The sequence below is a fragment of the Bos indicus x Bos taurus genome, chromosome 13, assembly GCF_003369695.1.
Source record: "Bos indicus x Bos taurus breed Angus x Brahman F1 hybrid chromosome 13, Bos_hybrid_MaternalHap_v2.0, whole genome shotgun sequence".
NCBI lineage: Eukaryota > Metazoa > Chordata > Mammalia > Artiodactyla > Bovidae > Bos > Bos indicus x Bos taurus.
The window spans coordinates 53,743,319-53,850,119 of record NC_040088.1 but is presented as its reverse complement, the minus strand read 5'-3'; the positions used below and the strand labels follow the sequence as shown (position 1 = coordinate 53,850,119).

The 106,801-nt window shown below is 41.0% G+C and overlaps 3 protein-coding genes across 7 annotated transcripts; 2 read left to right on the top strand and 1 right to left on the bottom strand.

Annotated features, from left to right (window-relative positions):
- Nucleotides 1–8,146: 8,146 nt before the first annotated feature.
- SUV39H2 (suppressor of variegation 3-9 homolog 2) lies at nt 8,147–32,573 on the top strand. Of its 4 annotated transcripts, none has more exons than XM_027559878.1 (6): nt 8,147–8,693; nt 10,985–11,130; nt 24,811–25,482; nt 27,388–27,534; nt 29,190–29,319; nt 30,143–32,573. In XM_027559878.1, exons 1-6 carry the CDS (start codon nt 8,276–8,278, stop codon nt 30,247–30,249), a joined length of 1,620 nt encoding a protein of 539 aa, XP_027415679.1. In that variant the 5' UTR covers nt 8,147–8,275; the 3' UTR covers nt 30,250–32,573. The 4 variants fall into 4 exon arrangements, with proteins under 4 accessions (XP_027415679.1, XP_027415681.1, XP_027415682.1 ...); XM_027559880.1 differs by having other exon boundaries at nt 8,150–8,306; nt 30,143–32,512; XM_027559879.1 differs by lacking the exon at nt 8,147–8,693 and adding an exon at nt 8,737–9,160.
- An 883-nt stretch (nt 32,574–33,456) lies between these two features.
- On the bottom strand, nt 33,457–69,405 carry DCLRE1C (DNA cross-link repair 1C). Of its 2 annotated transcripts, XM_027559876.1 has the most exons (14): nt 69,184–69,405; nt 60,003–60,054; nt 57,364–57,448; nt 54,599–54,658; nt 52,876–52,931; nt 51,573–51,674; nt 51,100–51,172; nt 50,814–50,954; nt 46,754–46,855; nt 43,678–43,814; nt 42,640–42,694; nt 39,224–39,312; nt 38,641–38,735; nt 33,457–36,327 (listed from the first exon to the last, which is right to left on the bottom strand). In XM_027559876.1, the coding sequence occupies exons 1-14, from the start codon at nt 69,290–69,292 to the stop codon at nt 35,351–35,353; spliced, it is 2,133 nt and encodes a 710-aa protein (XP_027415677.1). In that variant the 5' UTR covers nt 69,293–69,405; the 3' UTR covers nt 33,457–35,350. The 2 variants fall into 2 exon arrangements, with proteins under 2 accessions (XP_027415677.1, XP_027415678.1); XM_027559877.1 differs by lacking the exon at nt 60,003–60,054 and having other exon boundaries at nt 69,184–69,266.
- A 7,212-nt stretch (nt 69,406–76,617) lies between these two features.
- MEIG1 (meiosis/spermiogenesis associated 1) lies at nt 76,618–93,591 on the top strand. The gene is made up of 3 exons (XM_027559874.1): nt 76,618–77,120; nt 88,943–89,109; nt 93,273–93,591. The coding sequence occupies exons 1-3, from the start codon at nt 77,081–77,083 to the stop codon at nt 93,399–93,401; spliced, it is 336 nt and encodes a 111-aa protein (XP_027415675.1). The 5' UTR covers nt 76,618–77,080; the 3' UTR covers nt 93,402–93,591.
- Nucleotides 93,592–106,801: the final 13,210 nt, after the last annotated feature.

The window sequence follows — 106,801 nt, the reverse complement described above, 5'->3', positions numbered from 1 at the left end:
CCAGAATAGTCCCTGAACTATGTTCTCAAGAGTCTACTGTACTCCCAAATTTTCTTACATCCACAACTGGAAGATTTGCCAATTAAACGTCATAGTGTTTTTTCTTTTTCTTTTAATTTTTCAAGGTGAAAACACCTTTAACATTTTTCTGATTATAAAATGACACATACTCATTATAAATTAAAATTAAAGAAGCAAACATAAAACATCCTCTACTCTAGCACCTTGAGTAACAAATGTTAAGTTATTTTTGGTGAACATCTTGATAATCTTTTCATTCACTTACCAACCATTTTTGCAGTGTCTCATGTATGTTAAAACACTTGAGCACTTTTATCAGCAGAAGATTATGTCAGATTATAATTTTGCCTGCTGACATTGACATTGTCTAAAGGACAGAGCCAAATACAAAAAGAAATGCCTGTATACAGTATGATATCTAATAATACACTCACAGTATATATAATATTATATATATATCCATAGTATATATAATACTGTGAAAGTCTTAGGAGGTCACAAACTATTTCATCACAGTTTTTAAAAATTGAGGAAACAGTGTCAGAGCACAAAACTAGAGGGAAATGCCAGAATTTCTAAAATAACAGTTATCATGTAACATCATAGTATTGCTCTTTATTTGCTTTAATTCGTTATTTCCTTTTTGAATTGTGATCTCACCATGTGAGTACTTGCAATATATAGAGAGTAATATGGCATGTATTATTTTTGTGTTCTAGATGTGGAAATAGATTCAGAGAAGTTAAATAATTTCCCAAGGTCTCAGAGAAAATAAATGGGTTTTGAACTAATGTTCAAGTGCTTTTTTGGTATACTTAATTTTTCTTGATTGCTTACTATTCTAAGCACATTATGTGCATTTTTTTTTTCATTTAAATTCACATTTTCTGGTGTCCATTCTGCTACTATTCTATTACTCAAAGAAGAAAATTTATGTAAATGGAAAAGGAGACGTTCCATGGATCTTCAAAAGTATGCTTTCTGTGGTTTTTATAAAGAATTGGGAGGTGGTGGCATAATTCTCTATTTGTTTTTCTTGAGGACACTGGTGTATGTTTGTTGTTTAGTCACTAAGTTTAGTGACTTTATTTCCCTCTTCATCTACAGCCAGGATTTACCAACATCTCAAACTTTTTAGTCTCATGATTCCTTTATACTCTTTGAAATTATTGAAAACCTAAGGAACTTTTGTTTGTACTTGTTATATATATATAGTTATTTGTTGTTATTGTGTTCAGTCGCTAAGTCATGTCTGACTCTTTGCGATCCCCTGGACTGTAACCCATCAGACTCCTTTGTCCATGGGATTATCCTGGCAAGAATACTGAAGTGGGTTGCAATTTCCTTCTCTAGGAGATCTTCCCAACCCAGGGATTGCATTAGCAGGTAAATTCTTTAACGCTGAGCCACACGAACTTCCCTCTCAGTGTTATTTACCATATAGAAATTAAAGCCAAGATATTTTTAAAATAATCATTCATTTGTAAATTAACATTAGCACAGGTAACATTTTTGAAAATAACAAATTTAGTGGCAAGAGTGGTATTGTTTTATATTTTTCAATCTTTTCAATTTCTGCCTTAAAAAAATAGCTCTATTTTATTATCTGTTCCTTCGTTCAGTCTGTTCCAGGGTCCAAGTTGTGTAACCTCTGGAAAACTTCATCGTATACTGATGAGAGAAAAGTGAAGAAGGCAGATAACATCTTGGTATTGTCATGAAGTAGTTTGAACTTATGACCCCCTGGAAGGATCTTGAGGTCCTTTTACATTACTTTGAGAATTGCTGCTCTAGACAGTAGACACAGTAATGTGTGTTGAAGACACAAGGCCTAATCTGTCCCCTGGAATAAATGCTATCCAAGACTAAAGAGAAGGCAATGGCAACCCACTCCAGTACTCTTGCTGGGAAAATCCTATGGGCAGAGGAGCCTGGTGGGCTGCAGTCCATGGGGTCGCTAAGAGTTGGACACGACTGAGCAACTTCACTTTCACTTTTCACTTTTATGCATTGAAGAAGGAAATGGCAAGCCACTCCAGTGTTCTTGCCTGGAGAATCCCAGGGACGGGAGCCTGGTGGGCTGCCGTCTATGGGGTCACACAGAGTCGGACACAACTGAAGAGACTTCGCAGCAGCAGCAGCAAGACTAAAGAAACAAAAGAAACAGTTGATTTATAAAAGAGCCTAATACATTCTATAAATTACTACTGAAACTGATCAAGACCCCCCAAACAGACAAAATAACGGTTTGATAAGTACACTTAAGAGTGCAAGGGAGAGAGAATCTATTTCAGACAGGGTGACCAGGAGAGGTCTTGGAAGAAGTGACATTTAAGCTGAGACTCAGCAATGTGAAGAGAGGGAGGACCATGTCCTCTGAACTAGGAAGTAATTTGGGCTACCTTACATTATTTCCTTGTTTATTATCTGCTCCTCCCACAAGGAGGATATGGTCTTTCTCTTTCTTGTCCTTTGTTACATTCCCAGCACCTCATACAGAACCTGGCATGTAGGATATACACATTGACAGGTTTTTTTTTTTTTGTCAGCACCACACAGCATGTGTGATCTCAGTTCCCTGTTGTTATTTAGTTGCTAAGTCTTGTCTGACTGTCTGTAATCCCATGGACTGTAGCCCACCAGCCTCCTCTGTTCATGGGATTTCCCAGGCAAGAGTACTGGAGTGGATTGCCATTTCCTTCTCCAGGGGATCTTCCTGATCCAGTGATTTTACCCACGTCTCCTGCTTGGCAGGCAAATTCTTTACCACTGAGACACCTGGAAAGCCCTCTTAGTTCCCTGACCGGGAATCAAACCCGTTCTCCTTACATTGGAAGCATAAAGTCCTAACCACTGGACCACCAATGGAGTTCCATAATGACAGGTTTCTGAATGAGTAAAACAAGTCCTAAAGAATAGTGGGCAGAAGGAGAGAGACACAACGATTCAGAAGACAGCATTCCAGTCCCACTAAGATGTGTGGGCTATTAGAAGGTTGGGATTGTATTCCAGGCACATTGGGAGATATTTAAAGCAGAAGGAGGCCATGTTCCACTTAGGTTTGAGTCCACATTTTCAGCTGTATGGAAGATGGACTGGAGGGGAGCAATAGTGGAGTGACATCAGGTAGGCTTTTTGCAAGTCTGGTTGTGAAATGATGGCCTGGACTAATAGCAACAGTGATGGAGAGGAGAGGCAGAAGCAAGGTATATTTTAGACCTATAACTAACATGACTTGCGGATGGAGTTAATTTGGAGAATAAGGACAGGGTGAATCAAGATGATGCTGGAATTACTTCTTAAACACCTGAACAGGTGGTCCAGCATATGGAGATGAAATAATTCATGGGGCTGCAGTGGAGAAGACCAGGCTGGGAGGCAAAAATCAAGGGTACTTTTCTGAGTACAGTCAGTCCCCTCTTACACAAGCTTTCACTTTCCAAAGTTTCAGTCACCTACACTGAATTCCAAAAATGGAAAGTTCCAGAAATAAGCAATAAGCTTTAGATTGCACAATGTTCAGCATAGTGTGATGGCATCTTGGCTGCCCTGGGACTGAATCATCCTTGTCCAATGTATCTATCTCACCTCTCAGTCACTTAGTAATCATCAGATTGACTGTCGTGGTATCACAGTGCTTGTGTTCAGGTCACCCTTATCTTGCAATCCACACAGTCAAAGGCTTTAGTGTAGTCAATGAAGCAAAAGGAGATTTTTTTTTAACTCCCTTGCTTTTTCTATGACCTAGCTATGCGAAAGCCTTTGACTGTCAGGATCACAACAAACTGGAAAACTGTTAAAGAGATGGGAATACCAGACCACCTTACCTGCCTCCTGAGAAACTTTTATGCAGGACAAGAAGCAACAGAATCCAACATAGAACAAGGGACTGGTTCAAAATTGGGAAAGGAGTACATCAAGGCTGTATATTATCACCCTGCTTATTTAACTTATATGCAGAGTACATCATGCAAAATGCCAGGCTGGACGAAGCACAAGCTAGAATCAGGATTGCCAGGAGAAATACCAACAACCACAGATACACAGATGATACCACTTTAATGGCAGAAAGTGAAAAGGAACTAAAGAACCTCTTGATGAAGGTGAAAGAGGAGAGTGTAAAAACTGGCTTAAAACTCAGCATTCAAAAAATGAAGATCATGGTATCTAGTTCTGTCACTTCACAACAATAGGAAATAGGAAAAAGTGGAAACCATGACATTTTATTTTCTGGGGCTCCAAAATCACTGCAGATGGTGACTGCAGCCACCAAAATAAAAGGCACTTACTCCTTGGAAGAAAAGCTATGACAAATCTAGACAGCATATTAAAAAGCAGAGATATTACTTTGCTGACAAAGGTCCATATAATCAAAGCTATGGTTTTTCCAGTAGGCATGTACAGATGTGAGAGTTCGGCCATAAAGAAGGCTGAGCACCAAAGAATTGATGCTTTCAAACTGTGGTGTTGGAGAAGACTCTTTCAAGAGTCTCTTGGACAGCAAAGAGACCAAACCGGTCAATCCTAAAGGAAATGAACCCTGAATGTTCATTGGAAAGACTGATGGTAAAGCTGAAGCTCAAATACTTGGGCCACCTGATGGTAAGAGCTAATTCATTGGGAAAGACCCTGATTCTGGGAAAGATTGAGGGCAAGAGGAGAAGTCGGTAATAGAGGATGAGATGGTTGGATGGCATCACTGACTCATTGGACATGAGTTTGAGCAAACTCAGGGAGATGGTGAAGGACAGGGAAGCCTGGTGTGCTATGGTTCATGGGGTCGCAAACAGTCCGACATGACTTAGTGACTGAACAACAACAATACCCTTAATAATGACCCCAAAGCACACAAGGAGTGATGTGGCAATTCAGATATGCCAAAGATAAGACATAAAGTACTTCATGTAAGTGAAAGAGTGAAAGTTCTCGACTTAGTAAGGAAAGGGAAAAAGTCATCTGCTGAGATTCCCATGATCTTTGGTAAAAACAAATGTTCTATAAAATTGTGAAGAAGGAAAAAAAATTGTGCAAGTTTTGCTGTCACACCTCAAACTGAAAAAGTTACCACCACAGCAAGTGATAAGTGCTTCATTAAGATGGAAAATATCCAATTTCTACACAGTATTTTGAAAGAGACCACAGTCACATAACTTTTATTACTATATAACTGTCCTACCATTATTATTTATTGTTGTTAATCCCTTCAGTTCGGTTCAGTCGCTCAGTCGCATCTGACTCTTTGCAACCCTGTGGACTGCAGCATGCCAGGCCTCCCTGTCCATCACCAACTCCCGGAGTTAACTCAAAACTTATGTCCATTGAGTAGGTGATGCCATCCAACCATCTCATCTCTGTCATCCCCTTCTCCTCCCACCTTCAATCTTTCCCAGCATCAAGGTCTTTTCAAATGAGTCAGTTCTTTGCATCAGGGGGACAAAGTATTGGAGTTTCAGCTTCAACATCAGTCCTTCCAATGAATATTCAGGACTGATTTTCTTTAGGATGGACTGGTTGGATCTCCTTGCAGTCCAAGGGACTCTCAAGAATCTTCTCCAACACCACAGTTCAAAAGCATCAATTCTTCAGCACTCAGCTTTCTTCACAGTCCAACTCTCACATCCATACATGACCACTGGAAAAACCATAGCCTTGACTGGACAGACCTTTGTTGGCAAAGTAATGTCTCTGCTTTTTAATATGCTGTCTAGGTTGGTCATAACTTTTCCAAGGAATAAGCATCTTTTAATTTCATGGCTACAGTCACCATCTGCAGTGATTTTGGAGCCCCCAAAATAAAGTCTGCCACTGTTGCCACTGTTTTGCCATCTATTTGCCATGAAGTGATGGTGCTGTGCCTAATTTGTAAATTAAATCTTCATCATAGATGTATGTTTAGGGAAAACCATAGTATATATAGGGTTCAGTACTATCTGTGGTCTCAGGCATCCACTGGGAGTCTTGGAACATACTCCAGGCGAATAAGGGGATATATACAATTTGATATGTTGGTTTAAACACCTAAGTGGATATGTCAGCTAGGCACTGTGGATATTCAAGTCTGGAATTGAGAATAGAGGTCAGGACTGGAGACAGAAAGTTGGGACTCTTAACTAGAAAAGATATTTAAATCCATAGAAATTGAGGCAGTCACTTAGGAAAAGAGCGTAAGAGAAATGTCTCAAGGCCAAATCTTGAACCCCAGCATTTAGGCTGGATAGAGGAAAGGGAGCCAACATAGGAGTGAAGAGTGGCCAGTGAGGTGGGGGAAAACCAAGAGGGAAGTAGAGGGCAGTTGAGTGAGGCTGGATGCTGTTGAGTAGGGGTGCTCCGAAAACATAGAAGCAGAGAGTACACGAGGGTGGGGGAGGGGTAGCCCTGGGAAGTAGGTGAGGTGCTATCCAGGTCTTAAAGGATCTGTAGGAATCATCCTAGCATAGGCAGGGGGAGAGTTGGCATTTTCTAGGCAGAGAGAACAGGTTTGACCGAAGTCCTGCAGACAAGGAGCAGGAGATTGGATATTCCAGGAAGTTACAATCAGAACAGGAGGAAATGAGCAGTGAGGCTTGAGAAGTGGGCAGGAACCACCATATCACAAAGGGCCCTCCATGTAGCAGGGTTGGATAGGACCTTCTATTCCTTATTATCAAGGTAATAAGATGGTCATATGCCGAGTGGAATGCCTCACCGGCTCCCGGCAGTCATAACCTTGTAGAATCCACCTGCAATGCAGGAGGAGTCTGCTGGCAGAGCCCACCTGCAATGCAGGAGACCCTGGTTCGATTCCTGGGTCGGGAAGATCCCCTGGAGAAGGAAATAGCAACCCACTCCAGTATTTTTGCCTGGGAAACCCTATGGACAGAGAAGCCTGGCTGGCTAGAGTCCATCGGGTCACAAGAGTTGGACACAACTTAGCGACTAAACCATTACAAGATGCTCATTATAGAAAATTCGTAAAAGCAAGAAGTCAAAAAGGAAACCACTTCCCCGAGAATTTATATCTGTTTTCCTATACATTTCCTTACATAGTTGAAATTGTATATTTTACAGCTTTTGGTTGTTTTATGTTATAGGAAGTTTTGTTAAGCACTTCTCCATGACACCAAAGGCTTCATAAACATCTTTAATGGCTTGACAGTATTTCATAATGTAATCAAAACAAATTAATTCCTTTAATGTTCTGTGTTTATTCTCAACATCGCAAACTTAGATAGGATGCTTTAAAATCTTTTCGTATTTTACATAAATTGCTTTTAAAAGTCCTTGATAGACGTCAAACGGCTTTGTACCGAACTTCTGTGATTTACTCTTGGAAGATTTCTGCTTCAGATTGTTTACAACAGTCACCATGGATGCGGTGTGATGGATGGATGGAGACGGGGTGGGAGTGGAGACCTGTGTGGTCCAGGTATGAGTACCTGGGCGTCCTGCAGCCCGGCTACAAGGATAGGCGCCACCCCCAGGCGTGGGGCTTAGCCCGGGAGCTAGTCAGAAACAGAACTCCAGATCTCAGCCCAGCTCGCCGCCCACCCGCCCCCGCCCCCCCCCCACCGCCACCGCCACCGCCAATTCCAATCTGCATGTTAACAAGATGTCCAGATGACTCCTATGCCCTTTCAGGTGTGAGAAGCACTGATCTAGACCAGTGGTTTCAAATTGCACACTGAGAATCACCTGGGGAGCTTTAAAAATTCCAACGTCCCCGTTACACCCCATTCCTATTGAATCTCCGAGAGTGAAACAAAAAACAAAACCTCCAAGGGGTCCCCATGTATAGCCAATTTTGGGAACGTGTGATCTAGAGGCAGAGCCTAGAAGGAAACAAGGGTTTGTTGGGCTCAGGTGGCTGAGGAACAATTATGAGGGGAAAAAACGTACATTGCGCTTGGAATTCTGCACATTGCACACCCAGCGCCCAGGCAGAAGAAATAATTACTGTAGGAAAGCCTGACTGATGCCCGTTCCCTGAACTAGGCGGTCAGCCAACCAGGCCAGGGCAGGTGGCCGCTCACCTAAGCGAGCGCTCCCAGATTCCGACCGCTTGCCCCGCCCCTGTCCGCGCGGTCCCCGCGAAAGACGTGGGGCGCAGGCGCACTCGCCGCCGCGGCTGGGACGGCCGCCGTGACGTCAGGACGCCTCGCGGGTTCTAGGCCCCCGCCCGGGCTCCCGAGTTCCGCGCGGGCTGTGCGGGGGCGGGGCGTTGGGCCAACTGAGCTATCCCGTCAGACCGCGCCAGTTTGAATGAAAGCTCCTCAAGATGGCGGCGGCCGGGGCCGAGGCGCCAGGAGGTGAGGGCTGGAGAGCGGCGCCCCGCACTGTCCCCTGTCCGCCGGGCAAACTCCCGAGGCCCGGGAAGCGGGGTCGGAACGCGCGGGCCGGCCCCAACTCGACGCGGCGAGACACCGCCTTCCGCGCGGCTGACACTGCGGCCCCCAGACGCGCGCCGAGGGCTCCTCCCTGCCCCCGGCCCCTGACCCTCCTCGCGGCTCGGCCCGCCCGCTGCCCGCAATCTCTTCCCGCGCCCGGCCCTCGCGAGGCCCGGCCCCCGCCCTCCGCTGCCGTCCCACGGACCCGGCGGCCCAGCCCCCGCCGCTGGCCGGCCCAGAAACCCCACCCCTCCCGTCCGCTGTTTGGGGGCATGCGGGTGGCTACGGCGGATCCTTGCGCGCCTCGAGGTCCGTGGACACGAGGGGGGCGCGACTCCTTTGTGATGGTTTGAGCGGGACGTTTGCGGTCGGGCTGGTTTTGGAACTGGGAGCAGGAGGATCCCGGTGGTGTGGGTGTGACCTCAGTGTCGGAGGAGCGGAGAGAGGTCGGGGCTGAGAGGTGTGAAGGCTAAGAAAGGAAATGAGTGAGGATGTACCCCGATTCGGACGTACGGGGAGGACCCTTTGGAGGAAGTCCCACTAAGTGGGTACTGGAGGCGTTAGCCTCTGGCTCACGGGAATCGTCATCCCCGCCGGGAGGGAACTTGCGTGCTATTTCTGTGGTCGCCAAAGAATTCGGTGCTGAACGTGTGTTTGTGCGCGCGCTCCAAGACTGGAACTTTCAATGCCTTCTGAATCGGAAAGGTGTTTTCCAGCACTGCGCCTCTCCGCTTGGATTATGGACTCATTATCGCCCAACTTTTCCTCCGCTAGGGGTTAGTGTGAACTTCTAGTGTCAAGTTTTTGTGGTGGTCATGAAATGTTTACTCTTCCCAGTGAATTCTCTTTCTACATTATTAGAGACAGATTGGTTACCAGGGGGGTTGCGCTGTCGTGTGTTCCAAGTTTTCTTACTCTCAAAACTAGCATTTCCGTGGAGGGTTGCGTCTTGAATTCTTCTGTTACTTGCACTAAGTGAAATTGGTAGGAACAGCAGACAGATTACACCTTGGGTAGAAAGTCCAGGTAATCAGCATAACGAGGTTAACTCTACACAAAACATCTGAGGCTTTTTAAATGGAAGGGATGGATATAAGGGGTGGTTTGTATTTCCACTACTCCCCTACCCCCAAACCACCCCTCAAATTTTTGGGGGAAAAATACATTTCACTTTCTTGATCTAGAACTGAGTTCTTTTTTGGGGGGTGGGGCGGCTGGAAATCATATTTCAGGTTTTCTGATCATGAGACCCCTGGGTGAATTTGGGAGGGCGAGGAACGGGTATACTAGGAACAGCTCTTCTCTCTTCCTGGGAAATTACCTCCAAACCCAAAAGGTTATCACAGCTACCTTGGAGAGCTGCCAAGTAAAGCGTGCGTTTACTGATGGGTTTTGTTTGGTTTACTCCCAGTTTACTCCAGCCCTCACATTTTTTTCAGTGAAGCTGAATCCCGGAAAGATGGAAACCTCCCTCAAGTCATGTAGCTAGGGGGCCTCGCGGGGGCTGGAACAGAGGACCCTTGATCCTCTCTGGTGCTTCTCGTGGCACTAGCCGGAAAGCCAAGTTTATTCTGTGTTTCTAAACGTCAGTTTGTGTTAACCTATTTAAAAAAATATATTTATTTACTTAATTTGGCTGTGCCAGGTCTTAGTTGGAGATACACCAATCTTCTGTCTTAGATGCAGCGTATGGGATCTAGTTCCCTGACCAGGAGTGAATCTGGGCCCCTGTATTGGGAGCTTGGAGTCTTAGCCGGTGGATCACCACTCTGTGTTAACCTGTTTTTAATGCAGTGTGGTGGCATACTCTTAATAGGAATTTGAGGGTAGACTCTTCCACAGCACTGTTACTGGCTTCTAGAAGGTTGATGATGAGTGTATGTAATTTTCTTCAGGCTTGGTGTAAATTGAATACTCTGTATTGTCATCCTTGGCTTTGAAAACAATACAGGAAGTGAGTATTACAAAACTCAATATACTCTTCATTATTTAATTGTAGCCCTTGGGTTAATTTACCTTGCTAAACTACATTGCTGCATGGGCAAAATTGAAGTTAAAATTTCATACAACCTTCTCAAATAGGAAAAGTGGATCATATGATGTCACGAGTATATAACTATAGAATTAGATTTCAGTTCTTATTGCTGGACAAAGAGAAAGGGAAAATTACTTTTTAACAATGTAAGATTATTTTTGAATATATTTAAGATGTATCTCTAACTAATAATTTTGTGCTTGAGGTCTACATTTGACTAAAACAGCAGTTCTATATAGAATACAATGAAAAGTTAAAAATACTATCCCAGCCTATCTATGTGTAATCTTATGAAAGCTTATAGACATGAAACATTTTGTTCAGGTGGCTTAGTGGAAATTGATATAGTAGGGCAGAGACACATGAGAAAATCCAGGAAGAAATATTTACTAAAATAGTTCTTCGGTGGTTAAATTTTCTTAGACATGTAAATGGTTTCTTGAATTTTTAGTCTTATAAAATTGCCAGTTGAAGGGTGGGGATATAGAAGTCAAGATTTTTTGTTTTGTTTTATTTTGATTGAGTAGCTATTTCATTAGTAAAGAATTCTATTTTCTTATTGTAGCTTGGTGTGTGCCTTGCCTAGTTTCACTTGATACTCTTCAGGAATTATGTAGAAAAGAAAAGCTCACATGTAAATCGATTGGAATCACCAAAAGGAATCTAAACAATTATGAGGTGGAATACTTGTGTGACTACAAGGTAGTAAAGGTAAGGCAAATATCTAGACCCTTAAAAAAGACCTAATCAGACCTCCCTTTAGTATTTCATATTTCTGTAGCATAAAAATAACCTTAAAAGTAAGCAAAGCTCTTCTTAATGGTTACAATTCTTAGCCATGATAAATTTATATGTCCTGTCATCTGTTTTGCCAACTAACATTGAAAGGATTTTGAAGCATAAAATGTTCTTACATTCAAATATTTCAAGGTACTTATGTCATTGTACATCCAACTCTTGATTATCTCCATGTGGATTACCAGAGCAAATGTTTTAGCTCAGATTGGCTTCTCCTGTCATTCGTTTTGTTCCTGAATCATATTTCCCCACTATCACCTGAGATTAACCTAGAAATTCAAGCCAATTTTAATGTTACCAAATCTCAAGAAGCATCACCATTTGTATTTCCTACCGTCCTGTCAAACTCCAGATAGCAATCAGGTTTTGTTGTGCAGTAGGGCAGCCTGGAGTTCAGTCATTTCTAGCCTTTGTCTAGTACCTTGTGATTCCAGAAAAGTCATTTAACTTCCCTGGGCCTCCCTGTGTTTCTGTTTCTCTTGAAAATGACAGGGTTCTTCAAGAAGCTCTTACAATCTAAACTTTACCATATACTTTCGAGTAATTCATCTCTCCATTGCCTACCTATTCTGTAAGAACTCTGGTTGTTCATCTGTCAGTTCTGGATGAATGAATCAAATCCTGTTTCCTTGTTTTCCTTCTCTTTCATCTTCCATATGGATTCTGCCATTAAATCAAATTCTTCCTTTGAAACATCCATCTTCTTTTGGTCTCACTGGCTTCCTCACTCAGTGGAATGTTGTGATGAAGCATTTCACCTACCTAGCAACTAAACAACAACAAAATTTTACCTACACTGTCAGCGCTCTCTGTACTCAGGGTTGTAGTCTTCAACCCCCAAACAGCCCAGTCCTCTGCCATTTCAGTTTCTAAACTCTTGCCTGGCTAGTATAGCTGCAGGGGTCATACAATCACACTTCGTGGCTCCATTATATATTATTTCTGTTCTCACACTGCTCAGTTCCACTGGACAAGCCTTTTATCTTTCGCTTGCTTCTTCCATTCTTGTCATCAGTTTTCCCAATTATAACTTTTCTGGACTTCTTACTCTGTCCCTCACCCTCTCAGCTGCAGACTTCTACCTCTTTGGATCCTTCAAGTATGAACTCTCAACTTACTTCACATCAGTTATCTTTGTTCAGAGGTTGCACCTATTTTTCTTTTTTTTCCCCTGCCCATCCCTTTCAGAACTTTGCTTAATCTTTGATGTCTTTTTTTAAATCAAGTGCTATTTTTCCACTGGTTTATCTTAATCGATAAATCAGATTTTCCCTAATCTTTCTTTGATCTTGCATCCCCACTCAAGCATTTCCTATCTTTTCCTTCTTCTTCATTTCCCATCAACTTTTAAATACAGCTTTATTGATATATGATTCACATACCCTACAATTCACCAGTTGAAGCTGTACAATTCAAAGCTTTTTGCACACTCACAGAATTATTCTAAAATTAGTTGTAGCAGTGGTTGCACATTTTCATTAACCTAAAAAGAAACCCCATACTGCTTAGCCATCACTCCCCAAACCTCTCCAGATCTTTTTCCCATTAACCCTCAGCAACCACTAGTCTACTTTCTGTCTCAACAGATGTCCCTATTTGGACATTTCATGTACATGGAATCATATAGTATGTATGTGGTCCTTTATGATTGGCTTCTTGCACTTAGCATAGTATTTTCAAGGTTTTCATACTGTAGCATATATCAGTACCTTTTTTATTGCCAAATATGTCATTATATGGACATAGCACATTTGATTCATCTTTTCATTACTTCATGGACATTTGGGTTGTTTCTGTCTGGGGGCTGTTATAGATAAAGTTATGAACATTCACGTGCAAGTCTTGCTGTGGGCATGTTTTTGTTTCTCTTGGGTATATACCTAGGAGATGAGCTGTTGGGTCATATGGTACCTCTGTGGTCTAACCATCTGAGGAACTGCCAAACTGTTTTCCAAAGTGACCTCACCATTTTACATTCCCACCACCAGTGTATGAAGGTTTTGATTTCTCCACATCTGCACCAATACCTGTTATCTGACTTTGATTATAGCTGTCCTAGTGGGTGTGGAGCATCTCGTTCTTTCGATTTGCATTTCTCTGATGGCTAATGATGCTGAACATCTGCTCCAGTGCTGATAGCCATTTGTGTATCTTCTTTAGAGAACTATCTATGCAGATCCTTTACCTATTTTTTAAAGGTTTTAAAATTTATTATTTCTTTTTGGCTGCACTGAGTCTTCGTTGCTGTGCAGGCTTTCTCTAGTTGTGGTGAGCAGGGGCTACTCTAGTTGAGGTGCGTAGGCTTCTCACTGTGGTGGCTTCTCTTGTCGTGGAGCCAGGCTCTAGGGCACAGGTTCAGGGTTAACGGTGCACGGGCTTAGGGGCCCCGTGCATGTAGGGTCTTCTCGGACCAGGGATGGAATCTGTGTTCCCTTCATCGGTAGGCTGATTCTTCAGCACCATATCACCAAGGAGGTCCCTACCTATTTTTTTTGAATTGGGTTGTCTTTTTCTTACTGAGTTGTACTAGTTCTTTGTATATTCTAGATAGTCCCTTATCAGATACACAGATTGCAAAAAGTTTGTGCTGTAGCTTGCTTGTTGTTTCCCGTCTTACTTTTTAACCCACTTCATTTTGATTTATGCTCCTATCAGTGACCTCCTAATTGCCACATTTGAGGACCTCAGATCTGTTCTCCTTCTTTGCAACATCCTACCCTGTTGGCTACTCTTTCTTCCTTGAACCTCTTGTCCTGGAGAGACTGCCTGGGTTCAGATTCCGCCTCTTCCATGTACTAGTTGCATGACCTTCAATATATTACCTGGTTCTCTTTCCTTCAGTTTCTTCCCTGAGATGAATGGACAGTACCACCTCATAGGGTTTCTGTTAGCAGACTGACCGTGGTTGTCATGTGGGAGCAGCATGTGCTGTCATGGTTTCTCACCTCAATCTCCACTCTTTCCACCACCAGTTTTTCTTAACGTTCTGTCTGAAGCTCCTTTGCTGTCTCTTGCCTGTCCTTCCTCTGAAATGTCGATACGTACTCATCAAGGCGCTCTCCTCGGCCCTCTTCTCACCTGGAATCTGCTCTGTGGACGGCCTCTTCTTGGTGGTCTCTACTTACATTGATTTGGCTGCTGCTGCTGCTAAGTCACTTCAGTCGTGTCCGACTCTGTGCAACCCCAGAGACGGCAGCCCACCAGGCTCCTGTCCTTGGGATTCTCCAGGCAAGAACACTGGAGGGGGTTGCCATTTCCTTCTTCAGTGCATGAAAGTGGAAAGTGAAAGTGAAGTCACTCAGTCTTGTCTGACTCTTCTCGACCCCATGGACTGCAGCCTATCAGGCTCCTCCGTCCATGAGATTTTCCAGGCAAAAGTATTAGTGACCCTCAAATCTCTGTGAGGCATTGTGTTCTTTCTGAGCTTCATTTCAAACTGGGCACCCAGTTTCTAGGTAACCACACTGAACATATTCAAATCTATACCCATTTCCCCCATCAAACCTGCATCCTGATCTAGTGTCCCCTGTCTAGCTTCATCGAATTATAATCTTCACAGTGACCTATCCTTATAAATTCTTCTTTTCTCCCTACCCTCTAAATCTAATAGGTCATCTGATTATATGGTCTCTACCTCTTAGAGACCATATGTCTCTGTCTTTTGCTGTTAATTCCTGATCCACTTTAATACAGAGTTAATTACCAAGGAATCTGTGCTTACATTGAAGGAGCTGCCAATCTTTTTTCTTATTCAGAATTCTTAGTCTTACAGTTCAGTTTGGGTAACTTTTGCTGTCCTTCAGCCTTCTCCTTTTGGATTCTTACTTTGGAATAAGCACGCTTCCTGCACGTATGTCCTCGACAGCCCACTTATATCCCTCACTTCTTCTGCCTAACACAGGTTATTGAGTCTGTAAGCCAGTATTACTTCAGTATATTTCTACCTTTTCTGTCTGTGTCTCTCTGTCTTACAGTCAGGGCAGGTGAGAGATTTTATGACCCTGTCCTTTTCTTAAATATTCCCCTCCATTTAACTCATAAAAGAGATTGTTCAGCAGCATATTCTTCAGAGTCATTAGTTTCTGAAACACAGCTCTGATTGCACTAGGACCTTCCTTTAGCCCTTTCAGTGGCTACCTGGTGTCTGCCAATCTAAGCTGAGTCCCTTTGGACTGATGTTTTCTGTCATCGGGCCTCCAAACCCCTTCCCAGCTTCATCTCCTGTAACATATCCTACTTCCCAACCGCACTGATATGCTAGAAAGTTCTTCCATGTAGCTAAGGCTTACTGAATGTGTAGTATGAGCTGAGCAGTCTTCTGAGCATTGAGAATTTAGCTTAACAACAGACAGAGCTTATATTCTAATTCCTGAACACATCATGCACCTTGGTGCCTTTTGACTTTTCTCATCCACTTCTCTCTCCGAAACATTGTTTTTCTTCTCTCCTTTGCAAAATCCTGCATGCCTGCAAAGTTCAGCTGAAAGGTTACACCAACCACAGAGGCTCCTTCCTTGCTCATCTCAGCAAAATTACTTTCTTTATGTTCAGGATAAGCACTGTTTTTGTCATTATTCTAAAACTTTTCCCATTTTGTGGCTTTGTTTCATACCTTCCCTGCTTAACTATCAACGATTTGAGGGCCAAGACTATGTCTTACTATAAACCGTAGTACACAGTGGGTATTTAGTTCATGGTTGATGAATTGGTTTTTTATGTCAGTGGTTTCTCCAGTCCTCACAATGACCTTTGGACCATGTCTTCATAGCTTCATGCTTAAATGACAGCACCAATTTACTGACTGATGTCTGCCGATTCATCTTTCTGTAGTCTCACTCAGTAAACATTTGAGATTCTTCTTTGTATCAGGTGCTACATTAGGCAATGGGAACATAAAAATTAATGAGAAATGGTCCCGAATCTTAAGGAACTCACAGCCCAGTGAACAAGATTGATGAGTAAACCATCCAATGCTGTATAGACTAGTAAGCACTAAGACAGACATCCTGACGCGATTGATGGGAGGAAGGCCTAGGCTGACTCAGAGAAGGCTTCCTGGAACAGATAACATCCAGCTGGGACCTCGTAACACTGAATGGAGTCTTTCCTTAAGGCTTTAGTACAGAGAATGGAGGGGAAGGATCTGGGATTTGGAGATGGTGAGAGACAAGTGAAGGAACTCCAGCCATCCTACTGCAGAGAGCATCATCTGGTTCTAAAAAGTGACACTATATTCAGAGGGTTTTCTCTTCTCAGTGAGGGAGAGAGCGGATTAGCAGGAAGGGAAATGACACATGTACAGCTTACATGTTCTGAAAGGCTGTTGTAATGTAGGCGAGAAGTGATTGTGTTTGAACTAAAGTAGTAACAATCAAGATGAAAAGAAGTAGATGATTTGCTTAATTATCAAGGATGTAAAATTTCAGTCTGTGGTTTAGCAGTCAAGGTGTTGGCTGGGGATCCAGCACTGGAAAGCTTGCAGTGGTGTTGGTGGTAGTCCTGTTCACCAAGACCCAGGAATACAGGAAGATGAGGCTTAGTATAAGGAGGAGTAGGATAGGGGGCCAGATTGAGGTTGGAGAAGAAGGTTGAGAACATTTAAATGTGAGCTGAACCAGTAGGTGGTTGGAAGTGAAGTGAAGTGAAGTCGGTCAGTCGTGTCCAACTCTGCGATCTCATGGACTGTAGCCTACCAGGCTCCTCCGACCACAGGATTTTCCAGGCAAGAGTACTGGAGTGGGTTGCCATTTCCTTCTCCAGGGGATCTTCCCAACTCAGGGATCAGACCCAGGTGTCCCACATTGCAGGCAGACTCTTGACCCTCTAAGCCAACTTGAAGAAGACAGGTGGTTGGAAATGTGGCTTTAAATCAAGAGTGAGAACTGACTGGTGCCATGGCCCTTGAAGTGATTGGTGGAAGAATGGGGACTGAAGCCCCGGGACTGGGTACACTTACCCCTTCATTAACCCACAGATATTTCTCCAGTCTTCTACCACCTATCATGTCACACCCTGGGCACTAGCAATCTCAGTGGTGAATGACACAGAAGTATGGTCCCTGATGTCATGGAGTTTGCCTTTTGGTGAATGTAGGAAAACCTTAACTATCACTGTACCAAGAACCGAATAATAGTTGAGATGAGGCTAGTGTAACAGAAGGCTGTAACTCATCCTGGAGAGAATAGGCAGGTGTCCATGAGGAACTGATTTCAGACTTAGTACTAAAGGGTGTAGAGATAATGGGGAAAGGTCCTGAGTCGGAAGAGAGCCTGACTCCTGCAAAGACTTTGAAGTATGGATGGAACATAATAAGCCAGAAGGATTGAAATGCGGCTGGAAGGATGGGGCAGGGCCCAGAAAGTGCCACTTCTTGTAGACAGAGAGAGGAATTTTTGACTCTAAGTTCTGATCAGGGGAGTAACATGGGAGAGAGGGGTCAGGAAGGGGGCTGTTGCACAATGAGTGGATTGAAAGGATAAGAGGCCCATTACAGTAATCCACGCAAAAAAAAATGGGAGATGAGCCAAGATCGAGGAACAGGAAGGGGTACTCACAGGGAAGAGCTGTCCAAGGACAGGCACAACCTGGCAAGAAAGGTAGGAGAATCAGAAGAGTAAACCACGGAAGCCTGAGGAGCAGTTCTTGTCAGCAAGACAGAGTCATGACCAGCGGGGTCAAAGCAGCAGTAGAACGTTACCCTCTGGACTGAGTAGTGGACAGGTCGCTGATGCCCTGAGAGCATTTCTGTGGTTTGGATAGAAGAAGCCAAAATAGAATGAATTAAAGAATAAGTTGGAAATGAGAAAGTAAGGTCAAGTAGCGTGGGCAACTCTTCAAGAACTCTCACTTTCAAATATGGATGTGTAGGGTCTAAGAGTATTGATAATTTAATTTAAAAAAATATCTGACTAGATAATGTGAATTTTAAAATTGAATGTTATAAAGCATTTTATACTGAAAAAAAAAATCTTCCACTCCTTGACCTTAGTCTCTGATCTCTAAACTTTTAGTAATTTATCATATCTTTTAGAGGTCCCCTCTTTATTCAAGCATTTATATCTCAAAGGAGGTTTAATTTTGCTTTTAAAAAATTAAGGGAGAGTCAGATGCTAGTGAAAATCAGGAGAGAGCAAGAAACTGAAGAGACAGGAGAGGGAAGGCATTGATGGAGGAAGGGCACCTCTCCTGCCGTATCCTTGGTCCCCTTCGTCTCTAGTTCCACGTCCATGGAAGGATGGAAAGTCGAAAGTCAGGGCTGTGTGCTCCCAAAAATACTAGGGGGGAGGCGGGGGATAGGGACCTGGAAGAAAATGGAGAAGGTCTGGAATAGCCAACTCAGGACGGGGAAGGAATACCAGCTGGGGGAACAACGGGACAGTTACCAAGATGGGCTCCTGCTGGGGTCCAGTGGAACTCAAAGGCTGTGAACTGGAGTCTCGGTGCTATGTGATTTTTTTTTTTAATGCCACATGTTTGCCATTGTTGCCCCTTCATGCAGAAAAATTTGTGACAAAACTGGGTGCTCTTTATTGACAAACTCAGCTCATCAGTGAAGAAGTCCTTAGGAATCAAATATTAAAGAAATATTACCTAAAGGTTTGACTTCTTAAAGTTTCCAGGTCATTCTCTGTCTCTAGGACTAGCACTAGACTGAATGACACATATTAACAAAATATCCACATTTCACCATAGTCATATTCCTTAAAGACAACTGCAATTAGGGTGGTTTGTTAAGAAATGGAATAATAGAAATCATTAGACTAAAACCTAAATTGTAGAGGTCAGGAAAATAGAGCTCCAAGAAGGACTTTTCCAGGGTCATGTTATTCATTTGTGTCAGTTTTGGGCCTCTAACCCATTCCTCACAATACGTACACTCTCTCAATTAGTAGTGCGAAAATCCAGTGACTTTCCATTGACCAGAATAATTCTCAAACTGTGTTCCCATGTAACTGTGATTTTCGTATTCAGATTCATGCTCTTCTACCAGTGGCACCCCACTCCAGTTCTCTTGCCTGGAAAATCCCATGGATGGAGGAGCCTGGTGGGCTGCAGTCCATGGGGTCGCTAAGAGTCGGGCACGACTGAGCAACTTCACTTTCACTTTTCACTTTCATGCATTGGAGAAGGAAATGGCAACCCACTCCAGTATTCTTGCCTGGACAATCCCAGGGACGGGGGAGCCTGGTGGGCTGCCGTCTATGGGGTCGCACAGAGTCGGACATGACTGAAGCGACTTAGCAGCAGCAGCTCTTCTACCATTAATATTGAATATTATGATCTCAAAACTTGCAGGGGAAAATTAGCTAATGAGAGGTAGATTTTAATTGTTTTTCTTTTTTGTGCTCCCACATATATGCATTTTAAAGAGTTTGTGCTTGCTACCTCTTACTGGCTACAGGCAACAGGTAACAGATACTAACAGACATTAAAAAAAAAAAACAACCATGAATTGTTATCTTCAGGTTAAGTTGAACAGCTTGTATTTCTTTTAAGGATTCATATGGTTACTATTGTGATTTTTTAATACTGCATACATATTAGTAGTCACAGTTTTTGTTACACATTCAGAAACGTTTAGTAAGTGCCTAGGACATAGTGGGGAATTCTGCTTGGTGCTAGGGCTACCAGGAATAAGATTGCTACCCTCCTGCAAATGAGTTGGCCAATATTGATTTGGCCAAAATATTTGTTTGGGTTCTTCCATCAGATTGTACAGAAAACCCAAACGAACTTTTTGGCTAACCCAATAGTTTCTATTAGAAATGGGAACTCAAGTTGGCAATAATCAGTCCACCTTGGGCAAGAGTGGCAAGGAAGACTCCACAGGAGAGATGACATTTGAGCTGAGTTTTAAAAATGGGTGAGTTTTTCTGCACAGAAAAGATGAGACTGAAATAGGTGTTCAGTAGACAAATGGAAGCAGACATTCTAACTAGAAATAACTGTGTGAGCAGAGCAAAATAAAGGTAGGAAGACAGCAGTTCAGTGTGGCTAGAGGGTGGTATGTGAATGGGGCCATATTGGAACACTGAGTCAGGGGAGCATCAAAGACCCAGTCAAGAATAATTGTTGTTATAATTGGAAGTTTGAGTTTAATTCTTTAGGCAGTGGGGAAGCCATTAAAAATTTTAAGCAAGAAAATAACAGAATGACTGGTACTGTGGTGGGGGGGTGCTTTTTGTTTTTATTAAAAATCTACACTTTAGTAGAGAAGGATAGATGGATTGTTGTTAGTCTGGAGGCAGGGAAACCAGTAGGAGATCAGTGCCATAATCTGGGCAAGACTGAAGGCTTGAAGTAAATAGCATTATGTTAATAGAGATGGGTGAAAGGATCTAAGGAAGCTTGCTGATGGGGGATTGAAGGGAAGAAAGACATGAGATTGACCTCCTGATTTGCAGCTTGTGTGACCAGGTAGAGGAGGTTAAGGCTGCTTTGATGAGAATACAGAGGGGAACTGCTTAGGAACAGCAGTGGTGAGTTCCCTGTGGGTAGATTAAGAACCTACAGGACATCTAGTAGGTCACTGACTCCATGGGGTTGCAGCTCAAATTCTGGGAGTGTCAGCGTACAGTTAAAACCGTTGGAGTAATGAGGTTGCCCAGAGAGAACATTTAGAGGAAGAATTCTTAGACTAGAATCCAAATATCCTGAAATTACCCATTGTATCATACATGTAACTTTTGATAGGGGAAAGTCTGTAGCTCTCTGGAGATTCTCAAAAGAGACAAACACTTTAGTGTGAAAAGGGACCAAGGACAGAATCCTGAGTGACTACATTGTTTTAAGTGATGAGCAGAGATCTCAGCAAAGAAGGCAGAGAAGGAACAAAAATGAAGAGAGAACTATGATATCAAAGCCTAAGGAAGTCAGATGAGGACTGAATTGGCTTGACAGTTGGAAGATTGGTAAAATGTTCTAATAGACACGATAAAATTAAATATTTATTTTGAATGACACTTCCTACAGAAACACCGTGGTTTCTGAGTTGTTAAAACCATTAGCCTACAATAAAGCTCTGATGCCTCAGTCAGGTATTCAAGGCTGTCCCAAATTTGCTCTTCCCTTGCTGTTGCAGTTTAATCTCTCGCTTCAGTGTTCTCAACCTCAAAGCTAGCTAAATCTGTCTCTTCACTGTTTTCTGGATACTTCATGCAAATCTTAGCTCCAAGCTTCGCTTGTGTTTCTCATCCTGCCTGCCCTGTGCCCTGCCCAACAAACGCTATCAGTCTTTCACAGCGTAGTTTGTTCTGCTTCCTGTGCCTTTTTCTCATTGACCTATATTGATTTCCTTCTTTATGTTTTAGTGGTATTTATTGTCTTACTTTTTTTGGCCTTTAAAGTTGTGCCACCTTGCATCGCTCTTTATTTTACATACTACTGCCTTCCTTTCCCAATGAGATTTTACACTTAAAGGCTAATACTGTCTTACATCTCATCCCGCCCCCTAGTGACTGAACTTCCATATGCTCATTATAGACACTAAGATATTTGAATGAATTTAACCTAAGCCAAATATAGTGGGGGAAAATGTCTTGAAGAAAAAATTTCATGTGATGCATTCCAAATTATACAGGAGTGATTAATGGATCATTTTTATGACTCCACTCCATTTTTATAGGTAATCAAGAGTTGACTGCATGTCTGAATAAGATATTGACATCCTGTGAGACTTAAGAAATTTTTGACTTTTATTTGAGAGTTTAGGGTATTGAAGTCATTGCATTTAAGTCAAACTGATTTCTGTATAAAATTATTTTATTTTTTAAAAAGGGAAATTTTTTATATAAAAAGTAAAATGAGATATATATATAAAAAGTAAAATTTTCATTCTTATAAAATGTAAGACAAATCTACAAAATAGAAATAAAATGTTACTTGTATTTACACTGCATTCATACTTTAGAAGCACCTTTACCATCCATAAGTTAAGTAGATACAATGTAATTAACATACAAAATAATCACTAAAAATGCAAATGACTCATCATTGAACAATGCATTATTTAGAAAGCGGACTTCAGTGGCTTAGTGTTTTTAGTGTTTCTTTCATTGTTTGCTGGCAACTTTTGGTGTATAACTCAGGGCTATGGTAGGAAAAAAAAAGAGGACCAGGGTTGCACTGTTTTATTTTGGAATCAGAAAAATGTAACTTTTATTTATAATTAAGGGGAATAGGTAATGTTACATGGTGCCAAACCATCCTCATTGTTATTGAGCATATATCTGCTAACAACATTGCAAATTGTAGTCACCTGACAGGAGGGAGAAACCCATGTTATGTTTTAGTGAGCCAGTTTGACTAACACTTCAATATGTCTAGGCTTTTTCTGCCCTGGAATCATAATATATTTTTCATAGAAGTACAGTTTTGGGGCATATGTTCATGCCATAATTTAATCACTTTTTTTTTTGACTAAACATTTTTACCAATTTCACAAAGAAGTAGAGCTCTTTTCATTAACAAGCATTATTGTGTATTGAGTAGAATATAATAAAACATGGAGATAAGCTCCCTGACTAGCCAGGTGAGCTCCTGCAAGGCTGCCTTAATGCTCCTCACCCCATCATGCCTCAGTACATTTTCTGGACCTGCCAGGTCATATAAACTAGAACTAGTAAGACATCCTTATTTTATAATAAAACCTCTATTTAAAATTTCAGGCGAAATCAAATGTATCCCAGTTAATTTTTTTATCAATATCTATGAATTAAAATGCTAACTAAAAACCATAGAATGCAGTTTAATTACTTTATATTTCAGAAGACATTTTACCCTAGCACTCATAGGTATATGTTCGCTATTCTAGAGAACAAAGAAAATCGAGACGTTACTTGAATAATTTATTATGTACAGCATGTACACTAGACTTCTGCCTGCCAGTGCAGATGTGAGAGACCCAGGTTCCATCCCTGGGTTGGGAAGATCCCCTGGAGGAGGAAATGGCACCCCACTCCAGTACTCTTGCCTGGAGAATCCCATGGACAGAGGAGCCTGGCGGGCTACAGTCCATGGGGTCGCACAGAGTCGGACACAGTGGAAGCGACTTAGCACACACGCACGTACACTAGACTACGTTTCTAAAGAGAAACTTAATACAGCATTCGGAAGAAGACACGGCCTGACTCCTGGGGTGAGAAAGCAGGATTTCAGGTACCATGGTGACCAACAGCAGTCTGAAGGATAAATCAAAATATTTGATTTTTGGTGCTTTGAGGGCCTGTCACCTATCCAGCCACAGGCAAGTGTCTCTGGAATTGTGCTGTTCAATAGAAATATGATACAAACTACAGGTGTATACACTCGGCCCTCTGTATCCCCAGGTTCTGCACCACAGGATGCAACTAACCTCAGAGAGAAAATATTTGAAAAAGAGAAAGTTGCAAAGCAAAACTTGGATTTGCCGTGCGCTGGCAACTATTTATATAGCATTCACATTATATTAGATCTAGAGATGATTTCTTTGGAGAAGGAAATGGCAACCCACTCCAGTGTTCTTGCCTGGAGAATCCCAGGGACAGGGGAGCCTGGTGGGCTGCCGTCTATGGGGTCGCACAGAGTCGGACACGACTGAAGCAACTTAGCAGCAGCAGAGATGATTTAAAGTATACAAGTAGGTTGTATGCAAATACTATGCCATTTTACATCTGGGACTTGAGCATAGTGGATTTTATTATCCGAGAGGGGTCCTGAAACCAATCCTCTGGTGAGTACCAAAGGACAACTATAATTAAAAAAAACTTTTCTTGTAACTGTGTTAAACAAAATGGAAAGAACCAGGTGAAACTTCTTTTAATAATACATTTAACCCCAAATATTATTTCCATGTATAATCAATGTTTTTAAATTAAATAGTGTACATTATTTTTGTGCTGAGTCTTTGAAGTGCAGTGTTTATTACATAGAGCACATCTCAGTTTGGACCAGCCACATTCAGTAGTGACCTGCGGCCAGGAATGACGGAGACAGTTCACTCTAGAAAATCTAGGGAGGTGTGTCCTGGACATTAATGAAAAAGAACTACCCTCATATCCAGCGTAAAATATTAAATTATAGACCTTGTTCAGTCACCAAGTCGCGTCCAGCTCTTTGTGATCCCATGGACTGCAGCACTCCAGGCCTCCCTGTCCCTCACTATCGCCTGGAGTTTGCCCAAGTTCATGTCCATTGAACCGGTTATTACAGACCTTAGAGGGTGGTGTCTGCAGCTGTGCTGGCCAAGCAAGCCACTGACCTATGTCATAAATTCATTTTGGTACAGCTTATTTCCATATAAAGATAAATACTGTTTTGTTTAACTTGATCACTGGTAACATATTCATGAATTTCATTACTTTTATCTTTCTCCAGGTGTGACTCTTTTGCCTGCAGTCAAACATAATGCTATATCTAAGTTTTCTGTACATATTTTATGTAATGTAAAGAAAAACAGGTTTATTTTATGATTTGTATTTCATCTGCTAGTAATCTGTAACTGTGTATTATGAACTTTTTTAAGAAAAATAATAATGAATACCCTTTAAGATATTAAATTATTTTTGATAAATGGATATGTCATAATCTGATTTGCATTTTCTTTTATATTTTAAGGATATGGAATATTATCTTGTAAAATGGAAAGGATGGCCAGATTCTACAAATACTTGGGAACCTTTGCAAAATCTCAAGTGCCCATTACTACTTCAGCAGTTCTTTAATGACAAGCATAATTATTTATCTCAGGTAAAGAAAGGCAAAGCAATAACTCTAAAAGAAAATCACAGAGCCTTGAAACCTGCTGTTGCTGAATACATTGTAAAGAAGGCTAAACAAAGGATAGCCCTGCAGAGATGGCAGGATGAACTCAACAGAAGGAAGACTCACAAAGGAATGATTTTTGTTGAAAATACTGTGGACTTAGAGGGGCCCCCTTCAGACTTCTACTACATTAATGAATACAAACCAGCTCCTGGAATCAGCTTAGTAAATGAAGCTACCTTTGGTTGTTCATGCACAGATTGCTTCTTTGAAAAATGTTGTCCTGCTGAAGCTGGAGTTCTTTTGGCTTATAATAAAAATCAACAAATTAAAATCCCACCTGGTACCCCCATTTACGAGTGCAACTCAAGATGTCAATGTGGACCCGACTGTCCCAACAGGATCGTACAAAAAGGCACACAGTATTCACTTTGCATCTTTCGAACTAGCAATGGCTGTGGCTGGGGTGTAAAAACCCTTGTGAAGATTAAAAGAATGAGTTTTGTCATGGAATATGTTGGAGAGGTACGTTCACCTTCTCTCATAGCAGATAATGTACAAGGAAGGTTTATGCTTTTGAAAAGTTGCCTTTTTAACCTCTGTGACAAACATTTGATATGTTTTGATATTATCGTTGCAAATATGTACAAATTTCAGGTTTGAAAGAAGGGTTCACTGGCATCATTAAAAATATAAACTTGAATATGAATCAAAAAATTATATATAATGACAAATGTAGTAGTCATCTTTCAACAAACACCCAGTCATAGTCACTGAACTGGCATTTGTAAATTTGAAAATATGACAGCTATTTTACACAAGAGTCCTAAGACAGTTTTGAAAATCAGATCTAAAAACATCCTGACTTGGAAACTTTGGGGGCAGAGGGGTGGTTACTTTTTAATTGGAGGAAAATTGCTTTCCCATGTTGTGTTGGTTTCTGCTGTACAACGCAAATCCATCATATATATATGTATCCCTACCCCCTCCCTCTTGCGGCTCCCTCCCCACATCCCACCCCTCTAGGTCATCACAGAGTACCAGGCTGGGCTCCGGAAACTGTTAAATTGTAATTCACTTCATCCATTTGACCAAATATGATTATGTGTAGTCGGCAAAACTCAGTTTTGTATCAGTAGGAAAGACTGTAGAGTAAATGGACGTTTTATGAGCAAGCACTGTAAAATATACATAAAAACATGTATTGCACCCGCCAGCAAGGAACGTCCGAATCCTTTGTAACTCAGCTACAAAGACTGTTCTCTAAATTACCAAATACTAAGCAAATTTGTTTTTATACATGCAATGTAGATCTACAGAAGATAGTATTCACTGCATACTATTCTAAGTACCTCGTGTTTTAACTTATGAATTCTGTCAACAACTCTATGACATGGTAGCATTCTCTCCGTTATTATACAGGAGGAAACTGAGGCACAGAGAAAAATAAGCAACTCACCCAGGGTCACTTAATAGTAACAAAGAACCAAGATTCAAAACCAAGGCTCTAGAATTTTGACCCCTGCACCATTCTTCCCCAGACTGAATGGTGGGAGAGGCTATGGCTAGAAAAATACAAGTGTGACTGCATATCTGGGGTTGTCAACTCAGATATTTTAGAAGTTGTTTGGAATTGGATCACCTTTAAGTATCTGCATTCACTCAGAATTCTCAGGTTAAATTGCATCCCTATTTTGATCCTTAAATTTTTAGACAACGGCAGATTATTATAAATCACTTATTCAGGAGACTGGATCTTGTATAATCAAATCATTCTCTTTTTGAGTTTAATAAATGCAGCTGAATTTGGTTGCCACCATGAATCACTTGAGACATTTTTGGTTTCTTAATCTGAGCATGTGGTGAAGCTGTGTTCTTCAGAGCGGAACTGTATAGATGATGGTCATGAGTTGCAGAATTTCATGAAAACCACCTGTTCTACAAAACTAAACTTGCCATAGTTAACTGTGGATTTAACATACCTTCTCTCCTGTATTTGCAACTAATTTCTGTTTGTAACTACACACAGATTAATTATAGGAAAATTATGCTTTAGAGCACAGATACTTACTTGTAAACTTAGTTCTTTACATTCTGGTGTGTTCTACAGAGAGCTATCATGTAGCTCCTGTATTGATATATTGAACATATCAATAAATTAGAACCAAAGTAGTATACTATTTCAGCTTGATAATTGTTGGGTTGTCCTAATTCTCATTTAAATAGTCATACTTAGCACCCTCATTTTCTCCTCTCGTTTCCCCACCTCTTTTCATCTAGTTTTTCTAGAATAGTTTATGGTAAATGTTTATTTTGATGGCACTTTTATTTCTTTTTATGTACTTGAAGGCCATTAATATATTAATAGATTTATGGATGAATGTTTCTTCAGTTCAGCAACAGCTATATAATACAGTTTTTTCTTTTTAGGTGATCACCAGTGAGGAAGCTGAGAGACGTGGCCAGTTATATGACAACAAAGGAATCACGTATCTCTTTGATCTGGACTATGAATCTGATGAATTCACAGTGGATGCAGCTCGATATGGAAATGTGTCTCATTTTGTGAATCACAGTGTAAGAGATACTTATTATAGACAGGACTAGGACCACTTACTACAGACAGGACTAATTAGTACTGTTTTAAAAGATTTTCTGTACTTGAGGGATAATTATATACTTTTTCATTATTTCCAAAGTATTTTTATACAAGGGCCTTTTCTGTTAATTCCTGGTATTACTGCTCTTTTAGGAAAATTCATCAAGGTGCATACCAAATACTATCCCTTTTAAGAATCTTTACATGTATTACTTCATTTAAACTTTCCAACAACTTTATAAGATAGGTATTATCCTCATATAGAGAAGGAAATTAATCACCAGAGGAGTAAAGAGGTAAAATGTTGAAGAATTAGCACAGCTTTATGGGTTACAGATGTTAATACAGCTAAATTTAGCATGTATGACTAAAGAAAGACTGCTGTGTTCTCTTAAAATGTAAACATGTTAACATTTTTATAAAATTTTAGGATTTCTTGAGTACTGAAGTATTTAGGGCTACTTTTCCAAATTATGAACTAGTATTCTCAATTCCTATTTGAAACAAATTTAGAAATACAGTTAGAACCTTAACTCCAGAAACTTACACTCTAAAAAACTACACTCTATAAAAACTATAAGGGAGGTTAGGAGTTACTAGACACCTATTTAGTGCTCAATGGATAACAAAGTTTTAGGCTTGTTAGATTGGCATTGTCTCCATTTTATAGATATAAGGAAAATGTATCTCACAGAGTAAGTCTTACAGTTGGCCATAGAAGGAATGTAGCCCATGATAATCTTTTATTGGGTTTTATACCAAGAAACTAGTTTATGATGAGTACTGAAATATCAGAGACCTTCTGACATTTTAGTTTTCTGGTTTGCTTAAACATTTAATTTTTTCTTAATGATAAAATCAAAATGCTTTCAAAATAGTTACTCTATTCAAGGACAGTTAAACAGTCATTTTTATTTCTTAGTATAATTCACTGGATCTTTCTTGCATATTATAGAATTTAGTGTAGAGTTCTCAAAATGATGAATAATTCCAATCAAAAGTTTTAAGAAATGAAACTCCATGCAATATGAAATTGCATGATTTGATATTTTAAGAACAGTTACTGCAGTTCTTTAAGCCTTACTAGAGCATCTTTTACTTTTAATAATCTATTTCTAGATGTTCTGTGTGGGCCTTTTTTGACTGTTCCTAGGCTTTTCAATAAACTTTTGATACAGTAGTCCCTGTTTATCTGCAGTTTTACTTCCCATGATTTTAGTTACTGCTGTCAAACATTCTCCAAAAATATTAAAAACTTTAGAAACAAGCAGAAAATATATAGATGCCTTACTAAAATATTTACAGGTGAAATGATATTATCTAATACTTGCATTAAAATTCTCCAGAAACAAGAAGTTGGGATTAGATGAAACTAGAATGACAAAAACGTTAATAGTCCTTGAAGCTGCATAGTGGATGTATGTGAACTTACTTTCTCTAGGTTTATGTCTGAAATTTTCTGTAAGGGAACACTTTTTCAGTGTGCATGCCTCAAAACCCTCTAAACAGTAAGCCACTTAATTTCTCATAGAATTTAACACTAATACTCTGGGAAATTAATGATTTTACATAGCATATAGAAGAGCTTATTCATGTCATTTTTACTTAAGTGGGATCTCATGTTCCTTTTTAGTGTGACCCAAACCTTCAGGTGTTCAATGTTTTCATTGATAACCTCGATACCCGTCTTCCCCGAATAGCATTATTTTCCACGAGAACTATCAATGCTGGAGAAGAGCTCACTTTTGATTATCAAATGAAAGGTATGATTTTCAAATAGTTTCTTTGATGGAACTTCAGTGTGAAAAATCTAATTAGAGTAGAAGACTTTAGAACATCTGAACCAAACTAAATACTAACTAAATAGAAAGGGGCAAAAAAGGCTATAAGAGTTGGTCTTTTCCATCAAGGGCACAAAGCTAATCTGATAGAGCTAATGCTAGAATCCAGGTCTGCCTGACCTTGGGGGCTGAGTAATGCTGTTTCTTTACATCACATTGCTGCCTGCTTTTTTCAGAACTTCCACATAGAAGCTTATTTATTATAAGATCTTTTTTCAGTATTACTTGAATTTAAAAAATTTTCAGCCTTACATTTCTGAATGTTTACTAAGATGTATATTCAAAAGATTGAAAATATGATTAAATCATATATGAGCTTATTCCATTTCTACTTGAATCTGGCTTTTAAAAAGAACATTGAATTCTCTTTGCTTTCCTGTGAACACTTAATTTTATGTGCTTTACTGTCTTCTTTGCTTAGGAAAGAAAACACTTACTGTTTTTCTAAGTATGATGCCCTTTACATATTGTTACTATTTGACCTTGCTTTATGGCTCTTAAGAAATTTATGAAATGCTTGTATATTGAATTTTACTAGTAAGTTTCATCATTTCACAAATCCATCCTCATAAACATCGGGTAATAACAAACACTTTACCTCTGACTAGCCTACACCGTCCTTTCATGACATTTCATAATGATTTGTCTCTGAATAGTCACACTTACTTGTAACTGATACAAAATTTGAAACTCATTATGAATTGTCTTAACTCTTTCTCCTGTATTTCTTTTTCTATGTATCCAGGTTCTGGAGATGTATCTTCAGATTCTATTGACCACAGCCCAGCCAAAAAGAGGGCCAGAACTGTGTGCAAATGTGGAGCTGTGACTTGCAGAGGTTACCTCAACTGAATTTTCAGGAAATAGAACTTATGACGATTATAGTGTTTTTTCTAATGTTAACATTTTAAAAGTATTTTGGACTCTTTTCATATTATCAAGATTATACACTACGTTGATTTACAATTTACCTTTCAGACTATTGACCAAATGCGTTACTGATCCTTTTGAAGAGAGGAACGTGGGGGTCACATAGACTAATTCTACATATACATATTCAGTGGTTAGATACCAAACATGAAAGGAAAACTGTTTGCAAATCAACAACTATATACTTAACAGGAAGTCTATGTGAATATAGAGAAATGCCTCCTTCAGTGTTTAAGTGTTAAACTGATGATGTAACAGTTGCTAAGATTGAACATTCAATTTGCCATATACCTTGAATTTAGAATTGGACAAATACACAAGTTCTATTTTTGTTATTGTCATTCCTGTTTACCTACTTAACAACTCTTTGTACTTGTATTTGAGACAAATAGGTGATACTGAATTATACTCTATTTTCTACTTTCATTAAAACATTGGTATCTTAATGATATAGAAATTTAAGGTCTAAAATTAAATGTAAAAAAATTTAATTACAGCTTGATTTAATACTTTGAAGCAATCTAGACCAGTAGGAGGAGTGGATATCTGAACCAGTAAAAGATTTTTTAATCTTGTAGAGGAGAGGTATCTGAAGTTTACCTAAAATTCTAGAATGGCTGGCTGATGCACTTCTTAGAAAGGATGGGGCATGGGGCCATGAGGGTCTTTTGGAGCACCAAGCAGGGGAGATGGAGCACTTTATAGGACCCTCTTGATAATATGAATCAGGCGATCTCTGCTGAATACCTCTGGTCTCCACAGTAAAAACAAGATTATCTCTTTAGAGCAGCTGTATGTAATGATAATGTTCCACACAATAATTAACATTGCATCTTCTGAATTTCAGGTAGTTTTAACATTTCCTTGCCACTAAATTTAATAATTTTTATAATTAATAAAGGGCCTGCATGCCTTTCTTAAGACCTGATCTATATTTTGAACAGATACTTATTTTATACGTGAAATTTTTTAATGTGATAAAGCTAAACTTGGCTTGGCCAAAGTGTGTCTGAATTACGAGACCATTTATTACTTGAACTCTGAAGACTGAAGTGACTATATTTATTGTTTGGGGCGAGGGGGTTGTTTGTTTTTTCCTACATAGTGAAACCTAAGTTGGGAAAAAAACTATTTTCATCTCCCTCAGATCCTGGGACATGGTGTCCAACGTGACAGCAACAGCAGCTGAGTCTGGCTGTTGGTATTCCTGACCCGCAGAGCCCTTGGGTAAAACTGAGCTGACTTCAGGGATGCAGCACTTCACATCTTAATCCTTAACTTCTCTTCTTGGGAGAAGCTGCACTTTGTTAATATTGCTGTCACAGGACTTGGCTTTTTCATAGTACAGGGTGAATTGTTTACATGTTTGGAGCTTCGGAGTATATCTGCATACCAAAATTTGGAGGCGTCAAAGAAAAAAATATTTTTTTAGTGCCATTTCTTGATTTAAAAAAAAAGTCACAAGGTGTCAGTGATTTTTTTAAAAAAAAGTCACAAATTTACAGCTGCCCCCAGGGGCCAGACTTACTTTGAATTATAATTCTCACAGGTTCAAGCTGTAACATTGGTCAGTGTTTTACTGTCTAGTTATTTGATCTTGTCTACTGTGTGTTAAAGAAATGTAAAGCTGGAGAACAAAGGGAAAAATGACTATTTTCGGTAAACTTGCATTTGGTCCTTATTATAATAGAAATGTAATGAGCTTTTGACATTTTAAATACCCGCATTAACCGTGAGTCGTTAAAAAAGCTGAACTTAAGCAGTAAAATACTAGAAACTAAATGAAGCTGTTAGGAGCTTTAACTATTTTAAGTCAACATCTAGCTACTTGTTTCCTAAGTTGTCAGAATTTCTTCTCTCAATATCAAGCAAATATGCAAGGGTAATATTTAGATCAAGTTTACAATATTTAAATCAAGTTAACGCTGTAAATTAATCCACTGTTCATGTTGTATTGATAGCACTGTTTTCAGTATCTACAGAAAAGGATTCTGACACATAGTTGGTAAGCTCAGGGTTTTTTCCCCACATATGCACAAAATCTAGACTGCACTTACTCATAGTTAAGCAGTTTCTCTTAGCAAAATAAATGTAGTTTAGCATTTGGTTTTCTTTTATTATGCCTTAGCTGTATTTCTGAATATTTTACTGTCATTTTCAGTAAAGCTAAAGGGGCAGAAAATTATTGATGCATTCCTGAGTACCTGTTACTGAGATTAACCAAAGGTTTATACCATTCTTTTAAATATTACTTTTAAGAAAGTTTTTTTATTGTCATGGCTCATGCATTTGAATATTAAAGTACCATTTTGTACTTAGCATAAGGTAGATGGATGCTTAAATTTTTTGAGCATTAGTCACCAAGTACTTAAACAATTTTGCTAAGTTCTGCCTGGAAGTGCAGAGGAATTTTAGAATTAGAGCTGATAACCTTTGAGCAAGTCTTAGGCCCTACGTGTGTCCTCCTGTGCTTCTCATGAGTCGAGGAGGTTGGTGCTGTCTTCCCTAAACACACTGAAGAAATGGGCTTAGACTGCTGTGGTTAACATTAACATCCCCCAATCAGAAACTACACTTGACTGCTTTTAATGTATTTGACCAGCTTCAGGCAGACTTTTTTTTTTTTTTTAATCAGTTTCTACTGTTAGTTTAAACAAACTGCAAAGTCCTGGATTCCTAAAGAAATGTGGCTAGCCATGGGTTTCTTTTGTGATAATATAGCTTGGCATTTTTGAAACTTTTTTCACTTATACATCACAGTTCTTGAAGTAAAACTCAAACAGCCAGTGTAATTAATCTTACCCACTTTTATGCTTTTTTTGAGAGGCTTTAGTGCACAGTGGTTAAGAGCATGGCCTGGGGTGCCTGAGTGTCTTGTTTGAGTTCTGGCTTCACATCTTACTAATGAACTAACCCCTCTGCCTTAGCCTTCTCCTTTGTGAATGCAGATGGTAAGTGTGCCTACCTCATAGGGTGGTTGTGAGGAGTAAAAAGTATGTGAAAGAATTAAGCCTTGTTACAAAGGAAGTACCATATATCAGTATTAGCTGTAATTCTGTACTGTAAAATATTTGGTGATCACTGCAGGGTTTTTGATCAAAGTCTGTTGTAGTACTCTTAGCCATTAAATACATTCAGCCAGCATTTATTATGCTAGAATCACATATAAAACAATAAATATATGGCCATATGGAATATTAAATTGATGGTGATTATAAAATACTACAAATATATTCAGAAGAATGTTTACAGGCATGTTTTGAACATCCACCTTGGATCATAAGCTGTTAAGATGAAGTCTTAATGGTCAGTATGTACAAATGTATACAGTAGTTACATTTGATTATGTGACTTATGATAATGAAGTATAATTAATTTTTAGAGCTAAAAATTAAAAATGAAGTCTCTGGGTTCCTGTAATAGGCCAGTTGAGAGTTAAACATTTTATAGTTGCCACTGGTAGTCTCTAGTGACTTTATATTCACGTTGAATTTAGGTAATGGTACTCACAGGGGAGCTGTGCAAAATAGAATAATATATAATTCTTCCCCAGTCACACTGAGTCTGTAGAGTGTATTTCATAAAAAACTCAGGGTAGCATCTGAGCTAGAAAAAAGGTTCCGTGTCCCCTTAAAACTCTGCATTCTTCAGCTCCTTCGCCAGCAGCTATATTATGATGCTCAGCCCAGTTTCTGTTGGTGTACGTATTAATAAACTAATTGTTGAGTAATTTAGGACAGAGACACTTGCTGTAAATTATGATTCAACATATTCCTCAAAGAACAGAAAGGAGTAGCACCAGGCCCCCAACCCTCGGCCCTGAGCCTTATCATGTTGGGTTACCCCTCTCTGGTGCCAGTTTCTTAGTTGAAACTTAAAAGTCACTGTCCAGTTTTCCTCCCGTGTAAATGGACACGGGCTAATTTATCCTTCTCCCAACACTTGGGAATGGAAAATTCCCTTCTGGACAAGTGAGAGGGCTGGCTTCCCAGGTCCACTTGGTATTGGCTCCTCTGAACACCCAGTTTATTCTCCTCTCCCACTGATTCTGTCCTATAACCTTAATGAGTCTTGTGGATTCAGTACTTATTTTTGGTTTATCTACAATGCAGCATGGTGATAATGCATTTCAGTTTCATTGATCTGCAAATTGATTTTTAAAGACTCCACTTAAGTCAAAGCTCTGCTTTTGCTTTCTTAATATGAAGTATCAGCAAACCAAAGTGTTTATGAATATCTGTGAATGAGTATATTAAATGCACATACATAACCTACTGGTGGATTTTAAAGAGGTTGAATGCCTTTTAAGTATTTTCTTTAGGTTTTAATTTTACCACTGTCTTTCCCCCAATATTCTTAAAGATGATGGAACACCTGAGGTAGGTAAAGGGCTGACTTTCTTCTGTAGCCATCAGTTTATAGTAATAGATTCAAGCTTATTTAAGTTTGAAGTGTGTTTATGACCTAGGATATGATCCATCAGTGAACATCGTCCTGTGTGAACTTGAAAAGCTTGTATTCTGCTGTGAAGTGTACTTTTATCAGTTAAATCCAGTTGGTTGAGGGTGCCATTCTGTTCTTCCATATCCTTATTTTTCTAAACTTAATCTGTTATAGTTGTAATCGTGCGTTAGTTTGTCTTCTTTCAGTTGTTTTCGCTTTGTGTATTTAAATGTTGTTAGGTACTTACTCATTTAGGATTCGATTCTGTCTCAGTGAACTGGACCTTTTAACATGAGAATATAGACACTGCGTCTTTATGTAATGTTTACAGGGTAAAGTTTCCCATTCTTTCACTGGTACACCTACCCAAGTCTTTTGAAGTCAGTTTCCTATAGGTAGCATATAGTTGGTTTACTTTTCCCCCTATTCCCATGTAATTATTGACATGTTCTGGACATTAGTTTGAGCAAACTCTGGGAGGTAGTGAAAGACGGAAGCATGGGGTGCTGCTTTTTCGGTCATCCATTTCCTCTTTACTGCCACCTTTTAGGTAATAGGATCATTTCTAAGTATTCTACTTTTATCTATTATGATTTTGACTGGTATCTGATAGTATAGACTTTTTAGTGGTTGCTCTAGAATGAAGTAAGCCTTTTCTTTTTTCAACTACTATACTCTCCCCTGTTGCCAACTTCTCATATAAATACTGTAAATGTTCTTGTTTAGGAAGCTCAGCTTCTGGAGTGCAGGGAATTTCAAAATCAGAGGAGCTTTGTGAATCCGCACTGCTGCTAAGAGTCAATGGCCTTTTCTCCTGAAGCATCTGTTTCCCACTGCTTAGAGTGGTGGTTTCTCCAGCACTAGGAAGTATGTTTACATCTTGATCTCTGCTTTTGAAATCCGAGCAAGTGTCCTTTAGGCAGAGTACATTTTGTTCTGGCTGAGGGGCAGGAATATTCTCTTTGATTCCTGGCCTATAGACCCCTTTGTTCAAGGAGGTAACATCCCCACTGTTTCTGTCCTGGGAAGATAACAAAACAGTGTCCGATTGGCTGTCCCAGCCTTGACTTCCTTGTTCTGATATGTGTGTTGACTGAGAGGAGGCCTGGGAAGAAATGTGCGTTGATTCCCCATCAGAATCGCTGAAAAGCTTTGGGGACTGGGAGCCCCCCACCTCTGTGGAAGACGGGAGGTTTTCCAAACAGTCGTCTGTGCCTTCGGCATCTCTTTTAAAGAACACTTCCCACTGCGGTACTTCCCCATCAGCCCTCTGCTGGGGCTGGAAGACAGGACCCGTGTCTCCTTGAGCTGATCCTAGAATTTCTGATTCTTCACTTTCACTGTTGGATTCCTCACAATCTATAAAGTTTGCCCAAAGGAACGTTGGCATACTCTCTGCTTTGAAGCACCCTGTGCTTTCTCTCCGTTTCTCAGGCTGGTTTTGTGATACAGCAGGCGTGGGAAACACCTCAGGGTGAAGAGTCAGCTGGTTTGGAACCTTGTGCCTTAAAGGTGCCGGCAGAAGATCATCAAAGAGACCGTCGTCGTCTTCCTCCTCTGTGAGACAAACAGAACAGGTGTGTAGGTGACAGAATGCAGAAGGAACCGATTCATGCTTTTAATTAAAAATCCAATTTGCAGCACTTAGCTGCATTTTTAAATTCATAGAATTGCAAATAATGGGAATTCACTCTTCTTCCAGGAGAAGTTAAAAGGCCGCTTATTATTCTGAACAGTCTGACCTGACTACCAGCCTTTAGCTTGTCATAAAGCCAGGCAGGGAGTTGAGACTAGAGATCTGCACTCCCCACATAAGACCACAGAGTCTTAATCAGTGGTTCTTACCTGGAAAGCTTTTTAAATAAAATAGCTTTCTATGTTTCATTTCAGACCTACTCAGTCCCTGAAAGTAGGGCCGAATAATTTATTTTTTAAGTTCTACAGCTGATTCTCTACATCAGTTCGGCTTTGAAACCATCTACACTAGGAGAGACATTTGCAAACTCTTTGTGCTCTGCAGCCAGTAGATGTTCAATGCATTGGCTGATTTAATAAAACAATTTTTTTCTAAAGTTTTCCTTCTATGAACATTTTTTGATATCTGTTAATTCATGCATGTTACAGGCTAAATGTCTGTGGTCCTTTCAAAATTCTTAATTTCTAACTCCACAATGGTATTTGGAGGTGGGACCTTTAGAAGCTAATTAGCTCATGGTGAGGGAGGTGGGGGACACATATGATGGGATTGGTGTCTTTGTGAGGAGAGGAAGCAGATTTCTCACTTTCTCTAGGCCCATGCACAAAGCAAAGGCCATATGTGTGCACAGTGAGAAGGTGGTACAAGCCAGGAAGTGGGCCCCCACCAAGACCCAGACCTGCCAGCACCTTGATCCTGCCATCCCAGCGGCCCCCAGGACCGTGAGTAGCACCCAGTGTCTGCTCATTGCCATGTAGCCTGTGCCAAGTGCACAAGGCCACGAGACACACGAGGGGGCGGGAGGAACAGGAGACTTTAACCAAAATGCCGAATAAGCCACGTCTGGTGTCACGTTACTGTCTCAAGCATGCTGCACTTGCCTGAAGTGAGCCCTGTCCACTTACATCCTGAAAATGAGGAAATCTTACATACAGAATGTACTTTACATAAGTGAAAATGACAAGGCAGGGAATTAGGGAAGGGGGAACAAATGTTTCCCTGCCCTCTAATGGTACCTAAGCTTGAAGAATGAAACGGAATGCTCATGAGACTGCTTACTGGATAGGGTAACTTACTATTCTAGTGCTGAAGCTGGTGTTAAGACACAGGTAATTATAAATTAACTATTTTCCCAGTGACAAAGGGTATAGCTTAAAACTACATTTTTTAAAGCTGCTTTAACGGGGTAGGGGGGCAGGTATAGGATCCATCATCGAGCTTCCCATCTTACCACTGAGGAGACAGGCCTGGAGGTGTGTGACAACGCGAAGGTCAAGAAACCAGACAGGCAGATTGAGGGACGAAACCCAGCTCTTAAAGTCCAGGGTTCTGTTAGAACTTATAATTGTTCAAACAAGCAACTGTTTATATCTTCTCATCTTCTAAAGGACTCACGGTGACGTAAGATGTCTAGCTGCTGTATCTGTAGTCATCCTAATGTCCAAGTTATGGCTTTATTTTAAGCCAGGGATTAATACATTTGTTACAGCTCCTTCACAATGTGCCAAAGTTACCTTTCTGTGGAATGTGTTTGTATCACCTCTAAAGCTGGACAGCTCATGTTCTGAATCAGTGACTATAACAGTATCGTGGTATGTTTCAACTCTACTCTGTCAGAACATTTTCACATTAACTCACCTGTATGTGTCTGAAAAAAAGTAAAATTTCTATGCTATTAGAAGTTTATTTTGATATTATTCTATGCCTTGACAATATAAATACTGTAATTTCTACAATTCAGTTTAACCCAATAATAATGAGAGCTGTGAAACAGACTTAACATATAATGTTCATCACAATATTTATACAACTGAAAAGTTCAAAATAAATGTACAATGACAAACATCAGATATACCATTATGTAGTTATGGCATCCAATAGGTGTGTAGAAAGGTGAGAAAATAAAACCTATAGTAAGGAAAAGTCAAAATTGACCCAGAAATGATAAAATATGATAGTAAATCCTCATGATCTTGGATTAAGCAATAGTTTTGCTTAGATATGACACCAAAAGCAAAAGCTATAAAAGGAATTAGATAAATTGGACTTCATCAACAGTTAAATTTTTACACTTAAGAAGACACCACAAAGACAGCTTTCCCCAGACCAGAACACCCTGAAAAGCAGCCTTGCAGGGAAACCCGTATCCATGACACCAGGGTCATTCTTCCTACCTGAGTCTAGGTGCATTGTTCTAGCTCTCTTCAGTTTTCCAAGTGGTTTGTACTTGGGCTCAGTACTTTGGGAAGATCGGCATAAAGGCTTTAAGCTGAAATAATATAAACATTTTATTTTTCCTGTTGGGAAAGCTGCTGGAATGTAAGTGTTATAGAGGTTATGAAAACCTGACTATGGGGGGTGGGAGCCACTACTATTAAAAGCAGAAAAGCAATGTTTAATAATCAAAAATACTTTCCTATAACAAAGTGGTAAATACGAGCATTTAAACAACCTCGTAGACCTCCATCCCTAATTGTAGGACTGGGGAGAGCAAAACTTTTCTCTTTGTTCTTGCACTGCAGAAAAGCAGGTCTTTATAGAGGAACACCTTCTGGCATTCAGGGAATTTCAGTATTGCAACAGCTTCCTTCTGCAGATTCCCAGAAGCCTTGAGGATTATGTAGAACACACTTGCTTGAAGAAAGCCGATGTGCCCCTAACTAGCCTGTTCCACATCCTTGCTCCCACTTTCAGCCCAAAACTATTCTCTAGGTCCATCCCATTCAACAACATAAATGCCACAGGTAGTCCACTCACATTTCTTTAACTTTATCCATAGTTGTGCCCAACGGGATGACATTTGGATAGACATTCACAGGACAGATGTAGCTCAAGAAATCTTTAATCTGGAAGAAGGAAAACAAAATGCATCAGTTATCTCTCCCATGAAAACCCTGGATGTTAAAGAAGAGCGAAGCGAGGAGAAGCTGAAGTCTCTCAAGACTGTGGCTCCCAATGTCAGCTGCACCCGGGGAGTGTCTGGGCCCTTTCAAGAAGAGATGCACAAAGTGCAGGCCCTATCCCCAAAGATCCCCTAACACCGAGCTGCATGGGGCCTGGGAAGCAGTGATTCTGGCTGCCAGTAAGGTGTGAGACACTCTGATGACTGGATTCAGAGATTCTGTCCTTCACACGACATTAGTTCCCTTACCCATAGTGACCCATTAGGTCACTCACCCACAGTAAATACCTCTCCTTCCAGGAAGTTGGAATTTAGCTGAGTATTTAATATGTACAAGGAAACAAGGTCTTCAAACTCCATTCCTTTCCTCTGACATGGAATTGTTAGCAATACACCAAGAGGAACTACACCTTTGAGATTGCCTAATTTGTTCTCAGGATTTATTCTAAACAAGGACAATGACATGCAAACATGTCATGTCATGAATGCCCTCTGCAAAGCTCGGAATGCTAAACAAGAACCTCCTCAAAACATCTCTTAACAACCCAGACGGGCTTCTGCTTTGTCACTTACTAGATCTTGGTGAGCTTGTGATTGATCTCAGTCAAGTTACCTCATGTCTCTTCGATTCTTCATCTAAGCGTATAAATGACATAACACATGTGACGTGCTTAGCCTGGTACCTAGCACGTGGTTAAATATTCAATAAAACTATTAGGAGTTGGTCATCATGGCAACACAAAGATTTTTCTTTCTTTCTGCACATGGGGAGACTGAGGCACAAAGTAAGTATTAGCACTCAACTTTTTCAAGTAAAGCACCACAAGAGGTAGGGAACTCAGCAATTATTAATAACTGGATTAAAATGGGAACCTTAATTAAGCCTGGGGGAAAGACAAAGATCCATTCTTTGGTTACTTTTCATAAACAATTTCATTTGCACTTTCAGAGCAGGCATGCAATGAAAAACCATTGTTACCTGCCCACAACCTATATGATTTGTACAATCAGTCCAAAGTTGAGGCTGGTAGAAATCTGAGGCTTTTGAAGGGAATAAGAAAGAGGAAAGGAAGGTCAAACCTACACACCAGAAACAGTTCAGGGAGACAGACACCCAGTACACTCTCCTGCTTGTCCATAGAGTCACTGCAAACGGTGGACTGCTGTTCCTGGTGGACTAACTACAGGGTTCTTGTGAGCCTCTACTCACAGCACTTTGTCAACCAATCAAATACACAATCTTGCTTTATGTGAGTTTCTCTTTAAAGATATCTTACATAATATATACTGTTGGTCCATGGACACTGAACTCATGGCCAGTGGCTCTGTAACTCACAACTGAGCAAAAATCAAACAGGTAACTCCTCCATAAGGCACACTGCAGCCTCCTTGCGCTTAGGAACACTTGCCAGCACTTCAGCATTACACCTGGGGGCTCTTTCAAACAACAAAATCACCCCAAAAGCACAAAAATGTGGAAAATGCAGCAGTAAATAGTTTAAAGGTCTCTTGTTTACAGTCTACGAGCTGAAACACGAAGGCAGGAGACCACCATGTGCGACCTGAGTCGGGAATGTGTGTGTCAGGCGAGTCCAATCCTTTGCTTCCCGGGTGTACATGTGTGCAAAGGACCACAGAGCACCATGCACACTGATGTTAAGGGTTCATACAAGTGTCAGTAAACAGGCGGGTTTGTAATAAGGAATCCACGAATAATGAGAATCAATAATACTTGGGGGCGGGGGAGGGAGAAAGGATATAGAAAACAAACCTATGGTTACCAAAGGGGAAAGGGGGCGGCAGAGGTATAAATTATGAATTTGGGATTAACAGATACACAGGATTATGTATAAAATAGATAAACAAGGACTTGCTGTAGCACAGGGAACTATATCCAGTATTTTGTAATAACCTATAAGGGAGAACAATCTGAAAAAGAATGTATGTGTGTTAAATAACTGACTCACTAAACAGTGAATTTGCTATACATTAGGAACTAACACAACATTGTAAACTAACCATACTTCAATAAAATTTTTTTTTTTTTTTAAAGAATGTCATTGCCTGGAGCTGTTCAAATCACTACCATGCCCACAGCTCACTGCTGCAGAGCTGTATCTGTGTAGCTCCAATACAAAAAATAACCATTATCAGGGAAATGCATTAAGGGCAGCAGTGGCAAAACTACAATCATATATGACAAAGCATCATAAAAAGCCAGCTTTGATCTCGCTTTTTCTCCAATATATGAAATTACTGAACCCCTGCACTTGTAAGATGCTAGCATTTACTTTGGAAATGCTTGAGAATTTTGCAAATAAATTACGTATGTCAGGCTTCCATCCTAGTAGGTCAATATCCTATATAAAAAGTATCCTCACATAACCATATTAAGTCCTCTTCAACTGAGTAATTCTGCTATACTGATCCTTACTCAGGACAGAGTGTATACCCCAATCAGCTTTGTTCTTCCACACTTCTGAATATTGAGGACTATTTTGTAAATGGCTTTTCAGTACCATCAAAATCCGGAAGGGGCCAAGAATCTGGCCAGTACCAGGCAGCTTATCATGAGGTTTTATCTGCAGTGCTCCTTCAAGTAAGATTTAAGATATTTTTTCCGTCTTTCTTCTTATTGAAGTACTCCTTCAAAAAAGATTTAAGATTTTTTTTCAATTTTTTTTATTGAAGTATAGTTTATGTACAGTATTATATGTCATAGGTATACAATGTAGTGATTCATAATTTTAACAGGTTATACTCCACTTATACAGTACTGACTATATTCCTTGTGTTGTATAATGGAGTATTTTACCTTAACTATGACTTCATTAGGGACACTTTTTTTTGTCTGTTAGCCTTTAAATTTTATTTATTAAACTATAGCTGATTTACAGTATTGTGTTCACTTCAGGTGTACAGCTTCAGATTCTGTTCCATTATAGGTCATCACAAGTCAGTGAATACAGTCCCATGTGCTGTGTAAGATTTACGATGCTTTTATGACAAACAGAACTGAAGTGGAGTATTTCAAATAAATTTAGAAAGCAAGGCAGAGAGAACACCTTAATCGTATGTTTTCTTTAATGTTTAGCTTGAAAATGGTGATGATCAGCAATTTCCTTTAGACTTAATGACATACCTCATCCACTGAGATGTCTTCCCTGCATTTCTTTAGGAAAAGCCACAGCCCACCTTGAGCAGTAGAAAAAGAGATGCCCCCAGAAGCCATGAAGGCTGCCGAGGTTCTGAGCCTATGGGATCCTCTTACCTCACTGTAGGAGGAATGAAAAGAAAAGCAGGCTCTGTAGGAACTCTCTCCAGTCCTGGTGGGAGATGCAAACACAAAATTAAAGGTCACTTGATCAAAACTAAGTTCTAAACTTCAAGTCTTTTCATGTAGGCTACTGCAGTGTGAAATCATCCTATCATCAGTAATTTCTTCCTGGCACAGGGGAGAATCCTTTCTAGAAATACAAATTTTTGTAGACATTCTGAGTAGCGAACATTAAGGAAATTTGCTAAAACACAGTGATCAGTGTGGGGCTCCTCTACTCCACCAAGGGCTCTACTTCCTACAACATCCATTCATGACTCCCCGCCAAGCAAGACACCTCAACTCTAACCCTCTTGTCTGTCTAATGCAGGTAGACCCTGGGAGATACTGGCCAATAGATAGGTTTGGAAGCAGCATTTCTTTAGTTCAAACAGAGTTTAAATTTCAGAGGTTATTTTCCACAATTGTAATGTATTCTCTTCTTGGGCTTAGGCTGCTGCTGCTGCTGCTAAGTTGCTTCAGTCATGTCCGACTCTGTGCGACCCCATAGATGGCAGCCCACTAGGCTCCTCTGTCCCTGGGATTCTCCAGGCAAGAATACTGGAGTGGGTTTAGGCTAGACTGCATTTAAACCATTGATTTAATTGATGCCTTCAAATTGTGGTGCTGGAGAAGACTCGAGAGTCACTTGGACTGCAAGGAGTTCAAACCAGTCAATCCTGACTGAATATTCATTGGAAGGACTCATGCTGAAGGTGAAGCTCCAATCCTTTGGCCACCTGATATGAAGAGTCAACTCACTGGAAGAGACATTGAGGCTAGGAAAGATTGAAGGCAAGAGGAGAAGGGAGCAACAGAGGATGAAATGGTTGGATTGCATCATCAACTCAATGGACATGAGTTTGAGCAAGCTCTGGGAGATGATGAAGGACAGGGAAGTCTGGTGTTCTGCAGTCCATGGCATCACAAAGAGTCAGAAATAACTTAGCGACTGAACAACAAGGTTTCTCTCCAAAGACACTGCTTGCTTACCTCATAATGATGTTGGTTTTTCTGGTTCTTTCTCCAAACCACATGGTAGATGGCTTAATGCTGATTGTGTGGAGTGGAATTCTATTTTTGGAAGTAATGCCACATGGTAACTTACTCCACTGAAAATATTCCTCTGCCTAAAAACATTTTAAAAATACAGAAAATCAGTTTTAACATTTTCAACAAATCTGTTTGTAGGCAGGGTCTCAAAAACAAACATAGATGGATTTTCAGACATAGATAATAGACAGACAGACATGAGGAAACAGGTAAGTCCAAAGTGAGGGACATTCTATAAGATAACTGGCCTGGGCTCTTCAAAAATGTCGCTGTAATGAAAGAAAAGCAAAAGACTGGAGACTTACTTGATCTACATCAAAAGAAACTAAGGAGATCTGAGTGAATGCAACACATGATTCTAAATAATATCCTGGGGACTTCTCTGGTGGTGTGGTGGCCAATACTCTACACTCCCAATGCAGGGGGCCCAGGTTCCATACCTGGTCAGGAAACTGGCTCCTACATGCCGTAACTGAGAGGTCATATGCCATGCTAAGATCCGGTGCATCCAAATATATAAATATATATTTCTTTAAATCCTGGACAGCCTTGCTCCTCCCTCCACAAGCCATAAAGGACACGATTAGCACAACTGGATATTTGAATATGGACGACATCACATCCAACAGTGTTGTATCGATGCTGAATTTCCTGAGTGTGAGAATTGTACTGTGGTCATATAGGAGAATGTCTTTGTTTATGGTGAAGTGTCATGACTCAGATGGGTTGGTGGGGAGTCGGAGGGAGTGGCGTGCTGGTTACACACACACAGGAGAGAGAGATGAGGCTGCCAGGAAGAAGGCATGGTGGTGTTAACACACAGTGAAATCCGGATGAAGAGGACGAGGTGCTCATATGACCCAGTGATTCCACTCCAGGGTATACATCCGGAAAAAAAAAAAAACCAAGAACACTAATTTGAAAAGATATATGCACCCCAATGATCACAGCAGCATTACTTATAATTGCCAACATGTGGAAGCAACAAGATGTGGTACGTATATACACCATGAGCTATGAGAGGGAAGTTTGGGGGAGGATGGATACATGTATATGTATGGCTGAGTCCCTTCACAGTTTACCTGAAACTATCACAACGCTGTTAAGTGGTTATACCCCAATACAAAATAGAAAGTTAGAAAAAAAAATAATACAAAACAAGAGCATTATCACCTCAACTAATGTGGATAATGTGCCGTAAGAAAAGAATGAAATTTTGCCATTTGCAACAATGTGCATGGACTTGTAGGGTATTATGTTAAGTGAAATAAGTCAGACAGAAAGACAAATACTATATGATATCACTTATTTGTAGAATCTAAAAAATACAACAAACTAATGAACACAACAAAAAACAAGCAGACTCACAGACACAGAGAACAAACTAGTGTTAACAGTGGGGAGAGGAGGGGGAGGGGCAGATAGGAGTAGAGGATTAAGACGTATAAACTATTAGGTATAAAATGAGCCACAAGGACATACTGTACAGCATGGGGAAACAGAGCCAATATTTTATAGTAACTATAAATGGAGTACAACCTCTAAAAACTGTGAATCAGTATACTGTACACCTGCAACATGTAATACTGTACATCAACTATACAAAGTGTAGCACTCAGTTGCTCAGTCACATCTGACTCTTTACAGCCCCATGGTCTGTAGCTCACCAGGCTCCTCCAACCATGAAGTTGTCCAGACAAGAATACTGGAGTGGGTTGCCATTTTCTATACCAAGCAAAAGGAAATCTGCCAATTAAGACATTTATGGGGTGTTGTTGGGGAAAAGACTACAAGTCCCACAGAAAAAGGACAAAACAGTTTCTACTTTGTATCAACATTATTTTTATCCATCCATTAAATAACTGCATGGTGTGTGTCTGTGTTTGTGTGTATATATACATAAACAAAATGATGAAGTAAATTCATGACGTAAATTATAATATGAAGCTGAACAATCATCAAAAGAATTTCTTAGCTCGTATCTCTCCTGTGGTGGTTTGAAATAGAATACTCCATGGTAAGAATAACAATCTTTTTTTTAAATTTTGCTTTACTTTAGGACAAAGAAACTTTAGGATTTTGGCTGATGGAGTTACATAGTATTACTACTACAGTGATTATCCAAATGTATAAATGTGCTATTTACTAAAATAAAAATTACTCAGCATTTGAATGCCAAGATTAAAAATTTAGAGAAAAATTATGATCACACAAACCCTCTGCATTTGACGGTCACTAATTAGTAGTTGAGTTACACTGAATGACTATATAAATTAAAATGGAACTGTTAAAGCCAAATTCAAAATTGAATCCCTGGCAGTTAATAAGAGAAGGAAGTTCTATGATGGCATCAGAAAGTCAATTACCAGTGAGTTTCAAAGACACTAAAAATATTCATTTGAAACTGGATCACCAATACACGTAACTACTTCCAAATTTAAGGGACTTCCCTGATGCTCCAGTGATTAAGACACCACACTTGCAATCCAGGGGGTTGGGTTTGATCCCAGGTTGGGGAACTAATATCCTGAATACCGTGTGGTGTGGCCAAAAAATTTAAAAAAAAATCAAAGCAAAGTTATATTTAGATATTTACCTCAAATGAGAAAAAAAATAAAGTTTATAAATATGCATGTGTCATGAGTTTCAAAAGTAAACCACAATGGATGGTGATTACCTTTTGTTAAATTTTCAATTATAAGCTCTGATGTTACTACTTTCCTTACAAATAAATTGTTCGTTACATAATTCATTACAAATAAACATATATCAATTGTATAAATATATTTCATTAGAAATTACAAGTATCTGTGTCTGTTTACTAGTTAGGTTTATGATAACGGAATATAGTGATGTAACGCTGCATGACCCTGATCTAATGCCGGGATCTCAGCCTCACTTTTCACATTTGGAAATTGAAGAGCCTACAAAATGGGATTTCTGAGGTTCCTTCTGAATCTAAAATTTTGGTTTCTGTGAATCATACAAACAGTAAGAAAAAGAGTTCACCATGTACCTTTGGATGTCGACACGCATGGATCTGAGTGTCACGGTCTGTTGTCAGATGATGGAGAATGTCAGGCATGTTTCGAAACATGTCTAGTTTATCCACATGAACCTGAGGAAAACAACACAAATAAGCACATTATTGGAATTGTATTTCCTGTAAATAAAGTATCCAAGGGTAAATCGGGCAGGGGTAAATCATCCAGTTAGAAAATAACTTTCTTCTTCCTCAAAGCCTAGTTTTCAACTCTTTCAATGCCTTTTAGTATCTGCCAGGACATCAAGATCCCATGCCCTGCAATCAGCGTTACTGCCCACTGTGGGTGGCAGTGAAAAGTGTGGTGACTTGGCTGGTGGATTTCATTGGATCCGTGCATCAAGTCATTCAATTCATATTTCTTGTACACCTGTTCTACATCATGCTTTATTCTAAGTATTGGGTTTATTGCAGTGTACATAGCAGACGAAAACAATCAAGACGAAAACTTCCCTAGTGGTACAGTAGGTAAAAATCTGTCTTCCAATGCAGGGGAAAGGGGTTTGAGCCCTGATCCAGGAAGATCTCACATCCAGCGGAACCAGCTAAGTCTGTGTGCCACAACACCTGAGCCCGAGGGCTTCAACTACTGAAGCCTGCCTAAAGCCTGTGCTCTGTAAGAAGAGAGGCACCACAATAAGAAGCCTGCACACTGCAATGACGGGTAACCCTACTGCTGCTGCTGCTAAGTCGCTTCAGTCGTGTCCGACTCTGTGCGACCCCATAGACGGCAGCCCATCAGGCTCCCCCGTCCCTGGGATTCTCCAGGCAAGAACACTGGAGTGGGTTGCCATTTCCTTCTCCAATGCATGAAAGTGAAAAGTGAAAGTGAAGTCGCTCAGTTGTGTCCGACTCCTAGCGACCCCATGGACTGCAGCCCACCAGGCCCCTCCGTCCATGGGATTTTCCAGGCAAGAGTACTGGAGTGGGGTGCCGTTGCCTTCTCCAAGGGTAACCCTACTTACTGCAAAAGAGAAATCCTGAGAGCAGCAATGAAGAACCAGTTAAACCAAAAATTAAATAAATAATATAATAATAATTTTTAAAAAAGAGTCACTTGCTCATGGAATTCCTTAGCAGGTTTAGTCCGTAGGACTTGGTGCTTTCACTGCCAGGGCCCAGGTTCGATTCCTGATCAGGGAATTAAGAGTCTGCAAGCAGTGAGGCATGACCAATGAATAAATAAATAAATAAAATGTTTAGAAAAGGACTCACTTGCTCACGAAAACACACACAACATGCTGTATACCGGCAGCTGGCAGGAGGGGAGGCCAGCAGGAAGAGGAAGCAGAGACCCAGATCCTCCCTTTCCACACTCTTCTTTATTGGGTGAAAGGAGGACTCTGGCAGATGCAACAAAGCAAAACAGAACAAAGCTCAGCCACCTTCAGAATTTTAAAGCTAATACATTTTAAATGGTTAAAACCAACATGTCAGTTTTACTTAAATCTTCTGGGTATTTTAGAGTAAACAACAAGTACCTAAACTGATACAAGGATAATGAAATGGCACCCTCCCCAAAGCATTCTAATTTTGAAGTCTGAATAACAAAACAGATTAGACTAATGTTAAATCAGTGTGGAAATTAAATACCCAGACAGGTGTAGAAAGAATCCAAGCCTGACTGTGACTTAGCCTTATTCCTCTCGCTGCCTGTTTTCCTAATGACTAACAAGAAGAAACAACAAATGGATTTTTCTGGCCTAAGGAGATAAAAAGAGGTAAATTCTGAGATGTACAGAGAGAGACAGGGAAATTTTCATCCGCACGAAAATGAAGGTGCTTGAAAAGGTTGCTATAAATCAACCCTCAGATCTCATCTCTCAGATCCCTCTGTCAAAAAACCTCACTCTTCTCCCCTTTTCTGTGTGCTCTTTTCCCACCAGGCATGTAGGATCTTAGTTCCTCAACCAGGGATCGAACCTGTGCTCCCTGCACCAGGAGTGCAGAGTCTTAACCACTGGACTGCCAGGGAAGTCCCTATACTCCCTTGTCTCTAAAGTTGTTTCTGTTCCCTACAGAGGGATTAAGAGACTGGCAAGAGGGCTCACTCCAGGGTCACTTTCCTAGGACCTGCCTCCTCTCCACCATCCCTGGGCACCTCCTAGGCCCAGGGTTTCTCCCTGCCAGGCCTCAGAGCTGGAGCTTCCAGTCTTGTAGATTTCACACACCACTGAAATTCACAAAATAAATTCAGGATTGACAGGTGGTGGCTAGCTTTATATTTTGCCAGGAAAGGACATGAGGGGGAAAAAAAGCAGACTGTAAAATATGCAAGTTTGCGCACACACACAACATATAATTACTGTGATTTTTATTTAAAAGGCCATTTTAACACCAAAAACACATAGGAACCACAATCTCAGAATGAAAGCAAATCTGTCCCAAAATGGAGAATTGGGAGCTTTATGCCAAAAATATTGGACAGGAAAACTTAAGGAAGGAAGAAATTAAGGAAAGAAGGACTTAGGAAGTAAGGCTTATGGAGAGCTGCAGAAATTGTTTAAATTTCAAATGTAAAAGCACTAAACCTTTTTAGTTTTACTAAATTGTGTTGTATATAAGTTAAGTTCACGGCAGAAGTCTGTTAACCAGAGGATCAATAAAAGATGCCAAATGAAGCAGAATTTAAACGTCCAACTCGTTCCAGCATTTGTTTTGTTCAGAGCTACCAGCAAAAATCCATCTTCTCTCAGGGGCCGTGGGCACTGCCAGAAGCACTCTGCTCACCTTGTTGCCGGGGTTCCCAAAAGCCCAGCACTCAGCTCCCATGGAAGGGACAGGTGAATACTGACTCCCAGCCTGACCTGACGTGTTTCCCTCAAGGGGAAGGGGCTTAGTGCCCCAGGACAGTATTCTCCATACACTTTTGACCATGATCTCCAGTAAGAAATACTTTTTGAACTGTGATCTTTTCCCAAGCTGGCGATTTGTGGCACACTCCTTTCTCAGGATACTGGGCAGAGGCAGAGCCGCAGCCCCTGGTCAGGCACGCAATCGTGAGGGTGAACAGCTCACACACTTATGGTATGCTGTAAGTGAAAACCAGAATGGTTGTATGTCCAGAACACACAACCATTCTGGTTTTCACTTACAGCATACAATAAGTTACACGAGACTCCCAACACTTCATTTAAAATAGGCTTTGTGTTAGACAGTTTTGTCCAACTGTAGGCTAATCTGTGTTCGGAGGACATTTCAGGTAGATGAGGCTAAGCTATGATGTTCAGTGGGTCTTGGCTATTAAAGGAATTTTTGACTTAATGGTAAGCAATGGACTTAGCAGGACAAAGCCCTGTGGTTAACTCGAGGAAGGTCTAGATAGGCATGTGTCTGATTCCTGACGTAAATTTTCACAAGACAGTGATTACTCTTAACTGTAAGCAACTCCCTCAGATATTTCCTAGTTCAAATGTATTCTCATTGCTGGTCACAAACACTAAATTTCATGACCCGCGATTTTGAAAAAAATACGTCCTTTAGGGGACTTCTCACCAAAGGGCTGTTCCCACTGTCAACTCTCCCAAGAGGAAGCAAATAAAGATGACAAAGGCTGTGTTCAGGGCTTCCCTGCTGGCTCAGTGGTGAAAAATCCACCTGCCAGTGCAGGAGACACATGTTTGATCCCTGATCCAAGAAGATTCCACATGCCACGGAGCAATTAAGCCCATTCGCCACAACTATTGGGCCTGTGCAGCACAACTACTGAGCCCAGGTGCCACAACTACTGAAGGCTGCGTGCCCTGGAGCCTGCGCGCCACAACAAGAGAAACCCACAACAAGAGGAACCTCTGCAAGGAGAGGCCCATGCACCGCAGTGAAGAGTAGCCCCAGCCTGCCACAACTAGAGAGAACCCCACACAGCAACCAAGACCCAGCACAACCAAAAATAAATTAAGTCATTAAAGACTGCATTCATCTTTTATGGTTTTCAGTCTAGGGGATGCTGGGAGCGGGCATGAGAAAGGGGAGGAGAGGAGGAGATGGGAGGATGGAAGCTCAGAGCAACAGAAAAGAAAGAGTCGTCAGGTACCTGGAGTCCAAACTCCTCGCTGAGGTTGGTGAAGAGATACTCGTAACCATAGGCAGCCTTGCAGTTCAGCCACACCACGTGGTAGGGGCTCCGTGAGATCCAGCTTCGGACCAGCTCCATGATTCCACGCAGGCACTCCTCCTGGGCAGGAAGGTTCAAAGGCAGTTAATACTGCTCCACGCCCAGGCTTCCCAGATACCCACGGCAACAGGAACAATTAACATCTCATCTGTTACTCCCCAAACCACCCTCTTAAGAAATACAGCTGTGCTCCAAGGAGACATACCCGACTAGGAATTTGATAGTATTTTGGGTTGCAGAAAGTTGTGTCTAAGTACACACTCTGGATGTCTTTCACTCTGAAAACAAAATTCAAACAAGGGGGTGTGATTCATTTCACGGGAAATAAAATACGAAGCCTACACTGTCAGTTATTTTACAGTTTGTTTTGTCATTTGGATTTTTTTCTTATATCAACTTTGTTGGGAAATGATTTCCATATGATGAAATAATACAGCTCTTGCATATATAGTTCAGTGAATTTAGACCAATTCATGTAATTACCACCTTGATCAACACATGGAATGTTACCATCCCCTCATTTCAAGAGGAAAAAGGTGCCTTTCTATTACAAATATTATTATAATCCAATTAGATTTCTAAGAGAAACAAAGCCTGGTATTTAGTGGGGAGAAATGAACAATAAAACCTTTAAAACAATGCAGTCATTAGGTTCCAGAACTCCACAAAGCCCAGTACCTGCCCCCAGAGTGCAGAAGCTCCATTCTGGCAGCTTCTCCTTTAGCCAATCTGAAGTCTCCTGTGTACAAGACAGTTCCATTGTTGCCCTGAAATAAAAACCTGGAAAGAAAATAGATCTCAGTGGCTTCTAAGTCTCATACAAAATTCTAGTAAATTTATTCTAAATCCATATACTAAATATATGTGCTGTGCTTAGTCACTCAGTCATCTCCGACTCTTTGCAACCCCATAGACTATAGCTCTCCAGGCTCCTCGTCCATGGGTATTCTCCAGGCAAGAATACTAGAGTGGGTTACCATGCCCTCCTCCAGGGGATCTTCCCAACCCAGGGACTGAACCCAGGTCTCTCACATCACAGGCAGATTCTTTACCATCTGAGCCACCAGGGAAGCCCAAGTATACTGGAATGGATAGCCTATCCCTTATCCAGGGGATCTTCCCGACCCAGGAATCAAACCAGGGTCTCCTGCATTATAGATGAATTCTTTTTTTTTTCTTTTATAATTTTTTTATTTATTTGTTTTTGTCTGTGCTGGATCTTCCTTGCTGCATGGGCTTTCTCTAGTTTCAGTTCGCAGGCTTCTCATTGAGGTGACTTCTCTTGTTGCAGAGCACAGGCTCAGTAGTCGTGGCTCATGGGCTTAGTTGTCCGGCAGCATGTGGGATCTTCCCAGACCGGGGATTGAACCTGTGTCCCCTGCATTGGCAGGCAGATTCTTTACCACTGAGCCACCAGGGAAGCCCTGCAGGTGAATTCTTTACCAGTTAAGCTACCAGGGAAGCCCACTAAATATATACTAAATACAAATATATACTAAATCCATAGCCCATGTTGCCTGCCAAACACAGCTGCTGTGATACGGTGCTGATGTAATTCCCAAAGTGTTAAACCACACTGAACCCTCAGCTGCCACGTCTTCCCAAAGAGGGAAAACATAACATGGTGGAGATATCGCTGAGTTTGCAAGAGATGTCCCCTAAAATGCATCAGCACCTTTGACTGTATACAGGAGAAATCTTTTTCTCCTGCTCATGGAGAAAAAGATCCATATGATGAGAAAATGCAAAGCCCGTGGAAAGATTGCTACTGAAGTCTTCCATTGTAAGAAAGCCACATTTTGAACATAACCTGTGCCCCGGTCCCCCCTAGTTTAACCCTGGAAATAAAGGTTAAAAGAATTGCCATCACAAGAAGCAAATCTCCTGGTACACGTTATTTTCTAGACCCTACAAGTTTATTTCTACAAATGTAATACATATCAACACAAAATAAATGGGCAAAACAGATGAACCCCCTTACATAACTGATCCTGGGCAATGACCAGCAGGTAAAAGAGTCACAACAATCTCTTCCTTCTAAAAAGAAAGAAAAAAAAATAATAATAGAAGTTATCATTAGGACCCAGCTAAACAAAGCCCTCCTGAGTAGAACGTACACAAGTACTTCTCAAGAACTTGCTATATCTTGCTCCTTTCCCCACTCTCCAAATCCTGGAAACAAGTGGAATCCTTATTCACAAAACAAATGGTTAAAAGTAGAGTTCCAATGCAACACAGCATTTCCACTCTTGGGAAGAAAGAAATGAAGTGACGGGCCTAGAGATTGTCATACTGAGTGAGGGAAGTCAGGCGGAGAAGAAATATCACATCCCTTACATGCAGGATCTAAAAAGAAATGATAAAAATGAACCTATTTACAAAACAGAAGCAGACTCAGAGACTTAAAGAATGAACTTATGGTTACCAGTGGGGAAGAATGGGGGGAAGGGAAGGGATAGTTAGGAAGTTTGGATGGACAACAACACTATGCTGTATTTAAAATGGATAACCAACAAGGTCCTGCTGTATAGCACAGGGAACTCTGCTCAATGTTATGTGGCAGCCTGGATGGGAGGGGAGTCTGGGGGAGAATGGATACATGTGTATGTATGGCTGAGTCCCTTCGCTGTTCACCTAAAACCATCACAACATTGTTAATCAGCTATGCTCCATCATGGCAACTCCTCCAGTTATGTTTGTTCCCCAGGCCCCTTTAAAACAGGCTCTCCCACTGGTTGGAGCTGGAGACAAACACACAAGCCTCAGTGTGTGAGAAGAAACAGAAAGGACCAGAGTCAGGCGGCAGGACTCTGACCACTGGGGGCCACCTGCTGCCTGCTGCCCAATTCTGAGAAGGCCACTCACTAACACAGGCCGCCAGGGACTGAGAGCATCTCCCCAAAGTGCCAGCTAATGGAGCTCAGGATGGCATTCAGGAAGGTTCTAGGCCATCCCTTCCCTCTCCCTCGGAACAGTTACTGTAAAAGTACTTCAATGTCTGATCTCCTCCAGGGAGGACATGTGAAAAGTCCGTCCCTGTCCCATGACAGCCACACCACCAAGGACACTCTTCAGATTTCAACGCGTCAACAAAGCAGGTTCTAATTGGGCTAAATGCTAACTGGATTTGCTGTAAGACAGGAAAATACCTCCCTGCCCGATGTATAATTTGAGATAAAAATAAATACATACATAAATGGTGGGTCTTCAATCCTAGTTACTATTAAAAAAAAATTGAATGCACAACACGAAAGTACCTGCGTTTGAATTTAAGGACAAAAAAATAAACTAGATCCACTTGAACAATGTCTTTTTCTTGAATAAGAAAATGATTCAGAAAAAAAATCACAATATACATAAATTTGCTGCAAAAACATTAAACACTGTTTTATATACCTAGCATTAGAATAAACAATACACGTGGCAGTCATACTACATAGTAATCATACCATTACTATGGCACTCCTATAACTAGCATGTGACGCTAATAGAAGCAGTTCTGTCCTTAGAATTGGATAGAAGCAATGTTCAGTCCCTTAGACGTAGAAAATAAATACATCACAAACTTTTTTTTTTCCTTACAAACTTATTCATTTACTATAAATTTTATTTCTGGCTAAATGAGCATTCAAAATCAAGGAGAAAGATAATCATTTAATGCTAAATAACAATTTTTAGAAATACAATATTTAATATTTAGTTACCTCGCCTGATGCTTCATCGACTAAAGATATCTGGGTAGGAGTTTCAATTTCAATTGATACCTATTAAAATAAGACATCAGGTATATATCATATTGTACACAGTCTTTCATGACTTTATATGCCTTTGCCATCTAAACACAGAAAGGGAACTAAGAGATATTACAGACTCTCAGTGGAACAATTTCTGATTTCACTATAAAAACAGTTTTACAGCTTGAAAACATGATAAAGTTAAAATTACACCTTTCTTGAAGTTGATATGGCAATATGCATATATTGGATGCCTTACAAACCTGTACATCCTCTGACACAGCATTTCTACTATGAATTCAATTTCCCCCCTTTACCTCCCCAACCCTCCCATTCCCATTGAACTTGAGTCTTTGTACAACATGTAGTCACATGTTCTTTGTATTTAGATTTTCTGCTGCAGAACACAGTCTGCCATCAGTCTGTGATGTGTTGGCCTAATTCACAGATTCAAGAAGCTATCCGCACATTTCATAGAATGGCAACCAGCACAGAGAGGCATTCAGTAAGTCGTTGATGAATGAAGATAATTTCTCATCTTTTTAGTCCACTGATATCATAATACCTTCAGTGAGGTTCAGGTGTGAAAATAACTTTCACTTTTGGATTAAACACACAGTATTCATGATGTACTATTTTTTTAATACTGTTAGATTCAGTAATTAGGATGTTCAAATGTGCTCATATAGAAATGGCCTTTTTTCCCCATGTATTATCATTATCCATTTGACAGTGAGGTTGAGCAGCTTATCTTTTTATTCTCTCCTACAGTAGGGATTATTTGTTCTTTGAATATTTGGCAAAAGGCAAGATAAAACCATCTGGGCCTGAGGCTTTTTTTGAAGAAGAGATCTTTGAAAACTGCTTTAATGTCTTTGATGGCTACTTCTTTATCTTTTCCTGCCTCAATTTGGGATTTTCCTACTTTTCCAGGTATTTATCCACTCTAGCTAAATTATCAAATATACTGTATTAATTTTCAAAACAAGGCACTGCTGTTTATTAAGTTATTTTCCTTTATATCATGTTATTTTTATATGCATCTTTGTTTTTTCAGTCTTGGCAGAAGTTTATTTCTCTACAGACCAGCTTTTACTTTTATTCATCTTCCTTTTTATTTTCTGTGGTAGTTTATTTTCTATGGTAGGTAGGGTAGAACCCAGGCAGGGACAAAGTGGCTTGTGTGGCCTGAGAAAATGGGAGTGAGTGGTCCTGATTTTTACTGTGGTTACAGGGTGGGCCTGGGATTGCATCTTAGAATGCCATGTAGGTGCCAAGGAAGGTGTAGACTTTTTTAAAAACCAGTTTGCCCACAGGTAGGGCAGAAGGGAAAGGTGGACATGGGAACTGAAAGTTGCCAGCAGTCAGACATCAAACAGACTCCTGTTCAGAACTCTCTGCTGCTGCTGCTAAGTCGCTTCAGTCGTGTCCGACTCTGTGCGACCCCATAGACGGCAGCCCACCAGGCTCCCCCGTCCCTGAGATTCTCCAGGCAAGAACACTGGAGTGGGTTGCCATTTCCTTCTCCAATGCATGAAAGTGATAAGTGAAAGTCAAGTCGCTCAGTCGTGTCTGACTCTTCACAACCCCATGGACTGCAGCCTACCAGGCTCCTCCGTCCATGGGGTTTTCCAGGCAAGTGTACTGGAGTGGGGTGCCATTGCCTTCTCCGGAACTCTCTGCTAGCTCCCCCAAGTATTGATGGTTTAATCCATATAACAACCCCTAATTCTATCTACTCATTGCGGTTGTTTCTCCAATCAATCACTGAGTGATCAGGGACTACTATATCTGGTCTGATGCTATTTTGTTAGTTGCATATATGTTGATATCTTTTCTCTTTTTTTTGGCTGCACTTTGCAGCTTGCAGGATCTTAGTTCCCCAACCACCAAGTGGCATCTTCTTGATACTTTTAAGAGGTTGTCCCTTTGAATAGTAAAAACACAGTCTTTGAAATTAATGATATTTTTTGCCTTCAACTCTCTGCGTGATGTAATAGTTGCTACTCTGGCATTTTTAGTGTCTAATTTTCAGTATATCTTTTCCCTTTTTTTTTTTTCTCCCACTTCAACCTGAACTTTTCCTTTAGTGTTATCTATGTGTCTTGTAGATCAAAACTTGGGGATCTATTTTTTTTAACCTAAATCAAGAATTTGTCTTCTGATCAAAAGTTGAAATAAATCCATTTATATTTAGAGCAATTACTGTTATGACATAACCTTGCCTGCCATCTTCACATTTTCATACCATGCTTTGTTTTTCTCACCTTTACTATAACTTTCTATTGGAGATATCCATTTTATATGGCCAGATTCAAAATTATCCATTCTACTTTTATTTTGGTTCTTTATTATAAATAATGTTATGTTTATTTTTCTTATTTTTCCTAATCTATTCCATGATCTAAATAAAAGGTTTATTAGTTCTGTCAATAAACAGTTTACACTTTAAAGCATTAAAATGCAACTCAGAAAGACACCTTGTGAGATTAGACAAAACTAAGCATCTAGGTCATCATGTTGGGGGACAAGAAAGAAAAATCAACAACAATAAAATGTCAACTTCTTCTAAACTAATGAATTGCAAAGGCTGAATATTGACATGGTGGTTACTGTAGATAAATACATTGCGAGGAAGTGGGCTTTGAATAACGACAATATTTTGTTCAATACACCTCAAAAAATATTTTCCACTTGAAAAAAAGAATTAGTATCATTCAAAAAATAAAACTTACAATTCGTTTCTCCCAAAACCTGTACTTCGGGCTTGTTAACAACAACTCTTTAGTAACAGGTGAACAGTATAAGCAAACCTTCAAGCTGGGGAAAAAGACAAAAGAAAAAAGTCATTTGAGCGCAATTCAAAATGAGCCGCCGTCTGGGTGACTAGGAAATATGTTTCAATGTGTGTCAGTTGTCTCGAATAAATCAGAAACTGCGCTGACACAAACATATTAGAATAGCTCCCAGCAGGCCAACAGTCCAATGACCACTTCAGTCGCATGATGGTGTAAAGGGACAGACAAGAAGCAGAAGACAGATCGGACGGGGCCCTCTGACCTCCTCAAAGGCTGGTCCTCACCATTCTCATCTTAAATAAATGAATTTTACAGGATTAGCTGTGTCTGGAGAGATACGTGAGTAAACTACCTCTGCAGAAGGGGCAAGGGGACAGAAGACATCTGCCTTGTACTTCATATAAATCTATTCCATTTATGTTTTTAGTTGGTAGAAATCAATTTCATGACAAACTGTAAAACTTCAACACTCCAATTTCAGTTCAGTTCAGTTGCTCAGTTGTGTCCGACTCTTTGCGACCCCATGGACTGCAGTACGCCAGGCTTCCCTGTCCATCACCAACTCCTGGAATTTACTCAAACTCATGTCCATTGAGTCAGTGATGCCATCCAACCATCTCATTCTCTGTCGTCTCCTTCTCCTCCTGCCTTCATTCTTTCCCAGCATCAGGGTCTTTCTTCGCATCAGGTGGCCAAAGTATTGGAGTTTCAGCTTCAATATCACCCCTTCCAATGAATATTCAGGACTGATTTCCCCTAGGATGGACTGGTTGGATCACCTTGCAGTCCAAAGGACTCTCAAGAGTCTTCTCCAACACCACAGTTCAAAAGCATCAATTCTTCGGCACTTAGCTTTCTTTATGGTCCAACTCTCACATCCATACATGACTACTGGAAAAACCATAGCTTTGACTAAACGGACCTTTGTTGGCAAAGTACTATCTCTCCTTTTTAATATGCTGAGGTTTAATATGCTAGGTTGGTCATAACTTCTCTTCCAAGGAGCAAGTGTCTTTTAATTTCATGGCTGCAGTCACTATCTGCAGTGATTTTGGAGTCCAAAAAAATAAAGTCTGTCACTGTTTCCATTGTTTCCCCATCTATTTGCCATGAAGTGATGGGACCAGATGCCATGATCTTAGTTTTCTGAACGTTGAGTTGTAAGCCAACTTTTTTACTCTCTTCTTGCACTTTCATAAAGAGGCTCTTTAGTTCTTCTTCACTTTCTGCCATAAGGAATCAGCCTTCAATGCAGGAGACCCTGGTTCAATTCCTGGGTTGGGAAGATCCGCTGGAGAAGGGAAAGGCTACCCTCTCCAGTATTCTGGCTCTGGAGAATTCCATGGACTAGTAATAATTCCATGTATTAGTCCATGGGGTCGCAGAGAGTCGGGACACTCCAATTTAGAGGTTAGGAATGCAGTCTATGGTAGATCATACTTTCCAAAGATGGCCATGTTAACCATATATCCCCCCAACCACACACAGCCTTCTTAACAAAATGGTCATGGAACTTCCACTGACAGGAGGGATCTGTGTTGACCTCCCCTTGAATCTGAACCAACAGAATGTAATGGAAGTAATACTGTAGGGCTTCCGAGTCTAGATCTCTGGACAATATGGCTGCCGCTAGCTCTCTTTTATAGGTATCTGGTGGCCAGATGGTCAAGAATTTGCCTGCAATGCAGGAGACCTAGGTTCAATCCCTGGGTGGATTGATACCTTGGAGAAGGAATTGGCAACCCACTGAAGTATTCTTGACTGGAGAATCCCAAGGACAGAGGAATGTGGTAGGCTATGTCCACGGGGTCGCAAAATTGAGTCCGACACAATTGAGCAACTAACACAGCTCTCATTTGGGATGTACACTTTTTTTTTCCTTTAAAAACTCCAGCTATCCTGAAACCACTATGCTGAAGAGATATTTTTAGAGGTGGAGATACCCAAAGGGCCCCAACTGTTTGAGTCTGCCTAACTCAGGTGTCAGACATTGAATGAATAAGCCTCCAGACGTAACGCCAGCCCCATATAATACCCAGTCAGGCAGAAACCAGCCATCCCCACTATGCCCTGTCAGAGCTCCTGACCCTCAGAAACAGAATAGAGACAGAATACATGATTAGGGTTACTTTAAGCCACTGAGCTTGTGGGTAGTTTGCTACGCAGCAATAGATGACTAATATACCGGCTCTAAAATCCAACAGACCTGGCGGGAGTCCTGGTCCCCTGCATTACTAGCTGTGTGACCTTGGGCAACTCATCTAACCCCTCTGGTTCCTCAGTTTCCTCATCCATAAGATAGAATTGATTTTACAACCAAAAGCTAAACAATGATGGCAGAAGTCAGAAGACAGGTTATCTGTGAGTGGGAAAGACCGAGTTGGGGAGGGACAGAGTTCTGTACCAGGTGAGTGCTGTTGTTTCTCAGGCTGGGCAGAAGCTGCACATGTGTATACTTGTGAAAGTCCATCAGACTGTTTCCTTATGATGTAAGTACTTTCCTACGTAGAGGTTACAGGTCAATTAAAAGTTTTACTTAAAAAAGCCCACACAAATAAATAGCAAGAAAAAATTACCTGCATTCCAACCTTCTTTTCAAGCTAGGGGCTCTTAATCCTTTCATATGATCTGAAAACATAAAAGAATCAGATATCATAAATACATTATTTTTTCAGAGGATTCCTTGACCCAGGGAAACTGAGTTGTCTGTTGTTTATAGATTTCCTTTTAAGAGAAAATAAATGAGAGTTTCACTTTTATAGGAGCATTGATTTGTATGAGCTCTTGCTTCTGCAAGTGAAGAATCCACCGAAAACAGGACAAGAACCACCAAAGTTGACCATCTCTGAGCCAACAGAAGCCATTTAAAAGGAGAATGAGCCTCTGTATCTTAGGGCAGAGTCTAAATCACTTGGAGTAGCCACAGAAGAATGCATGACCAGAGTCTCATTTGGAACTGCTTCCATCATTTTCCTCTACTCTCTTTTATTTCAATCCAACCATCTTTGGACCATGCTCTCTCTAACCCCTTCAATTCTAGTCACTAAGTTAGTCCATCTGGAAATTCAAGTTTGCTTCCATGGAATCCTTGAGGAAACCATACAGGCTTAGGCCAGAAGAAGAAGAGTTTCATTAACTTCTCAGCCAACTGTGACTGCTGGGTTGAAAATCATTAAAGAGACACTGGACTTAAACAAACATTAGAGTAGATGAACTTCACAGATATATACAGAACGTTCCATGCAAAAGCAATAGAACACACATTCTTCTCAAATGCACAGGGAACACTGTCCAAGACATGCACATATTAGGCCACAAAATGAGTCTCAATATATTTAAGAAGATTGAAATCATATCAAGCATCTTTTCCAACTACAATGGTATAAAACTAGAAAGAAAATTAATTACAAGAAACCTGGAAAATTCACAAATATATGGAGATTAAACAACACACTACTGAACAACCAATGGGCCAAAGAAGAAATCAAAAGAGAAATTCCAAAATACCTTGAAACAAATGAAAATGGAAATAAAACATACCAAAATATGTGGGATGCACAAAAACAGTTCTAAGGGGGAAGTGCAAATGATAAATCTCCACCTCAAAAAATAAGAAAAATCAACCTAATTTTACACTTTAATGAACTAGAAAAATAACAAAGCCCAAAACTATTAGAAGGAAGGAAATAACAAAAATTAGAACAAAAACAAAGAAATAGAGACTAAAAAGGCAACAGAGAAAAATCAGTAACAGCTGGTTCTTTAAAAAGATAAACATAACTGGCAAGTCTTTGCTAGACTCACCAACAAAAAAGAGAGAGACACATAGGGCTCAAATGAATAAAATCAGAAATAAAAGAAGAGTTATTACAACTGTTGCCACAGAAAAGAAAGAGTAAGAGACTACTATGAACAATTATACACCAACATAGCGGACAGCCTAGAAGAAATTGATAAAGTCTTAGAAACATACGACCTAGAAGGACTCAATCATGATGAAACAGAAAGTCTGAGCAGACTGATTACTAGTAAGGATATCAAATATCCTTTCTAATATCAGTAATTTTAAAAAATCCAACAAACAAAAGTCCCAGACCTGATGACTTTGCTGCTGAATTCTACAAACATTCAAAGAACTCATTTTATGAAGCTAGTACTACCCTGATACCAAAACCAGACAAGGACATCACACACAAAAAAAGAAAATACAGCCCAATATCCCTGATGTACATAGACTAAAAAATCCTCAACAAAATATTAGCAAACAGAATTCAACAATATATTAAAAGGATCATACACCATGGTTAAGTGGGATTTATTCCAAGGATGCAAACTTGGTTCAACATCCACAAATCAATCAATGTGATAATCTCATTAACAAAATGAAGGATAAAAATCATATAATCATCTCAACAGATGCACAAAAGCACTGGACAAAACTCAATATACATTTATGACAAAAAATCTCAATAAACCAGGTACAGATGGAACATACCTTAATATAATAAAGCCATTGTAACAATCTCTCAGCAAACATTCAAAACTACATCAAAAAGAATAAAATGCCTAAGAATAAACTTAACCAAGGAAATGAAGGTTTGTATATTTAAAACTATAAAACATTAATAAAATAAATTGAAGATGACACAAATAGAAAGCTATTTCGTGTTCACAGACTGAAAGAATCAATATTGTTAAATTGTCCATACCACACAAAGCAATCAACAGGCTCAATGTAACCAATATCAAAATTCCATTGACATTATCCATAGAAAAAGTTCAAATAATCATAAAATTTGTACAGAACCACAAAAGACTCCAAATAGCCAAAGTAGTCTTGAAAAAGAACAAAACTGGAGATATGTTTTCTGATTACAAAATGTATTTCAAAGCTATAGTAATTAAAACAGTATGGTACTGGCATAAAAACACATAGATCAACAAAACAGAATAATAAGCCCAGAAATAAACCCACATATATTGTGTCAATTTATGATAAAAAGTGAAAATGTTAGGCACTCAGTTGTGTCCGACTCTCTGTGACCCCATGGACTGTGGCCTGTCCCTGTCCATGGAATTCTCCAGGCAAGGATACTGGAGTGGGTTACCATGCCCGCCTCAAAATTTAAGACTAATTACTCCCAAATCCATAGTTGTTTATATATATATATATATATATATAATCTTTACTTTTTTATTTTTGGCTGTGCTGGGTCTTTGTTGCTATGCTCAGAATGAAACCTAACCACTATCTTATACTATACATAAGAATTAACTCAAAACAGATTAAAGACTTGAATGTAAGATCTGAAACCATAAAATTTCTAGATGAAAACACAGGCAGTAAGCTACTTGATATGGGTCTTGATGATGATTTTTTTAAATCTGACACCAAAAGCAAAAATAAACAAATGATCAATACAAAGTGATTTTTTTTAATGGGCAGATCTAAATATACATTTTCCCCAAGACATACAGATGGCCAACAGGCACATCAAAAGATGTTCCACATCACTAATCACCTGCTGCTGCTGCTAAGTCTCTCCAGTTGTGACTCTGTGCGACCCCATAGACGGCAGCCCATCAGGCTCCCCCATCCCTGGGATTCTCCAGGCAAGAACACTGGAGTGGGTTGCCATTTCCTTCTCCAATGCATGAAAGTGAAAAGTGAAAGTGAAGTTGCTTAGTCGTGTCCGACCCTCAGTGACCCCATGGACTGCAGCCCAGCAGGCTCCTCCGTCCATGGGATTTTCCAGGCAAGAGTACTGGAGTGGGGTGCCATTGCCTTCTCCGCACTAATCACCAGTGAAATGTAAATTAAACCCAGTATAAGATATTACCTCATACCCATTAGAATGGTTATTATCAAAAAGAAAAATAACAAATGTTGAAAAGGATGTAGAGAAATGGGAGCCCTTGTGCACTGTTGGTGGGAATGTAAATTAGTGCAGCCCATTTTATAGAAAACAATATGGAATTTCCTCAAAAAATTAAAATATAGGACTATCATATGATCTGGCAATTCCAAATCTGTGTATTTATCTGAAGAAACGTATCTGCACCTCAGGTTCACTGCACTGTTATTTACAACAGCCAAGACTGGAAACAACCTAAGTGTCCATCAGTGGATGAATGGATAAAGAAAACTGTGGTTTACATGCACGAAGGATATTATTCAGCCATAAAATTGCTGTCTAACCACAAATTAACAACCTTCATTATAAGTATTCTAAAACCTGATAATAAGTTTAGTAAGTTTAAAGCTAATTAAAACAAAAGTATTCTCTCTATATAACTTTTTTTCAGCTCTTTTAAGGTTAATACATAAATGCTGCTGGAAATTAATTTTACTTAAAACTATAACTAAGTTGGTTATTTTGAAAGTCATCTCTCCTCAAATCATTTACCAAAACTGACTTTCATTTGCATTTATGTAAACACTGCCCATTACCACCCCTGATGAAAGCAAAGACAGTCAAGCTTGGCTGTTGGGGAGACAATGTTAAATAGCGTGGCAATAACCCACAAGAAAAATATCTAATTACCCTATTCACTACCAACACTGGAAAAGGTCAGTTTTCATCCCAATTCCAAAGAAAGACAATGCGAAAGGATGTTCAAACTACCCCACAATTGCACTCATCTCACACGCTAGCAAAGTATTGCTCAAACTTCTCCAAGCCAGGCTTCAACAGTACATGAACTGTGAACTTCCAGATGTTCAAGCTGGTTTTAGAAAAGGCAGAGGAACCAGAGATCAAATTGCCAACATCCACTGGATCATCAAAAAAGCAAGAGAGTTCCAGAAAAACATCTACTTCTGCTTTATTGACTATGTCAAAGCCTTTGTTGTGTGGATCACAACAAACTGGAAAATTCTTGGAGAGATGGGAATATGAGACCATCTTACCTGCTTCCTGAGAAATCTGTACGCAGGTCAAGAAGCAACAGTTAGAACTGGACATGGAACAACAGACTGGTTCCAAATTGGGAAAGGAGTACATCAATGCTGTATATTGTCACCCTGCTTATTTAACTTATATGCAGAGTACATCATGCAAAATGCCAGGCTGGATGAAGCACAAGCTGGAATCAAGATTGCTGGGAGAAATATCAATAACCTCAGATATGCAGATGATACCATCCTTATGGCAGAAAGCAAAGAACTAAAGAGTCTCTTGATGAAAGTGAAAGAAGAGAGTGAAAAAGTTGGCTTAAAACTCAACATTCAAAAAACTAAGATCATGGCACCCAGTCCCATCATTTCATGGCAAATAGATGCGAAAACTGGAAACAGTGACAGACTTTATTTTCCTGGGCTCCAAAATCACTACAGATGGTGACTGCAGCCATGAAATTAAAAGACACTTGCTCCTTGGAAGAAAGTATGACCAACCTAGACATCATATTAAAAAGCAGAGACATTACTTTGCCAACAAAGGTCCATCTAGTCAAGGCAATGGCACCCCACTCTGTTACTCTTGCCTGGAAAATCCCATGGATGGAGGAGCCTGGTAGGCTGCAGTCCATGGGGTCACTAAGAGTCGGACACGACTGAGCAACTTCACTTTCACTTTTTCACTTTCATGCATTGGAGAAGGAAATGGCAACCCACTCCAGTGTTCTTGCCTGGAGAATCCCAGGGACAGGGGAGCCTGGTGACCTGACGTCTATGGGGTCACACAGAGTTGGACACGACTGAAGTGACTTAGCAGCAGCAGCAGTCAAGGCTATGGTTTTTCCTGTGGTCATGTATGGATGTGAGAGTTGGACTGTGAAGAAGGCTGAGCGCCAGAGAATTGATGCTTTTGAACTGTGGTGTTGGAGAAGACTCTTGAGAGTCCCTTGGACTGCAAGGAGATCCAACCAGTCCATTCTGAAGGAGATCAGCCCTGGGATTTCTTTGGAAGGAATGATGCTAAAGCTGAAACTCCAGTACTTTGGCCACCTCATGCAAAGAGCTGACTCATTGGAAAAGACTCTGATGCTGGGAGGGATTGGGGGCAGGAGGAGAAGCGGACGACAGAGGATGAGATGGTTGAATGGCATCAGTGACTCGATGGACATGAGTTTGAGCAAGCTCTGGGAGTTGGTGATGGACAGGGAAGCCTGGCATAATGCAGTCCATGGCGTCTCAAGGAGTCAGACACAACACAGCAACTGAACTACCAATACATACACCCTCAAATTTGTATGTAATGATCCTTAACTAATGAAAATAAGGCCATCACCACACCTCACGTGGCCAACACTGACCAAACACATGCCTCTACAGGACAGTCCACCTGCCGCCTCAGAGGGTGAATCTCCTCACGTCACTGCTGGTCCAGGCTTTTCAGGACAATGAGCACTTCCCAGAGCAGGACTCTCTGTTATGTCGTTTCTAAACTGTTTGAGTCATGACAAATAGAAGGCTGACTCAGGACTCTGCTCCATGTTCCCAAACCAATTCAGTGGGCAGCACCCTGTTCCATCAAGACAGTCCAGCCCACCACCCCAGGCTCCTTCCTCATGGGCAGTCAAGGGAACCTGAATGCGTTTACTTTGTGATGCTAGTGGCTCAGTGGTAAAAAATCTGCATGCAGTGCAGGAGACCCAGGTTTGACCCCTGAGTCAGGAAGACTCCCTGGAGGAGGAAATGGAAACCCACTCCAGTGTTCTTGCCTGGGAAATCCTATGGACAGAGGAGCCTGGTGGGACTCTGACCCTGGAGTCCATGGGGTCACAACAGTTGGACACGACTGAGCGACTCAACAACAACAAGGACTGCACGCAGAGTCTCTCTTCCAGGGCCTTTTTTGTCTTCCTTGACCAGAATAAATCATCTTAAGTTGTCTCCAGAAGGGGTCCTCCCCCGCTCTGGGCCACTGTCTTAAGGCTATGGGTCCCCTCTTGTCCTCCAGGCCTCACTGGTGCTTAGTCAAGTCTGCCCTGAGCACAGCACTGGATTCCAGATGGGCCATAAGCAAGCGTCAAGCAGGTCCATGGCCCACCTTAACTTTCATCAAGATGTGATGCTAACAGTGTACATGCAGGTGTTAACAAGAGGCCATAGATCTTGTCAGACATCCTGTGTCACTCAGTTCAGGCTGCAGTAACAAAGTATCAGAGTCTGTGTGGCTTAAACAGAAATGCATTTCTAACACTTCTGGCAGCTAAAGTTCAAGATTAAGGTGACGAGACTGATTTCTGAGGATGCCTCTCCTCCTGCCTTACAAACAGCCATGTTCTTGCTATGTGCTCACACCTTTCCTCACTGTGCATATGGAGGGAGTGAGCTCTCCTCCTTTTCTTCTAAGGCCACCAATCCTATCAAATTAGAACCTCACCCTTACAATCTCATTTAACCTTCAGGTGTTATTTACTCATTTGTGTCCGACTCTTTGCGACCCCATTCAGTGTAGCCCACCAGGCTCCTCTGTCCACGGAATTTTCCAGAACATTGGAGTTAACCTTAATCACCTCCTAAAAGTCCCTTCTCCGAATGCAGTCACACTGGGAGTTAGGGACTCAGTATCTGAATTTGGGTTTGGGGGCGTGCGGTGTACAAGTCACTCCATAACACATCCAAAGAAATGTTTCCCAAAATGGTTATAAACCACCAGTGGGCAATGTGGCAAACCTCAGAAAGCAGAAGGAGAGTTCTTGCCCTTGATGAGTCTACATCCTTATTGGGAAAACAGACCCACGTGGGATTAGAGAATAGGAAAAGTTATTATAAAGTGCTGGACAGGAGAGTCTTCGTTAATGTACAAACTAATGATGATGATTTCACAACTATTCCTCAATTTAAAAAAATAAGTAAAAATATAAATACACATATAAATACAAAAACAAGCAGACAGACAAATTCCGTTAGATGAATATGAACTCTTTCTCCAAACTCACTACTGCAAAATACGAAAGCCAAGCCCTGAATCCATTGTTTCATTGTGGCCACCACATGTGAGTTCAGACACCTCCTGTGGAGACTCAACAGAAAAGGTGAAAATTCTCACCCAGCAGTGAATTCCCAATGAAAAACAAGGCAAAAACAGAAATGTTATTAAGTCACAGAAAGACTGTATAGAGGCTCCTATGCTCTTCAGTGAATCAGGAAAGGAGGTCCAGATTTTTCTCATTAAAGAGAGAGAAAAAAAAAGGAGCTGAGAGCTGGAAAGCAGAGGCATTTCCCCAAAGCAGAAATTTCATCAATTTACACTACCTTAAAGTGACTGACTCCACACACAAGACAACGGCTGGTCTGCACACCAACCGCACGACGAGGGCCAAGTTTTGGTATTTGCAGTTTACTTTAATATCACACGGTGTGGTTTGTACATAAATAAGTATCTGAGTCACTCCTCAAAATAGGGGTTGGGGATCCTACTTAAGCTACTCTGGAAGTCCACACTCAAGAGGCAGCTTCCAGATTGCTCCAGTTAAGCTTCATCTCTGGTCAATGCCCAAGGCTGTGCTAATTAGCATAATGAATATGGAGCCTGTTTTCATAGGTAAAGTTAGTGACCTATCAGTCAGTATGTCAGATGTTAAAATGGAAAGTGGTTGTGAAATCAGCAGGTACCTCAGCCCTGGAGACTGGCTAAAATGCTTTAGAGATGCTCCAGCCTTGCCTGGAGCAGTTAGCCTTGGGACCCTATGGTTAGAGGGTGATGCCAGGCTTAATTCCTAAGAGCTTCCACCTGTGAAACATTCGTATTCTAGTTGCCTGACCTGGCCCTCTAGAAAAGAAACCTGCATCCCACCTCTAGACAGAACATCTATAAGGGAGGGGAGCTTGCACTTCGTCTAGCTTACAGACAGGACTTTTCAGTGCCTGCATGCTTGCTTATCTGTGTGTAGGAGTATGGCACAAGACGCTTCTCCTCGGAAGAAAAGCTATGACAAACCTAGACAGTATGTTAAAAAGCAGAGACATTACTTTGCCGAGAAAGGTCTGTCCAGTCAAAGCTATGGTTTTTCCAGTAGTCATGTATGGATGTGCGAGTTGGACTATAAAGAAAGCTGAGCACCGAAAAATTGATGCTTCTGAACTGTGGTGCTGGAGAAGACTCTTGAGAGTCCCTTGGACTGCAAGGAGATCCAATCAGTCCATTCTAAAGGAAATCAGTCCTGAATATTCATTGGAAGGACTGTTGCTGAAGTTGAAGCACCAATACTTTGGCCACCTGATGCTTAGAACTGACTCATTGGAAAAGACCCTGATGATGGGAAAGACTGAAGGCAAGAGAAGAGGACGACAGCGGATGAGATGGTTGGATGGCATCACCGACTCGATGGACATGAGTTTGAACAAGCTCCAGGAGTTGGTGATGGACAGGGAAGCTTGGCGTGCTGCAGTCCATGGGATCGCAAAGAGTCGGTCACGACTGAGCGACTAAACTGAACTGTATGGCATAATCCCGAGAATGTGGGGGAAGAACTAAGTAATACCCGTCAACCTCTGATTACTGGGCACTGGGAGAGCTTTCAAAAGAACCGAACAGTTGTGGCAGATCAAAGTGGCGTGGGTCAGTGGCAACTGGTAGTTCCTGTTCTATCCCGCAGTATGAGGGATGAGAAGATAAAGCCTCGGATAGACTGAAGAGCTCGGCTGGGCAAGGTCCAAGCTAGTTTCTCGCATAGCCTCCCAAAGCCTGCACTTCCTCCTGCAAGACCCTCGCCTTCCTTCTCTCCAGACATGGGTGACCTCTTCGAGGGGCCCGATCCCGCGCAGCCCGGGTCCCCGGGAGGAGGCGACGCGCTGCGCTCACTCACCTTTGTGGCAGTGGGACAGGAAGTAGGCACGGGCCCTCAGGTTCTCCCTGTCGAAGCGGTCTATGGAGATGGTTGGATACTCTGCCATCTGACCCTCGAAGCAGCTCATAGCGTCGGTCAACCTTGGCGGACTAACCGCCTCGCGAGTGAGCCGCGTAAGCCCCAGCCTCCGCCGGCGCCGCTACTTCCGGGAACTTGCCACCGCCTCACCACTGGCCGGCCGGACCCAGCAAAGTCCAATCAGAGCAGCTCTGCTTCCGGGGTGGGCGGTGCCAACGAGCTTTCTGTCATTTCCGGCCTCCAGTCACCTGTGGGTTAAAACCAACCACCTGGGCTGCTCTGCGTTCACAGCTGAGAGGCTGGGTGGAATCTAGGCTGTAACGCGAGCAGTGGGCCTCCTCCTGGATACCTTGGCACAACACATCGTCGCTTTGCCTGGGTCTGTGCAGGAACAAGAATGCGAAGGGAGACAACGTCCAGAGCAGGCGACTACATCCAAGGATGCGAAGCGGGATGCGGAGCTTGGCTTTGAAATCAGACTGCATTCTGCTTCCTTCTTGTCCACTGTGTTCCTGAAGGCTTGCTTTGGCTTCTCTTCTTTCTGTCCCTTCCCACTGTCTTCTTTATGGGATAATCGTGAAGACTGTGTGAGAAAATTGTATCAGTCTTGTGGTATATTCGAAAACTATTAGTCCCCGTTTCCATTTATAATCTACAAACTGAGTAAAATACACAATCTCTGACAATCAAGCTCAGATGCATGATCTTAGGGTAGATAAGTAAAGATCTCAGGGAGAGTTTAGCTGCTAGCCTCCCCAACCTCCAACTCTTCTGAGATGTTTTGTTGTTGTTATTGTTTTCTGGAAGTTAGAAAGATGTATAAAAGTAAAACAATGGTAGGGTGATAGATGAAAGGTATGGAGTTTTTAAACATCAAAGCAACTTTATGAAAAGGTTTGCTAAAGTATTGTGTGGGCCTACATGCTCAGTCATGTCCGACTCTTTGTAACTCTATGGACTGTAGCCCACCAGGCTCCTCTGTCCATAGGATTTTCCAGGCAAGAATACTGGAGTGGGTTGCTATTTCCTCCTCCAGGGGATCTTCCCGAACCAGGGATGGAACCCATGACTCTTTCGTCTCCTGCACTGCAGGTGGATTATCGCTGAGCCATTGGAGAAGTCTTGTGAAAATATTAACATTCACCAAATAGTCGCAATAGCATTACCTGCACCCCCTTTGTAGCAAGTCTCCTTAGACACCACAGTATTATTTTAATCACAACTCCAACACCTGTGAGTTGTGCTTAGTGTTGTGCAAGCTACTACTTTGTGCTAGCACTGTACAAGCCCTGCCATGATGACAGAGATGACTAAGATGTGCCTACAAGTCATTTTCAATCAATTTGGAGATAGACCTTTGTAGAACATGGTAAATAAATGCTTCCACAGAGACACAAGGTAACGTAGGAATAATTCCAGTAACAATTTGTTCTAACCAGGGAAATCAAGAATCAGAATGTCACCCTCAGGGAATATTAGCATATTTCTGAAGCCCTGGCAGTCAGTTCTATTCAAATACAGATTCTGATGAACTGCTGAGGAGGAGGAGGAGGAGGAGGAAAGGAAGAGTAAGAAGAGAAAGGGGAGAGGAGGGGGGAGGAGTACACACCATTGTCACTACTCTGAGTAAAATACTCTGCTAGTATATATTGCCAACACATTTGATTTGGTATGAGATGGCTTGTCATAGGATAAAAGAGGGTGTCACTGTGGCTAGGCTGTCTGTACCTAAAACAAGATCTTGCACTGAGCCTGATATCTGCAGAATCCAGTGTGTTTACTTCTGAGAATGAAGCTCCTGGCCACAGGTCTTGATATGGCTCATATTCTTATTTTTTTATTTGTCCCTTTGTTTATCCTATTCTCTTTCAACAATGGATACAGTACAAGAGAATAAAGACAAATAGAGAGTTAGAATAAAAAGAGGATAGGATAAGCATAGCCCAGAGGCATGTAATGTGTACCCTTAAGATGAGTGAGCCATATATTTATGTTGTGCTTTTTTTTCAGCTGACAATATAAATAACTTGCATTATACACATACTATGTTCTATGCTATTCTTAGAAAAGAAAATACAGGCCCTGATTAGCCACTTTCATCTGAGCCACTACTATTTATGTAATCCTGGTTAAGGTAACGTCTCCGAAACTCAGTTTTATCATCTTAAAATGGAGATAACAATAAAGCCCACACAAGGCCCTGGAAAATGCTAAGAGCTCAATAAATATTAGACACTCAGTCGTATCCAACTCTGTGCGACCCCATGGACTGTAGCCCACCAAGCTCTTCTGTCCATGGGATTCTCCAGGCAAGAATACTGGAGTGGACTGACATTCCATCTTCTCCAGAGGATCTTCCCGACTCAGAGATCCAACCTGGGTCTCCATTGCAGGCAGATTCTTTACCATCTGAGCCACCAGGGAAGCTTCCAATAAATATTAGCCATTATTATTTAGTGGGCACCTACTACTATATGATCTCACTGATATGTCGAATCTAAAGAAATCCAACTCTTGGAAACAAAGAACAGATTGGTGGTTGCCAGAGAAGAGTGAGGGGTGTGGGAGAGATGAGTAAAAGTGGTCAAAAGCTACAAACTTCCAGTTATAAGATGAAAAAGTCATGGAATGGAATGTACAGCATAGCAACTACAATTGACAATACTGTAGTGTATACTTGTGCTTAGTTGCTCAGTCATGTCCAACTCTTTGCGACCCCATGGACTGTAGCCTGCCCACCAGGCTCCTCTGTCCATGGGGATTCTTCAGGCAAGAATACTGGAGTGGGTTGCCTTGCCCACTTCCAGGGGATATTCACAACCCAGGGATCAAACCCATGTCTACTGCATTTCAAGCAGATTCTTTAGCATCTGAGGCACCAGGGAAGCCCAGTGTATACTTGAGAGCTACTGAAGAAGTGGATATTAAAAGTTTTCATCACAAGAAAAAAAACTAACTATATGAGGTGATGGATGTTAGCTAGATTTATTGTAGTGATCATGTTGGTACAGCATATACATGTTTCAAGACATTATGTTGTTCACCTTAAACTTATGCAATGTTATATATAAATTATATCACAATACAATTGGGAGAGAAAAGGAATGAGCTATTAATACAACAAAACAAAAGGGATGAGTCTCAAAATAATTTTGCTGAGCAAAAGAAGCCAGACAAAAGAAGAGTACATACTACATTATGCCATTTATATAAAATTATAGAAAAATGTAAATTGATCTAAAGTGACAGAAAGCAATCAACAGTCAACTTTGTACACAAGGAAACAAGTTCATTAACTTGATGTGGTCATGATTTCAAGGGTATATACATATGCCAAAACCTATTGAATTACATGCTGCTAATATGTGCTATTTATTGCATTTCAATTATAGCTCAATAGATTTGAAAAAAAAAATTAGAGAGTATATAGGGCTTCCCTGATGGCTCAGCTGGTAAAGAATCCACCTGCAATGTGGGAGACCTGGGTTTGATCCCTGTGTTGGGAAGATCCCCTGGAGAAGGGAACAGCTAGCTACTCACTCCAGAATCCTGGCCTGGAGAATTCCATGGACTGTATAGTCTACGGGGTAGCAAAGAGTCGGACACAACTGAGTGACTTTCACTCACTCACATAGGAGGATGTAAACAAAGTAAACAAGATTGGTAGGGATATTCCTTCTCTATAGGAGCCGACTGATTAAGAAGACACTACCTAGCTATGAGGTTTCCCTGGTGGTCCAGTGGTTAAGATTCCACATTTCCAATGTAAGATTCAACACAATCCTATCAAAATACCAAGAGCATTTTTCACAGAACTATAACAAATAATTTTAAAATGTATATGGAAACACAAAAGACTCTGATAGCCAACAATATTGAGAAAAAAAGAACAGAGTTGGAGGAATAACACTTCCTGACTTCAGACTGGACTACAAAGCTACAATCATCAAAACAATATGACACTGGCACAAGAACAGACTCATAGATCAGTGCAACAGGATAGAAATCCCAGAAATAAACCCATGCACTTATGGTCAATTAATCTACAACAAGGGAATCAAGTATATCTAATGGAGAAAAGACAGTCTCTTCAACAGTGGTGTAGGAAAACCAGACAGCTACATAGAAAAGGTTCTAATTTCATTCTTTTACAATTTCATATGCAAAGATAACTCAATATGGATTAAGGACCTAAATGTAAGAACAGAAACCATAAAACTCTTAGAAGAAAACACAGGTGTAATACTCTGACATAAATTATAGCAATATTTTTTTGGAGGTCTGCTCCTAAAGCAAAGGAAATAAAAGCAAAATAAACATATGGCACCTAATTAAACTTAAAAACCATTGCACAGCAAAGATAGCCAGTGACAAGACCAAAAGATAACCTACTAAATGGGAGAAAATATTTGCAAGTAATATGACTTATACAGCCCATGGTATCTCAAAAGAGTCAAACATGACTTAGAGACTAAACAACAACATAAGGGGTTAGTATCCAAAATACATAAACAGCTCATACAATTAACAGCAACCTCCCCCAAACAACCCAATTTAAAAATGGGTAGAAGACCTGAATAGACATTCTTCCAGAGAAGACATACAGATGACCAACAGGGACTTGAAAAGATACTCAGCATCACTAATCAACAGGGAAATGCAAATTAATACTACAATGAGATAGCACCTTACACCTGTCAGGATGACTATCATCAAAAAGAACACAAATAACAAATACTGGTGAAGATGTAGAGAAAAGAGACCCCTTGTACACTATTGATGGAAATACACGTTGGTGCAGCCACTGTGGAAAACAGTACGGAAGTTTCTCAATATTCAAAATACCATATGACCCATCAGTTCCACTCGTGGGTATATATCAAAAAAGAAACCCATTAATTCAAAAAGAATTAACCAATGTTCATTGTTGTTGTTCAGCCGCTCAGTTGTGTCCAACTCTCTGTGACCCCATGGACTGCAGCATACTGTCCTTCATCATCTCCCAGACCTTACTCAAACTCATGTCCATCGAGTTGGTGATTCATCCAACCATCTCATCCTCTGTTGTCCCCTTCTCCTGCCTTCCATATTTCCCAGTATCAGGGTCTTTTCCAATGAGTCAGCTCTTCAAATCCGCCAAAGTATTGGAGCTTCAGCATCAGTCCTTTCAATGAATATTCAGGATTGATTTTCTTTAGGATTGACTGGTTTTATCTCCTTGCAGTCCAAGGGACTCTCAAGAGTCTTCTCCAACACCACAGTTCAAAAGCATCAGTTCTTCAGTGCTCAGTCTTCTTTATGGCCCAACTCTCACATCCATACGTGACTACTGGAAAAACCATAGCTTTGACTAGATGGACCTTTGTTGGCAAAGTAATGTCTCTCCTTTTTAACATGCTGTCTAGGTTGGTCATAGCTTTTCTTCAAAGGAATAAGCATCCAGCAGCATTATTTACAATTGCCAAGACATGGAATCAACAGATGAATGTATCTCCTAGCCACCATGCTATACTGCTTCCACACAGTAGCAGTGATGGTGAAATATATTTATTCCGAATATGCTGTTTTAGTACCTACTTAGTGCTAGGCACTGTTTTTGGAATTTAGTTAACAATATCTCTCTCGATGGAAACTACATTCGAGTGAAAGATAAATACTAAAATATAAACAGGCAATGGGGGTGGAATGAATTGGGAGATTGGGATTGACATATATACACTACTGATACAACGTGAAAAATAGATGACTAACAAGAACCTACTGTATAGCACAGGGAATTCTGCTCAGTGCTCCATGGTGACCTAAATGGGAAGGAAATCCAAAAATGAGGGGATATATGTATATGTTCTCTGGTGGATCAGACGGTCAAGAATTTGCCTGCAAGGCAGGAGACCTGGATTCAACTCTGGGTTGGGAAGACCCCCTGGAGAAGGGAATGTCAACCCATTTCAGTAGTCTTGCCTGGAGAATTCCACGGACAGAGGAGCCTGGTGGATTACATTCCATGCGGTTACAAAGGGTCAGACATGACTGAGAGATTAACACTTTCACTTTCATAGCTGGTTCACTTTGCTGTACAGTAAAAACTAACACAATATTGTAAAGCAACTATACTTCAATAATTTTTTTAAAGAAACTACCAATATAAAAAACATTAAGCTAAGAAAAGGAAAAAAGAAGCAATATAAAAATAGTATATTAGGAGGTGATCAGACTTGCGGAAAAAAGAAACACTAGAACATAGTAAGAGGACTAGAGAATACGATGGGAAGAGCGAGCTAGCTGGATGAAAATGGGTGAATTGAGATATTAACAATTGAAAACAAGGAAGTGAGCCAAGGGGATAAATGGAAGGAGGCAGCTACGACTAAATCCTTACTGTGGGAGCTAGGAGATGAACAGCCAGGTCACTGGTGCTGAGCAGTGTGATCCAGAGCTACAGAACAAGGGAGGAGTGATTGAGAGCAAATCTTGTTGGGCTTTGGTGGTTTTTACTCTGTAAAATGGGAAACCATTGCAGGATTAGGAGAAGAGAAATAACATAATTTTATAAGATCAAGTCTATTGTTTTGCTGTGAATAGACTGCAGGGGACAAGAGAAGCCTGTTGGAAACTACTGCAATACCAGAAGGGGAAAAGTGATGGTGGCTTGGGCTGGATGGAAGCAGTAAAGCCAACAGATTTTGCAGATGGATGGATATGTTGCTGACAAATAGCAAGAGAAAATGGACTCTAGTGACCACTTACTGAAAGTGGGAGACCATGGAAGGGGAAGAATTAAGCATGAGTGTTTGGAGGGTAGTTGTTTTGGACAACCATATGGATGTTGAGTAGTGCTTTTCTTGTGGCTCAGCTGGTAAAGAATCCGCCTGCCATGTGGGAGACCTGGGTTTGATCCCTGGGTTGGGAAGATCCCCTGGAGAATAGAAAGGCTACCCACTCCAGTATTCTAGCCTAGAGAATTCCATGAACTGTATAGGCCATGGGGTAGCAAAGGGTCAGACACAACTGAGCGACTTTCCCACACATGGATGCTGTATACACCTTGGAGTTTAGAGATCTGGATTAAGGAAATAAATTTGAGAGTTGTAAGTAAAGAGGCAGTATTTTAAATACAATAATGAAGGTAATGTTGGAAAAAATAATTAAAGCTATAGATGTCATTTATCATAGGTTTACTGGTGGCTCAGACGGTAAAGTGTCTGCCTGCAATGTGGGAGACCTGGATTCGATTCCTGGGTTGGGAAGATCCCCTGGAGAAGGAAATGGCAATCCTCTCCAGCACTCTTGCCTGGAAAATCCCATGAACGGAAGAGCCTGATAGGCTACAGTCCATGGGGTCACAAAGAGTCAGACACGACTGAGCCACTTCACTTCTTCTATGCTCAGCTCTATGGATTGGTTAAAGAGGTGGGACAGATAGGAGATATTTAGTATCAGGGACCTGAAGCCCAGTGGTCTCTATTCCTTGATCGGCTTTTTTAGGGAATGCTGTCTGTGACTGATGCAGTGGCAAGTGACACAGTCCTCTCTCCACCTCTAAGGGGGGTTGAGACAATTGCAAGGCTCCATCCAGAGACCCGCTTTCAAGCTCCAAACTGGGCCCCGCCCCCACGCACTTGCGCACAAAGGCCCGTTCACAGTGGGTGGGGCCTGAGTGAGTTCAAAGGGGCCTAAGTAAGCTGCGAAAGGCGTTGCCAGGTAAAGGAAGCGTTGCCAAGGCCGTGACAGTTGGCCTCTGGGTGGCCCAGCCCAGGCCACGGATCCCGAGTGGAGAGCACGAGCACCGCTGGGCTCGCTTGCAAGCTCCTGGGCGGGGCGCCCCGGCCTCTCAAGGATGGCTGAGCGAGGGTTACCCCTGCGAGCAGGACCCAAGGGTGAGAGGCCCCATTGCGGAGGGATGGGTGCGCCCTCTCCGAAGCCATCCAGGGTCCACCCCTTCTTCTTCAGGGTACCTGAGATTTGTCCGCCTCCCTCCTCTATTTTCTCGTTTCCTCTTTTTATGGAAGGGTCTTTAATTTCAACTCCTCGTGGTTTCCAGGCGGCCCTGTGCCCCCTTTGTCTTTAGGGGTCGCGATTCTGGGGCTCCTGTTTGAGTTCCTCCTGCAGGGCGACCATTTGATCCCCAGTGTTGAGGACACTTTCTCCATCCCAGCCTTCTCTAGGCAGATTTTGCCTTACAGACGTGATTGCTGATTTCTGGCAGGGAAAAAAAAAAAAAAAGTTTGAGGGACCAGAGAAGTCACATTAGTCACCTTGCAGGGTCCCTGAGAAGAGGGGCTTTATGCTGCAGAGGTACACAGCACACCTGGACGGTGGAGGCTTGGACTCTGGGAGCCAGTTTTGTTGTTCAACTGAACACCAACAACTTTGGGAACTGTGAGAAATTTAGAGGTTATCAAGTGACTTACTAGTTAAAGGGCCCTTCTGCCGTATCCTGCCTTGTCTAGGAACAGAAAAAAATAAAATGGGCAAAAAAATGGGAGATTAGCCTTACTGATGACTCTTGGAGTTTGAAAAGTAAAAGCACTTTTAAAAGCGAGAAGAAGGTGACAGATGTTTGCACAGAAAGGAGTTTGACAGTACATCAAATGCTTCTTCTGTTAGATCTGAGTCTCAGATTGTCAGGGAATTAATATCAGTTGGATTTTTCAATACCCATGTAAATCCTAATACTGTTTAATAAAATCTGATCTTTGCATAGTAGGGAGGCATTGCCATTTCCTGTGTCTCCAGATACAACTTAGTATTACAGAGGTAAAAAGTATTTCATATCAGTTATATTTTTTGCTACAGCTATCATTAAAACTTACAAAGTGCTAAAGTTACCAGCAGAATTAGTGCAGTCACTGAATTTCTGAGAATCACTCAAATCTTTAAGGAATTTTAAGTTGATTTTTTCCTATTTTTAGTTTCATTCTGTTTTTAGTAAATAGAAAGCTGTAAGAAGGTTTCGCAGGTGGCACAGTGTAAAGACTCCACTTGGCTTTAACATCATAAGCATTCATTGTTATAACTGAAATACAAATTCACTTACAGGATCTACTTTATTAGGTCTGATTTTAATGTATTTCAGCTAATAGAACCATACTGAAATAGAAAAATGAATTCAAGGAATCATGGTGAGAATTCTGGGCACTATTTTCATAAATGACTATAATATATACTGATACATAATAATTATAATATTAAAATGTAATATACATATATAATATGTACTATAAAATATTATTGTTCACTGTTCAGTCACTAAGTCATGTCTGACTCTTTACGCCCTGTGGTTTGCCGCACACCAGGCTTCTCTGTCCTTCTCTATCTCCCGGAGTTTGCTCAAACTCATGTCCATTGAATCGGTGATGACATCCAACCATTTCATCCTTTGTTGCCCCCTTCTCCACCTGCCCTCAATCTTTCCCAGCATCAGGGTCTTTTCCAATGAGTCAGCTCTTCACATCAGGCAGCCAAAGTATTGGAGCTTCAGCTTCAGTCCTTCCAATGAGTATTTAGGGTTGATTTCCTTTAGGATTGATTGACTGGTTTGATCTCCTTGCTGTCCAAGGGGCTCTCAAGAGTCTTCTCCAGCACCACAGTTCGAAACCATTAATTCTTGGGCATTCAACTTTCTTTATGGTCCAACTCTCACATGCGCACATGACTACTGGAAGAACCATACATAACTTTGACTATATGGACCTTTGTGATGCCTCTGCTTTTTAATACGCTGTCTAGGTTGGTCATAGCTTTTCTTCCAAGAAGCAAGCAATTTTAACTTCAGGCTGCAGTAATTTTGGAGCCCACTAAAATAAAATCTGCCACTGTTTCCATTTTTCACTATCTATTTGCCATGAAGTGATGGGACTGGATGCCATGATCTTGGTTTTTTGAATGTTGAATTTTAACCCAGCTTTTTCACTCTCATCTTATATATAATAAATACTAAATGAATGATATTTTTGGGTAATAAGAAGTAGCTGAGAAAACAAGTGCAAGATTATGTCTTTGAAAAATTGGCTATACAAGTTTGATGACTATACAGTTACTTAAATGAGTTGAAAATTTATTTTCAGAAACTTTTTTTATTTAAAATTTTTTTAATATAAATTTATTTATTTTAATTGGAGGCTAATTACTTTACGATATTGTATTGGTTTTGCCATACACTGACATGAATCCACCACGGGTGTACATGTGTTCCCCATCCTGAACCCCCCTCTCACCTCCCTCCCCATCCCATCCCTCTGGGTCATCCCAATGCACTAGCCCCGAGTACCCTGTATCATGCTTCGAACCTGGACTGGCGATTCGTTTCACATATGATATTATACATGTTTCAATGCCATTCTCCCAAACCATCCCACCCTTGTCCTCCCCCCCCAGAGTCCAAAAGACTGTTCTATACATCTGTGTCTCTTTTGCTGTCTCACATACAGGGTTATCATTACCATCTTTATAAATTCCATATATATGCGTTAGTATACTGTATTGGTGTTTTTCTTTCTGGCTTACTTCACTCTGTATAATAGGCTCCAGTTTCATCCACCTCATTAGAACTGATTCAAATGTATTCTTTTTAATGGCTAAGTAATACTCCATTGTGTATATGTACCACAGCTTTCTTATCCATTCATCTGCTGATGGACATCTAGGTTGCTTCCATGTCCTGGCTATTATAAACAGTGCTGCGATGAACATTGGGGTGCATGTGTCTCTTTCAATTCTGGTTTCCTCGGTGTGTATGGCCAGCAGTGGGATTGCTGTGTCATATGGCAGTTCTATTTCCAGTTTTTTAAGGAATCTCCATACTGTTCTCCATAGTGGCTGTACGAGTTTTCATTCCCACCAACAGCGTAAGAGGGTTCCCTTTTCTGCACATCTTCTCCAGCATTTATTGCTTGTAGACTTTTGGATAGCAGCCATTCTGACTGGCGTGAAATGGTACCTCATTGTGGTTTTGATTTGCATTTCTCTGATAATGAGCGATGCTGAGCATCTTTTCATGTGTTTGTTAGCCCTCTGTATGTCTTCTTTGGAGAAATGTCTGTTTAGTTCTTTGGCCCATTTTTTGATTAGGTCTTTTATTTTTCTGGAATTGAGCTGCAGGAGTTGCTTGTATATTTTTGAGATTAATTCTTTGTCAGTTACTTCGTTTGCTATTATTTTCTCCCATTCTGAAGGCTGTCTTTTCACTGTGCTTATAGTTTCCTTTGTTGTGCAGAAGCTTTTAAGTTTAATTAGGTCCCATTTGTTTATTGTTGCTTTTATTTCCAATATTCTGGGAGGTGGGTCATAGGGGATCCTGCTGTGATTTATGTGGGAGAGTGTTTTGCCTACGTTTTCCTCTAGGAGTTTTATAGTTTCTGGTCTTACGTTTAGATCTTTAATCCATTTTGAATTTATTTTTGAGTATGGTGTTAGAAAGTGTTCTAGTTTCATTCTTTTACAAGTGGTTGACCAGTTTTCCCAGCACCACTTGTTAAAGAGATTGTCTTTTCTCCATTGTATATTCTTGCCTCCTTTGTCAAAGATAAGGTGCACATAGGTGTGTGGATTTATCTCTGGGCTTTCTATTTTGTTCCATTGATCGATATTTCTGTCTTTGTGCCAGTACCATACTGTCTTGATGACTATGGCTTTGTAGTAGAGCCTGAGGTCAGATATTTTGATTGCTCCAGTTCCATTCTTTTTTCTCAAGATTGCTTTGGCTATTCAAGGTTTTTTGTATTTCCATACAAATTGTGAAATTATTTGTTCTAGCTCTGTGAAAAATACTGTTTGTAGCTTGATAGGGATTGCATTGAATCTATAGATTGCCTTGGATAGTATACTCATTTTCACTATATCGATTCTTCCAATCCATGAACGTGGTATATTTCTCCATCTATTTGTGTCCTCTTTGATTTATTTCACCAGTGTTTTATAGTTTTCTATATATAGGTCTTTTGTTTCTTTAGGTAGATTTATTCCTAAGTATTTTATTCTTTTTGTTGCAATGGTGAATGGAATTATTTCCTTAATTTCTCTTTGTTGTCTCATTGTTAGTGTATAGGAATGCAAGGGATTTCTGTGTGTTGATTTTATACCCTGCAAATCTACTATATTTATTGATTAGCTCTAGTAATTTTCTGGTGGAGTCTTTAGGGTTTTCTATGTAGAGGACCATGTCATCTGCAAACAGTGAGAGTTTTACTTCTTCTTTTCCAATCTGGATTCCTTTTATTTCTTTTTCTTCTCTGATGGCTGTGGCCAAAACTTCCAAAACTATGTTGAATAGTAGTGGTGAGAGTGGGCACCCTTGTCTTGTTCCTGACTTTAGGGGAAATGCTTTCAATTTTTCACCACAGAGGATAATGTTTGCTGAGAGATTGTCATATATAGCTTTTATTATGTTGAGGTATGTTCCTTCTATTCCTGCTTTCTGGAGAGTTTTTATCATAAATGGATGTTGAATTTTGTCCAAGGCTTTCTCTGTATCTATTGAGATAATCATATGGTTTTTGTTTTTCAATTTGTTAATATGGTGTGTTACATTGATTGATTTGTAGATATTGAAGAATCCTTGCATCCCTGGGATAAAGCCCACTTGGTCATGATGAATGATCTTTTTAATATATTGTTGGATTCTGTTTGCTAGAATTTTGTTAAGGATTTTTGCATCTATGTTCATCAGTGATATTGGCCTGTAGTTTTCTTTTTTTGTGGCATCTTTGTCAAGTTTTGGTATTAGGGTGATGGTGGCCTCACAGAATGAGTTTGGAAGTTTACCTTCCTCTGCAGTTTTCTGGAAGAGTTTGAGTAGGATAGGTGTTAGCTCTTCTCTAAATTTTTGGTAGAATTCATATGTGAAGCCGTCTGGTCCTGGACTTTTGTTTGCTGGAAGATTTCTGATTACAGTTTCAATTTCCATGCTTGTGATGGGTCTGTTAAGATTTTCTATTTCTTCCTGGTTCAGTTTTGAAAAGTTGTACTTTTCTAATAATTTGTCCATTTCTTCCAAGTTGTCTATTTTATTGGCATATAGTTGCTGATAGTAGTCTCTTATGATCCTTTGTATTTCTATGTTGTCTGTTGTGATCTCCCCATTTCACTTCTAATTTTGTTGATTTGATTTTTCTCCCTTTGTTTCTTGATGAGTCTGGCTAATGGTTTGTCAATTTTATTTATCTTCTCAAAGAACCAGCTTTGTTGATTTTTGCTATGGTCTCTTTTGTTTCTTTTGCATTTATTTCTGCCCTAATTTTTAAGATTTCTTTCCTTCTACTAACCCTGGGGTTCTTCATTTCTTTCTTTTCTAGTTGCTTTAGGTGTAGAGTTAGGTTATTTATTTGACTTTTTTCTTGTTTTTTTGAGGTAAGCCTGTACTGCTATGAAACTTCCCCTTAGCACTGCTTTTGCAGTGTCCCATAGATTTTGGGTTGTTGTGTTTTCATTTTCATTCATTTCTATGCATATTTTGATTTCTTTATCTCTTCTATGATTTGTTGGTTATTCAGCAGCATGTTGTTCAGCCTCCATATGTTGGCATTTTTAATACTTTTTCTCCTGTAATTGACATCTAATCTTACTGCATTGTGGTCAGAAAAGATGCTTGGAATGATTTCAGTTTTTTTGAATCTACCAAGGCTAGATTTATGGCCCAGGATGTGATCTATCCTGGAGAAGGTTCCGTGTGCACTTGAGAAAAAGGTGAAATTCATTGTTTGGGGGTGAGATGTCCTATAGGTATCAATTAGGTCTAACTGGTCTATTGTATCATTTAAAGTCTGTGTTTCCTTGTTAATTTTCTGTTTAGTTGATCTATCCATAGGTGTGAGTGGAATATTAAAGTCTCCCATTATTATTGTGTTATTGTTAATTTCCCCTTTCATACTTGTTAGCATTTGTCTTACATATTGCGGTGCTCCTATGTTGGGTGCATATATATTTATAATTGTTATATATTCTTCTTGGACTGATCGATCCTTTGATCATTAGGTAGTGGCCTTCTTTGTCTCTTTTCACAGCCTTTGTTTTAAAGTCTATTTTATCGGATATGAGTATTGCTACTCCTGCTTTCTTTTGGTCTCTATTTGTGTGAAATATCTTTTTCCAGCCCACTTTCAGTCTGTATGTGTCCCTTGTTTCGAGGTGGATCTCTTGTAGACAACATATATTGGGGTCTTGTTTTGTATCCATTCAGCCAGTCTTGTCTTTTGGTTGGGGCATTCAACCCATTTACATTTAAGGTAATTATTGATAAGTATGATCCCGTTGCCACTTACTTTATTGTTTGGGGTTTGAGTTTATACACCCTTTCTGTGTTTCCTGTCTAGAGAAGATCCTTTAGCATTTGCTGGATAGCTGGTTTGGTGGTGTTGAATTCTCTCAGCTTTTGCTTGTCTGTAAAGCTTTTGATTTCTCCTTCATATTTCTATGAGATCTTTGCTGGGTACAGTAATCTGGGCTGTAGGTTATTTTCTTTCATCACTTTAAGTATGTCCAGCCATTCCCTTCTGGCCTGAAGAGTTTCTATTGAAAGATCAGCTGTTATCCTTATGTGAATCCCCTTGTGTGTTATTTTTTGTTTTTCCCTTGCTGCTTTTAATATTTGTTCTTTGTGTTTGATCTTTGTTAATTTGATTAATGTATGTCTTGAGGTGTTTCACCTTGAGTTTATCCTGTTTGTGACTCTCTGGGTTTCTTGGACTTGGGTGATTATTTCCTTCCCCATTTTAGGGAAGTTTTCAACTATTATCTCCTCAAGTATTTTCTCATGGTCTTTCTTTTTGTCTTCTGGGACTCCTATGACTTGAATGTTGGAGCATTTAACATTGTCCCAGAGGTCTCTGATGTTGTCCTCATTTCTTTTAATTCTTTTTTTTCCTCTCTGTTTCCTTTATTTCTACCATTCTATCTTCTACCTCACTTATCCTATCTTATGCCTCCATTATTCTACTGTTGGTTCACTCCAGAGTGTTTTTGATCTCATTTATTGCATTATTCACTATATATTGACTCTTTTTTATTTCTTCTAGGTCCCTGTTAAACCTTTCTTGCATCTTCTGGATCCTTGTCTCCAGGCTGTTTATCTGTAACTCCATTTTGTTTTCAAGACTTTGGATCATTTTCACTATCATTATTTGGAATTCTTTATCAGGTAGATAAAGACCAATCTTTTGTTTGGTTTGGTGGGCATTTATCCTGTTCCTTTACCTGCTGGATATTTCTCTGCCTTTTCATCTTGTTTATATTGCTGTGTTTGGGGTGACCTTTCTGTATCCTGGCAGTTTGTGGTTCCTCTTTTTTTTGGAGATTCCTCACTGTGGGTGGAGTTGGACAGGTAGCTTGTCAAGGTTTCCTGGTTAGGGAAGCTTGTGACAGTGTTCTGGTGGGTGGAGCTGGATTTCTTCTCTCTGGAGTGCAATGAAGTGTCTAGTAATGAGTTATGAGATGTCAATGGGTTTGGTGTGCCTTTGGGAAGCCTGTATATTGAAGCTCAGGGCTATGTTCCTGTGTTGCAGGAGAATTTGTGTGGTATGTCTTTCTCTGGAACTTGTTGGCCCTTGGGGTGGTGCTTGGTTTCAGTGTAGGTATGGAGGTGTTTGATGAGCTCCTATTGATTAATGTTCCCTGGAGTCAGGAATTCTCTGGTGTTCTCAGAATTTGGACTTAAGCCTCCTGCCTCTGGTTTTCAGTCTTATTCTTACAGTAGCCTCAAGACTTCTCCATCTATACAGCACCGATGGTAAAACATCTGGGTTAATGATAAGAAGTTTCTCCACAGTGAGGGACACCCAGAGAGGTACACGGAGTTACATAGGGAAGAGAGGAGGGAGGAGGGAGATAGAGGTGGCCAGGAGGAAAAGAGAGGGAATCGAAAGGGGCAAGAGCAAGCTAGCCAGTAATCACTTCCCTATGTGCTCTCCACAATCTGGACCCCCTCAGAGATGTTCACAGAGTTATACAAAGAGAAGAGAAGAGAGAGGAAGGAGACAGAGGTGGCCAGGAGGATAAAAGGGGGAATCAAAAGGAGAGAGATCTAGGCAGTAATCAGTTCCCTAAGTGTTCTCCACAGCCCAAAACACACGAGATTCACAGAGTTGAGTACAGAAGAGAAGGGGAAGGGAGGAGATAGAGGCAACCTGGTGGAGAAAAAGAAGAGTCCAAAGGGGGAGAGAGCAATCCAGCCAGTAATCTTGCTCCCAAGTAAAAATGGGTACTGAAGATTGGGTTCTTAAAGGTACAAAATTGATAACAAATACCAAAAGCAAAGATTAAAAATCTAGAGTAGAAGTTAGATTCTCAAAAATACAATATTAAAGAAAAAAAACAAAGTCACAGAAATTATAAAACAAAACTATATATATATATATATATATATATATATATGAAGTTTGCTTTAAAAATAGGGTCTTTTTTTTGCAAAGTAATAGTAGGTTATAAAAATGAAAATTAAAGGAGTAATAGAGGACTTAAAAAGTAAAAAAAAAAGTTTTAATTAAAAAATGATAGTAGTAAAAATATGTCCAGAACTTTCTCTGGTGGTGTTGTGGACACTGTGGGGTCAGTTCATTTTCAGATAGTTCCTTCAGTTCAGTTCAGTTTAGTTCAGTCGTTCAGTCGTGTCCGACTCTTTGAGACCCCATGAATCGCAGCACGCCAGGCCTCCCTGTCCATCACCAACTCCCGCAGTTCACTCAGACTCACGTCCATCAAGTCAGATGCCATCCAGCCATCTCATCCTCTGTCATCCCCTTCTCCTCCTGCCCAGCTCCCAGCATCAGAGTCTTTTCCAATGAGTCAACTCTTCGCATGAGGTGGCCAAAGTACTGGAGTTTCAGCTTTAGCATCATTCCTTCCAAAGAGATCCCAGGGCTGATCTCCTTCAGAATGGACTGGTTGGATTTCCTTGCAGTCCAAGGGACTATCAAGTGTCTTCTCCAACACCACAGTTCAAAAGCATCAATTCTTCGGTGCTCAGCCTTCTTCACAGTCCAACTCTCACATCCATACATGACCACAGGAAAAACCATAGCCTTGACTAGATGGACCTTTGTTGGCAAAGTAATGTCTCTGCTTTTGAATATGCTCTCTAGGTTGGTCATAACTTTCCTTCCAAGGAGTAAGCGTCTTTTAATTTCATGGCTGCAGTCACCATCTGCACTGATTTTGGAGCCCCAAAAAATAGAGTCTGACACTGTTTCCCCATCTATTTCCCATGAAGTGATGGGACCGGATGCCATGATCTTCGTTTTCTGAATGTTGAGCTTTAAGCCAACTTTTTCACTCTCCACTTTCACTTTCATCAAGAGGCTTTTGAGTTCCTCTTCACTTTCTGCCATAAGGGTGGTGTCATCTGCATATCTGAGGTTATTGATAGTTCCTTGACCCAGCTTATACTTTCAAGATCTATAGGCCCTTTCCTACGTAGTCATTGCTAACTGCAGGGTTTTAATCTATTGCACCTGTCACTTCCAAAGCGATTCCCTCTGTTCATTTTAGCTTCTTCTGTTTGCTGGCCTCTTCAGTGTCTAATTTCTTCCCTGACACAAGGGGGTGGTGGTGGTCACTTATTTAGGCTCACTTGTTCAGTCGTGCTGCAGGGAGAGAGGAACACTGCAAACAAATACCACTGGCATGTGTGGGGAGTGCTCACAATGTCTCGGCCACACTGGGTTTGCCCCCGCTCATAGCATGTGTGCTTTCCCAGTCTATACTGTTCAGGCTCTAGGTTGCTCTGCTGGGAACTGTCTGAGGCAGGCCTTGGGTTGCATGCACTTTCCAGGTCTAAGCTGCTCAGAAATAGGTTCTTGGGTACTCCACAAAGGCGCAGACTTGGTTGGGCCTTCATTTTGTGTCCTTCCCAGGTCCGAGCAGCTCAGGTAACCAGGTGCTTGGTGAGCGCAGTTGCCCCAATTGGGGGCTTTGACTTATTGCCTCCCCCATCCCTGCTGCTCAGTTTTCTGGGTGTACAACTGGCGCGCCTTCTCAGGTGTGCCATGTGTCTCTTCTGGGGAGCTGATCTCTGGCTGTGACCCTCCCAGTGGATGTTGACTATCCAGAATCCCAAGAAGTCTTGGTTAGCAACGAAGCCTGCTTGTAGGTTGGTAGATGATGCCTCTCTGGGGCCACGATTGCCCTCTTCCGGCTCTGGCTGCCCTCGCCTGCTTGTCTCCGGTGGGGGATGGGCTGGTCCACAGTGGGCTAGCTCTGCTCAGTCCTTTGTTCTGTGAGCAGGCCTGGCGGTGTCTTAGGTTAGGGCTTTTCAAGGGATAGCTATCCCACAGTTTGGGTTGCTATTTCTAGTTAGTTCTCTCAGATTGCCCTTGGGGCACTCAGGCCCGGTCCTTACCCTAAGCAATGCAGCCCCCGCCTCCCTGTCCAGTCCACACTTGCTAGTGGCAGATGCGGGTGTCTGCGCTGCTTCTCTGCTGGTAGTTGCTGTTAGGCACGTAATCTGTGGGTTTTAATTATTTATTTATTTTTCCTTCCGGTTATGTTGCCCTCTGAGGTTCCAAGGCTCGCCACAGACTCCCCGGTGAGAATGTTTACTGGTGTTTGGAAACTTCTCTCTTTTTTAAGACTCCCTTCCTGGACGGATCTCCGTTCCTACCTCCTTTGTCTCTCTTTTTATCTTTTATATTTTTTCCTACCTCCTTTTGAAGACAATGGACTGCCTTTCTGGGTGCCTAATGTCCTCTGCCAGCATTCAGAAGTTGTTTTGTGGAAATTGCTCAGCGTTCAAATGTTCTTTCGATGAATTTGTGGGGGAGAAAGTGGTCTCCCCCTTCCTATTCCTCCGCCATCTTAGCTGTCTTGCTCCTAAGTTGTTTTAAAATCAGTGATCTCAGTACCAGGACAGAGAGATAGCTTTTACCAACTGCACAGATAGTCCATCTTCTCACACCAGAGCACAGTGACCTGAGTTACTGGCCTGCAGTGAGTGGCATGTTTCTGAACAGTTAAGAAAAGAAAAAGGAGGAAACCATTGCTTCCCCATAAGAAGAAAAGGAAGACTGATCTTACATTCCCTTTTTAGGGAAAAAGAGGGAGGTAAAATTTTGAATATGATTAAATGAAATGATGGGAGGATACTTTGGCAATCTCCTGAGCAGTTAAAAATAAGAGAGTGAGGGGTGGCTTCCCTGGTGGCTCAGTGGTAAGAATCCACTTGTCAGTACAGGAGACACAGGTTCAATCCCTAATCTGGGAAGATTCCATGTGCCTCGGACCAGCTAAGCTGGTGCACCACAGCTATTGAGTCACCTGGGAGCCACAATTACTAAACCTATGTGCTGCAGCTACTGAAGCCTGTACACCCTAGAGACCATGCTCTACAATAAAAGATGCCACAGCAATGAGAAGCCTGCACTGCAACGAGAGAAGAGCCTGCTCAGCAAAGAAGACCTAGCACAGCCAAAAACATAAATAAATAAAATTAAAAACAAAAGTAAGAAAAGGATTTCAGAAATGTGTAAACTATTACTTGAAATGCCAGAATCAGTCTGCACCATTTAAGACATCACTCCAGGATTGACTTTATTTCCAAAATAGAAGATGAATCCTTCTTACTTTTTGAATTGAATGTTTAAAAAGCTAACATATTTAATGGGATTCTTAACTCTAATTTTTTAAAAATCTAGTTTTGTTCATTCTTAAAGGGGTTTCCCAAACTGTCACTACTGTGTTATGTAATAAACTTTTTTTTTTTAACATCCTTCAGAAATACTTAGTAAGAAGACCTGTGTAGCCATGGCTAATTCTGACGTGAAACCAAAATCAATAAGTCGTGCCAAAAAATGGTCAGAAGAGATAGAAAATCTGTACAGATTTCAACAAGCAGGATATCGAGATGAAATTGAATATAAACAAGTGAAGCAAGTTTCTATGGTAAGATTTATGCCTCTACAAATCTGAACTCCAAATGAATTTGTTAGAGGGTGAAAAGCACTAAAAAATAAAAACAAACAGAAAACCCACCACCAATAAAGCACTAGAGAATACTGAAAGGGAATTCTACCCCAACCCCCTGATTTTATTGATAAAGAGACTAAGGTTCAGAAGAATGATTTTCAGGTAGACTGCAGCAAGAGGTCTCAGCACAGAAACATTAAGAATTTTCTAGCTTTTACTGAGCAACTGTGCTGTGCCAGACAAATCCTTTATGGTAGGCCATAAAAGCCTGAGTCTCTTTCTCTCACTATGGTGAGGGTTCTGATAAGATAAATTCTCTTATCAGATATTCAGTTTTTTTCCTTTCTGTATTTTTTTATTTCAACTGCAAATTATATGCTTAGTCACTCAGTCATATCTGACTCTTTGCAACCCCATGGACTGTAGCCTGCTGGCCTTTCTGTCCATGGTGATTCTCTAGGCAAGAATACTGGAGTAGGTTGCCATGCTCCCCTCCAGGGGATCTTCCCAATCCAGGGATCAAACTGGTTCTCTTGCATTGCAGGTGGACTCTTTATCAGTTGACCTACCAAATTCTGTCTTAAGCAACAAAATCTCCTGACTTTGGCTGTATACTCCAGGCTTTCTTGAGAGAGTGGAGACACGGTTTTGCTTTTCAAAGACTAGACAAAACCTAGATATGGCCCTAATTTATTATGTGTTTTTAAAAATTCATTTATTCTACTGAATATGGGGAGACTGAGTTTTGAGGAATATTATAGAATATGATATAGTATTCATAAATGTATATTAGGTTTTAGAGTTGATATTACCACAAAGTGTTTATTATTGTTTATTTTCAAATTGTTTTATTATTATTAACTATTTTTCGAGACTCATTCATGGGCAGGTTTTTCAGATCCCCTTATTCTTTTTCTTTCTTCATTCTACTTGTTGATCTCCACTCCACATTTCCTAAAAAACTAGACAGAAAAAAATGATGAAGGCAACACAGATCTAAAGTGTAATAGACTCTTTTGTTTAATGGATATTAACTTAATAGAGAGTATTAGCAGTGGTGAGGTATAAAATTTAAAATACTGATCAAATGAGGATTTGACTGATGACTGTGACCTTCCCATATCCATTTTTTTTCAATTCTAGTAGCATTTTACACTTTGGTCCACATTACCAAAAGGGAGTTTTCATTACTTTATTATCTGTGGCTTTTAAATAGGCAAAACACAAGCATTAACATTTTACTGCAGGTCAGAAATAAGCTCCATATACCTTGCCTTCACACTGGGATGCCTGCCCCTGAAAGGTAAATAAGACCCAGGGACCTACAGGCACTCCGGCACCTACACCACCATTCCAGAAACTGTTGGGACTGAGCTCAGAGATATCAGATTTAAGGGAACACGAAGAACACCTTTAAAGAGGAAGTCCCCGAAAAGCACCTGAGGGATTTGTGTGTGTATGTGTGTATAATGAAGGGAAGAACACCTTTATCCATTGAATGACTTGACAATTACAGAGACGTTTTGTATTTCACTTCCGTGTATATTTTTTGGGTACCTGCCTTGTACCAGTTTCTGTGCCAGAAGCTTTAAAAAGATAAATATAAAATCAAGTGCCTGACCTCAGGAAATTTAGTGGGTAAGTGGAAAGAGTACAGACTGTGAAATCAGTCTGCCCAGGCTTTACATCCTGGCTCTCCTCCTTGGCTGTGTAACCCTGAACAAGGTTAATGCTTACCTTGCCAAGCTCAAGTGTAAAAGGGCCTGCTTTGGAAAAATGTCTCAGAAATTAAATGAAATCAAGCATTGGAAATACCTGATTTTGTGGTGCTCATTCATTCATTGAGTGAATGGTGTTTGGTGAATGATAGCTCTTATTATTCTTGTATCTTGGAGTGGAAGGTTAAGAGTGACAAATAGTGAAAACCTACGTGAGTGAAAATATACGCCTCCCCCCAAAAAAATTAGAGGAAGATAAAAATTTCTTCCTTTAGAGACAATCTTCCAAAGGGCTTTGTTCCTCAAGAGTCACTTGCAGTGGGCTGTAGAGAATGGACAGGATGATACCCAAAGGCTTCCTTTGATTGGCAGTGGTCTGAAGGGCTTGGGTGATGGTCTTTGTTCTTATCTGAAGTACATGTCCTTATAGACACTATCAGTACGGACTGATTTCCTGCCCAAGGAGAGCTGACTTGAAGACTATATTAACCCCCCAACCCCATCCCCACCACCACTCTCTAAGGAATGAAGTTTTCCTAGGTTGAATGGGAGTGATGGGTAGAAAACCAAGAAGGAAAAATTATGAAACAGCAAAGGGTTATAGAAGGGGAAAAAAGCCTAGAGGTTGATGAGACAAAACCAATATAGCTACTTGGAGGCCCCTTCTGATTTCCAGGGACAAGGTAGCTGGAAGCAGGACCTTGGTCCTTGTCTTCCTTGAAGAAAAATTCAGCAGAGAGACTGTGAAGCACATAAAGTGTTTATTGGAAGCAAAGAACCTGTAGAGGAACACCCAGGCGGGCTCAGAGTGAGCTGTACCCAATAGGGGTGGCTTAGATCGCTGATATGGGGGGCACTCGCCTGGCTTATCTCTGACTAGCCACCTTGTTTGTGCCCACATTTGGTCTGACTCAAGGTCCTTCGTGGTAGATGTGTGTGCATCTCTCACCCAAGATGGATTCCAGCGCAAAGATGTCTGGGAGGTTGGCAGGACATACTGTGAGCTGGTGGCTCCTCCCTCTTTTGTCTCCTTCTGAGACTGATGACCTCCTCTGTACATGTGTCCAGCTGGGAAATCCCCTTGACCACAAGACTGAGAAAAATGGCGTCGCTTTGTCTTCTGCCCCAGTCAGGGCTCTCGTCCTGCTCGTCTTACCTCAAAGTGTCAGCGGGAGAAGTGGCCACAGCTGCTCAGCCTGGGCCCATCTGTCTCCTTCCTCACTCCACATGAAGTGCAGTGGGTAATTCTAAAGCAGTGGCAGTCTACCGCTTCACTGAATGAGGTGGTTGGGGGACCCTAGTAAATGAGAGAACCTGCTGTTGGCCTCAAGAGAAAGAGAGCGGCAATGATGTCTTGAGAACTTCTTTCTTTCTCCACTGAGGGTAATGTAAACCACGAAGTCAAGCAGGCTTGACCTAAGTGATGGAAAACATTGCTTTTCTCTGTGATGTACCTGTCAGAGAGCCTGCCAGGGTTCATCGGATAGGCTGCTACCCATTCTTGCTAACTCCTAAATAAATGAGATGACAGGAGAAAGCAAAAATACATTGTTAGAAAATAAAAGATGTATATTTATTTATATTCATGGAGCTTTTGTACTCCAGTTTGGAAGTTGTGATTTATAAGTCTGGAGACTGAGTGGCTGCCAGTAGAGATGATGTTGAAGAACAAGACTTGGTTTTGAATGCCATGAACACAAAATCCAAATAATTGGGTTTTGACAGTGATGGAGTAGACATCACACCATCCAGAAGCAACATATCTAACCAGAGCAGAAATGCACTGGCCTGAGCAAGAAGGTATAATGTGAATTCACAGAGGAAGGGAAAAAAAAAGGTCCAAACTGAATCAAGCCAAACAATCAAGTAAGCAAACCAATATGGCAAATGAGAAAGACTAAAGTGGAGAAGCTAAGAAGAGGTTGCTGAAGACTCTGTTCATGACCTCAGATTTCTATGAAAATGAGCTTCAAGGTGTGCACGTGAAATATGGACGTGAAATACACATTCACCTTTAGAGACATTCAGTCTAGCTTCTTCCTGTTGCCTGGGCCTAGCCCTAATTCCCTCCTTAGGTATTATTTTCAGAAGTTAGTAAGTAATAATGCCTAAAATCATTTGTATATATAAGAATAAAGTTTAGATTATTCTGAATGTTTTATCTTGGCTGCAGAGTAGAAACTTAAATCTAGAAATTGGGATTTAGGGAGAAGCTTTGAACTAGTCGTCCTTCAGTATAAGGTTACAATGTACGACAAGTGTGTTGTATGTGTGTTTTTTATGTGTGTGTGTCTATGTGTCTACAAGTATAAGACATCACTAAGAGCTCTGTTTGGTGTGACTTACACTTTTAAATGTTTGATAGTGAACAATTATATGGAAGGACCATTACAATATTTGTGTTTTGGTTTGGATGTACAGGTAGATCGTTGGCCAGAGACAGGATATGTGAAGAAGCTTCAGAGAAGGGACAATACTTTCTATTACTACAACAAACAGAGGGAGTGCGATGACAAGGAAGTCCACAAAGTGAAAATTTATGCTTACTAGCCTTTCTTCTCAGTATTACTTGTCGTGATCTTTTTAAAAAATCCGTTGTTTCATTTGACATCATGTAAGTGTCACTTTACAAAATACCCCCAAGTGCAGACTCCAATGGAATGTTTTGAGACACCAAAAGTTGGTCTCTGGTAATCATCTCCTTTTGTTCTAAAATATAACTGCAGTAGCATGCCACTGATGCCCGCCTCAGTCTGGTTCTTCCTGTTTTAACTGTGGTAATGTTAACAGCTGTGCAGGGGAAGAGAAAGCCGCCCCCCAGGAAACCACTCAAGTGGTTGTGTAGAGGTTAGGCCCACCCCCAGCCCCCCAGCCTTTACCACTTCACTAGACCATCACTTTGAACTGCCAGATCTGCATTTTGTGGCCTGGGAGCTTTCTCTTGCCTCTAGATTCCTTTGCTTTTCACTGAATTGCCAAGAAATGATGGTCCCTGAGGCAGACAGGTGCCAGCCACCTGCTTCCTCTAGAGGAACGTTAATCTCCTGAGGTTAATCTCCAGTCACATGCCACAGTATCTCACTGGATGACATAGGCAATTGGTTATCTCCCTTCCTCACCCCTTCTCCCACTGCCCTGCTGGTCCTCTTTGAGTCACTTCCTTGGACTTGAAACCTTGTCCTGGGTCAGCTTCTGGGTCACCCTTGAATCACCACCACAGAAAATATGTTCCAGTGCTTCCTTTAATCACTGCAGAAATAGCCCAAGTACAAGGAAGGCTATTATCCTGGGAGACTTAAGAAGTGCCCCCAGATCAGTGAGTCCTGAGGACTTTGAATTTAAATAGATGAAAGATAGCCTTTTATTGTAAAGTTTTGTCACTGGGCTTCCCTAGTGGCTCAGATGGTAAAGAATCCACCTGAAATGCAGGACACCTGTGTTCAATTCTGGGGTTGGGAAGATACCCTGAAGTGGGGCATGGCAACCCACTCCAGTATTCTTGCCTGGGATCCCCTGGACAGAGGAGCCTGGTGGGCTACAGTCCATGGGGTTGGGAAGGAGTCAGACACAAATAAAGCAACAGCATGCATGCATGCACAAGACTTTTTATTTGTCCCCATTGATAAGTTCTGACCATTAAATAGATTTCACGTCATGAGCTTGATAGCTTATGGGTGAACGATGTTGGATACGTTGGATCTCTGAAGAATAAGATTTAGCTTGGGACCAGGGACCAGGCTTGATCACTCAAGAGCTTATATGTAGCAGTTTTCTTAAAGTATAAAAAGGGACAGAGAAAGCTTCTGATGTAGACATCAGAAGAGGGGCGGAGAGTGGCCCCCTTGCTAGTCTTAGCAAGGGAGCTATATACTTTTTCAGTTGGTTATTACAGTAATGAAAAGAATGTCTCAAGGTTTAAAGGTCTTATCAGACCCACTCCCATAATATACATTTTACGATGACAGAATTAGTCAGAAGGTTCTCAAGAAGGAGAAACATGTCCTCAAGCAGGATACAATGTTATATTAACTATGACAAAGCAATGTAGAAAAAAAATGTGTCCTTATCTCCTCCTTGGGGACCCCAGACTTCTTATCAACCAACCCAGGAACTGACTCTCTCTCAAGCTCATATTTATCAATTCATTCAACTCCAGGTCCCCTTTCGCAGAACTATGTTTCCTCATGAAGCTCCATTAGTTTTCCTCAAAGTTGTGCCTTTTCAGAACAGATACATGATGGAAAGGATAAACAGACTAGCAAGCCTCTTGTATGCCTCTCACATGCTGCCTGGTGTCATCTTATTTACCACTTGTGTCAAGTCATGTTTCTGTACCTCTCTGGTCAGGATCACAGTCTATCATTTTCCAGATTTGACAGACCACTAGGTGCTGAGCATAGGAGGTCTTCTGAACCTGATAATGCTTTTTAAAAAATTTACCATGGTAGAATAATTGACCCCAAAGACAGCCACATCCTTAACCCTGGAACCTGTGGGTATGGCACCTTACCTGGCTAAAGAAACCCTGCAGATGTGATTAAAAAGAGAACTTGATATAGGGACATTAACCTGGAAAACCTCAGCAGACCCCATGAAATCACCCAGGTCCTTAAAGAGGGCAGCAGGCAAGTCAGAGTCAGAGGAGATGCGATGAAAGAAGCAGAGGTCTGAGAGAGGTAAGGCAGAAGCCAAAAGCCCCCCAAAACCACATAAAGCCCCTAGAAGCTAGAAAAGGCCAAAAATTGATTCTCTCCTCCTAGAGTCTCCAAAAGAAACACAGCTCTGCAAACCACTTGGTTTTGCCAAATAAGACCCCTTTTAGACTTCTGGTTTCTAGTCCTGTAAGAGAATAAACTCATGTTGTTCTACACACCAGTTTATGGTGATTTATTACAGCAGCATCAGGAAACAGACATTGACACAGTATAGATAAAGCCAGTAACATCCATAGTCTTGAACCACCCATGGCCTGCCATTTCTGATATTTTGTTTCAGGTTAAGGTTCAATCCAAGGGGGACTTCCCTGGTGGTCCAGGTGTTAAGGCTCTACCTTGCAATGTAGGGGTCGTGGGTTCAATCCCTGGTTGGAGAACTAAGATCCCACATGACTTCAAAAAGTTTGGAGTGAGGCCAGACTTTTAAAAAAAATTCAATCCAAAGAAGTTGCTCAGGCAGTTTTTGTCTGGAATCCTCTTAGTAATTAGCTTGAAGGTTCTAACTGCTACAGGACCTCTGCAGCAAGACTCACTTCACAAACATGGCCCTAGGGACTATGACATGCAGTTTTGGTTCAGAGTCCACATGACTGGCACTTTGTGCATATGCCTTATGGTAAGCTCAAGATGGTGCCAATCTTCCTTAACAAATGCAAAAGCCACTTTCTCCTTGGCCGCTCTTCATAAGTGCTGGTGCCAGCTTACCATCACGGTGCTAGAGAGCCGCGTTCACAATTACTCGTAGTAGGGTACCTGTTCTGTAGTGGGACTCGGCCCACACGCCTTGGTCCGTGGTGGAAACTGCCTCCCTGGCAAGACAAGCCCAGTCCTGTTCCATGATGGACAGTGGGGAATAGCTGTTCTAACACACAATTGCCAGTTTCAGCCTGAAGCTGCAAGAGGGCCAGACGGTGCGGCTGTGGTCCAGCATCTCCGGTAGGAATGAGCACTGTCAGGGGATCTTTCTCTCTTGGGAACCACAGAACTGTTTGGTTTCTGCCATTAAATTGTACTTGGTGATGCCTGTCAAGAAGCTGCTGATTGGAATATTACTCAGCCATAAAAGGGAACAAACTTGGGTCATTTAAAATACTTAGTAACCCTGTGTACGAGACAGCAAAAGAGACACTGATGTATAGATCAGTCTTGTGGACTCTGGGAGAGGGAGAGGGTGGGGAAATTTGGGAGAATGGCATTGAAACATGTGTAATATCATGTATGAGACGAGTCGCCAGTCCAGGTTCAATGCACGATGCTGGATGCTTGGGGCTGGTGCACTGGGATGGCCCAGAGGGAGGGTATGGGGAGGGAGGAGGGAGGAGGGTTCAGGATGGGGAGCACGGGTATACCTGTGACGGATTCATTTCGATGTTGGGCAAAACTAATACAATTTTGTAAAGTTTAAAAATAAAATAAAATTTAAAAAAATGTGACTGAGGTGGGGAATAAAAAGTTCAAAAGCTTAAAATAAAATAAAATAAAATACTTAGTAGTAGAGTATGAATTTAAGGTTTTCAGGCTTTTTTGTGGCATTATGTTGGTTGAACACTAGGCCAACTGACTTGTTTCTCAGGACCAATATCGCATGTGGCTCAGTGGTAAAGAATCCACCTGCAATGCAGATGATGCAAGGAGACTTGGCTTTGGTCCCTGGGTCAGGAAGATCCTCTGGAGAAGAAAATGGCAACCCACTTCAATATACTTGCCTGGAAAATCCATGGACAGAGGAGTCTGGTGGGCTACAGTCCTAGGGTGGCAAAGAGTCAGACACAACTTAATGGCTAAACAACAGCAGTGGGAATCTGCTATATAAAACAGGGAGCCCAGCCTGGTGTCTTGTGATGAGCTGGAGGGGTGGTACTGGGGAGGGGAAGGAGGCTCAAAAGGGAGGGGTTGTATATATATATATATAATTATGACTCATTTGCATTGTTGTTTGGCAGAAACCAGCATACTGTAAATCAACTATCCTCCAATCAAAAAATAAAGAGAAAAACAAATACCATATATTAATATTAACACGTAAAGGTGGAATCTAGAAAAATGGTACAGATGAACCTATTTCCAGGGCAGGAACAGAGACACAGACATAGAGAATGGACACGTGGCCATGGTGGGGGAAGGGGAGGGTGGGATGAATTGATAGACTGGGATTGACATATGGACACTGCCATGCATAAATAGATAGCTAGTAAGCTGATGACAGCACAGGGAGCTCAGCCCAGTGTTGTGTGGCAACCTAGAGGGATTGGGATGGGGGGATGGTGAGAGGGAGGGTGAAAGAGGGAGGGAATATATGTATACATATAGCTGATTCACTTTGTTGTACAGCAGAAACCAACACAACATTGTAAAGCAACTATCCTCCAATAAAAATAAAGTTTTAAAAATGAAAGAGCACACATGGATGAGTTACAGTATGAAATGTACTTCTTCCTGACCTGTGTCAAGTCAAAAATGCTGAAAACCACTGCTTGGGCCCAGTCAGCCACACTCCAATTTTAATCAGGGTCCTCCAGAGAGATCACCATCTGGGGCCCAGATTCCCAGACATGCCCCCATCAGGCCAATTAGAGCAGATGCTTGGAACTCTTAACTGCGACCTCCATGCCCTACTCTTATAGAATGGGATAGAATAGAATAGAACCAAAAGGCTGACTCTCCCTGGCATGACAGGGAAACTCCTCTGCCTAACCACGTGAGTCAGGACAATGGTCTTTTTCTGTCCTGACTTGAAGTGAAATTTCAGCTCTTCTTAGACCCTGAACCTGCTGGTTTTCAGACTGAAAGTTATACCATTCACTTTCCTGGGTTTCCAGCTTGTGGACTGTAGAGCTTGGGACTTGTCAGGGTTCATAGACACCTGAGTCAACCCCGCATAGGATATTCTTTATATTTCCTGTTGGTCCTATTTCTTCGAAGAACCCTGACTAATACAACCTTCCCACCAGGGACCCACCATCCAGTCAAGGAGATAAACTCATGATGAACCGAGTAACAGGGCCCAGCAGCACATCATTTGATGCCAAAGCATGGGTAGGAAAAAAAAAAAAAAAAGAATCCTGTGGGCTGCAGAAATTAGGAGAAGCTTTTTTAGAGAGTTTGGGACATGAGCTGAATCTTGAAGGACTAAAATCTGATCAGAATAGATCTAGTCATAGGTACAGAATGCCCAAACCTGTAATAGGTACTCCCTGTACCTGCACATGTCTTGCCAAATAAACTTCAAATTGGGTTAGGTGGCTCCTTGGGGAGCAACAATAACAGCTTGTGTTTGTACCCAAAGCACTGATATGTGATAAGTACTCAGTTAATATTTGTTAAATGAATAAAGAAAGGATGGTGCCAACAGAACTACCATACTGAGAAATGCCGCTGATAAGAGATTTAGGTGGACAAAGATGATGTAAGTAAATCCAACAGGGTTCATTTCTCTACAGGAGGACATGCAATCAGGTTGTACAGCAGCGATGGGTCTACAGCTGGCAGACAACTTTCTGGGCTAAACGTGACTCCAGCAAGCACTCAGCTACGGATGATAATACTTGCGTAGCTGAGGACCACCATGAGTATGGAGGAGGGTCATTCTCTTTCTGTCTCCAGCCTCATCTTCCTAGAGCACTTGTAAACGTGCCTTTTAGGCTATGTTGGCAACCCTGCCACCTGGACCAAGTGCCCTTCTTCCATCCCAGGGTCTGTGCACACCCTCACAACCTCAGCCCTGCCCGCAGGCTTTGCTGAACCCAGTGTTGAGGCATGGTTCCTTCCTTCTTTGTAGCTCTAGGAGTTGGGCTCACAAGCTCTCAGAGGAGCTCTGAGACTCATCAGCAGCGTGGATCACCCCGCAGTTTTATCGGGGGCACAAGAAAAATCCTAAAGACAGACAGGAAGGATCATTGAGTGACCCAAAGAGTCTTCCTATGGTTTATTTACGGACTTGTTTCCTTGTGATTATCTTAATTGAAAGGGAATCAAAAACAAGCCCGCCTTCTTTTGCTTTGGTATGAGTGGCTCTTCAGGGACTTATTAATACATCATTTGAATGTTACCTCAAAAATGTGTTCCTGCTTTCCTCTCAGAAACATTCATTTGTCCAGGTCCCACAGTTGAGGATCAGTTTATTTTAATTTATATTTTAAGCTCAAAAATGTATTTTTTAAATTGGAATATAATTGATTTACAATAATATGTCAATCTTCAATGTACAGCAAAGTGACTCAGTTATACACATACATACATTTAAAAAATTCTTTCCCACTATGGTTTACCCCAGGAAACTAGATATAGTTCCCTGTTCTATACAATAGGATCTTGTCATTTATCTAAATGTAATAGTTTGCATCTACCAGCCTCAAACTTGCACTCCATCCCTGTCCCTTTTCCTCCCCGCCTTGGCAGCCACACATCTGTTCTCTATGTCTGTAAGTCTATTTCTGTTTTATAGACAGGTTCATTTGCACCATATTTTAGGTTGCATATGTAAGTGACATCACACGATATTTGTCTTTTTCTTTCTGATTACCTCACTTAGCATGGGAATCTCTAGTTGTATCCGTGTTGCTGCAAATGGCCTTATCTCATTCTTTTAATGACTGAGTAGTATTCCACTGCATATATGGACCACATATTTATCCCTTCATCTGTCAATGGATGTATAGATTGTTTCCATGTCTTGGGTATTGGGGTGCATGTATCTTTTTGAATTACAGTTTTGTCCAGATATATGCCTAGGAGTGGGGTTGCTGGATCATATGGTAGCTCGATTTTTAGTGTTTTAGTGTTTTGAGGAGCCTCCATTCTGTTCTCCATTGTGGCTGCACCAACAATGTAGGAGAGTTCTGAAAGTCAATTTAGATTCTATGATCTTCCTTGGCCCCCAGGTCCTATGGATTCCTCCCAAACAAGACATTTCTCTGAGCTCCCTAGAAGTTCTGTGTCCATGTTGCCACCCTAGGCACCTACTCTTTCTGCCTCATCACAACAACTTCCATACTGATTTCCCAGCCTCCACTCTTGCCCCTTCCAGCCCATCATCCTTACCATAGCCAGAGTGAACTTTCTAAACCACAAACACTCGGAAATTCCCTATCATTCTTAAGATGAAGTATAAATGCTACTCAGAGTTCTCCGTGGACCTTCATAACCTTGTTACTGCTTATTCCCTGGGCATCTTCTCTGAAAGCTTCCAATTTCCACACCTAATTGACCTTTTTTTCAGACTGTTAAGGCATCTCATTGGCTGCCTGCTGCTCTCCCCACAAGCTAGACTGATGCTTTTTTCCTAGCTGGCTTCCACTCTTCTCTCTTTGCTCAACTGGGTCACATTTCAGAGGAAGCCTCTTCTCATAGTTCCCACTCCCCTCAGTCTGGGGTAGGTGTTCTTTCCCTGACACCTAAGTAACAGACGTCTTTTATTTCAGCACTTGTCACACACTGTTGCAAAAGGTCTGCTTTTTCACTCCTCTTGCTGCTCTACAAGACATGAGCTCAAGGAGGCAGAACTGCCAGTGTTCATCCATCTTTGTGTGTCTTCGCATTGAAGTTCTAGTAAGGATGGGTAAAAGTGAAAGTTAATTGCATACTCATGTCCAACTTTTTGCAATCCCATGGGCTGTAGCCCACCAGGCACCTCTGTCCATAGAATTCTCCACGCAAGAGTACTGGAGTGGGTTGCCATTTCCTTCTCCAGGGGACCTTCTGACTCAGGGATCAAGCCCAGGTCACCCGTACTTCAGGCAGATTCTTTACCAACTAAGCCACTAGTGGACAAATGAATGAATAATATAAATACTAAACAAACTACTAAGACTACTACTAATGACTAATAACTAACAAAAGTTGTTACAACTTAAATAGAGCCCTATGATACAAAGGTAGGAATAATTTATTACCAGAATAAACTGGATCCATTGGAAAATGGAATGCGAGTGGAATCTAAAATGGAAACTTGCAATAAATTTATTTTTCTTTTTTTCATTTGAAACTGATTCATGTTTATTAAACAATATTTAGGGACTTCCCCGATGGTCCACTGGTTAAGAATCCATCTGCCAATGTAGAGGACATGGGTTCAATCCCTGGTCTGGGAAGATCTCACATGCTGTGGGACAACTAAGGCTGTGTGCCACAACTATTGACCTCATGCGTTCTAAAGCCTGTGAGCTGCAACACGAGAAGGTAACCACAGTGAGAAGCCATGCACCACAATAAGATAGTCATCCCTGCTCTCTGCAACTAGAGAACACCCGCACGCGGCAACAAAGCCCAGCACAGCCACAAGTAAAGAAATAATATAAAAAATAAACAACATTTAGGAAATTATTTTGAGTAGGAAAAGTTAAGTCACCTATGTTTTTGAGCTCAAATACAAGATATGTTACAAGGTTCATAATATATGGTATTTCTTTCTAATCAAAAGGACAACAGATAAAATTTGAGACTCACAAATTCTCATCATAACCCTGTATGGCACAGAGAGATGCAGTAACTGGCTCCATGTCACAGAGCTGGTTAAAGGGTAGAGTAAGAACATGAACCAGGAACCTTGGCTTCAAAGCCCTCACCATACCTTTCTATTCATTCTAAACAATAGCTACCTAGACCTTTATAATTGAAGAAAAGGTATTTTAAGTGTGGTTACCTCGTTATATCTTTCACAGGATGATTTTTAGTGGTTTACAAAGTTCCTTTTGTTATTGCACATAATCTATAAAACAAGGATGAAAACAGTTGAATGAAAACTGCCGTGAGGGCCATATAGATACTGCTCAGCATCTTTCAGAGAAGGCAATGGCATCCCACTCCGATACTCTTGCCTGGAAAATCCTATGGACGGAGAAGCCTGGTAGGCTGCAGTCCATGGGGTCGCAAAGAATCGGACACGACTGAAGCAACTTAGCAGCAGCAGCAGCAGCAGCGTCTTTCCTGTGTTGCCTTATTGCCCAGACATTAACAGGTAGTTTGCGGAAATCTTAGCATGATGTGCTACAAGAACACAAATATACTCTGCAAGTGAAACAATTCTAACAGAGAAATTTATGACTTGCTGTTCAAAATGCCAGATGCATTAGGCTTCTCACTATTGACATTTCTGGCAGAAGAAGGGATTTTTGAAGTAGTTCTCAGAAGGTATATAGGTCAGTATATTCTTAAATTCAGAGAAGCAGAAACTAAATCCCGCTCTGCCTCTCTATCTTGTGTGAAAAACAGATTTCTTCATTCTGATCTATCAAGGAAGGAACGTACTGATTCATTGAGCAATTTTCATGACTTTGGATTTTGGATTTAGCAAGAATAACTGCTAGAACTCGGTGGTTCCTTAATTTTTAAGGTCCATAAATTCAGATTTCTAGACATGCTTAATCAAGATAATGGGTGATGGAAAAGGCCAAATCCTTTCATGAGTAAAAATCTAGGTATATAGAGGCATGACAGTCTCCTTTCTTTATCAATACATATGCATAGAAAGAAAGACGTAGAGAATGAGGAAGAAAAGAAGAGAAGGTGGGGGGAAGGGAGAGGTGTGGAGATAGTTAAGGAGAAAGAGACAGACAGGGACTGGTAAGGTGGATGCTTGAAGAAAGCTACTGGAGGTGGGAGCCTGCTGGCTCTTTAACAAAGCCCATGAACAGCCCTCCTTGTTAAACGTTTTCTAACTCAAAGAAGGTTGTCTCTCCCACTAATCCTTATGTGGAACTGCTAGTGGAGGAAGAGGTGAAGACATTTTTACAGGAGCCAAAGAAGCATTTAGGAAGAGAGGGAAGTTCAGTTCAGTTCAGTTCAGTCGCTCAGTCGTGTCCGACTCTTTGCGACCCCATGAATCACAGCACGCCAGGCCTCCCTGACCATCACCAACTCCCAGAGTTCACTCAGACTCATGTCCATAGAGTCAGTGATGCCATCCAGCCATCTTATCCTCTGTCGTCCCCTTCTCCTCCTGCCCCCAATCCCTCCCAGCATCAGAGTCTTTTCCGATGAGTCAACTCATCTGAAGGCTGATCTCCTTCAGAATGGACTGGTTGGATCTCCTTGCACTCCAAGGGACTCTCAAGAGTCTTCTCCAACACCACAGTTCAAAAGCAGCAATTCTTCTGTGCTCAGCTTTCTTTATAGTCCAACTCCCACATCCATACATGACTACTGGAAAAACCAAAGCCTTGACTAGACGGACCTTTGTTTGCAAAGTAATGTCTCTGCTTTTGAATATGCTGTCTAAGTTGGTCATAACTTTCCTTCCAAGGAGTAAGCGTCTTTTAATTTCATGGCTGCAGTCACCATCTGCGGTGATTTTGGAGCCCAGAAAAATAAAGTCAACCACTGTTTCCACTGTTTCCCCATCTATTTACCATGACGTGATGGGACCGGATACCATGATCTTCGTTTTCTGAATGTTGAGCTTTAAGCCAACTTTTTCACTCTCCTCTTCACCTCCATCAAGAGGCTCTTTGGTTCTTTTTCACTTTCTGCCATAAGGGTGTTGTCATCTGCATAGCTGAGGTTATTGATATTTCCCCCGGCAATCCGATTCCAGCTTGTGCTTCCTCCAGCCCAGTGTTTCTCATGATGTACTCTGCATATAAGTTAAATAAGCAGGGTGGCAATATACAGCCTTGATGTACTCCTTTTCCTATTTGGAACCAGTCTGTTGTTCCATGTCCAGTTCTAACTGTTGCTTTCTCAAGAGGCAGGTCAGGTGGTCTGGTATGCCCATCTCTTTCAGAATTTTCCACAGTTTATTGTGATCCACACAGTCAAAGGCTTTGGCATAGTCAATAAAGCAGAAATTAATCTTTTTCTGGAACTCTCTTGCTTTTTCGATAATCTAATGGATGTTGGCAATTTGATCTCTGGTTCCTCTGCCTTTTCTAAAACCAGCTTGAAAATCTGGAAGTTCACAGTTCACATATTGCTGAAGCCTGGCTTGGAGCTGTTGGCAGATTTTGGAGACTAATCCCTTACTGGTTGCATCATTTTCAAATACTTTCTTCCAATCTGTGGGTTGTTTTTCTATTCTATTAATTGTTTGAGTTGCTGTGCAAAAGGTTTTAAGTAGATCCTATTTGTTTATTTTTGCTTTTATTTCCATTATTCTGGAAGACAGGTCAAAAAAGATGTTGCTATGCTTTATGTCAGAGTGTTTTGCCTATGTTTTCCTCCAGGATTTTTATAGTGTTCAGTCTCACATTTAGGCCTTGAATCCATTTTGAGCATATTTTTGTGTATGGAGTTAAAGAATGATCTAGTTTCATTTCTTTACATGTAGTTGTTCAGTTTTCCCATTGCAGAGACCGTCTTTCCAACATTGTGTAGACTTGGGGGGAGGTGAGTTTTACATCCTTCTGCTCCACATTTTGATCTCTCTCAGCCTGATTCTTTTGATTTCCCCTGCTTGAGAGTTGTTCTGAAAATCCCAATTGAGCAATTTTTCTTTTAACACTTGAGATTAGGCTCTCTTCTAGCTTTCCACTCTGCTGTTCCTTCCAGATTATAGTCCATCCCCTCATCCTCTGGGATTTTAATATTTGCCCTTTGTCTTTGTTTTCCAGTTTCATCATTACATACATTTCTTTCTTTATAGTCTATTCTGCCCAGAATGTGCTGGGCATCTTTACTTTTTGGATTGGTATTATGTATCAGTTCTGGGAAAATCTAAGCCACTGTCTCTTGAATATTGTCTCTACCTCATCCCTCTCTTCTCTCCTCCAGGATTTCAATCAAATAGATGCTTCTATTGTTTTTATCTTGAGGACAGAGCAACTATTACTTTTGTCTGAGGTAACTCCAAATGTTGAGAAATGACCCAGGACGTCAGTGATATCTATCGAAGTAAGACGTCAACCGAGTAAATTGACATTTACTCAATCGACATGTCAAAAAAATGTCTATTAAGTTTTTAATTTTTATTTATTTTTGATTACAGTGGGTCTTTGTTGCTGTGCGTGGGCTACTCTCTAGTTGCGGTGGTTTCTCTTGTTGTGGAGCACAGACTCTAGCGTGTGCAGGCTTTAGCACTTGGGGCATACAGGTTTAGCTGCTCTGTGGCATGTGGGATCTTCCAGGACCAGAGACTGAACCCATGTGCCCTGTATTGGTAGGCAGAGTCTCAACCACTGGACCACCAGAGAAAACCTATTAAGTAAAAGTAAACACTCCTCCTGCCTATAACTGATCACAAGATGTGCCAAGTCAAAAATAAGATGATATCAGAAAGAAGAATAGGTTTTATTTATTTCTATTAGAAACAGCTGATGGAATTTAGCCTCATTTTACTGAAGGTCTATAGCCCTCAGTAAGAGCCTTCAATCATAAAAACTAAAAATATGCATCCAACCTCTGATTGCCAATTTTTCTTGGTAGGCAAAGCTGTCTCTTCTGGCATTTTATGTCTTTTCTTGAGGAGTCAGTGAAATCCTAATGAATCAAGCAGGTGGTGTTTTTGAGAATTTGTGATTTCTCCAGGCCATTCTTACTAAGAAAACAGCCTGAGTTACTAAGTGATTCCCTGCCTCTGGGAACTTTCTTTCTCTAAACAGGTTTTTCAGTTCCACCAGCTTCCGTGCACTGCACTATAAGAAGTCAGCACACTGAGAGATCAGCCTGGTCTCTGGGGAACACTCCTGAGGCTCACAGCTGAGTGATCCAGGGCCTTGACATGATTCAAGGAGCTTCTAGGAAGTAAAAGGATAAAGTCCACTTGGGGAGCGGTAATTATTCTCCCTTTCTTTTCTGAATATTTGCAGCTTGCAGAGTTGGAAGTTTGGTGTTTTATTTTTTATTTATTTGCTTATCTTTGGTTGTGCTGGTCTTCACTGCTGTGTGTGTGATTTTTTTAGTTGCAGCGAATGGGGGCTACTCTTTATTGCCGTGCATGGGCTTCTTGCTGCAGTGGCTTCTCTTGTTGGAGAGCACAGGATTTAGGCACACAGGCTCAGTAGTTGTGGGGCATGGGCTTAGATGCTCCATGGCAGATAGAATCTTCCCAGACCAGGGGTTGAACCCATGTCCCCCGCATTGGCAATGGTTTCTTATCCACTGAGCCAGCAGGGAAGTCCCAGAAGTTTGGTATTAGCAGTAAAGTTTTTCTAAGACTTCTTAATTCTTTGTTAAGTTTTAAAACTTTATAAATATCTAGAAAATGAAGACACCAATATTTTAAAAGCAAACCTCCCCTCAGACTCCAATTTTCTACTAAGTATTGAGTGTTCTTGGCTTGATTTGGCTGCAGGGTGCTTACTA

Coding starts and splice junctions, on each gene's coding strand:
- SUV39H2 (XM_027559878.1), top strand. CDS start 8,276: ATGGCGGCGGCCGGGGCCGAGGCGCCAGGAGGTGAGGGCTGGAGAGCG. Junction 11,131..24,810: donor GTGACTACAAGGTAGTAAAG/GTAAGGCAAATA, acceptor TTATATTTTAAG/GATATGGAATATTATCTTGT. Junction 29,320..30,142: donor TTTTGATTATCAAATGAAAG/GTATGATTTTCA, acceptor CTATGTATCCAG/GTTCTGGAGATGTATCTTCA.
- DCLRE1C (XM_027559876.1), bottom strand. CDS start 69,292: ATGAGCTGCTTCGAGGGTCAGATGGCAGAGTATCCAACCATCTCCATA. Junction 57,449..60,002: donor AAAAGAAGGTTGGAATGCAG/GTAATTTTTTCT, acceptor CTTTTTCCCCAG/CTTGAAGGTTTGCTTATACT. Junction 50,955..51,099: donor ACTATCAAATTCCTAGTCGG/GTATGTCTCCTT, acceptor CTTCCTGCCCAG/GAGGAGTGCCTGCGTGGAAT.
- MEIG1 (XM_027559874.1), top strand. CDS start 77,081: ATGGCTGAGCGAGGGTTACCCCTGCGAGCAGGACCCAAGG. Junction 77,121..88,942: donor CCTGCGAGCAGGACCCAAGG/GTGAGAGGCCCC, acceptor AACATCCTTCAG/AAATACTTAGTAAGAAGACC. Junction 89,110..93,272: donor AAGTGAAGCAAGTTTCTATG/GTAAGATTTATG, acceptor TTGGATGTACAG/GTAGATCGTTGGCCAGAGAC.